This window comes from Lichenostomus cassidix, chromosome 3 (genome assembly GCF_008360975.1).
Source record: "Lichenostomus cassidix isolate B80296 chromosome 3, HeHo_3.0, whole genome shotgun sequence".
NCBI lineage: Eukaryota > Metazoa > Chordata > Aves > Passeriformes > Meliphagidae > Lichenostomus > Lichenostomus cassidix.
The window spans coordinates 2,597,272-2,717,111 of record NC_139483.1 but is presented as its reverse complement, the minus strand read 5'-3'; the positions used below and the strand labels follow the sequence as shown (position 1 = coordinate 2,717,111).

Below are 119,840 nucleotides of genomic sequence, written 5' to 3'. Positions count from 1 at the left end.
ATCTAAAGGAGATTAGAGAGCTGGATTAGTACACAGGAGGCTGTGGAGTAGCCCAAATGGCCAAAGGTATTAAGGAGCATAATATGCAAATACAGGTGGAGATGGATTTTACTAGAATGCTTGTGGAATACTTGCAGACTTGTAATATTTTAAATGTAATTACTCTTCATAAACTTTGGAACATCTTCAGATTCCCTTTGTGTTAATACTGGGTCCATAGACAGTCTCCCATAACTTTGTGTAGTAATTTGTATGGAAAACACATTTGTTGGGGAATGAAAGGCAGCAACAAACTGCACTGTTTCTTGAATTGTCTAACCCTGCCGAGTTCTACCAAACACTTGTGTGTTATCAGGGCTTTTCTTTTTGGCTTGGTGCCATTATAACTTCAGTAGAGATGAATGTGGAGGAATTGGTGGATCTCAGCTCCTCTGGAATGCCCAGATATGCTGGGTGACTCACTGGTACAAAACTCTCCAAGAGGACTTTTGTATTCCTGCAGTGCCTCTGTCCTTGCCACTAACTTTGCTGGAGAAATAATTTGCAAAATCTGGTTATAAAATTAAAAACTCACACATTTTGAGGACTTACTGAAATTAGATGGTATAAATTATGTTGTGTCATCACAGCAGGTGTGCTGGCTTCTTTCTCCAGTTAGGAAGCCTGGCCTCTACTTGGAAGTCATAACAACAAAATGCACAGAAAGATGAAGGCAGACTTCACAGTGATTTTAATTATTGGTTGAAGTAATTATTTTGCTGTATGGTAATATGTATTGGGTACAGGTTTAATGTATGATCATTTTATCTAATCAGGTGATTTTGTTGTTGGTTTTGTTCTCAAGTTACTGAGTGCAGAGGAGGCATCTTGGTTGGGAAGAGCTGGAGAACTTCAGGATCTGTTCTAGCAAGCATCTTAGATGGGAATTTTTTAGTTTGTTTATAAAATGATTAGCTCTAAATCCTCTTCTTTTTTCCCTTAAAAAGAAAGTTTTAATTGCTAATTAGTAATTATTCAAATCCCATTATCTAATCTCCATTATTCCAGATCAATGTGAGCAAAATCTGACGTGCTTTCTTTCTGTGTCTTTAGCAGAAGCATATCTTGAAAACTTGGTAAGAGTCTAGAATTCCCTGTAATCCATATCTCCTGGGGTAAACAAAACAAATGATGGTTTTGACCATCTCATTCTTGTAAATGTGTGTCTTGGATTGATGATATGATAATCCTTTATCCCCTATCGTTGGCTTATATGCCCAAGAAAGAAAAAAAAATGTGTGGTCCTGTCTCTTTAACTGCACCCAGCCGCAGAGAGAAACGCGGGTTTTTTTGAAAACATTTTCCCCAAGCCTCGCTCTGGGGGAGGATTTCGTCGCTCGGCAGAGACTGCGTGCTGGACGGGGGTCGGAGTGAGCTCTGTTCCCGTTTTTTCCATTCTTCTTCTTTTTTCCTCGTTTGGACCCCTTCTCTTCGATCTGCTTTGCCACCCGGAGACCCAGGAGGGCCAGAGGACAGCAGAGCTCTCCAGGGAGCTCCACCCGGCCCCGGGTGGGGGCGAGGAGGAGAGGGACTGCGTCTGAGAAAAGGACTTTTTATTCAGGTTGAATAACTGCCTTTCACCTTGTTTTTCCCCTTCCCCTGTGCCTTGTAGGGCACTCTGCGTGGTTTTGTTAAATAAATAGTTTTTCTTCACTTTCATCTGAGAGGTTCTGTTGTGGGTGGGGGAGGGGGTGTCGGGGCCCTTCGCTCTCGGAGGAGAGAGAGTCTTATCATTAACCCGGGACATATTTGGCGCCCAACTTAGGGGGCCTTGATTACTTGTTCTACACCTTTTGTGGGGTTAGAGAAAGTGAAGAAAAAACCCTAATAATTGCATTCTGGTTTTAAACGCTTGGTATTGAATTACAGCCATCAGTAGTCACTATGCTGTTTGATGGGAGGTTGTTTGATGTAATACTGTCTGTTTGGCACATAGGTTTGTTTCCCTACCAACAGGTAGGGTCAATCCTGTCCCTAATGTATAATTTCCACCAATCAGGGACACGACTCCGGCTTGTTATAGTAATGTGTGTGATACTGACGATCTGTAAGAAGGTATGGGAAACAGTTAAAGATGTACATGCTCTGTTAGTTTCCTCCTCTAGTTTTAGTAACCTGTTTTGGAGTTTTGTTAGTAATATTACCCAACCTGTTAGAGAAGTAGAGGGTGAAGCTTCCTGGCTCCTCACCCATCTCTTTCCCTTTAAATCTGGTATATCAGCTTTTGAGAATATTCAGTTTCCCCTGGATGTTAAAGAGACCATTAACTTGGTAGTACAGGTGCTTTACCTAGGAGTTTCCGTGTATATGATGTTCAGTGTTACCAGAATGAGGGCTGAGAAGTCCAGAGGGGCTGAGCAGGAGCAGGCACCTAATCCAGATGTGAGGAAATTTGAATGGTGTGGAGTATGGGAGGACATAGGTAAAACTTTAAAGAAATTCTCTGATCCAATAGACTGGGAATTTCCCCCTGGACAAATCCCGAGACCAGCTGAGGTGGGGAAGTATCTGAAAGAGAAGTGCAGAGACAACTGCAGTGCAATATGTTGGGCCCTGGCATATGCTTATCGTACACTGTCAGATATTATAGAACAGGAAGTAAGGGAGCCTAAGCCAATGGCAGTTGCTCCTATTACAAGGAGCAGGAAAGCCCAAGTTAAGACTGATCGCCCAGATGACAGTGGGGAGGGACCCTCAAGGCCAGCAACTGAGTCAGAGGTCATTGTTGAATCCATGAATGTGAGAGACCTTCACAGCCTAAGAAAAGATTATGTCCAACGAGATGATGAATCTGTGATTAGTTGGTTAGTCCGTCTTTGGGATGCTGCAGGCGATGTTACACTTCTAGATGCTACTGAGGCAAGGCATTTAGGGACTGTGTCACGTGACCCAGATATCAACCAAACTATACGAGATGGGCCTGACTGCAGCAGCCTCTGGAGACGAGCTATCAGAGCTGCAGAGACAGATACCTACATCCCGACGATCTCTATTCGCAACAAACCCAGTGGAGAACCATAGAACAAGGGATTCAACGCTTGAGAGAAATGGCAGTGGTAGAAATTGTCTTCCCAGAGGACATAGCAAACCCAGATCCGATTATAGACCCAGATAGGATAGAATGTACACCTGTGATGTGGCGGAAACTCCTAAAGCTTGGGCCATCAGGGTATGCTTCTGCTTTAGCCATTATGAAGCAAGATGACGGGCATGAGACTGTGCGTGATATGACAAGGAAATTCCGAGCGTATGCAGATGTCGTGCATAGCCCAATGAATGCAAGAATCTCAGCTGTGGAAACAAATCTGCAGAAACTAGAAAATAAGATAGAGAAGAATCATGAGAAACTCAGTAAAGAGATTAAAGACAGCCTTCTCCAAATCTCAGCAGTACAGACCAGAGGTTCTGCTACCCCACGCAGATGCTCCTCAGCTATGAGAACTGGATATATCCCTCGACATGAGTTGTGGTATTTCCTGTGTGACAGTGGAGAAAACATGAACAGGTGGGATGGACAACCCACTGCTGTCCTGGCACGACGAGTGCGTGAATTGAAGGAGGGCAAGACTCAGAGAAGGAACTCCACCAGAAGGGAAGTAGCTCTACTCAATATGTCTGATTCCGTTGAAGGAACCTCTAACACAAATACCCACCATGGTTAGGGGGGCCCTGCCTCTAGCCAGGTAGAGGCCAGGGAAAACCGAATTTTTTGGACAGTGTGGATTCGGTGGCCTGGCACATCAGAGCCACAAGAATACGAGGCTTTAGTTGACACTGGTGCACAATGCACGATAATCCCATCGAGACATGTGGGGACAGAACCTATTTCTATTTCCGGCGTTACAGGAGGATCACAAGATTTGACCCTCGTGAAAGCTGAGGTGAGCCTGACTGGAAGAGAGTGGAAAGAACATTCCATTGTGACTGGCCCAGAGGCTCCATGTATTTTGGGTATAGTCTTCCTCCGAAATGGATATTTCAAAGACCCAAAGGGACTCAAGTGGGCATTTGGGATAGCTGCTGTGGAGACAGAGGGCATAAAACAATTGAACACCTTGCCTGGACTGTCAGAGAACCCATCTGCAGTAGGACTCCTGAAAGGGGAAGAGCAACAAGTACCAATTGCAACCTCGATTGTGCACCGCCGACAGTACCGGACAACTCGTGATGCCGTGATTCCCATTCACAAACTAATCCGTGAGCTGGAGAGCCACGGGGTGGTCAGCAGGACCCATTCATCCTTTAACAGCCCCATCTGGCCTGTGCGAAAATCTGAAGGAGAATGGAGATTGACTGTGGACTATCGTGCCTTGAATGAGGTGACTCCACCTCTGAGTGCTGCTGTGCCAGACATGCTGGAGCTCCAGTATGAGCTAGAGTCCAAGGCAGCAAAGTGGTATGCTACTATTGACATTGCAAAAGCATTTTTCTCCATTCCTCTGGCAGCAGAGTGCAGACCTCAGTTTGCTTTCACCTGGAGGGGCGTGCAGTACACCTGGAACCGATTGCCCCAGGGGTGGAAACACAGTCCCACCATCTGCCATGGACTGATCCAGGCTGCACTAGAAAAGGGTGGGGCTCCAGAACATTTGCAATACATTGATGACATCATTGTGTGGGGGGACACAGCAGAAGAAGTATTTGAGAAAGGAAAGGAAGAAATCCAGATTCTCCTGGAAGCCGGTTTCGCTATAAAAAAGAGCAAAGTCAAAGGGCCTGCCAAAGAGATCCAGTTCCTAGGAGTGAAGTGGCAAGATGGACGGCGTCAGATTCCTACTGAGGTTATCAATAAAATCATCACAATGTCCCCCCCAACCAACAAGAAGGAGACGCAAGCTTTCCTAGGCGCCATAGGCTTTTGGAGAATGCACATCCCTGAGTACAGCCAGATCGTGAGTCCCCTCTACCTCATAACCCGCAAGAAGAACGATTTCCATTGGGGCCCTGAACAGCAGCAAGCCTTCACCCAGATCAAGCAGGAGATTGCTCATGCAGTAGCCCTTGGCCCAGTCAGGACAGGGCCAGAAGTAAAGAATGTGCTTTACTCTGCAGCTGGGAGCCATGGCCTGTCCTGGAGCCTTTGGCAGAAGGTGCCTGGTGAGACCCGAGGTCGACCACTGGGATTTTGGAGCCGAAGTTACAGAGGGTCTGAAGCCAACTACACCCCAACAGAGAAAGAAATCCTAGCAGCATATGAAGGAGTCCAAGCTGCCTCAGAGGTAATTGGCACAGAAGCACAACTCCTGGCACCTCGACTACCGGTGCTGGGGTGGATGTTTAAAGCAGAGGTTCCCTCTACTCATCATGCCACCAATGGCACATGGAGCAAATGGATTGCCCTTATCACACAGCGTGCCCGTATGGGAAATCTGAATCGCCCTGGGATTTTGGAAATAATTACAAATTGGCCTGAAGGTGAAAATTTTAGTCTGACTGAGGAAGAGGAGCTGGAACAGGTGACCCGTGCAGAGGAAGCCCCACCATACAACCAACTGCCAGCAGATGAAACACGCTACGCTCTTTTCACTGATGGTTCCTGTCGTCTTGTAGGGACAAAAAGAAAATGGAAAGCAGCTGTGTGGAGCCCCACACGACGGGTTGCAGAAGCTAGGGAAGAAGAGGGAGGATCGAGCCAATTCGCTGAGCTCAAAGCCGTTCAGTTAGCCCTGGACATTGCTGAAAGAGAGAAATGGCCAAAGCTCTACCTTTATACTGATTCATGGATGGTAGCCAATGCTCTGTGGGGTTGGCTGGAAAAGTGGAAGAAGGCTGGTTGGCAGCGTAGGGGAAAACCAATTTGGGCAGCTGAAGAGTGGAAAGACATCGCTAGTCGGGCAGAGAGACTACCTGTGAAGGTCCGCCATGTAGACGCCCATGTCCCCCAGAGTCGAGCTAATGAGGAACACCGAAACAACGAACAGGTAGATCAGGCTGCAAAGATAAAGGTGTCCCAGGTAGACTTGGATTGGCAGCATAAAGGAGATTTCTTCCTAGCTCGATGGGCCCATGATGCCTCAGGCCATCAGGGCAGAGATGCCACCTATAAGTGGGCACGAGACCGAGGGGTGGATCTAACCATGGACTGCATCTCTCAAGTTATCCATGACTGTGAAACATGTGCTGCCATCAAGCAAGCCAAGCGGGTGAAACCCCTGTGGTATGGTGGAAGGTGGTCAAAATATAAGTTTGGAGAGGCCTGGCAGATTGATTACATCACACTGCCTCAACCCCGCCATGGCAAGCGCTATGTGCTCACAATGGTAGAAGCCACCACTGGGTGGCTGGAAACCTACCCTGTGCCTCATGCCACTGCTCGTAACACCATCCTGGGCCTTGAGAACCAAGTCCTGTGGAGGCATGGTACCCCTGAGAGAATTGAGTCAGATAAAGGAACTCATTTTAAAAATAGCCTCATAAACAACTGGGCTAGAGACCATGGCATTGAGTGGGTGTACCACATTCCCTATCATGCACCAGCCGCTGGCAAAGTGGACCGGTATAATGGATTGTTAAAAACCACCCTAAAGGCATTGGGTGGGGGAACTTATAAGAATTGGGAGCGACATTTAGCAGAGGCCACCTGGTTAGTCAATACCCGCGGCTCCATCAGCCGAGCAGGTCCTGCCCAATCTGAGCTTCTACATACAGTGGATGGAGATAAGGTCCCAGCAGTACATGCCAGAGGCTTGTTAGGGAAAACTGTCTGGATTGATTCTGCCTCACATAAAGACAAACCCATCCGTGGGGTTGTCTTTGCCCAGGGACCAGGGTGTACTTGGTGGATAATGCAGGAAGATGGAATAACACAATGTGTCCCTCAGGGAAATTTAATTTTGGGTGAAGGCCACATGTAAGGTTGGGATCGCAACATACCACCGTTCACCGTTCGTGACATTATTTGTACATAGTTATGTGTATATATGTATATATGTATATATGTATATATGTGTATATATATATGTGTGTGTTTGAAGTTGGAAGATGTTAAGGTGGGCCTTAAGCCAACGCTATGGAGTGAAAATAGGATCTAGAAGTTCCAACCTCTGAACTTTAAAATACGATTTTACTTTTCAGTTTCACTAGATGTCATGTAACCAGCAAAAGTGATGGCAGTGAAGTAAAATAACACATTAAAACCCAGGACTGTTAAAAGTGAGACAGAACTAATTTTTCTAGCAACTTATGGAGGTCTGTTATAAAGTAATTTGTCTCCAAGTTGGCAGCCAGCAGAGCTCATGTTGAATGTAAGCCAGGCCTTTAAAGCTCTAATATTACAAGTGGAAATCACAAGAGGGTTTGCTTTATTTAAAAACTGAGAAAGATCAGACAACAAGAGATGAAGAGCCATGTATGTTTTCAATCATTCCTTCTGTCTAAAAATTGAATGTATTATTTCCAATTAATAGCAAGTTGACTTTCTGTTCTTTTCATATTTTGATAGTATCCAAAAATAACAGTAAGTTGTGCCATCACATACTTTTTTAGCAAACAAAGCAAACAACCAAAATACTGAGGGTTTTCTAAAGGTCTTAGAAACTTAAATGTGACCTATATTTAAAAGTACTAGAGTAATTAGTTTGCTCTGCATTTGTCTTAAATCATGTTAAATGCCTCAGTCAGGTTTTGTAGCTGTGATAAGAAAAACAATGCTGGTATTTCTGATGGCACAGTAATTTTCATTAATTCCTAGAATACTTTAAAGAACTGTAACATTCTTTATGTAGAAATGGACCCTTTCATGTAGAGGACTATGTTACTGCATTCCTGTAAGAAGCAAGACAAAGTGGCAGAAAGGTCTATTCTGAAGCTTCCTGTCCTTAACACACAACATTATAAATGGGAGTATTTTTGTCTGGGCTCCAGATCCAGCCTGGATGAATGTCACCTAAGGTCATCATTATTTTCTATCCCTCTCATCACTAACAAATGAGTAATCCCCACTCGGGACTGTTCCAGCTCTGTATTTCAGCTGTGCAACACTGCTGAGTTTTAAACAGCATTGCTTGTAGCCTCCAGTGAGCCCACTGGCAAACCTTGCTCCTCTGAGGCAGATGGGGTTTGTAGTGACTTTAGATGTTGGGATCAAAGATGGGCATTGTAAATATGAACAGAAACACTGTCCAGTGCACTCAGCAACATGTGTGGCTGAACTGCTGCTCTGAGGGCAGGTTGTCCATGGAAAATGCAAGGGAACAGAAGTGCTTACCAAAAGGGCTGTGAATAGCAAAGGGACTGGTTTAGAGTGGCTGTGATTGCTACAGGTGCTGAAGAGTTAAAATCTGTTCTGTGCAATTCAAATCCCTCAAGCAGAGGCTGCTTCCCTTCCTCATTGCCCTGTCTGCTTTCCCCTTAGGTTAATGCCTGGGCACTCAAAGAGGCAGTAGGTACTTGAGCTGGCCCAAGAATGGATGCCTAGGACTTTGCAGGACTTAGGAACAGCTTGCTCCTTTTCCTTAGCAGAAGTAACAACTGAGCAGCACCAGCAGGGAGAGAGCCTAAGGTGTGCAGTGAGGAGCAATGCCTCGTGTTGGCCAAGAGCTGAAGGGTGTCCTTGCAGTTGGAGGGTGGAAAGAAGGTCCATAATTCCTGAACCAACCAGAAGTTAGACTTTTTTTTTCCACATAATTCTCATTCGGTGAATTTTAGAGTTCCCTATGAGGAAACTAAATACAAATACCTAGGAACCAAAACCACGTCAGAGAGAAAATCAAGCATGGTACATGTGAAATCAGCTCTGGCATTTGTTGCAGTTACCTAAACAGATGTTTTTCATCTGTTTAGGTCTAATCTGACATGAAAATCCCATGCTCAGGGAAGCAGTCTTTCTTATTCTATATTTAGGTGTCCAAGTGGTCAACTTTGCAAAATAACTGTTTTGTTAGCAGGGTATTAATTTTCATTTATTTTAATGAAATAAAAGCCACAACCTTTACATTTCACAGAAACTCATCTGTCTCATGGATGGATCACCACCTCAATCCAGAAGAGGAGACTGGGCAGTTCAATGAACATGCCAAGTGTTAGCAGGGAACAATTCTGTACTCTGTATGCCCTCTGTGGAGTAGTATAAATGCTGCCTTGTTTTTCTGAGTTACATTTTTTGAATGACAGAAGGTACAAAATACTGAAAAAGGGTAACAGTAATGAATTTCGTTGTATATTAAGATATTTAGTTTAAAAATGCAAATTCTGTCCTAAGATAAACCTGCATTGATTTTTGGACTGATCTCAACTTCAAAATGTGAATTTGCTGATAGAGCTCATGAGCTTTTCTGAGGGATGAGAATGAATTTTGTTCCTTCATTTTGTATTTTGAAGATCAGAACTTCCCCAGTAAGAGAAGGATTCTGCTAATTATTCTTAAATTATAGTGAACTTAAGAATCCTGAAGTCTTTGTGTTGCAATGGGATCAGTATTACAGAATTTGAAGAGCAGGATATTGTGAAGGCTGCCCTACTGAAATTGTATCATACCCTGAGTGCAATAAACTGACTAAATCATTAGTTTGGACTAAATCATTAGCCACTGAAAGCTGTGGAAAACAACCACGCAGGTCAAAATGCATAGCAATAATGAGATGATCAAACCTGTGCGGAAAGCCTCGTTCAGAAGTAACTTAGTCACCAACTTGACCTGTTTTGCCAAAATCCATATTTTTTAATTGTCATAGGTAAACCCTTCCCATGCTTTGTGGGCATGAAGAAAAATGTTCTCTGACTCTGAAAACTACTTTTCTGTGAGTCTTGGCTTCCTGATTTCCTGTAGCTGTCACTGGGAGATGACTGTTCTGCCTACTGCAGTGGCCAATATGTACCCAGTATGCATTTAACTCACTTTTCAAGGAATAAAGACAAAACCTTGCAGGGATTTACTACTTGTGGTTATTTTGGCAACAAGTGATGAAAGCATATTTGAAGTTGCATTTCTCAAAAGTCCCGTGTCTTATGATTTGGCCCCCCTGAAAAGCTGGCTGACAGATTGCAATCACACCGAGTTAGAGCTTTCTGAGCCGCAATGGAATGAGCGTTGGAAATAATCGTGTGTGGGTGTTGAGCAGCCGGGACAATGTGGAATGCTAAATAGACAGGTCCAGGATGCTAGAGTATTTTCCTCATCTGAAGTAGCTCATTATCTGGAAAAAACATTATTTTACTGGCTGGAAGTCAAAGAAGGGGCCTCTTCATATGGAGAGGAAACAACAAGCATGCCTGGAGAAGATTGCAGGCTTATTTATGCTACCTGCAAAAATCAGCCAGTATTTCAGGGGGATTGATGATGTGGTATTTGAGTGGATTGATTCCAGCCTTGTTATTCTGCTTTTGCATGCCATCATTCAGATATCCGTTCCTGTTTGTATTTATTGGTGTGTTCAGCTTCTTTTTCTGTTGACTGTAGAAGTGAGTTGCAAACTTCCTAAATGAAGCTGGAATGGTTGAAATAGGACTGCATTTCTATATGCTTGCCTTTTTCACTTCTTCTCTTTTCCTTGTGGCTACTTCCCAGACAAATGCTTCATTAAAGCATTAAAATTGTCTTGAATTGATTCTTTAAGGGTGTCCTCTCACGTGGGTTAAAAGGGATAGAAAATGGATGTGAGTCTTCTCCTCTTCTACTCCCTTTCCTCAGCATCTCTATGCTTAACAGGTGTCTGAAAGCACTGAAATCTCCCAAACCAAAGGTTCAGGTATTTCTTTCCTGGAACATCTTTTGTAAAACCTCACTTAAGTCCAAGGACTTCGACAGCCACTTTTATCCAGAATAAATTAAAGAAGCAGATATGCTCTTTATCGTATTAGGAAGTAAAGCCAGTAGAGTGTGCTTCAAAAGACAAAGCACAAGAAGAAATCTAAGATAATCAACAAGAAATAGAACAAAAAAAAAAAAACCCACAGGCTTTAAAACACAGCTGGAATCTTTGTAAAATTAATAAAGAAAACCTTTCACTTCAAACCTGGATGCTGAGGAATCACCTTTTTATTGCAGTATGTGTACAACTCCCTCCTTTTCCCCCAAATCAGTCTGTCCTAGCTCAAATGTACCTACTGCCATCTGAGGAACAAAAAACATACTTTGAGGAATCTCCACCCCGGGCTTTAAAAAAAAAAAAAAAAGAAAATATGGCAACAAAGCAACTTGCAACTGGGATTTGGACCTCAGGTTAAAATCTGTGAAAGGAGGCCAAAGATTTTCTGAGGGTTTGTGGACTGCATGTTATTTCCTTATAGTTCTGTCCAACAGAATAGGAAGCACCTGGTAATGTGGAAGACAAAAGCTGCTCTCCAAAAGCCACATAGCTCTGTGTGCCAAATACTTGTGTTGAAAAAGACTCGCATTTGTTCCTGACATATTTTGCGTTGTTAAAAAAATTTAAGGCTGGTCTTTGAAAAACGAAGTCAATAATACAAAAGTGGAAGCACATTTTTATTGGGGAAAAAAGCCATAGAAAAGGTTTCTGTGACTATTAGGCAGACCAGGAAAGAGCCTTCTAAATTCCTGGGGGAGATCCTATGTAGGAAGATTAGGATGTGGTGGAGATGGGATAAAATCTGGGGGTGAAAAAGTTAGTTTCCAGATGTCCCTATCCACAGCAGGGGTTTTGGATAGATGTTAAGGCCCATCCAACCCAAAGCATCCTATGGTTCCATTATTTTGTTTGGTTCTCGCCAGTTCGGTGCAAGTTTCTGTTACTGTTTAATATGCAATATAACCTGTGTTCGCCACAAACATGAAAGCAAACGGTGCTTCCCTTGATGACAGCGACAAGTGTAAGCAACCAGTTATTATTTGCTACGAAATTTATTCTGGCTAGCGAATGAGATTGGTGTTACAGGAGGAGCCGCAGTAAGTGCTGCAGAACCCTAAACTGTGGCAATTCCCTTCAAACCCTCAGTTTGGCGGGCGAGCTGCTGCCGGGCGGTGAGGCCGTGAGGGCAGCGCCGTGAGGGCAGCGCGGGCTCTCCGCCTCACGTCATGCGGCGGGAGGCGCTGTGAGTGTGCTCGGGTCAGCCTGTCTGTAAAACCTGAACCCGCCTGGAACGAGCTGTCCCGAGCTGCTGCTGCTGAGGCACAGGCACGGCGGTGTGGGGCTCTGCCCACCTCTGTTCGCCCCACGGCCGCTACCGGCTGGGCTCTGCGGCGGCACGCCGAGCGGGAGGTGCTGCGAGCGGCTGAGCGGCCTCGGCGTGACCCTCGCGGGGTTGTGTTTCTCGGTGCGCCTGGTCAGCATTCAAAGTTACTTTTGCAGTGTAGTCAGGGCTTTGGGCACTTTTAACGAGACCAAATTGCTCAGAGCTCCATCCAACCTGGCCTTGGACACTTCCAGGAATGGGGCAGCCACAGCCACTCTGGGCAAACTGTGCCAGTTGCCTCACTACCCTCAAAGTAAGGAACTTCATCCTAACACCTATTCTGAACCTACACTCTTTTCAGTTTGAAGCCATTCCCCTTTGCCGTATTACTCCAAGTCTTTTTAAATAGTTCTTTCCATCTTCAGGCACTGGAAGGTGACAATTAGGTCACCTCTAAGGCTTTTCTTTTCCAAGCTGAACCAGCCCAATTCTCTCAGCCTTTTCTCAAGGAGAGCTGCTCCATCCCTCTGATCACCTTGGTGATCTCCTCTGGACTTGCTCCAACAGCTCCATGTCCTTCCTGTGCTGGGCACCCCAGATATGGACACAGCACTGCTGGTGACATCCCAGCGAGGCAGAGGAGCAGAGTCTCCTCCTTCACCTGCTGCCCACGGGGCTTTGGATGCAGCCCAGAACAGGGTTGGTTTCTGGGCTGCCAGCGCACACGGTCACATCATGTCCAGCCTTTCATCCACCACCACCCCCAAGTAATTCCTTTTATCATTTTGGTTTCATATCCTTCAGGAGTCACACTACTTCAGGAGGCACTGGCACTGGCACTGGCACTGGCACAGGCACAGACACTGGCACGGACACGGACACTGGCACGGGCACAGACACTGGCAAAGACACTGGCACGGACATGGACACTGGCACTGCCAACCTGTGGTCCGTGCAGCTGCACTGCTGCACCTTCCTAGCCCTGTCCCTGCTGCTCGCCGTGCTCTGCCTTGGCTGCAGCCTCCGCAGAAAAGCCCAGAGACGGTGCAGAGAGGTGAGGGATAAAGGCCAGGCAGGTGCCACGGTGCCAGGGGGCTGAGAGCTACAGTGCCTAGGGTGAGCACAGACAGCCCCTGAGCACAGGAAAGCCTGGCCAGGCACCAAGGGCCCTCTGCCCCTTCCCCAGCCCCGTGCCCGAGCCCAGGGGCAGAGGTGGGGCTCAGACCCCTTCCTCCCAGGAGGAAATGAGGCCAGGCTGAGCCACGAGAACCAGACAGAACCTGCCTGAGGTCTCCCCACAGCCTGCAGCCCGGGGCAGCCCAGCCAGACCCCAGCTCGCCCAGGAGAGCCCGAGGGGCTCAGCCCCCTGCAGTCCCTCTGCCCTCTCATCTGCTCCCTGCCCCGTGTCTCCCAGGAGAAGGCTGCACACGCTCAGCCTGGCCCAGGAGCTGCTGCCTGGCTCACTGCTCCCCCTCGGTGCCGAACAAAGCTCTGCCTCCATCGAGAGCTACGTGAGGCACCTGTGCCAGCGCTGCCTGCAGGGGAACCAACCCCAGAGAGCAAGGACAGGACAGCGGGGAAGGACTTAGATGAGGAGACAGCAAATTTCTCTGACTGAAAAAACAATACCTGCTGGGCAAATGGAAAAATATACTCAAAGATTACTCATACAGCTTTTTTGCTATTATCAAAATCTTACAAAGAAAGACAGCTGTATTAGTAGTGAATGAATTCATTGTCAGAGAAGTACCATAAAAATTTAATTTGCAAAAATTTGCATTTGGCCAAAGCCTTTTTTTTCTGACAGCTTGTTTGCAGAGAATGAATGATACTGTCCACTGTTGCAGGAACCAGTGTAAGAGGTAACAAGTTGGGCTTACTTTCAGGAAAACAAAACCGGGGACTTAAAATCTGCTTCATCTAGAGGGGTTAAGATAATATTTTATATAAAATACATCCTTTCTCCTCATGCTGGAGCTTGAGCAAGAGATCAAGCAAACCTCTTTAGTGAATTCTGCAAGCAGAACAACCTTGTCTTGATCTAATAAAAGCTTTAGAGTTTCAATTTTAAAAGGCTGAGATTTGCAAATGAATATTTGAGGTGTCTGCTAAAATAAATTTACTCTACAATATAAGTAAATCCCTAAGAACATCTGGACTCATTTCATGGTCCTGCAAAGAACAGAAGCAAGGGCTAGAAGTGTGGAGGCACTTTGAGAAAAGTGGACAATGTGGGCTGGGATAATGAAGTGTCTCACACATATGCAGCTGGTTCCCAGGACTGATGACCATCTGAGAAGGTATCAGGGAAATGGGATTCATATACAACTGCCCTTCATCCTGGGAAGGCACCTTCAGAAAACTGTGTGTCACCTATACAGCAAAGGGACAGAAATTAATAAATATTAATATCCCTAGCAGTACACAACAGTCAAATGCTCACTGCAGCAGGAAGATTTAAAATATGATTGTTTTGGGAATTTCCTAGCAGGTCTGTTATGAAATATATGTGTTTGTAATCAGTAAGTTTACTTTTGGGCAGCTGTCTGAAGTCCCATGTGTAGATATGATGTATATTGATGTGATATATAGGTATGTAGCATATTTATATAATGCATTGCATATCGTATGATATAAATTGACATGATGTATATGTATTGATGCCCCAAAAGATAGGCTGGGAATAAAACCCCACAGACTGGTGTCTGTAGAGCAGTATTTGTTTAATGCAGCACCAGAGGTGAGTGGGATGTCTCCACCTAGCTCACCCACCTTTGTCAAATGCTGTGGTTTATTTATTCAGTAAATTTCACTCAGTGTTACTATGTCACTATAACACCATGTACACCCCGGAACTAATTTGCATAATATGATCTCATGGTTATAAATAGTTCTTTTGCACTGTACTTGAGCCTCCCCAGCTCGGTGGCCGTGGGGGTCTCTTGATGAAGGCTGCCAGGGTCTTCTTCACATCTGAGCTTTCCACCTTTGTCTTCGGAGCATGGGCAGCTATGGTGTTCCTTGGTCTCTCTGGTTCTAACTGGTCTAAATTCTGTATTCTGTGGCTAACTGGCTTCACATTTGCCAGTTTCTCACTAGTGCTACACTTGTCCACCTTTGAAGCTATCCACCTGGTGAGACTTTTTGTCTATTCAGCATTAAGCAACTAGTTAACCATGTAACAGCCATTACATTGTACAGAAAGTTATAACTGAAGTTATATTAGTATAAAAAGTTGTAATTCAGGTTATGTAGGTATAGGAAACTCTAATTCAGGTTATCTTGATATAGAAAGCTATGATTCAGGTTATATCGATACAGAAAAGTTATAGTTCAGGTTATGTTCATGTCTTATAACTAAAGCTATATAAGCACCTCGTAACTCTGACTCAAGTTATCCAGGCATCAGTACACTGCCCTGGGGCGCACGCCAGCAACACCGGAGGCCGCTATCCGCCTCGGCGGGGCTGTGCTGCCCGGCGCCGGCCGTGAGGGGAGCAGCGCTGCCCCGCCATTGCTGCCCCGCCATTCCCGCCCCGCGCCATTGGCCCCGCGCAGCGCCCATCGGCGGCGGCGTCAGTTCCGGGCGCGGGGCGGCCCGGCCAATGGGCGCGGGGCGGGGGCGGGCCGCCTCACGCTCACCGAGGCAACGGGCGGGCGGGCGGTGCCGGATGGCGGCCGTGCAGGGTGAGTGCGGCGCCGCGGGGCTGCCCTGCCCGCCGCTCCCGGGGCAGCGCGGGCCGGCAGCGGGCCGGGAACGGGCCGGGAACGGGCCGCGCAGCGAGGTGGCCTTGCGCGGGCTCGGGCGGTCCGCGCGTCCGCCGGCGGGGGCTGCCCCGGTGACGTCACGGGCCCCGGCCCCGCGTGACGTCACGGGCGGGCGGCGGGAGCAGCGCGCGGCCGGGATGGGATGGGATGGGCTGGGATGGGATGGAGCCGCGGGACTGCCGGGCCTTGTCCCGCTCCTTGTCCTTGTCCCGCTCCTTGTCCTTGTCCCGCTCCTTGTCCCGCTCCGCTCGCTCCGCGGCCGGGGAGCTCCTGCGGGGCTCCGCGCTCGGCGGGCTCCCCCGGGCGGGAGGGCTGCCGAGCCGTGACACAGCCGCGTGGTTGTGTTGCTCCCAGCGCCTGAGAGGATCCAAAGTTACTTTCGTACAGCAGTCAGGACTTTGCATGCTTTGGTAAAATCGTTTTGCTTCCAGTCGTCCGGCGGTCCCGCTGGGGTGTATTCTTGCAGCCTGTCTGTAGCTGTACAGGTGTGGAGCGGGGAGTGTGTAGCCAGGAGGAATGAAACCACGAGGGTATGACAGCCAGGAGGAATGAAATCACGGGTGTGTGACAGCAAGAAGGGGGAACTGATCAGTCCTGGAAGAGGCCTGAAAGGCAAAAGTTGAGTCCAGTGGGAGCTTAACAAGTGGAAGCAGCAGGTTTGTGAATGAAGTGTCAAAGCACTTGATGAGCAGTGTGAGGTGGGAGGGGTTTGGGGAAGTTGAGTTGATGAGGAGGAAGTGTTACAAACAAGCAAACGAGAGAGATAGGTTGCGTATGTGTTCTCTGGTAGAAACAAACACATCCTGACACCCAGCTGTATGCAAAGGCCTAATGAGGATTTTCAGCCTGCAGTCACACTGTTAGCAAGTCTTTCAGTGACATCTCAATCTGCATTTTAAAAAGCCATTTAATCATCATTATTACTTTCCCTAACACCACACTATTTCTTCATTCTCGTGAGAGTTTTAAGTTCCTCGCTTGCTTCTCTGTCACTTTACTGAAGTCTGTGCTGTCCCCTTGTTGCAGGAGTGACTTTCTGTGGGATGTAACAAGATGCAGCAAAGAGGACCAATGGCTGCTGGAGCCTTCTTTACTGTTATTAGTAAAAAGGAAGTAAATGCAGTGATTAGTACTTTAATTTTTGCACTGAAGTTTGTACAAGTGACCATTACAACTGGATGTAGTCTCTGTAGAGACTGTGTATTGTAGTTGCCTTTCATTTTGTATCAATACATATATAATTAGAAGGTAATATTTCATTTTGAAGAGTAAATTTATAAATGTATGAAGATTACTCTGTATGCTTAGCACTTAAGAAAAGATGTGGGTGAATAAATAACATCCTCCAGAGCTGTGCTAATTCTTGTTATCAAAGGGATAGTTATGGCAAACCAGTTGGTTCTGTGACAGTGCTGAATCTTGCTAAACATCATTTGCATAGTTTAGGTGGTTTAAATGGAGTGGTATTTAATTACTGGAGTAAGCCATATAGCATTTGCAAAGTTAGTGGTTTAAGTCTTATGCATTAAACATCTAATTTTTCCACTCCTGTTCACTTTCCAGTGTTCTTGGGTTACAAAGTCCTTGTCAAGGTGGTAAGGCATTATACTGGAATATAGAGATGTAGAGTCTGAGAATGGTTTGGGTTGGAAGGGACCTTAAAGTTTATCTAGTTCTTAGTGTATAACCTGTCTTAATATATTGCAGAGGTTTTTCTCCATTCCTGCATTAACATTGCTTGCTTTTCACTTCCTGAAGTAATTCAACATTCAGAATGTCTCTGTTTTTATTTTACCTGCTGAGCTAGACAAATGCTTTTGTGTCAGGATTAATTTGTAGCAAGCTGTGGGTAAGAGGAGCAGTAAATACAGGGAGTTTGTTTGGTGACTCCTGATAAATACATCATTCTGTATTGTAACTTTTTTGTTTCATGTGCTAGGCAATACTATTTCCATTAGCTTTCTATAAACATGAAATTACTTGAATGTCTTAAGGGTAACTATCAAAACCAATAGAGTTACTAAATTATTTGAGCTTGACTTAAGGATGTTGTGGTTCACTAGTAATCATGGTAGCTCTGCTTACTGGGGCAAACATAATTTCATTGTTTTGGGCTTATTTGTTTTTGTTTTAGTAATACTTTACCATTTAAAAAAAGTTAATTCATTTTTTTGTTTTCCTGCTGCGAATTAGTGGGGAATTGTAAGGAGATGGGATGAAACAGTATAGAAGAATAGGAGTTCATTATAGGATCTTAAAACAGCTATTCCCTGCAAAGGAAAGGAAAAGGTATGGTGTTTAAAGGATTACTCATGGTCTAGTTAGATGTGATGGGTGGAGAAATAAGTTGTATTGTTGAAAAACAAATCACCATGGAAAGCAGAATTTCTATTGACAGTTCCTTCCAGGGTCTGCAAGATTATTAGGTTCAAGTTATGTTGTAGTGAAAAGGCTGCTTTGAGCTTGCAACATGAACTTTGATTATTTCAAATCTCATTAATGCTGTTACCTAGGGAAGAGGCAGGACTTGGAAGCCCTCATTTGGAGAGGCATGTGATCCTTCAAATCTTTCTTCCAGAAGTTCTTTCTGAGCTTATTTGTGTGAAATTCATTTCTTGAAATCAATGTCTAACATATACATGTGATCTGGTTTTAGGATGATTTCTCTCCAGAGTTTATTTTTGAATGGAAGTGTGCTCCTTTCCAGTAGAAGATGGTGATCCTAACGTGTGATCATGGAGAAGGGGATAAGTTCAGTAGAAGTGTTACCTTCCAAATCATCTCAGGTTACAGCTGTAAAAGTGGTGGTCAAAGAGCCCGAAACAAAGCAAACCCAAAGAGGGAAACGAGGGGGATTTGTGCTTGTCCATGCAGGTAAGATGTGGAAGCAGAACAATGCAATGGAAATAATCATATTTTGATATCAAACTAGATATCAACAGAAATTTGTTGGACTATTAGTGTGTTAATAAAGTGACATTAACTGTGTTGGCAAGTCTGGTAGTGGGGAGTTCGATTGGAAGTTGCACTGGAAACTCTTAATAAAATGTAGCTATTTGGGTGTTCTGGATGGTATTTTTTTCTCCTTAACAAAGAAAACCCCTACACTGAAATGGTTATAAAATATTATCTTCTGCAGTTGTCTGCCAAGCTTGGGAAACCTGCAAAATGGGGAAGATTTCAGTCTGTTTCTTTATCTATGGAAGGATCAAATACAGTTGTTTCATTAGTGATGGTTTCTTGTCTAACTTGTCTGTGAGAATAGTCCGGCTCAGACCTTCTGAAATCTCCTTGGGCTGTTTGTTGCAGAACTCTTTTAACCCTTTTGAGATTTTTCTTCCAAGTCAGTTTTTTTGATCTTGTTCATATTCAAGTGAGTTACTGTTTATTGTTTCCACATGTAATGAAGAGGTTCTCTACCTAGATCTTAAACAAAAATTACATGTTATGTGTGTCTTGCTCATAAGTTCTTTATTAAATACTATGAATTGTGAAGTTAATAATGCTTTTATCTGGGTGTATATTTGTTTTGAGCATCTCTGTGATGACAAGAGGTGAAATTGAGGAAAGTGGCCTGGTGATGCCTAAAATATCTGAAAAGCCAACATGTTACTTGCTTTATAATATCATTAATGTTAAAAAAAACGAACCCAAAACCTTAAATAATTTACTCTGGGTTGATACTTGATGACCCTGCTATTCTATTTTAAGGGCTAATGGAATTGCTCAATATAGTGTCCTTTACTGGGTCACTTTACTAGAAGCTTATTTTATTAAGAGTTTCTCAAAACTAATATTTCCAAAGGTGAGTGAAGGGAAGTTGAGATAAATAGGAGCATGTTTTTAAGTGCAAAACCTGGTAAAACAAGTGGATTTTAAATAAGTATGTGCCAGTCTTGTTTTTCTGATGCTGCATTTAGTTAGATAGTGACAGTGCTAAATTTTTCAGCTATGGAAGTAGGGGTAGTGGCTTCAAAATAGGGCAGATGGTTCAATACAGTGAGACAGATGTAAAGACTGAAAATGAGAAAAAGGTGAAAAATATGTCTGATCTTCAAGGAACTCCTGGTTCTAAATCAGGAGTAACAAGCTCTAAAAATGTAGCAAAAACATGAGAAAATGAACAGAATGGTAATTGTGGACTTGTACATCAGTGGTAAAAAAAAAGTCAGAGTTTGACTTAAAGCTGAGCATTGTGCCCAGTAATGCACAGCAAAGGAAAAAGCTGTGCTGGAAATCCTCCAAGAATGAGTGAAACTGAAATCTCTTGGAAAGTATTTATAGGAAGAAATTGATGCTGAGATTTATACCTCTATGCTGCTGGATATATGCTCTGCATCCTGTATTTTACTGAGTGTGCTTGATTCTATGTTGGAATGCATAAAGTTGTCAATCGTGGATACAAAAAGGAAACGCTGATGTAATCCAGAATAAGGAAGGCTGTATGTGCCTGATTCTTAAATCTCTGTGTGAGCTATAGCCTGCAGTTTGGCAGGTAGTGTAATGTGCTTTCCTTTTGCTTCGATTGCAGGTGCAGGTTATCACTCGGAATCCAAAGCTAAGGAGTACAAGCATGTGTGCAAAAGAGCCTGCCAGAAGGTGTGTCTTACCAACTCCCTGCTCTTGTACTGCATACACAAGAAATACCTTTGCTAGCACTGTCCTTTCAGTAGGAATGGACATATTCCATGTGGGCTTAGCTGCTCAGATTGTGTGTGTTTATGGAGGGAAATAAAGGAAAGCAGAGCAGGAGCAGTAAATGTGATACTGAGATGGGATAGTATGTGGCCATGAGATGCAGCAACATTCTCATCAGTGGTGGCAAACAGAAGACACCAAAGGAGCAGTGGGAGAGCAAGAGAAGGTCACAGAGGTACCTACAAGGAGTACTCCTGCAGCTTCCTACAGTGCTCCAGGATTTCTGGAGCTAAATATGGTGTCTGTATTTTGATTTCATCCGTGTCCACTTTTTGGAGTTTAGTTAATCTCTAGCATCCAGGTTGCTCCGTGAATGTAGGGGTTTCTAGAATTATTTCCTTCTTGGTAGCTCTTACCATCTTATTAGGAAGGGAGGTAGAAACAGGAAGAACAAAACAAAAAAATCAAAACATCAGAAAATCAAAGCTGGAAAGGGAGAAATAGCAAGACTTTAATTTCCATTGAACCTAATATGTTTTCATCTCTTCCAAGAACTTTGCTTTGGAACTGGCAGGTCCTGTCTGTTAGGTGTTGAATGACTGGCTGGAAGACCTCTATCTGAATTTTTTTTACATCTTTTGCTTTCTCCAGGGAGAAGGAGCTTGGGAGCTTGGCAGGATTTGTAGAAGAGTCTCAGAGCTGGTCTCTGATAATTATCACTTTGTGTTAGAGTTTGTTGCTCAATCCTAATACCAATCTAATTTTGTAATGAGAGGCCTCACAAATCATCCAAACTTAACACTGGCTTTAATAAGCCCTGGTGAAAGTAATTTTCCAGCTAATTATGTGAGACTTGCTGTTGAATTCAAGTCCAATTTGTGATTCTGTGTGGCTACTCTTGAGCTGAGTAGCCAACATAAATAACTTCTGTGAAGAGCAAACAGTTTCAGGTTTGTCTTGCAACTGGAGATGCAGCCATAGTTGTTTTCTGGGGTTCCCTGAGAGACCTTGACTGTAAGGTCTTGTTCAGTGTGTATCTAATAAATACTATTAGGCTCTAGAAGTTTATTTTTGTGTGTATATGTAATTTGAAGGTAACATTATCTTACTTGATTTGTGTGTGTTGGCTTTTAGATGAGATTGTAAAATTCTCTTCAATTTTATGATAATGGCTATATATGGTACTAGAAATTAATGTTGAATCTTGGAAGGAAAATCTGAAACTCATTGACTGAAAAATTTAGTGTTCGAGGACATCAAGTACAAGAAGTTATTTTGATGTAAATTTGACCATGCAGAAATCTTTTACTAAATGCAGTGTCACAATGTCACAGTAAAATCATACCTTGACATTTGCCTTCACATGGTTCATACTGACTTTTTCCAGTGCCTCTTGTTCTTACATCCTCTTATGTTTTAAACTAATTTGGTGAAGATTTTATTTTATAAAGGACTAGGAAAACATAGGGCTTAGTCACAGAATAATAGAATTTCCTAATCATCAACTGAAAATTCTGTTTTGCAGGCAATTGAAAAGCTACAGGCTGGTGCTCTTGCAACAGATGCAGTGACTGCAGCACTTATAGAATTAGAGGTAGGAATTTCTGTCTTTTGGGTAAATCTTGTCAGAGTTCTCTGTAGGACGGTATTAAATAGGAAATCTCTGTAGATTATTGTTTTTGGGCTACACTAATTGTATCTTTTGCTTTTCCATTATATTTTGATGGAAATGTGTTTAAGTACTTTATAAAAATGCAAACTGAATAAAAGTTTTCTGGTTGGTGCAATTTGGTTGTCATCTTAGGTATCCCTTGCCAGATAGTCTTTACCCTTCAAGAATAAATGCGCTGATTAAAGACTTGATGGGCACTTTGTAAGGAACTTTATTTCTGACTTACTAAGCTACAGACAGATTGTTCTGGCTCTGCTTCTAAGAGAGGGGGGGAAAAATATGCTACTGGTTCTGATTTTTATCACAAAATACATGCAGAGGAATAGGGCGAGTAATGCTTTTATTTCAAAACAGTACTTGTTAACTAAGATAGAACATCTTGACAAGCAGCTGTTTGTGAGGTCTTTGGAAAAGTGATTTTTTTGAGTGGTGAGATTTTTACAGCAGCTGCCTTCAGTGAAGGTCCCTATGAAGTAATGTAGAAGTGAGTAAAGCTAAACATTTCTGCCATATAAATGAGGGAGTTTAGTTATTGTCCCAGATCCACTAATCCCTCCTGACAGTAATGATGGAAACAGGTATTCCTCTTCTCCTGTAAGCGGGAATTGCTTCTTCCTCTCCAACTTTATTAGTGAAAGAGGAAGGCAGGGTAAGTGTTGCGCTGTAAAAATAATTTCCTGGGTTTGGAATTTATGGTAGCATTCCAGGAGGATTAGCAGTGGATTTGCTTACCCATATGCTGGGAAAGTGTTCATTACTGTGCTTGCTGGGGTTAGTGTAAGGCAGGCAGTAAGTGTGTGTTAGACATGCTGACTGGGAGCCAAGGCTGCAGTCCCACTGTGAACTTGGCAAGTGCCCTGGCTTTTAGCACTCCTGTGGGTCTCACTGAACTGTTCAAATATGCTTTCATGTGTTATCTTACACATTAGAGTGTAGCTCTCACAAAGCACTGGGTATCTCTCTAACAGAATTGTTTACAATGCACTTCCCCAAGCTCACCGAGGCTGCTCTCACCCCACGAGACTGGTTGGTGTGTCAGCTCCTCCTCAGTGGAAAACAAAAATAAAAACCTACTTTGGGTTGTGATTTTTATCATGTTTTCCTCTGTATCTCAGAAACATATTTTGGGAAGCTTAACTGAACAGTTATGCTTCTCTTTGCAGCTGTGCCTGGGGTAAATATTTTATATGTTCTTGTTATCCCCAAGAGACTTTTACTTCAGTAGATTTAAATACTCTGAAGTAGCTTCTGTAGAACGAGTTATGGCTTCAAGATGAAATTAAAAACTTTTCTGCAATTAGTCCAATCAGAAACTTTTTTCTCCCTACCTGTCTTGCTACTATTGTGCTGATGCCTGCTATCATTCTACTTTCTGGTGCTGCAGTTGTCTTAGGTAGTATTTTTATTTGTTCTGTTGCATAAAACCTTTTTTCCCTTTTTTCTGTTTTTAAGATAAAATGTTACTTTGTTCAGGTTGTACTGCAGCTATTAATGTAATTATTTGCTTTCATTTATTCATGAAGTGATTTATATAATCTCTTAATTGGGGTTTCTCTCTGTTACTGGAATAGAGATTATTGGGTTTGGGATTTGGGTTTCTTTTAGATGAAAGTACTTAATTATGCAGTTACATTGAGGAAAAATCAAATTTATACTCAAAGCGGAAAATGGTGTGGTTTGCAGTGCCAGTTTTTTGGATCTGGTATGAGAAACTCCTGATTGTTAGACTGTCAGCTTCCAAAATATGGAAAGGTTTGTATGTACTCATTCCTTATTCTGAACACCACCTCTGGACATCTCTGTCATTTCTGGAGTTGCATCTTCTGGTTTAGTACTGGTGGTTTTCCTGATGTTCTATGGAAAACGAACTGCATGTGGCAAGTCAACAAAACAATCAGAATAGTTTCTCTCATTCATTGGAAGATTTTATGAGTAAAAGTAAAAGTTTATGTTGACAGTCTCTGTTGAGCTGTCACTCCCTTTTGTTTATGCTTTAGCATAAACATGAAGTGTTTTAGCATTTGAAGCTGGCAAACACATAACAAAAATCTGTGTGAAACTGTGTTTGTTTTCTTGTCTCACTGTAACACAGATGAAGACACAGAACAACAGAGGAGTGTATAAAATTTTAACATATTTCATTGTAAAGTATACTGATTGTAACTTCTTGTTATTTTGGTTTCCGTAGGACTCACTGCTACAAGTTTATCTGAAATATGTAATCACTTTTACAGTTCTCTCAGACTTTTAGTGCTGTGTTCCAAAAATTTGTGGTCTTTGCAAGGCACAAATAAATTTTCGTGGAAATCTCACAAAAGATGAATTTTTTCCTCAGTTCTGCTCAATTACACAACTCCTGTTACACGGAATTTTAGCTCATCCAAAAGGCATCACTTCAAAGACTTGTTAAGGCACAAGAGTTGATCTTGATCTTTTATGAGCAAGCTGACAGTTTGCCTGTGGTATGCTCTCTGTGTTTTATTTTTTCAGGCTCTAAGTGGAGAAAGGACAGCCTTTTTTTGTTGGCCTGTGTGACTTTGAGTGAAATGGTGTTCTGTCAATATGATAATAATGCTAATAGTTAATTAGAGGAAAAGGTGGATTTCTTTTGCAAAGGAACAAGACTGACACAGAATATTTTTAAGATAACTGTGCTGGTCTTTGTAAGCATCATCTGTATTTGATGAGGTCATTAAGGCTGGTATGTTTTCCAGTCTGAGAACTCTGTCCCTGCACAGAAACAAATGTGAGTGTTACCTGTCAGCTTTTGGTAATAAAATGTTCTGGACAAGGTACTTCATAAGACTCTTATTTGCTCTGTTTGCTTCTACAAAGACGTTGTTGCAGTACCATTAATTTTTGCACTCTTGCTGTCAACCACCATATGATGCCTGCATTTCTCTTGAAACACAAAGGAATTACTGAGCAGGTTTATTTTCTGGGGGGAAGGAGACCCCATACAACCCAGTTAAAATGTGCTGTTTTCAGCAAACACACATGCTGATTTGCATTGATGTGTGGCTGTGAGAAAATTATGCAATGCCAAGCTTTTCTTTGACTATAGAGCTCTAAAGAAAGTCTGCTTAATCAGGTACTAGAGACAAGAACATTAGTGGGTTGTAAAGAACGATGATTTCAAATTGTTTCCAAGTTTAGTGAAATCCTTTATTACTATGTGTGTAGATCACTTGTTTCTTTATCTGACTTCAGTAGAATGTTCTTTATTAACATAATTTAAATTGGAAGTTAATATTATTGATGGGGAAGCAGATGTCCCATTTTGGGTTCCAATCTCCTTGCTACTGAAATTGCTCAGTTTATTTTGCATGTTGTTGTGGTTCAATACAAATGATGTCTTGTACCTGTTATACTCAAGCAGTGTGTTTCTATAGTTGTCAGTGAAATTTTGCAGTGAAAGAACCTTTTTCGTGATGAATTGTGTTTTTTCTCTGTTTTCTGGGCTTTTTTTATTATTTTCTGAGTAGTTAAGGCTTTTGGGTATACAGTCATAGTCCCAAGGACTTCTCTTTCAAGCAGAAGCAGCCTTGTTGTATTAAGGCATTCACCATTGATGAATTTTTAATGGCTAATTTAAAGTTGTTAATTAGTTGCTAATTTAAAGTTGTTGAGCTGGAAGTTGTTAATTCTAGTTAAAAGCAGTACTAGGATGTTTTGCTGCAGAGTGACTGACAGTAAATTGTGACAAGTGTTCTCTAAAAACATTTTTGCTGGTGAAATTGAAAGGGGTGTGACTCATCCTTGTAGACCATTGATTGTTGTTACAAAATTCCCACGGAAAAAGTAACTTTTAAAATTGCAGTATGTGAAAAGAAATGCCTGTAGACTTTGAATTTGTTTTAAAAGTTACAAATAAGCCATGGCCAAAACTGTATCAAAGAGGGATGGAATGTTCTTTCATGTCCATTGAAAACAGAGCATTTTAACTATTTGTCTAAATATAAGCATTACAGAGTTGAGTAACTTCTTCAAGCATTCCAGCTTTGACCACAGCTAGAAACTTAAGGATGCCTGTATTTGCTGCCAGAATATTTATAAATACATTTTGAAGTAAAAAAGATTCTGAAAATAAAAATGATACCCTCAGAAGCTTGAGAGTTTTTGCAAGATGGGTAACTTGGGAAAACGAAACTCTTATTTCACGTCTTAAAGCTTTGTCTTACCTCCTTTGCTACAGGTTCACATGGTAAGTTAGGGATACTTTGTGGAGTAATTGCCAGGAAGCCTAATATTTGTCACATAATTGAAGATTTATATTTTGTTAAAATGCTTTGAATAGCCATGTCTTTTCTCTCTTCCCACTTTTCTAGCATAGTGGGGCTTACTGTTAACGTGCAAAGCTCAGGCTTGGTCTACTTGTCTTTTTCAGTTTCTTTAAAAACACCAAGGCTGATTTCTGCTTGTGGTTTTAAATAAAAGTATATTCCTGAAAATGCCTTTTTCTCTTTTCCTGGACACATGCTTTGGTTGTGTTCTTCCCCATTTTATGGTAGTCAGGTCTTGCAGTGCTGCGTTTTTCTGTCTGAGGGTATGAAGAGAGTTTCACTTAGCTCAGTTTGTTTCTGCTCCCTTTGAAGGCTCTGTTTTAATGTTTTAATGTTTCTGCATTAAAACATTCATGGCTCTGTTTTAATGTTTCTGCATTCCTTGAAAGTTTTGACTTTTCATTTCAAAATACACCTTAATCTTCATAGGTTGTACTCCTCCATTTATCAGATTGTTGAAATCTTTTGGTCAGACTTTGCAGAGATTCATGTTTTCAAAAAGAGGTTGTATTTGTGTGGTGTATTTCATGTCTGTGCCTATTCATAGAAGGAGTTGTGAATGTCTGTTTCCATTTTTTTATGAAGGTTTTCCCCTACCTTGTTTCAAAGGCTATTATCTCACCTCAGAGACACTTGGGTAGATATCAAAAATTCCATGGGTTCACACCCAGTCTTTCTAAAGTTGTTTTCAGATCACTTTTCAGATGTGTGAAGTTAAACCATCTTCCTCTTGGGAATTTTGAGACTGTCTTCTTAATTGAATGCAATCTGATTCTAATGCTAAGTGAAACTCCACAGAAATTTTGAACAGATGCTTGGAATTTGGTCTTTATTTCTTTTTGCTGGAGAAGTTACTCATGTTGTGACTGATTGCACTGCTAAGATTCCTTCTGAATCCTAACATGAGGGTTACCCCACCAAAGAGACATCTGAATTTGGTATGGAGTTATTATTTACCAAAAATTCTGTAGTATTCTGATAAATATTCTGTAGGGAGGAGTAGATGATGTTCCCTTTGTCTTTAGATGCTCTGAGTAAATGATCTCTTGGTGCATCCTTGAGGTTGTGCCAGTGAAGGTGCAATGCCAAAGCAGGTAGCACATCTAGATCTTTAGAAATAAAGTGAAGTAGTAGTTCCACTCTGTGTCCTGTATTTTTCCCCTACCCTCTTTTGATTATTACCTTTACCAGATGGTAGAGATCTTTGTCTCTTGACTGCAGAAGGATTCTGGACAGTGTAACCAGGACTTCTTCTCTGGTGGGTCCTTCTAATTCCCTTTATTTGGCCATGACATCTGCTCTGAAGGTAACAGCTGCCTCTGCTTTGTGGCAGTGGCAAATCTGTGGAGCACGAAATTATTCCTCTTTGCTAATTCTTTTAAGTATAATGCAGTGAGTGAATGTTTTTGGAACAGAACATTAGAGATTTGTCTCGGAACGCACAGGTCTTTGCACTCTGATTAGCCAGGGCCAAAGAACTTGGGCAGCACTGGGAGCAGGCATTCTTCATCCTAAGCATTCCTGCTTTTACTGTGTCTTCCAAGTACTTTTCACAGTTTGCTTTCAAATCCTTCAACCGCTTCTCTGCTCCCTTTTTTTATGAACTTCACTGACTTAATTTTCTTCATACTTGTAGGGCCTGGGGAGCAATGAAGCCAGTTAAGGCAGCAGCTATGCTGAGTCTTCTGCCTTTTCTAGGACATCATCTGTTTTTAAACATGTTTTCTCCACCCTATCCCCCTTCTATAGAAAGTTCCTTGTGTGCACTAAACTGCAAATGTTTCATTATCCTAAAATATTTTCAAATTTACTCATTTGCTGTGTGGTGTAGCTGTCAAAATGAACAACAGTACGCATATACGCAGTGAAATGGAAGAAGTGTTGTGGTGTGGAATAAATAAGATAAAATGTTGTGCTGCTTCTGAATGAAAAAGCAGAAAATGAAGGGCAGTTTCATGATTATGTATTTATCAGGGATCTTTTATTCATGATTCTTCAGGAAGATAGTGTTCTGGTGACGCAAACAGTCAGAATTCTTTACATATCTCTGTAAATTAAAATCACCATCTTGCAGAACAGATTTTGAATTTACTCACTACTTGCTCATTTGAAAGTTAATAAAAGCTGACATCAGGTTTATTTTTCATTTCCTGTGCTCTTCTTTCTTTTGTTTCTTTAAATTCATTGCAAATTAGTACCTACAAAACCCAACCCAGTTCACTTAACATGTAAGACAAAACTTTGAGTTGTTTCCAGTGATTTGTTTCCTGATTCAGCTTTTGTTACTCATCAGTAAAATGAGATGTTATACTTCAATACATGTTTACAGGTGGTCTAGACAAACATTGTTCTTTGTCACATCACGTTGTTACACTGTTGTAATTTAAACACAGGAGACTCTGAAAGTGTGCAGCATCTCTCTGAAATTGAATTTGGCTATTTATCTCTCTTTGGCCTGTTCTTTTGTGCTTGTATCTAGAAAGAGGGGATTGTATTGAACTGGCTGTGAGACTTCTGAGCCATGCTACTTTGAAATTTTGTGAATGCTCTGAAATTTTGGGAATGCTCTGAAATGGAAGGGTAAAAATGGGGTTTAGTTCTAGCATGCAGAACTTACTCTTTGACAGCCTTGGGTTTGTTAAAAGCCACAGAAGGTGCTAACAAAAAAGGAGAGGTTTATGATGTTGCTAAAATACTGTTCCATATTTTCTGTGAAGTAAGTATTGGATATTAGTCAAGAAGCTTCCAGTCCACAGTCTTTATGCTAATGCTAAAATAGAAATTTTACCAAATGAATTGTTAGTGATGTCAGTTTTTTATTTCTGCATGTGGAGCTGCAGTCCTGAGGTTAGAATGTTCAGAAAAAGGACAGTTCTGTTTTCCTGCAGTGTCATACTTAGGAGTTTCAAAGGTAGACTATAGTCTGTGCAGTGATTTTAAGGTGTTACTTAAATGTTACTTGATGGGTTAAGGACTAGGTGAAGTGTGTACTTTGGGGAGGGAGAGAATTTCACTCATATTGCAAGACTTTTTCTTGCATAGAAAAGATCACCTTAAATTGTTGGGTGATTGGTTTTTATATTAGTGCACTATTACACTTGAGATATATCACACCCTGTAGAGGTGAAATCTCTCCACTATAGTAATTTTAGATGCTTTGTTCAAATTGCCCTTGCTTTTGTTGTGGAAGATTAAACTACTAAAATAAGAAAATGCACTGCACCAAGGTCAGTGTCATCAGATGGGTTATACAGAGCTTTTGATCTAGTCTGTTATGGATATGGCCTTATAGTGTTTTGTTCTCATTTTTAGGATTCTCCTTTTACGAATGCAGGATTGGGATCAAACCTAAACCTTTTGGGTGAGATAGAATGTGATGCCAGTATAATGGATGGAAAGTCACTGAATTTTGGAGCAGTTGGAGCACTGAGTGGTATGTTAATTGTGTATTATAAAGCTAACTACTGATTTAAGTGCCAAGATCAATTCTTGGGGCTTTTTTTGTTACTGTTTTAAAGGGGGACACACTGTAAATTCTGCCCTGTATAAATAAATTCTGCTGCTTTAAAAAAGGGAGAGGCATTGCTGCTCCCTGAAATGCTGGTTTGTGTCAATTTGCTTTGTGTAACATGTTGTCATGTGAGTTCACTGATTATCCTTTGACACAGCACAATTGTGTGATTCCACACAGTATTCACAGTGGGACTCAGCTTCCTCAGATGAATTTGTAGAATGATAATTTTGTAATAAAATTCAGTTGTTAAAAAATATTACAAGCATTTAAATTGGGCATTTTATTTGGTTTTGTGCTCAGGCATTTATTTGCATATGGGACTTATTTAATATGAGAACTAATGTGTTTCTCTCTTTTGTCTAGTTTTAGCTTTCAGTATAAAACAAATATAAAGTCCCAAATAGGGATTGTTGAGGTTTTATTCTAAGTACATGAAGAGCCTTAGCTGTTACTATTGAATAGCTTTTCTGACAAGATTTCAAGCTTTGTTCTTTATCCTAGAATAGTTCTAAACTGTGGTAATAGCTTCCTCATGTCGATATAAATCTAAAATAAATAGTAAAATTAAGTGTTTCAAGCCTTGTTTGTTACAAAATGTATCCTTCCAACCATAGGGAAGGAGGAAATGAGAGAGTGAGAGACAGCTAAGCCTGAGTCTTGTAATTTCTGTTCCGGCCAGACAGATCCAAATGAAAATTCCAGCTAGAAAAATTAATGCTTATAAATCATCTTTGGCCCTTAAAATACAATAGATTTGACATGAGTTTTCTGTGATAGGAGATCACTCCTCCTATTTCAGTATGGTTTGTTCTTTCTTTAAAAAAAAGAAAGTGGAGGAGGCGTTGACTAGAAGTCTTTGTCACTACTGACAGGATGTGAAGCGAAAACTGAAAAAGTTGTTACTGCATTGGATCATAAGGTGTCTCTTAATGGTTTGACAAACCCTTGGAAATGAAAGGAAGCTGAGTTCCGCTGCCAAAATGAACACTACAGTGCTATGAGGAAAAATATTTTAATGTTTTGTTCCCATTTTGTGCTAATATTTTTTTCAGGAATCAAGAATCCAGTTTCGGTTGCAAATAGATTGTTGTGTGAAGGACAGAAGGGAAAACTCTCTGCTGGCAGAATTCCACCTTGGTAATTGCTTTGTTCTGCTTGACTTTTCTTTGGTCTTTAGTCTCTTCTGCATGGATGCAATATTTGAAGGTTTTATCTTACCCAGGAAGGCTGGTGCTGTTTTGCATACCAGTGATAGTGTGCCTTAAAAACAAGATAAGCTTTATTCTCTGATCTTGAAATGTTTTGTGCACTCAGTGGAAGGAAATATTAGGTATAGATGGCAACATCATTTTGTGATAGTTTCTGTCTGTCTGATTATTTCCAGTTGTAATACTGAATTCTTACGTTTGTTACTGGAGCCTTGTGAAAAATCCCAAAAAACATCATGATTAAAGGGAAATTCTACTGCCTTTGCCTCTGTCTACCTTTAACAAAAAGCAACAGTTTTTAATAAGTATAAAAAATAATCCTGTTTTACTGCATTGGGGAAATGTGCAGCGTTTAGTAACTTCCTCTTATGTTAAAGATAAATATAATAATATTTAAAACAAAAATGAAAACGAGCATTCCCTCATTGAGATGGATATAAAACTTAGATGGAAGAGGTAAGTATTAAACACAAAATAACTTCAAATGTTATTGCATCACTTTGGAAAGAATCCAAGAAATGTGTCAACAATTGATTGCTCTTAAAACCATCTTATTTTCCTTAGCAGTTTAAATTGACAGGTAGAGAACTCAAATAATTCATTAATATTAATTGACTGCTATTAGCAGTTACCATACCTGTGGCAGGATTTGCTGCCCTTTGCCAGCTAATAGTCAGTATTTGTAGAAGTATTAAACCAGCATTTATGTTGTTTAAAAAAATGTATATTTAGATTCACAAATTTTACTTTCTTTACTGTAGTGTTCTGTAAAATGAGCCAAGTAGTCTGTAGCTGGATAGTACAGTATTCCAGTTTAAACAGTGAGGATTTCAGTGTTCTGTCATGTGCAAAGGAAGTTCACAGGTCAAAAAAAAGCGACCTTGAAATTAAACCACCAACAGACATATTTTGCATTTTGAATTCTTTAATGGATAAAGAACACAGTAATTGCGGAGAGGTTTGCTAAAGAATAGGAACTTTAATTTCAATAGCTGTTAGTAGCTCATTTCTTTAGCAGTCAGAAGAAAATGAGGCTTTGCTGGGGTACATTAGAGTGTGAAATGAGGTGTTTTTGTGATGTTCCAGAAGTAGTACTGAAGTCAGCTACAGGAGCAAGCACTTGGGATTGTTTTACTTGTATCATCAATGTTCTAGAATTATTGTAAGGAAGAGCATTTGGGCATTTTGCTGTGACTTTATGACTTAGTCTATGCTGCTATTATTTTAAAAATACTGAGTGGAATAGAAACAATATCCTCTTGCTCTCCAAGGGCGAGAGGAAATCTTCTGAGGACTATGCAAGGCTATCAGATGCTTATAAAGACAGGGTAGCTCAAATCTTGAGGTGTCTTTGGAGCCAACACATGCAATTCATTGTGCAAATGTTGTGCACGTGTGTTACCTGATAAATATTTTCACTTCCTTTCTTCCCCTTCTGGATTCTGAATGCACATTTTATTAAAGCAAATTTGTTCCCCTGGAAACAGTCCATCCCAGAGGGATATGATGGGTTATGCCTTGGACTTGCTTTTGGCCAAAGTCAGAATGATAAAGCTCATGTGCATTGAAGGTGATGGTGTGGAGGATTTCATGCCTTGCTTTTCTGACTGGGGTTGGCATGACACATTGTTTTGGGATTGAAGTGTATTCCTGCCCAAGCTGGGAATACTTATAATCAAATGGCAAGAGAGCAGCCATGTTTTGGCATTTCTAGGAAGTGTCAGGATTCTAGTAAATGATTTTTAATTGTAAAGATATGCGATTTTCAACTTGTTTCTCGTTGGCACACAGTGTATTGGGGAATCTTCCAGATACTGCTTAGTCTGAGAGCCTTCTTGTTAAAGAAATGCATGGTAGAGATTGTTTCTATAGCATGATCTAAGCTAGCCTAATGTTTTCTGCCAAAAAATGTTTGGCACGTGACCAAACAGGAAAAATTCAGGAGCTGTGAGGTTAGTAAAAGTGGCATTAGGGACTTTATTCACTATGAAAGAACACATGGAGGCAGTTTGCTTGTCCTGTTTACCCCTGCTCAGCATACATTTTTATAGTGGCAGTTCAAAACCAATTCAAAGTGGTATATTTCTGCTTTTCGGTAGAAGAAATTGTAATGAGTGTGAATTAAGTTATTCAGAGATGGTAAGCTTATTGGGAAGGAGGGATCAAGTGTCTGAACTGATGTTTCAGATGTGCTCTAAATTGCTCTCTAGAGTGTGTCCTTCTGGATCAATCTCTTGTTGTATTATTTAAAACACAGGATTCCACTATCCAAATCAGAATTGAAAAAGTTTTAGAGAATCCCTGAATGCATCAATGCATTTCTTGAAACCTCTAAAGTCCTTACATCTTTCTGTCATCCTATTCAGCTTGGTGTTGTCAGGATTTACTCTGATGCAGGAGCACAAAACACTTGTAAATACTACATAATCTCATGTAAGCTGTTCCTTGTGTAACATTTACAAAAGAAAGCACTGTTTTGATTGCATGGTTACAAACTGGATGAAACTTTGGAAGCAGTCTTTGATCACAGAATAGTGAATTAGATGTTTTGTAGTAATAAGCTTGAAGATTTTCTGTTTCCTACACTGAAACCTTGACCTTTCTAAGGACCAAGGCTTATTCACATCTGTTTGCTCTTAAATGTATGTTGGTAAGATTTTCAGGATAGCACAAACACACAGACACTAAGTCCACATCCCTTTTTCATATCCCTTTCATTAGAAATAACCTATATGGGAAAAAATTTCCTTCTTAGGTCCTCCCCCCACCCCATCCTTTGGATATACAGGGATTTGTAATTGTTTCATAGCTTTCCAATATTGTGTGCAGGATACAAACACCGTGTATGTAACTTGTAGGGCAGTGTGGAGTCAAGAAAGTTCCCAGACTGAGTGAAGACTTGCACCACCTTTTATCTCTGTTGTGTGTTTCTTCAGAACAATTGTTCTTTGTTAACACTGATTTCAGAGTGATTGCTACATTTTATCATAAAATGTTACAAAGTGAATTTATTACAAGTGAGGTTGCTGTGACTATGCACCAAACCTTCTGACACTTCAGTTTAACTTGGTGCAGCTTGTTTCCCTACAGCCCATATTAAATGGCCCTGTTTAGAGTATTCAACATCAGCATAGTCATGTGCTTGGAGAAAATTGCCTGAAAGACCATTTTAGAGGCCTTTACTTATATTTTCTATTAATATGGCCTAGTGTGACTGGAACTGGAAAGCACATCCAAGCACCAGCTCCTTGCTGGGAGGATGTTTTCATCTTCTGTTTTGAGCCTGTAAGAACTACAGAGTACTCTGTCTGATATATTTGCAAGAAAGATCTTTATGTCCTGTTTGTGCAGAACCAACTTTGTGAGTAGCAGAGAAGAAACTCATTCATCCTTTGTTTATGTTTTTGGTTTTCCCCTCCCTTTGGAAAATTGTATTTTGAATTAGCCTAAAGGCTTTTGAAACTTGGGGTGGTTTTGACTGCTTTCTGTAGTGCACTGGCTTTATTCCTTCCTCCTTCTCCCCCAGCACATCAAGCTTGGTGGTAGTTTTGTCTTTATGTACAGGCAACAAAGCACTGAGATCCTGATGTTATTTGCCTTGTAAACAGTTTATATTAACTTTTCTGTGATGATGCTGTCCTTCAAAGATCTGAACTGAATAGTTTAAAAAAGGTGGATCATCTCTGTGGTGATACGGAGCCTCAATCAGTTTACTGCTTCAAGTGATTTAACAATTCTTTGGGACTAAAACTGGAAATACTTTGCCAGTCTTATTGGAGGGAAAGACTGTAGGAATTAAGGACAGAAATATGAACAAACTAAAAGTCACATCAGTTAAGTTAGGAGACACTCTTGGCTGCTTTTTTGCACTCTTCATTAGTACTAGTGGTGTTTTCTAGTTTTAACTATTAAAAAAGCAGTTGTGAAGCTTGTGCAAAACACAGTGTTTCTGACTGACCTTTGCTTGAGCTACCATATATCAAACTCCCAGTGCAGAGTTTGGTGCTTTTCCCACCTAACCTTTCTTTCTGTGTAAATTGTTTTAGTGAAAAGGAAGTGCTTATTTACTTCCCAAAAAGTATTGTTTGATGAAGACCAAAATCACCTACTTTTAGACAATGAAGAATACTACTAAATTAGGTTTGACTGCAGTTTGCATATCTTTTTTTATGTTAAAATTGAAAGTCTTTTATGTTATGTGACAGTGCCAGGTTGTTTCTTGAGCACTAGCTTACCTAACAGTAGATGCTTGAGTTCTCCCAAAGTACCCAATAATTTATCCTGCAGTATCCTGCAACGTGAACAATTCTTACCTGGAGCTGCACTAACAATGGTAAGAAACACGCATTTAACAATTCAAATTCTCATTTAGATCAATCTTTTTTGACACTTTTATAAAAAAGGCTGGGCACACTTCTTGTATTGGTTAAATCATAGAAGATAGAAAGTGCCACCACAAAATACTACACACTGAAAGCTGCAGGTGTTGGATATGGTGCTGTCAAGGAAACTTCCAGCAGCATTAATGCCCACAAATTTGCTATGTCAATAGTGTTCTCCGAAACTGTAGAACTGTGTGGCCCCAGGGACTATTTTGTAGCTGGAATAGCCTTTAGACTCATGTTCATGACTCTAGTGTTTCTGTAAAACTTTTTTCAACTGGCTGAAAATTCTTAGTCTTTGCTTCTTGTGTCCATTAGGCAGTTGTGTTATTCTTAACTTCATAATCCGCGTTTGAAATAAGATTGGAAATACTTGTCCTTTATTGTGTTGTACTGCAGCTTTATGAAAATGTCTGATTTCCAGCTTCTACATACTCCTTTTCAGGCAGTAAGATTAATTTCTTTAAGGGGAAACAACATAGACAATTGAGGCTTGCTTTTATTTCTCTCCCTAAAAGTTCCATGTCTGTATATTTTTAGCTCGTGTTCATTGTCACAGCAGTGTGGACTGTCTCACTATGGTAAAGTGTTCAGTACTGACTAGAAACAGCTTCTCAGATGGCTGGAGTTTTTTTACAGGTATATTAAAAATTTAGTGGGCTAGTCTCATTTGCAAATGCGTGATAAAACTCCATGAAATAGACCTTAATCCTTTTTAATGAGGTTAGTTTTTAGCTCGTGTTGTACTTGTCAAAATATTTCTTGGTATCCCTTTGGCATTGGCTGACTTTACCTTACCATTTCTCACCTTACTCATCCCATATTTTTGATCTTCAGGATCTTGCTACGTTGTTATAGAGAGCAAGGCTTGAGACAGCTTTGTCTTGTTTTAGCTGCAGCTGAAAGCTGGTGCTATTTGGTAATGAATTTCAAATTCAATAGCACCTGTTTTTATCCAATAATAAACTTCATGTCAGAGCTGCATAATCTATTAACAAAACTACATAACGTTGCCAAATGTAATTATAGCTGACAGTCCTGTGAAATATAGACAGCTTATGATTTAAAAATGACCAAGCCAAATAGAAAAAATAATTGCAAGCAAAGGGGGATTTGTTATATGGTTTTGTTTAAACTCCCTCTTCTGTGTCTCCTAGCTTTTTAGTTGGTGAAGGAGCTTACAGATGGGCAGTTGATCACGGGATACCAGCATGTCCTCCAGGTATCATGGCTACAAGTGAGTAAACTGGTGGTGTCAGTAGGAAGAACAGGACAGAGTAACTTTAAATGAGGTGTACATCACTGTTCTTAACATTCAGCTAGCTTATGGTGTTATGGTCTGTAAGGGTAATGTACTAATTTTCTAATAAGTATCTAAATAGAAAAAAATGTAAACTATAACTTCAGCTGCATTTCAGCAACATCTAATGTAAGTGATTCTGTGATTCTAGGACTAAATCAAATGATGGACTTTTTAAAAACCAAAATGTAGGCTCTTTAAAAGCTCAGTCCTACAAGTCTGGAGTTGTGATCCATCTTGGATCCTAACAGCACCAACTAACCGTGTATTGAAATTCAGCAGCTGCCAGTTCATCTCTGAGATTCTGTAGTTACACTGAGCTCTGGGTCTTTGTCCAGAGCTGCTCTTGTCTAAACAGGCTGTCAAATTAATTTGCCTTTTTATTATTTTTTTTTTCTACCTGAGGCTTCACTTCACCTAATCTGATGGAATAACCCAATCCAGAAAACGGACTTGTATTATCTGTATATTAACACTAGTTTCTTAGAAAAGCTTCTTGTCTTAAAATCAAAGAAATGATTATGCCATATTGATACATCATCTATCAACTAGGCTAAAAATGAGTGTACTTACCCATGGAAAGGAGCACGTGGCTCCCTTCCTTCTATTCTTCAGCCCCCCTTCCTTTTGGAAATTGTCATTACTACCAGTCTGTAGTTTGTTGTAGGCAAGAATATGCCCTGTGCTGCCTGTTGAGGTTATGCAGGAAAGAAATCAGAGGCTATTACCCCAAGAAGGAGAACACAAGATAATGAATGCTTATTTTAAAGTAAACAGCATTACTGCTTAAAATATCTGACTTGTCCCTAGATCAGAGGTTGAAACCCAGGGCTCCCATTAAGCCTTTTGTTTGGTCTAATTTTAAACATAGATAAATACCTAGAAACTGCAGTTCAAAACTGTTGATACTCAGTGCTGAAGTGTAATGCCTGAAACAGTGGCACTATTTTATTTGATCGTGTCAATTTTCATACATATTTATGACACATTTCATTTTGAACAGAAAGTTTTGATTTCTAGCTCCATATGACTGAAACTTTTGCTCTGTCCATCATCTGCTGTCCAAAACAGCATTTGGAGAACAACTGTTGAGCTCAGTAAAGCAGAACACCTTTATTTCTGTGCCTGTAGAAAGAGTAAAACCACTTAAAGCTTTGAAGTTTGGTTGTTTTTTTTTTTTTTTGTGAGGGAGTTTTGTGGGGTTTTTTTCTTTTTAGGAAAGTAGTTGCTATTTACATACAGGAGGAAGGTGCCTTGACTAACTGTGTTTACATGCATGGGTTTGCACTGTTTCTATACCAATGTGTTTCTGTTGTAACAGAGATGATTAGCTTGTGACATTAAATGCCAGATGGTATGTTTGCTAGCTACAACATACCCAGTCAGAGGAAATCTGCACATCTTAAAAATAGGGATGACCACTGCTAGTTTGGTTTGCCTGATCCAAACTATGAATTTATATTGGAGAAACATCAGAAGAATAATCCCAGCCAATGTATTTTCACAATCCTCCAGAAAGACCACTGATTGCTTTCTGTTTTTGCAGTACATTCAGCTTAATTCTATTTAGCAAAACCATTTGCATTAAAACAGTTGAAACAACCAGAACTGACAAGTTAATTTTGCAGTATAATCATTAATTGTAGTATATCTGACTTTTTTCCTTTGAAATAAAACTGTGCAGGAGTAAACAAAAACCTGAAAAATCAGTACCAGAAAATGTTATGCTGATTTCCATCCCAGTCCTTAGCAAAGTCTTTTACTCCCTCTGGTCAGTGGGATTGGAAAATGACCATTAACAACTTGTGACAACATGAGATTGTTACAACTGAAAAGAAATTGGAAACTCTCACATGTAACATGTAAGAAGACAAAATGAATTTATCCAGTGTTACTATGGAAAGGAAAGTTAGATATGGTTAAGAAACAATGAAAGAGAATGTTGTTTCTAAGCAACCACAAAGAAATCTCACATGAAGCAAGCTGTTATGTTAAATAATGTAACAATCTTTGAAGAAAGGGAGAATATTTTGGTAGTGCTTACTACAATTGCTAAAGTAGAGTTTGTGTGGAGAATTGTGGGTAAATTAACTAGAAATGACATGACTGCTGAACAGCTCTGTAAAATGAAGAACTGAACTAATTGCCATCAGGAAAATATGTTTAGTAACTTATTTAGAAAAAACCAAAAAACCTCTAATCCAAAAGCGGCCATATACTTGCAGTAAGCATTGGCAAGGAGAACTAGGTACATGTTTTGGCTTCTCTGTGCTATGCATGGAAAATACATTCTTCAAGTTGTCTTATTCTGTCTCCCTTTTCTTGGCCCTGAGATGGGAAGAGTAATGTTGTAGCTGCTGTGAATCAGGCTGGGCGATTGGGTGGTTGGTTTGCTGGGATGGAGCTTCCCTGTGATCAGTATCAAAGCAAGGGTCAGGATCAGCTTTGTGGTCACCCTCCATCATTCTCTGAGCTATCCAAGCACCAACTGGAAGCATGTTTAAAACCATGTTACTTGCTGAACTACGTCAAGGTTTTGTCAAGGCTCACCTGCTTTGTCTTCTGTGGTTTGCCAAGTGTGTGAGGAAATGGGATTTCTACCATTTGTAGAAAGCTGGTGGCTTTCCAGTGTACGGAGTGGGTGGTTTTAAAAAACCCCAAACACCTGAAATGTGATCTGTCTGTATTGCCCTCAGTCTGCAGACAAGCTGTATTTATTAATTCCTGCCAATACAGAGCCCATGCTGGCTTATCCCAGCAATTTGTTACACTGTGCTAGAGAGACTGCTTTGGAAGTGTAATCCAAGTGTTAAGGCTGTAATTACAGTTTAGAAATGCTGAATTACTGTACAATGCAATCTTTTATAAATGTTAAAAGCACACTTTAAATGTGCAACATAAATTTGAGGTACATCCTCAACTGCCAATATCAGTGCCTGCATTAGTAATAACTGAAACACTTCTATCTGAAATTATCTGTTCAGCCTATAGTATACACACATTAGTTGATTTGACAAAGATAACATGATGTAAGTCAGCATCTTCCAGTTGCTTGCAATGTTAAGTCTTCAAAGGGAAAGAGAAGGAAGGCAGCTACTCATGCAGCAAACTTTTAGCCCTGACAATGTGGAAGTGACTGTGAGCACCTCAGTGAATGATGTTATATGAGAACAAAAATAGCTGCAGTGGATTCACATAACTTGTTAACTGCAGTTCAAGTGTAGCCACAAATAAGATGCTTAAGGAAGAATGTAACAGAGCAAATATTTCCTTCCCTTCCTCTATCCCTTATGTTATTCCAGACTCTCAATTCCCAACTTAGTGATTCCTCCATACATGGAAGGTAAACAGTGGTGTTGTCTGACATGCAATTTTTGTTACCTCATTGTCATTATTTTGAGACTTGTGAATAACAGCTGCTACTTTATGGTCAGCTTTCTACTCAGAATCTTTCTTCAGTCAAATCTTCTTCTTACCTTGAATGACTTAGTGTCATCAGTAAAATCACATCTTGTTCAACAGTCAGGGTTACTATGGGTTGTTTTGAAGTCCTACTTGTAATAGATAATTTCTTTATTTGTACTTTGTTATTAACTATGCATGCAAGGAAATTCCTGTTTATCTTACAGCTTTAATGAGGGAGAGTCTTTTCTGGATTAGTGCTGTGCAGATTGTGCTATTTCCAGTGACACTGTATGTCTCCTTGACCACTAGTATTGCCTGCCTCTTGTCCAAAACCCCAAATCTCACCTCACTCACAGTTCTCTCATCACTTCATTATTATTGCATTAAGAAAAACATTTGCCATATTGCTGGAACTCTGCTATGAGATTCGGGCAGTGGCTCAGGGCAGTGGTTCAGACCATGTTTTCCTTGTTTTTAAGGGGAGAATGAAAGATTTGGAAAGGAACTCAAGTGTTTTGGGGATTTGATTGGGAAGCTTGGTTAATCTGAAGCCATGCTGTAAATCCTCCCTGGATTTGGAGATGGTGTTGTAGGGTCACTTGCTGCTCTGAAATCAGAACAGCTGAGTGCAGCCAAGAGAATGGCTGTAAGTTACTTAGGAAAAAGATTGGGCTGAAGCACCCAGAAGATGCTTTGTATGAAAATCTTCCAGGGCTTAGGAAATGCTGCTTGATAGAAAAAAACATCTTTTGCAGGAGCTAGTAAGAAATGCTATGTCCAGCAGCAGTTTACCCTGCTGTTCATATTATAGAGAGCAGACCTATAGAGTGGTGCTCTGAGAGATGATAGTTTATTTTTTTAATATGCTTTTGCAAAGTGCCTTTTTACCCTGTTTGTGTTGCTGTCTCTGTCGAAGTATGGCAACGAGGGAAACTATCTCTAGTAGTCCTTTAGTCCCAACACAAGCCTAAATGGTGTTAATTTGTCATTTAAAATAGCCTTGTTAAAAAGAAATCTATTTTCATCTGTCTGTTTTCATTGGTGTCATTTATTTTAGCAACTGCTCAACAGAATTCTTCACAAGATCATTTGAATTCCTGTGGGTTAACTAATTTGCTAGTATATTGCTTTTTAATTCTCTTCTCCAATAGTTGCATTCTCTTTTAATATGGAATAGAAAGATAAAATGCAGAAAGCTTCTTTCAGCTGACTCTAAGAGCTGTCTGCCAGGGGGTGCTATATGATTGGTCAGAGCTCTATCTCTACTTCAAATATTTAAAAATATTCTTGGAGTTTTCTTAGTATTTTCCATTTACAGTTTGACTTTAAATAAGGATTGCTGAACACTTACAGGTTGCATAATATTTAGTTGCATAATAATTTGTAATGTGTGTGATAGAAAGTTTGTATTTGGTGTTTGTGTTCCCAGCTTTCTTTTCCACCACTGTAACCAGGAAGGTTTGAGTATTGTCCTGAACTTGATTTGCCATTTAGTGGTGCTAGAAATTTGTATTTCCCATCTCTATTTAAAAATACAGTTGTTCACATAGCCTTTTTCTAAATTTTCAACCTTGCTGAACATAAGTAAGGAGATAGATGTGGCTTATAAAAGCATGGGGATTTTAAGGAAACATGGACTTCTCAGTAAAAATGTTTTGCATTAGCTTTGGGCAGGAAATTATAATGTACTCTAATAAACAGCCTGTTAGCTGCAGGCCTCTTTAAAGTACACAGGGCTAGAATTAACAAGTAGATGTGTATCAAATGTACCATTATTTAAAAAATGAAAAGGTGTCTTAGTGTTGTATTTAGGTCTGTATGTACACTTCAGTAGTTTCAAGGACTCCATGAATAGGACAAGTCTGCTTTTCTTTTGCCTCTGCTCTCTGAATAATTTCTAATGGGCTGTGAAAGGTGACTAAGAAAAAGTTCTGAAGAGCTTTGTAGAATGGGGAATACAGCTGTCTTTTGTTTACCTAGTCATTGTATCATTGTCTAGTAGAACTGTCCAGATTTTTGATTAAATTTTTACTGTACATACTATAACGGTTAAAGGAGTTAACCATTCATGAGTTAAGGGAGTGATCAGAGTGCCAGCAGGATTGGTACAGGAGATGAGTAAATGATGTGGAAGTTTTATGGCAAACTAGTGGCGCACATCTGTCTCTGAACTGACTGAGAGACCAATGATCTCTTCCACTGACCTCCTTGCTGGAAATTACTTGCTCATCTCTTTGTTAGGTGATGATAATGATGAAAAAAGCCCATTAAAAAGGTGTATTTATTGTCTAACAGTGATAGTCTAGGAGATGAATCTTGTGCTAATTATGTAATGAAGGTCTTGTGGCCCTTTCTCATCAGCGTATCCAGGACCACCAGAACCTTCTGAACATCTACAGCAGTCTTAGCCTTGAACAAGATGAGCCTGTGCAATTTTTCTTGTGCTTACAGATAATAGATATTTGAAGATGATTTCTTCCAGAAGAGGCACCCCATGCTGCAAGGCAGGGATGTGTACTGTCAATGTGAGACTGAAGTTGGATCTGTTTATAATATTTTAGTTTTGATGTGCTGCTGTTGTCAGTGGTTCAGTCTTTAGTCTGGATGAGGCCTGAGCTTGGTGTTTAAATGTGAAGAGTAATTTTGGAAAGTGGGGCTTTTTTTGCTTTTTTTCCTTCCTGTCCCAGCAGCTCTGAGGCAGTTCTATTTATGCCAGTAGGTGCATAAGTGAGGGAGCAGAACAGATGGGCTGGTTGTACTCTGTGCCTCCCAAGACTCAATTCTCAATTCTTCTAAGCATAAGTTTGAATGTATATGCTATTACTGGGTAGGGTAGTAATTGCCAGGGATTTTACCTGAAAGCACTTGTTTGATGTACATCTGAACTTTTAAATTCTTGAACAAAATCAGAGGATGTTTTACTAAATACCTTTCCATAGATTTCAACAATACTTCTGGGCTGTGATCCAAAAATTTTTCAAGCTAAATTTCCATCAGCTCCCTTACCCCTCTTTATAGCTTCCTCCCCAGTCAGCAAGCTCTGCCTCTCTTATTTCCCTTTCTCTCTGACCATCAGCATCAGGCTGATGTAGCCATATTGCATTTGTTTTAGGAAAACATGCCTGTCTTCATCACTGTGTTGTGACCTTTTCCTTGTCTCAAGTTTGGAATACAGTCTTGTTGCCGAAGGTGAGAGTGATTGTTATACTGTCATTAAGGACAAATGACATTTCCTTGTGCCCTTGCACCCCAAAGTTGAGGTTTTGTTTTAGATTTACTGTGAACTATGAACTCAAATTGTGTGTAGGTGTTTTCTTTCTGTCTCTAGTGCTTGTTTTCAAAATAAATGTTCTGTGGGTTGTTTTTCCACGTTGTGTGTGTTGTTAACCAAGTACATTTGAATCCTGGATTGTATTTTAGTTCATGAAATGTTTAAATTAAATGTTTTAATGTCCTTTGTCAAGGACCAAGCTTAGAGGATGTTTTCAGAAAACTCTAATTTCATCTTTTGTATGTTTAGTTTGAAGCTCACTTGTGTTTTTCAGTTTCCTTTGTCGCTAGTAGACTCAAGACAAAGCAATGAGAGTACTGTTCATTTTAATGGCATTTATAGTGGTTTTACATCGATAGAACATCACAAAGGCAGAGGAACAAACTGAGGGCAGGCAGCCTTTCACTTGCTTTAGACTTTATTCCCTTATTCTGGGGAGAAAAAAATCAAATTTAAAATTCAAGACATCTTACTGCCAACTGAAGTTGGGCATAAAAATATCAGAGGAAAAAATTGGCAGGTTTTGTGTTGTAGCCTGGTCCTTTCTTTCATGGTTATTTGGTCACTTTGGAGGTATTAGCTGGCTTATCCTGCCAAAAGGAATTGATAATTACTGCTAGTAATTATTTTCCTTAAATAATGACAAGCTGTTATTCATCAGTCCTTGCTAGAACAAGATATTCACCTTTCAGATGAAAGTTAGTCCTAATAACTATTCTGAAGAATTTCCCTTCTAGGGGATGTGTGTCTAGACTGATGTTCCTTCACAGTATGGAAAAGGATGATGTTTCATGGTAAACGGAACAAAACCGAGGAATATGAATTAATGCCTTATTTATTTAAACCTGAGGTGGACCAAATATTGAAGCAGAGGCCCAGAAGAGTTGTGAAATCTCCATAATTGGAAATACTCAGAACTTGACATATTCTTTTAAATTGGATTTGGTTTTTTTTAGGAGGTTGAACTATACAACCTCCTAATATTCCCTCCAATCTACATCATTGTATGTCACCAGAAAACTTTCTTCATCTGTCTGTCTGACATGGCCCAAGATATGTGTACTTCTTTGTTAATAATGACATGTTTTCTGCCCTGTATTTTGCAATTTACCAATACCACTTTGAATTAACAATGCAGACAAGAAGTTACTTTTAACAGATCCTTCAAAATAAATCTTCAGGTTTTTTTCTGGTTTTGAAAAGACAATCTTAAAGCACAAGGTAGACTGAAAATTAATTGCCTAGCTAGGGACTGTTGTCTTAAGTGAATGAAACATCTCTGAAGCTCAGAGAGTTTTGTGTTGTGCAAAAATGGCAGGATAAATATGCTGCCAAAGTATAGGTGGAGATGCTGAGAGGCCATAGAGCAGCACTCTGTGCAGCTGGCAGGGCAGCTTGGAACTGTTCCATGTGTTCTCTATATTTGATGTGATCTTTGTGCATCTATTTGAGCTGCTGAACATGCAGGTACTGCAGGAGATTTCAGGGCATTGCTAACATTTGATTCTGAAGTGTGAGGAACCTGTTCAGGTTTGCACATATGGGCTCCTGCAGCCTCTTGGTTCTACAGATCCACTTTTTTCCATCTTGGCAGGAGGCAATGGCAGCAGCAGGTAACAGGCTTAGGCTTATTTATCCCTCTGTAAGGCTTGCTTTTGAGGAATACCAAGGCCACCCACCATTCTTACTCCCCCCTGTGGCTCTGCCCATAGGTATGTGCTGTGCTTGGTGAACTCATGTCAACTTACAAATTCTCCTGTTAAAAACAATGTGCTGGTTTGGTTTATTTTGGGGCACTTCTGTTTACCAAGTTCTTGATCTGGGTGAGGTTTTTAGTTTGTTTCTCCCCACCCTCAAATTAGTACTTGACTAAAATGATTCTTTGTCTGCTCCTCCTTATCAAGTGTTTGGGTTTTACCTGTTGGATCTCATTTCAAACACAGAAATGTGTTGTCCAAAGCAGCTGCATTAATCAGCTCTGTATAGTAGAATGAATTCCTTTCTTGGTGATGGCAGGTTAATATGTGTTTGCATTTTTAAAAAACTGGTATTCATTGGGTTTTTGGAGAGAAATGCCAGCTTTCTCATTACTTTTTGAGTTATATACTTGAATAACTGTGTGTAGTTTAAGGTCCAGTTTTACATACTTAAAAACATGATTAAAAGAGAGTTCACTAGGTGAATTTGGCACCTGCATGGAGAAGTTTCAAAGTGAAATGCTCACTGTCTGTGTACCTTGTGAGTATTGTAAATGAAAGCTCTGTGTTCCATTGGCTCATTGAGTTTATTACTAGACTTCCTGCAGCTGTTCCAGTCTTGTTAATAATAGTGATGTAGCTATATTCAGAATTTCATTTAAAATGTCATTTTTTGGAAGTTTATAGAAAAACCTGTGCTTTTTAGTTTCCATTGAATTTGTGACTTACGTAAGTAAAAAATTCAAATTGCTCTTTTCTCCCAATATCTTGATTTGGTCTGGTTAAACAAGTGACAAAAGCCATTTTCCCCTCACCTCTTTACATTTTACAGAGGATGTTAAATCAGCCTGGGGATGATATTGAGTCAAAACTAATTTAAACTAAATATGTCAATATCTGCAATTTGTTCATGAACTGAAATTCCTAAAATGGGAGCATGTCATTTTGGTCTCTTAAGCATAACAATTTTATTTTTCAGTCCGCTTTAGAGAGCACTTCCTCTCTGAATGTGGGGCTTAGATGTGGAAAGTAGATGTTTGTCTTCTTGAGACCTAGGTGGTCTTTAGACTGTGTTGGATTATGGAGCATAAACTACTGCTAGGCTTTAAATATATGGGTAAACAGATATGTGATTAAGGTAATAAAAGAGTAGCCTAATCTTATGGCTATCAGAATGAGCTCACATGGTATCTATTTACTTGTCAGCAGTCAAAAACAATTTTAACACAAGCCACTTAATCTGTTTTCTTCAGTGCAGTGCTGCTTCTTTGCCAAACAGAAAGAGGTTCAGACCAACTTCCATGTGTTCACGGCGTGTTCCTACCAGATATTGTACTCATCACCATTGCTGAGCAATAGTAGAACTTTTTAACTTAGGAAAAGACGTGAACATCTTGTACTGAAACTTGAATATTTATTTTTTGGCTTTTTACTGATGCGTTTTGCATCAGTAAAAAAGTGGGGGTTGTGTCCTTCAAAATGTCGACTTATCAATATTTGCTTCAATTAAGTAACTTTTACTTAGTTACATGCTTTTGAACTATTTTTATAGGGTTTAGTTTAGCAGCTTTTAAGAGGAACAAGAGGAAGCTGGAGTTGGCCGAAAAGGTGGAAACAGATCTCATTCAACTAAAGAAAAGAAGACAATCAAATGAAAAGGTTAGCTCTTGTTTCAAATTCTTGTGTCATCCTAAACTTACAGCTGATTGCTAATAAATTTCATGTGATTATTATTATCATTATCAATATGATAAGCCTCAGAAGCCTGTTCTCCGTGTCCATCTTAATGTTTAGATGATATAATGGTAACTTTAGTGCAATTAAAACTTTCTGCCTTGCTATTTGAAAACCAAATCATCACTTTATATCTTGTTTGTGCTAAGAAAAATATTTTGCTCGTTTTGTACTGGAAATGTGGAAATATAAACACAAACAGATAATTATTTACCAAAACATTTTCTTTAGCTTGGGATCTCTGTCACTGTTTCCCACTTTTTAATGTTTCCTGAGCACACTGCATTATGGAACTGGAACTGGTGAAATTTGAAATATCAGGTAGGTAAACATGTGCATCTGTGCATGCATTTGGCATTGACCTGGCCCATATTACTTGTGCTACAAAACTACCAGGATTCCCTCTGTTCCCCTCATTCTTAGCTTGAAAGTAGAGCTTTTGTTACCTATGAGAATTTAATTCACAGTATTTGTGTTTACAGTTGAATATCAGAGTAAAGCTCATTAAATTAAATTCCTGTGCTTTATTTGGGGTCTGTGGGCCTTTGGATTGCCCATTTCTCTTTGCTTTGCTAAGCTGTCTGACCACTGTGTAGTTAGATATGTTGATATAAAGAAGGTACAAATCCCAGGGAATTATTTATAAAAGTGTGTTCTCTGTAGTCTGCAAATGCAAATAAATCAGGCAATTTACTTCTGTGTTCTCAGATAAGAATTTTTCTTTAGTAGGGTGCTAACTTTTCCTTTTTCAAGGAGCTAAGAGCTGTGAAGAGAGAAAGGATGAGGGACTGGGGGAAGTTTACTGTTTATTTTGGAGCTTCTCCCATTCACAAGACTTAAGGTCCCTCCTTGTGAAACTGAGAGGTCTCTGTTCATGTAATAAGGGGCAAGTCAATGCTTGCAATATATGCCAATGCATGAGCTTACCCACCTGCAATTTGAAATTTCAAGGGCTCCAGAGTCCTGTGCAGTGCTTGTGGGAGAGTGGGAGATCCCCCAAGGCCAGTGGGGTAGGTACAGGAGGTGATGAGATAGAGCTCTTCTCCATGGTAAGTAATCCAGTGACAGCATGCTGCTTCTGTCACCTCTCTGGGCACATCCTGGCCGTGAAGCAGGGATGCAAACCAACCCAGTATGGAATTCTCTTGCTGTCCACAGTGTGGGATAATTGCAGCCTCACAGGAAATAAGGTTTTCAAAGTAGTTTTTCAAAATGAGAAACGAAATTTTAAAAGAAGAAAAGGTGGAATATTTCTCCCCAAGCTAGTAGAAAAGGGTCATTTAGCAAAGATGAGGCAATGTGATTTGTTGCCCCAAAACTCACACTGTCAAAGTTGTGCTCTTATAAAAGGTTTAAAAATAATTGGTTTAAAACCCTTCAAATACTTGGGTAATTAGAAATTAATCTTCTTATCAAAGTTATTTTAGTTGATAAATACTCATGTAATTTTTTATCAGCTGTGCTTCTCTGGAGCTGTAAATCATTCCTTTCAGCAGGACTTGGGAGCTGTTTTACTATCTGGTTTGACTCACCCGCTTGAACTCTATGCTGCAGCTGAGCTAATGTGCCTCTGTTGCCTGTACTGCGGGCTGTGGGGAGAGCAGGGTGGAAAGGATGTTAGCAAAGGTTAATTTGAATGGATCATGACTAAAAGGGCAGTGTGAAGAGATAGTGTTTCAGACCAAAACAGACTGAAATTACTTGGAAGTTTGAGCTGCTGATAAATGTCACCAGCTAAAAAGAAGAACACAGGCTTAAAAATTAGGTTTCAATAAAAATGTAGTTATACCAACCTCAAAAAGAATGAGAGGCTGTTTAAATTTGTCCAAGCTTGTATGGAAAAACTTGGTAGTGTAACTTACTAAAGGATTTTATTTCCTGAGTAAATGGAATTTTCTGTTTGCTGTGTTTTTCATTGTTCACCCAATGTAGGATTTAAAGAGTGTTATGGGTTTGCACCCAGGAAGATCTATGAATAACTTCACCAAATTTTGAAGGTGTAAAAATTTAGTCTAAGTTGTAGAGTCTTACTGATTTACATAGCTAAGAAATAATTCACACACAAACAGAAATGAACTGAAGGTACTGCTGGGGGCTGACTGTGATGATGTGTTCGTTCAGCCAGATGCCATTCTCAAGTTCTCCCCTCAAGCACCAGCAAATACCAGAAGTAAATGTTTGTCTGCTTACTGTTAGTCTGTCTTTTACCAGAGGAAATGGTCCTTGAAAATAGCTTAGTAGAGTTTGGCTAGAAGCCCTAATTTTAATTTGTCCTCTGCTATTACAAACTTTTTACAGATATGCTGAAATCACTTTAAGAGTTATCTTCTTCTTGATCTGAATAAATGATACTAAGAACTCCCAGTACACGTGATTTTATTTTCATAGATTCGTGTTTATTAGTTAGTATTTTAAAGGCTAGTTTTTTAACTCCATAAATAACATTATTTAGTTTAAGTTTTGTTAAAACTGGTTTGTTTTTTATCTAATTTAACATAGGTACCCAGGTATATGTACACTATCTGGAATTATATTCATGGAATCAACAGCTCCATGTTCTTCAGTTACTGTATTAAGACTGAAGGTACTTAAAAAATGCTTTTTTCTATTTGAAGGTAATTGTAAGCCTGACAGTCAACTGTAGGAATCCTAATAATGTCTTATTTAGTCTTGCAGTTTGGAAGTTTCCTTAAAAAAAGAAATAAATTTTCCATCCCACATTCGTGTAGAAGTGGTCCTTGATAATAATACCTGGAGACTTCCAAAGTATACTTCAAAGGCCATTTAATACAGGAAAAGAAACCTAAATAATTTTCATCCTTTCTAGTTAAAATAAAGCCAAAACAAAACAACAGAACTTACCTGTGGAAATACAGTATGGGATAATTCCCTCATCTTGCACATGGAGGTCAAACAAAATGTTGTTTTTACACACCAAACAACTGTTAAACTGGGAAGGCTGTGATTGATCATTGAGCTTTGTGTGATTAGATAGTTGGGTAATAGAATATAAAGGTTAATTGCTTCAATTGGATTAAATTTGTATTTTTCCAGTTGTACTCAGAGGTGAAATTTAGTGGTAATTACTTTCCATGGAATTTCAAAACCATCTCAGGTGGAGAAGGAAAAGGCTTTGTGTGTAGACTCTTTCAGTGGGCACTGGGTAGAGCTTTCCTAAATTGCTAATTGTTTCCTTAGGGGCATGTAGTGGTGACTGTTTACCACTTTTTTATGTGCAGGAGGGAAGGAGGGGATTTTTAAAATGCTTGATAGAACTCTGCACATGTGCAGATGAGCATGTTCCTTCTTTGTGTACATGTTCTTAGCAAAGTTTGAGTATTTGCACTCAAAAAAAAATTAATTTCCTTTCTAGTTGCAAGGTGCAAATTAAGTAATGTGAAGTCTTACTTACAACACTGACTTTCAGTTGTTTCCATGCAAAATATTAACTACATAATAGATTATTTTTAGATTGTAATAGTACATTGTTAAAACCCCCAAACTGCTTTTGCAGTGGAGAAGTATCAATTATTAGCTGAAATCAGATATGGAATTTGTTAACAGATATCACCAAGTAATAATTACATTTTTAAATCTAGGGTGCTAAATAAATCAATCAAGTATGTGGAAAGATAAGGACAAGCAAGCTGGATATTGCTTAGTCCCTGTTGGACCTGTATAAAGTTTGGGCTTATTTTAGACTTGGTGAATCTTAGTGTTTAATATACTTATTTTTATTGTCCTGACACTAGCTTGACAGAATCCTCTAATTTTCACCATTCACATGGTTTGGAGAGAAGAAATGTGTGACACTGAAAATCTTCTCAGCAGGTGCATTCTTGCTGTGACTCCTCAGGCACATGATGCTTTTTTGCAGGGAGATGCACAGGGAGTTCCTTTGTTAAATTGTGATGAGCTCTTCATTTACTGGTTCAGAAATCACAGGGTTGTCAGTACAGTTCACATACGTAGAAGATTTTTAATTCTGAGCTATAGAATCAATTAATCATGTCACTTGTAAATGTGTGAAGTCAGTAATGTTGAAATGGGAGCAAACAAAGTAAGTCTAGAATAGATCTGGCAATGTATTTTTCCCATTGGATATGGAGTAAAGTGGTCCTCACTGATTTTCAGTTTGCTGAGTAAGGATAAATACAGCATCACCTATATATCAGTGACTTTACCAAGAAGACAAATACAGAATTCCTTTGCTTCAGTGATATTGATTTCCTTCAGAAGGTTGTGTGGGCCAACTCAGCCTTCCCTTAACCATGCTTCCCTTAGAAATGATTTCCAGCCTCCTAAGTTGCCCCATTTAAAAATAAAGTATGTCAAAGCAAACCAACCACCACTGAATTAACAACAAATACTGATAGGAAATAGACCTTCTTTGAAATGAAACAATGATGAAGTTTTCCATATGACATCTGCTTGTAAATGCTTGGGGGTTTTGATTAAAGTATCCTTCTAAAAAAAGAAACCAGTAATTTAGATATTGAATGCAAATATTTTATGCTTGTGAACTAAGGTGGAAATGGATATTGAGCAGAGAGTTTTACAGATGCTGCAAAGAAGGCTGCAAACATTTTTTTAAGCTGTTAGATGATACAAAATACTTACTGGTCTATACTGAACCACATCCTTCTAAGATGTATTTCTGTTCATTTTAGGAGTCCTAAATGCTTTTCTTTAATATGAATTAAGAGTATACAAGTGGCCTTCATTCTGTTATTTCCTAACTTTGACAGGCTTGATTTTTTGTATCTGTAGTTGTCTATTAATCGAGTGTTTTTGTTGTGGGTATAATTTCCTTTGACAAAGGGGATGTACAGCAGCACCTGTATCATACTAGTAGTTCTTCCCTGTATAGAAATCATTAAAGAATTCATGTTGGGAAGAGCTTTGTCCACTCTGGCCTTGGAAACCTCCAAGGCTGGGAATCTGTACCTCCGGTGAGCACCCTGCTCTGCAGCTTAAAGTCTTTTCTATCCACTGAGTAGTATTGCTTGAACTGGGTTAGTAATAGCTCAGGGTGTGTCTGGGAGTCCTGAGAGTTGGAAAATACATTTGCATGAGATGTTAAAAAAGAGTTCCTTAATTTTCTTTCATCTTTACAACTTGGAAGGGAGCTGACTCTTATTCCCTTTGCTCCCGTCCTCAAAGTGCTTTTTGTTTCTACTTTTCCTACCCTCCCTATCTTTCCTTCCTCTCTTTTTCAACTTACTCTTCTTGCCAGTGCCAGTGGAAATCCTGGATCTCTTAACTTTTCACCCCTCTCTGTCTTTCAGCAGTTACTCTGCTTTATTGGTGAGACATCCATGTGTTTGTTTTAATACTGAGTATGGTTCAGAGTGTAGAGCTTGCTAAGGGGTACAGGTGTGGAGAAGAAATTTACTGTTTCTCTGGGTAAAAGCCAAAGATGATACTCCTGCTTAGGAGTTCCCCTTGCATGAAAAGTACTGTAGAACACTGAAGTACTGCATTGCATATTTTTCCTTTTAAGACTGACACAGTATGAACCCAAGAGTTCTCTCTTAAACTGAATGTGGTCAGAGTATAATCAGCATTGGAGTACTATAAATCCTGCTTGATACATAGGATGCCCAAGGAAATTTTAACTGGTGATGGGAACTTGATAATTTGAAGCTGAATAGTTATGGGTATTTTTTTTTCAATTCCTCCCTCTGGATTCTAGTCCAGAAAATGCACATTTATATGAAAAACTTAATAACCTTTGGCATTATTGCATTGGCTAAGTCTAAATAAGAGGCTTGAGGATTGTGCAGCAGCAGTGTGCATCTCAGGAGTACGTGGTGGATGATGGATCAGTTTTGTTCATTAATTTTATTTTGTGTGCACTGCATGCTGTGTGTGTGGTGGAGCATGAAGTCTGAGTGCCTTGCCCTGGGTTCTGCAGGGAGGGGAATCTAGGGCAAGTGCAGGCAGAGAGGGGAAAACTGCTCCTTCTCTGAGAGTGACTTAATGTGGTGTATCAAGGATGAGGGGAAAGACATAAAGAAAGACCCCTGCTCTTGGGGGAGTAAATCTACCTCAGGAAGTCATGGAAGTAAGGACACTTTTCTAGTTATCCAGAGGGAGCAAAGGGTAAATTGCTTCACCTGCTAAAGATTCCTGAACTGAGAACAAGTCTGGCAGAAAGAATCTGTCTTAAGGGAGATTTTTTTCTTGAGGCTTCTGTTTATTGTCTTGCTCAGAATATCACTATTTTCTCTTTACATGGTAAGCTGCTTCTTGGTTTTGTGGAGTGTGTGTTGGTTTTTTAATTTTTTTTTCTCTTTTATTTATTTTTGGTTTGGTTTGGTTTTGTTTTATTCACACCTCTTTGAAGATCAGAGTATGAAAATGCCATTGCGAGGCCTTTAGGAAGGGCTTTTTGATGTGGCATCTATGGAATAAGTTGCTGAATCATTTCTTAGTGGACAAGTGGCAACCACTAAGAAAATATGATTTTTGGCACTTCTGTGAGTAAAAGCAGATGATATAAGCATTGGATGAGTTCTGAGATATGTATTACCTTCTTGTTACTGGAGAAGTTTTATTAAGGTCCTGTCCGAGGCAAAAAAGCATTTTGGGAAGATTTATGGCAGCACAGTGGCTACAAGTGCATGGTAGCAAATCCTTTTTGTTGCTAGGCCTATCACTTGCACACTCCTAAGAAGTACAATCTGACTGTAATTATTATTTTGACGAGGTTTTGTTTCTGTTTGTGTGTCCTGCAGGAGAACGACTCAGGAACTTTGGATACGGTGGGTGCAGTTGTTGTTGACCAAGAAGGAAATGTTGCTGCTGCTGTCTCCAGTGGAGGTTTGGCACTGAAGCATCCTGGAAGAGTTGGTCAGGTGATTATTAGACTTTTTTTTTAGTTGGGAATGACTGTTCAGTGTCACAAGCAGGTGTGGTATCAAGCGAGAGCTGGGACAGCAAACTTCTGTTCTGCCTTCATTCCCTGTTAAACACCAAAGGCATTTTCACTGCATTGAAATTCAAGTTTTCTTCCTGGTGTCCTCCATCAGTGTAATAAAGCATTGATAGGTAAAAGGTTGTTCTGTAGTTAGTTACCTTTTGCCAGAGATATCAATAAATTAATTTCCTTGGCTTAAATACCTCCTTAATGTCACAAATGGTCTCTTAAATGCTTAGTGTCTTCGAATTGGATTTCTCTCAATATTTAGGGAAGCTGTCCTAATTAATTTTTAAATGATCTTGTGAGTTGGAGGAAGTGACAAAAGTAATAAAAGAACACATCAGATATTTATGATGTGTTATTTTATAATTATGATAATGTTTATAAATTATGGATGGTTGTATTTATTATTAATGTTAATAATAATAATATATTTATGATGTGTCACCTTATTGTTGTTAGGGAATTTTGAGGTGCATCAAAAATTTTATACTCCGTTGGTTTACAGCTGTGTTTTTGGTTGACATTTGCTACTGTTGAAAAAGGAGTTCTCTTTTGAAATGTATTTAAGATTTCTTTTTTTGGAATAGCAAAGTCAAAGAGACTTTGTATGAACAGGGTTATCTTTACCCTCATTGTCTATTAAGCTAAGCTAGAATACTATATCTATACAAACCCTCAGATCTCAAGAACAGTAAAAGGGGATGTAGCAATAGAGTGGAATTACAATATGGTTATGATGTTATTATTTATCTTTTGTATTAATACTTGGATTTTTCGTGAGTTTCCTTTTTTGTTATTGTTTGAGGTTGTTGTTGTGGTTTGTGGGGCTTTTTTTTAAGGAAAGGGAATAAGTCAAAAATCTCGTACACTTAAAATTTATGAACAATGCACTTATTTCCTTAGGCAGCTCTTTATGGTTGTGGCTGCTGGGCTGAAAATACAGGAGCTCATAACCCTTACTCCACTGCTGTGAGTACTTCAGGTATTTACTACTTTTATAAATATTTAATGAAGTTGCTATCTTTCTCTGTAATTAGCTTGCAAATTTAAAATACCAACATTATTTCCAGACTATAGTCTAAATTTATATCATTTATTTGCAATTTATGTGTGTGTGTGTGTGAGTGTTGGCTTTAAATCCATGAACTGATCCCTTGCTGGTTGCTTAGATTGCCCTTTTTCCTTCATTAACAACCATGGGAATTTTTGTCCTGTTTTGTATTGCACTGAAAGGATGTGCTGTACTTGTTAAATGTTAAGAAACCTGTCTTCCCGTGAAAAAGTGCTGTTATAAGGCCAGTAATATATTAAAAGCAGAATAACTCTGGGAATGAAAGCCTTGTGTTAAGGACTTAGATGATCACAGGATTCTTTGGATACAAAAATGCTACATGCAGCATGTTTCCCTCCAAAATATTTAATTACAATTTCAAATGAGTATCGAAGTAAATTTGTTCTTCACCTCTCTTTTCCTTCTGAAAGGAAGGGGAAAAGGCAAAGCCAAACCACTGGAATAAGTGCATCAGAAAATACTTACTCAGCAGTTGTGAAAGCAATGTAAGAATTCCATTCTCTTTGGAAGGCTCAGGGGTTCTGGACACACAAAAGCATTGTGTTCATTTGCTGCCTTGCAGAACACAAAAGCCTGAAGGTGAAGTTATGCAGGAGTTGCTTTTACTTTTTTTTTTCCTATCCCATGTTATATGAACAGCCTCAATCAGAAAAACTACTCAACACTTTTTCAGAAGTGCTTATGTCAGGATGTAAAACTATTGCCCACTGCTCAGTGGTCAGAGTTATCAGCATTCAGTGGGAGAGGTGAAGAAAATCTGCAGAGTTCAGATTTACGTAATGTCAGCTATATCCCATGGGCATTGCAGAGTTAGTCCTGATACAGAAATAGTGGGGGGAGCAAGGTAACAGGTTGCAGAATTAAAATTTGGTAGAGGCTGAAGAGCATCAGAAATATCCTTCCCAATGTGTTGCTTTTGTTTCTCCTGTGTTCACACCTGTCTGGCACTGTTGAAAGTTTGTGTAGGTGTTCACCTTGAAGTTTAATGTCAGTAATAGCAAATGTCCTTTTTAGTATTTATTCAAGGGACAGTTCTACTAAATGCAGGAATGTCAGAAGATGTTTTTACTCAAGGAACACTGTATTGATTTTAGTTTAATAAAAGCTTACCTATGTAACCAAATATATTTAAATATTGGGGACCATATTAATTAGTGAGTAGAAGTCCAATATTAGAGATTGTTTGTGGAAAAGCTGAGAAGGACAACTTTATTTAGTTTTTTAAAGCTGTTCTTTGCAAAATCAGCTGGATGTGAAGTCTGTGTGAGTACCAAGCATCCTGATGCACTCCCAGGAGATGACTCAATTTAATGATGGCCTGAAATAGAAGCCTCCTCTCTTTTTGCTGGTACCAGTTTTATGTAGTGGTAAATACTTCCATTTATACTTCAAGTTATACTATTTATAACTGTCACACACACACACATATATGTATGTTTGGTTGGTTCAAAACATCTAGATTCCATGCCATTGCCCTGATCCCAGTCCCAGTTAATTGGAGAGGCCTGCTGGCAGGCTGGGAAGTGTGGCCATCTGTTCATTCACTGATTTGAAATTCAGGCTAGTGGTGTTTAATTAAACTCTTGTTTCTGGTTTTCCTTTAAAGTAAATGTGTGTATGTCTGTGAGAGAGAGGGAGATAGAAATGTTTACAGGAAGTGAGAATTCTTCTGTAATCAATACCATTCTTTTTTCCATTTCAGAAGCTCATAATGTTTTATTTTATAATGTACTTTATGTTTAGTGCAGTTCTAAAATATATGGATGCCTGACTCTTGTTTAAAAGATGAACATCCAACAATGTGAACCATGAATTTAATTAAGGAGTAAAGGGATGGAAAAATTAAGTTGTAGGAAAAGTCGAAAGGATGAAACTTACAACTTGGCTGGATCCCAACAGGAGATGGGAATTGGGGGCATAAACATCTGCTCATGTTCAGGTGAAACTGCCATGGCAAGCAAGAGAATAATGCACTAACATACATCATTGTTAAATAAAATTCTTAGAAAAACAAGGTACTGTCTAAACTCTAGAAGATGCCTTGATTTGGAAAGCTCCAAAATGGACAGTGCTTTTTAATAGAATATCACCACTGTCACTTGATGTAACTAAAATCAGACTAGACTGTATTTGTAGTAGTGATGATACCCCCCTCTTGTAGGTTTCCAAATGGGTTTTGTTTGGACACATATTTTTTAATAAACAGCAACAAATGAAACTTGCATGTTATATATAAATAAAAATTGTGTAGGTGCACATGCATTTCATGTTTCATTTTACATTCAGACATTTACTTCTGTATATAAAGGTGTTTAAAAAATCTACATAAAAGAAGTTTACAGTCAGTTTAAATATCTATGGTTTTCACAATATAACGTTTTGTTGTTTTAATTTCACATGTCTATTCATTTTAATTTGGTTTTGAGTCATAAATTTGGCACAAATCTAATAGTTTCTGCAGGGATTTTTTTTCCGTTGTGTTGGGAGAAGAAAAGAAAGAATAAAATTAGATTTTGGTTGCTGTGGGTATTGAGTAATAGTTAATGTTTATTGTTAAATGACTCACAGAATAGCTGACTCATCAAATCACATTTGGAATTAAAAAAAAGTCTTGAATAAGAATTTCAACTATAATTCCCTTAAAGCTTATCAAAAGTATCCTCAAAATTATTTGCTATTAATATGTGGTAAACCAAATAATTTTAGCTGAACAATTCTTTGGGAAATAAAAGGTTTCCCATTTGTGTTGGTCTACAGTTTTAAACTTGTTCTGAAATCCTCCAATTGAATCTTCAATGTTTGGTTCAATACCTACCTCATTAAAAAAAAAGTCAGGGTGGGGGAAGATGTCTCCACACAAGTACTTAAAAGTACTTCCAAGTTCCTGTAGCTTTCTTTCAATGGTTGTGTGTTATTTGAAGATGTCTTGGATCTTCTGTTGGCCCTGTGGCTGCTGGGAGGCTTCCTGCTTTTCCCTGTTCAGGAAGGATTTGGTATTAGTTCTTTTAGCAAGTTGTTTCTTAAATATTTTTGGCTATTTTTATCATGTTTTTATATTGAATGTGCCAAAGGTGGTGGTTCTGAACTTGTTTGGGCATGACTTCAACTTTTTGCATGGTAATTTCATACCTCTAACAGTCACTTGGCCCTGTTGTTTAACCACAGTGTCTTTGGTTTTACTTTTTTTTTTTTCTTTGGCTTTTCAGAAATTACTTCAAGGTTTACAAAATACAGAGTACTGTAAAACTCCTATTTTATGGTTATGGTTTAACAGGGCCTGGGACAACTGAAATCAAAAGGTGGAGACTTTCTAAAGACACACTGGGGGAGATGGTAGAACTTAGGAATGAGTGTGAATTTAAAGGGCCTTAAATCCAAGGTTTATTCTGTAACACTCAGTCTAAAATTCAGTTTCTGTGTAAACAAGTAAAGCCTTTCTGATTTTTTGCCCATCAATTTTTGAGACATTTTGATATATAAATTCTGAATTATATGAAAATCAATATTTTGCTTGGGAAAAAATGCTTGTGGGACTTTACCGGTAACTGAAGGATAAACGTTACAGGAATTTAAGTATCTCAAAACCAGTATTAAAATTCAAGAAATTCAGAGAATGTTTCAGTTGCAGACATAGCCAAGATACCTGGGCAACCTTAACTGTGGCATCAACCAGCAGTGCAAGGGCCATTCTGTGCAGGAGTGATGGTAGTGACTGAGTGAAAACTTGTGAAATGAGATGAGCATGACCAGTGCTTGAGCATGACCAGTGGCCTTGATTTAGTATAAATGTAAGTAACAGCTAAAGTGGGTTTTGGATCCACATAGTAGAAGCCAAATGTGTGGTGTTGCAAAGCTTTTCTGTGCATGTGTGCACACAGACACAAACAAAACACTCTCCCCTTTAAGCCACCCCCAGCACCTCCCCCAAAAATGAGGCCATAACCACACTTGTGAGGCTGCTTGGAGCTCTTTAGTGGATGTTTTTTGTTGGTACATGAATGTAAACACAGGAAGATGGGTATTATTTGGAGGGAAAACACTTGTGAACAAAACCCAACCGCAGGGGAAACAATAGTTCATTTTTTGGCTGTACTTTAAGAAAACATTTCCTATTTTTCCTGAGCATAATAGGAATCAAAGACTTTGTGCATATTGTTCTTACTCAGAATAATATCAAGCATGACACTGAATCTCCTCCCCAGTTGGAATATCTGTGAGGATGGTGAATATTCAGCCACTAACTGTGCCAAAAGTAATACTGGTGGAGTAAGAGCCAGGCTGTATCTTTCCTGGGAGATTAAATTGAAAAGCAGTAATTCTCTTTGGCCATACAGAAGCTTAGCTATAAATATAAAGATAAATATAAAATTGCAGTAACAGCTAATACAGAATGCTTTGGAAATACAACTCTAAGTGGAATTTTTGAGTGGAAATGTAGAGACTGAGAATGATGTCTTGCATTTCTTTCATCTTTACAACAGCAGGAAATAGAAAGGGTACAAAGAATGAGTGTGCTTTGTGTCTAGGTATCACCACTGAAACCAGCAAACCATTTGCATTTCTGAAGATAGACAGAAGGTCTTGCATTATTTACAAAATGCAGAAATTCTGTGACTCAAAGCTGCGAAGTCTTTGGCTTTTACTAAAATCCAATTGAGGAGGCTGTTTGATACAAGAAAGGCACATAGGTTATCCTAGGGAGATTTTAAATATGACCTAATATATAATCCCAAAGAAGACAGAGTAGAATCTTGAAATACATTGAGCTCATTCAGAAAAATTAAGCATGTTAACAAATACAGTTTAGTTTCAGGGCTGAGCCAAAGTCGTGTTTTGTTGAGAAGGTAGCAGGGATATCAGATTTATGGAGATACCAGATTTATTTATGAAGTGTAGTTGAGGATTCTTGACTGGGAAAAGTCTTTCAGTGATGTCTTGCTCTTCTCCCCTGCAGAGAGTCTTTTCCTGATGGAGTGCAAATCAGATACAGAAAACAGCAGTGGTTTAGGAATATGTGTACAAGCTGTATTTATTCTGTGTAAACTTAACAATTTCTTGTGTTGGTGAACTCAGCAAGATCCTAAAATACTGTTAAGGTCTCTTGACAAAAGCAGTGGCCTCTGTTCTCTTAAAGGCATTTTAGAGATTACTTTAAAATACATAATACTTTAAAAGCTGTGTTGGATATAGATTTGTTTATATAATGCATCATTCCATGAAGGAAAAGTAGCACACTTTGCCTTGTGAAGAGTCACAGAATGGTTTAGTTTGAAAGGAACCTCTGGAGGACTAGTCTGGAGGACTCTTTAAGCCCCCTGCTTAAGGAGGTTTCTCTTGTTTTAAAAATCCACATCAATAAGGGAATAAATATATTCACTCTTCCTTGCCTCACCTTTTCCTGCTCAAACTTTTTTTCACATCTGTCCTTGTTTCCAGTCCATTGTGTGTCTTATGGATGCTTTTGGAGGCACTGTGGAATGCTTTTGGAGGTAATGTGGAATAGGATGGAATAGGGATGACACCTATGCAGAGATGGTCTGTGGTTGTTAAACTGGTTGTTGAGTTATGCCCTCAGCCAGCATTTTTGTCTCTTTTTGGAAGCCACTGATCTGTATATCCCTACTTAAAAGCTCCCTCTTGACAGAAACTGCAGTGTTGTCCAAATTTACAGAGTAAATATTTTTCAAGGAAGCTTTAATGCAAATGAATTGATTGTCATGCAGAACTTTGACTTTGTGATTGCTTTGTGCTGAGGGCAGTAGTGGCTGTGTTAGGATCCAGTGAGTGGATACCTGGCCAGTGCTGTTCCTTGGAATTATGGAATGGTTTGGAAGGAACCTTAAAGATCCTCTCCTTCCAAGCCCTCTACCCTGGGAAGGGATACCTTCTCCTAGAGCAGGTTGCTCAGAGCTCCATGCAGCCTGGCCTTGAACACTCCCAGGGATGGGGCATCCTCAGTTTCTCTGAGCAGCTTGCACCAGTGAATTAAATTTATAGTGTGGTTATAAATCTTGCTTCAACCTTGCATGTGCTTCTGGCCCTTATGTAACATGTGAGTGCAGCTTTGTCTGTCTGGCTTGTGTCCTTCTGAGTCCGTGCTCCCAAAGCCCAGAGGAATTTCACATGCAAATCTTGCATCCTGTACAGATTGTTTGAGCTACACTATGTGAGATAGATGTTATGATACAATTAATCTCTTTGTAGACATATGTTTTATCTCTCCAAATCAGTCTGGTCCTGTAAGATTTGGGGAATAAGAGGTGATTTAATGCATCACAGATGAAGCAGCTGCATATAGAGAAGAGTTATGTCATTGTTACCGTGAAGCAGAGGGTAGGGTGGAGGAAGAAGAGGTCTATCTCCAGACAGATCAGTATTTACCTATGAAGTGAATGTTTCTGTCAAGAGTTCATTCAGCCTTTGTGTCCAGATGCAGTTGAGAGGCTTCAGTGCTGTAGCATGTGGTGTGTGAAGTAACTCAGCACCACCAGGAGTGTGGGAGAAGAGAGAGGAAGCCCCAGGCAGAGATGGCAATGGTAGCATGGAGAAGCAGTCAATTCAGCACAGTACTGCAGTGTTCAGAGCTGAGGGGTTTGTCCTCAGAGTGATCAGAATGGTTATTTGAATTGCCTTTGGAAGGCTTGTTGGGAAGCAGAACTGGATGGATACCATAATCAGAGTACTTATTGCCTCTTGAAATTTTAATTGGACTGAGTCCTGTCCCTGTTGCTATACCTTGCCCAAGTGGCTTGGAATAGGTGCAAGGAGATCAAGTGAACTGGAGATGGTGGCACACTGAACTCCCTTTCTATGTCTTTAACACTTTTCTGTTATAGTATACCTTTATATATACCTTTAGTTAGCAAACATATGTACTGTCTTACAGTATATATATACCTTTACTTAGCAAATATATGTATACCTTTAGTTATACCTTTAGTTTGCAAACTTATGTACTGTCTTACTTCCTTCCCTGAAAGTTTGATATGACAAAAGTGCTGTAGTTTGGAGAGGTGTAGTGTTTTTACAGAGATCAGTGGCAGCACAGCTTCTGAGGAAGGCTTAGGCAAGAGTTTTCTTCTTTCTTTACAGTTTAACTGAAATCAACCTTTCAAAATGTATTAAATGTAACGAAGAATATAAAAAGTACATCCTCTTTAAGGGACCTACCTTTTTTCTTCATTCTAACCTCTCTTGGCGGTACATCTGAAATTCTTTTAGTTCATAATAACTCAAACAAAAAGCTTTTAAAATAAATAATCTGTCATTTACCACTATTTAGAACTTAAGGATTCATTCATTTGACATTTCATCTCTCTAACCTTTTTTTTTATTCTTATTTGTAAAATTGTAGGAGAGCTGAATGAGTTGTTTTTTAGAGTGATTTTAGGGTTTTTTCCCTGTATTAAAAACTTAGAGACATAAGTGTTTTCCTACCTTTCCTTGGAGAAGATAGTTTAGACACAGTGTGTCTGCATGTTGAACTTGACTTTTGTTATCTTTGAAACCTACCCAAATTTACTAAAGTTTCAACCTTTTGGAAAATTGCCATTGCATTTTCTTAGTGGGTAAATCATCTAAGAATATTCTGTCTGCAGCAAGAATGTGCTCCATAGATCCCTCTAGGATCGGTGCTTTAGGAATTGGAGAGGACTTTGTTTGCAGGTGTTTTTTCTGGCAGAAGGTCAGTAATTTAAAAATTTCCCCTGCTAGTATGAAGACAAGATACAGCAGCTGATAGGAGTAAAAAAAAAAAAAGCTAAAAGTTATGTAATTTTAATTTAATACTGTAGTTCATTCTTCTAGACTGCAGCATTTTATGTCTTTTCAGAATTATACATTAAAATTTTATTTCAATAAAATTGAAATATACTAACTGTATCAGTGTCTTGCCAGCTAAATATTTTTATTGTACAGTATTTTTTTTTTTAAAATCACTGACTTGCAAGTTTTTAGTTCTTTCTAGAGATGCTGGAAATGACAAGCAGAGCTTACTGAAATACAGGCTTCACTGTGTTTCCATTAGGCATAACTAGAAATTATCCAGGAAATAAAGCAGAAATAGTAGTTCTTTAACTTGTTAGCTGACACTTTAGGCACTACTACTGAACAGAAAATAACATCAAAGCTTAACAGGACAGGACCAACAGGGCCAGGTTCAGACTTTGTTGTGGAGAATAGGTGATAAAACATAGATAACCTGGCACTTCTGCCTTTAGCTTCTGAAAAGCTAAAGAGTCATACTTTGGCATTGGAGTAAACCAGATTAATTTTTCCATTCTCGACTGTATGTGAGTAATGTGAGTTTCCACTCAGTGCTCCTTTCAAAGGAGTTCCAGCACTCAGTGTGGAGGTACTGTGTGTTCCACAGCTAGACAGCCTGTCAGAGCTCCACAGCTCTCTGCTTGTGGCTCGCAGAAAGCAAGCTAGATTTTCATTTCTCCTTCCATTCAACAGGAGCCTCTTTCATGTCTGAAAATTGGAAACGCGTGTTTTTCAGTGTGGTGCATGGATGTGTGTGTGCCCTCTGGCACACCTGGTTCTAATTTCCTGACTTGAAAGCATCTCCCATCAAAAGGAGCAGAAAAACAATTTCTCTCTGACACGCTGCTCGGAGGCCCTCACTTTGCACAGGGCCTTCCTTTCCTTTGCCATCTTGGTTCCATCAGAGGAACATTATAAGATGCAGAGCACGCATTGTATGGGATGTTCAGCTTATATTGTGCTGGCTTCTTTCTGCTCTTGTTGTGGTTAATTCAAGCATTAGAAATCTTCTTGAGAAGTCACTTTGCTGAGGAAAAAAACCCCAGTGATTTAATCCTTAGTTTCTTGCGTGAAGCTCAAAGGAAAGATCCGAGTCTATAGCAAGTTAAGGTTTGTATAACCTATGAAGTGAGTATTAGTTACTGTTTGATACAGAAAAATTAACATTTAAAAATTATAGCTCAGTTTTCTTACCTTTTTTTCAGAATCATATGAAGTGTAAAACAGTGTCTAATATAATAGATGAAAATTGAAGATGGTAATAATCTTAAAAGATAAAAATCTCACCAAAAAACCTCTAACTTGGTAGTTGTGGAAGTTGTACACAGGATAACTAGCAAATTACTGTCACTGAAAGAGTAACTTGAAGGGACTACTGATTCATCCATAACAGCTACATTATAGTAGGGTAACAGAAAAAAGAGAGACTATGAAAAAAAGTTTGTAAATTCCCAGATTGTTTTTGTGGGAATCTTGCAGTAATCAATCAGGAGTATTTGAATAGGAGGTAAAGTTGTATTATTCTCAGAAATTATGCATTTCAGTACCCACAGAAGGGGGAAGTTCTGTTTCACCGTTGATCAGTCTGGCACTTTGAAAGAAACTCTGCATTAAAAGCTGTATTGTGCATGATCCAAGATATGTGACTGAGAGTCAGTGCTGATGGTTCTGTATGATCTTCAAGTGATTTTGTGTATGATTGTCAAGTAAGTTTCAGGCAGGAATAGAAGCTTTTTGTTGAAGAAAGGTTATCTGGGATCTTTTAGAGTTTTGTTGGGGTTTGTAGTTTGTTTACAAAATGAGGGTGTTGTGGCTGTCAAGGCTCATTGTTCTTTCCTTCCCTTGTCATAGGAATCTGTTGCCATATACCTCTGGGACCTTTAGCAATCTATTTAATTCTTTCCTCTTAACCTAAGAGGCTAGAAATGTGCATGAAAGTATCTATCTGTATGTATGTATTTATTTTGCGTCGAAGCATAGAATGGTTTGGCTTGGGTGGGACCTTAAAGATCATCCAGTTTCAATCCCCTGCCCTGGGCAGGAACACTTTCCACTAGACCAGGTGGCTCAAAGCCCCATCCAACTTGGCCTTGAGCACTTCCAGGGATGGCACATCCAAAACTTCCCTGGGCAGCCAGTTCCAGTGTCTCACCATCCTCATAGTAAAGAATTGCTTCCTAATATCTAATTTAAATCTACCCTCCTTCATCTTAAAGATATTCCCTCCTGTCCTTTTACTACATGCTCTTGTCAGAAAATCCTCTCTGTCTTCCTTGCAGCCCATTTAGATTGTGGAAGGTGCTAGAAGGTCTCCTCAGAGCCTTTCCTTCTCCAGGTTGAACAAACCCAACTCTTTTAGCCTGTTTCCATATTAAAGGTGTTGTGCAGGACAGCATCAAATACATTTGCACAAGTCCAGGTGGATGGCACCAGTTGCTCTTCCCTTACTCTCCAATGCTGTAACCCCATCGTGGAAGGTCACCAAATTTGTTAGGTGTGATGTATCCAAATAGTCTCTATAAACTATTTGTTTTCTGTGAAAACAGTTTTCCCTTTGCCAGTAGCAATCCTAGAAGAGGGCAGTTAATTACTTAGCCCTGCAAACATGGACAGCAGCAGTTCCAACAGCAGTGTTTTTGTCAGCAGAGGAGTTACAAGTAGGCAGCATGGTACTTGCAAAATACTACTGTGTTAGGAAAATAATTTGTTTACTATATGAAACAGTTATTTCAGTGTGAAGCACTAATTTAACCCAGTAAATTTTTCCAGCTAGTCATCTCCATTTGAGTCATTCATGTGCGAAGTCTTAGGGAAGCGTTTGTCTGTCATTGCAAAATATTCGCCTCTGAAATATAATGAGCTTCAGGTTACTGAAGAAGTCATCCTCATAACTGGGAAAGGATAATAAAATGATTTAGACTCTGTTTACAGGAAAGTTATTAAAATGAATGCGTTGGAGACGTTAATGTAGAAATGAAAAATTCTTAGTGGGAGTCCCTCTTGGTTTGGTTTTAGTATTATTCAGTGAAAGAAATGCCAAATGTATTAACACATGCAGTTAAATGTAATATAGTGTGAGATAGTTAGGCAAATGAACCAGATTTACATTTTCATCCACTTGTGTGTGCATGATTTGGAAATGTGTTTAAGCAGCTTTCACTGTAGTTGCTGTCTTGAGTCACATTAATACAACTTTTTCGGAAGTTGGATAATGCTGGCAGTTAGACTAAAGTCAGTGAAACTATATATTTGAACCCACAACTTTATATTGTAAGTTATAAATCAGTTTTGATTGCTGTAGTAATATATACATTCATTTTGTGTCTAGTCCTAGTATTATTTACAGTATTTTCCCAGTCTGAGGCTACGGAGATGTATAGATCAACATGCTAAACTGCAGCAAGACTTGAGATAGAAGAAAGTGTAATTCTTTCTCTCACCCTTTGTCTGGTCAAAGCACGTGAAACAGTGCTTAGTTTTTTTCTTTCTCTTCTTCAAAAATAGATGTTCCTACATCAAAAACTACAGTTACAAATCTTTCTTTTCCAAATGGAGTAATTGTTTTCCTTAGTTATCTGTCCCAGCAGATTGCCAGCAAGTGATGTGTTGAAAGATTTTTACATACACTGCCAGCAGCAGTCCGTAGGTTTGCTGCCTCATAGGTTGACATAAATATGACAAAAAGAAATGACTTTGTCTGTGGGGATGTAGAGATGTGTGATGTGTTAGTAGAACTGCAAAGCTGCTTTCCTTGTGGTTGATCCTGGATCACATCAGTGGGCTGCAGCTGTTCTTAACACATATTAAGTTTTCTCTCTCTGAATTTTTTTTGGAGCAGACTTGATGCTATGGGAACTCTTCAATAAAGTTATTCTCTTGGGGGGAAAATAACGTTATATGTCATGCTAAAAAATGGCTATTGTTTTTCTTGATGCCAATTTAGGAAATACTTTAAAATTGTGAAGTAGTAACATCTGGTTTTATTACTAGATTCATAGGAGTTGCATAGGCTCACTCTGATTTCTGTGTTTCATTTGATTGATTCCTATTCTAAGTCCCATGCTTCTTACTCATATAGTTGTACTTAAAGGTACTACATGTTATATGTAAAGGTACTAACAGGTTCTTGTCAAGAAAAAACCAGCTTGATCAGTTTTTGCTGGAGCATATGCCTATTCAGTTTTGTTCTTTACAGCAAAAGTTCATAGATATTAAAGTTCCTTAGTTTAAAAAAAGTTACATCCATGTTGTGATTTATGGGCAAAAGGCATTTTGTGGGTTTTTTTCCATGTTCTTCATAGTTCACTTTGGCTGGAATAAACAGTAGATAACTCGTAGTTCTGTTGTGGACAGAAGCTTTGGAGTGTGGGTGTAATGAGGCAAATAAATGGACAGACCCTCCTGTAAGCAGCTGCTGGGGATGTTCTATTGCATGAGCCTCTTGAAGATTATCTCCTAACCAGGACACTTCTCTCAATAACTCGAGAGCTTGACAGTCTCGATGAAAACACTTTTTTCTTTGTGTTCTCGAGAGCTACTTTCCTTGGCTGTGTAATTGTTTATAATATTTTGGCTCTTTCATTCCCCTCTCAATTTGTAACTGGTTTTTACTCAATCTGTTTGCTATACAAAGAATTTTTTGTCTTTCTGTTGTGCCAATTGTATGTGGATTCAATGCCAAAGTGTCCCACTTCAAACAACTCAGTTTAGCTGAATTGTATTAATCAGGAGACACTGCCCATTAGCAGGGACACACAACTGAAGACAAAGGTATTTTTAAGATGATTGAACATAGCAGGATTTTGGGACACGTGTACATAATTTTTCAGCAGTCTGGTCCCTGGGATTCTGTGACATCTAATGCATCCATAGTGCTCCAGAGGGGTTTTTGTTGTTTTGGATTTTTAAAAAAAATTTTAAAATGAGAGAAGTAATTTTTTTTCCCTTCTGTATTAGCAGAAGAACAGTGGAAACTCACTGTGCATTTAAGGGGAAGGGTATAATTGTGTAAGAAGTAGCCAGAGAGAGATTCTTTGAGTATGTTGCCATGTTAATTAGGGTTTAAAAATGGTGAGAAGAGCAAGAAAGCAGTCTGTGAGGAGCTCCAAGACACAGTGCCAGACCTGCCAGTTTGTGTTTGTGCCATGTTGTACCCAAAGCAGTCAGTGCTCTAAACTCAGCACATTGGGAAGCACAGTGATGAGAGACTCAGCAGGCTGCACTGGAGCCACTTTGTTGGGTTTAATTATTAATTTTTTTCTTTATGCCACATCTAGGCTGGCTTCAGCCTGTGTCTCTGTTCTGGGCTTGTTAGTGCTTCCAGTAAAGTGAGAGTTACTCATAGAGACTGAGCTGCCTTTGTCTGAAGCCAGCCTAGGTCTGATGTCTTACCATCTCCAGCTCCCTGCCACTTGGAAGCAACTAGATTGTTTCCAGCCATAAATTTATTTCTGAAAGCTGGGTAGGTGTATTTATGTAGTTCTGTACCTGAGCTAATAAGTCCAATTGGACTATAGCAGTTTTTTTAAATGGTTCCAGTGCTTACATCATCTTGTTATGTTTAATGAGAAATATGCTGGAAATATTTATATATAATTGTGAATTGACTGTATCTGACTTTTCTCTATATATTCTAGTGTCTAACACAGTTTTAGGCCCTGGTAGGTTACAAATTTGATCAAAATGCAGTCACTTCAATGTAGATAATTTGAGATCATTGTAATATTACAGTTGTACATCAGTTATGTTTTTCTTTCTTTCATAACTGGATAACACAGTTCACCTGGCTCTTGGTTAGACCTCTTCTAGCTGCTTTATATGCTTCCCTGCCATTGAGGAAAAATGGGAGGCATAAGTAGTGTAATGACATTGGTCTATATGGAAAAGGTATCAGCAGAGGGTTTCCCTGTCCAAAAAGTCCAGCTGATCAGTAAACATGTGTGGTGCCATTTGGCTGCAGCTGTATGTTCCAAATCACAGTACAGGAGTGGAAAAGAGTGTAGGAGGAAAAATAGCAGATATGAAAGTGTTCCTACAGAAGAAGAGTAGCAGTAATGACCTGCTTGTCTTCATCTAAAATGGGTTTCAGGGAATAGGTACAGAAAGCACTGAGAGAGTAAGTGGTGGTCTGCAGGAGTTTTTTCATTTCTTAAGGACAAACCTTTAAAAATGACAGGAATTTGTATTAGGAGTCCAGTGACCAGCCAGTCTGGCAAAAAAGCGTGGGTGAATTCATGTATTCCTTTGTTGAAAAAAGGCTGAATCAGATGGACTACGTAGAAGACTCTGTCATGCAGAAGGAGTTAATGTGTCACTAAAGTTGTTCTTGGTTTAAGGAGTTGCATGCAAGGATCATTCCTGAGAGAATGATTAGTAAGAGGATTCTGTCTGGATAGAGATGACAAGTCAGAGAAGTCTTGCTGTTTCTTCTTTCTGTACTTAACTTTTGTTTGGTTTATGACTTTGTGCAGTAGAAATTTCAGGAAAGTTGTGAGAAAACCACTGACTTGGTTGAGTTTTTGAATGAGTCAGTGTTTTTTTATTTAAAAAAATACATATATGGCAGAAACTTGTCGTATGCATCACTACGAAGAAACTGTCATTTTTTTTGCATCATCACAGCCGAATTAATGTGATTATGTAAATTAATGACAGGATTTCTTCATAGTGATATCTATATTTTGACTGTTCTCAATCTTAATATTTCTTTAGGTTGTGGAGAGCACCTTGTCCGGACCATACTGGCCAGAGAATGTTCATGTGCTTTACAAACAGAGGATGCCCACCAAGCTCTCCTAGAGACTATGCAAAACAAGTTTATTGGTGAGTTTGTGGTCCTAATTGCCTAAATGTCACCCAGCGTTGTTGAAACTGCAAGTAACTCTATTAAATAAAGTTAAGATACTTATTCTCGTGATCTCTGTTGAAACCTCGTGCTGCAGTTGGCTTCAGATTTAGTGTTGTGTTACATCTGAAAAACGTTAAACTACAGAAGAATATATTAGGAAATTTAAAGGAAAACCCTTGGAAATACCTCAATTGTTATGTGAGTCATAGAATACCCGGAGAGGTTTGAAGAAAGAATTTCCTGCCTGAATCATGGGCCGTGGTGTATAGTTGCATATTTTAGAATTGATGGGTTAGGAGCATTAGTAAAAATTATTCATCATGTTAACCCTTTTAAATATAGTAGACCTCAAAACCATTTCATGTTCTAGTGAAATGCTTTGGACAGACAGATTGTGGTTTGCTATTTACACCATAGAATTAATTTCTTGAAAAAGTGAAATAGACTTTATTCAAAAAACAAATTTTCTTGCATTTAAGAGAATTGCACACAATGTCTTCAATTTCTTGTGATTATAGACCTTGTTTTCTTTCCTCGAGTCATAAGCAAAATATAAATGTGGAATTTTAAAATAACCATAAAATCTTGATCTTTCGAAAATTCCAATAGAAGCTTCAGGCATATATGTTAACCAACAGTGTCTTCATCACCCTTAAAACCCTTCAAGCTTTAGAATCCACAGATGATTTTCATCTTCTGAATTTCTTATGGACAACATAATACTTGTACACTGTGTTGCCAAAGCTCATTTTATGATACTTCAATTAGAACTGAAAGAAGGACATATACACACTTTTTGGGATCCCAGCGACTGATGCCCTTGGTCTTGGCAAGCAATGCATTGCAAATCCTATATTTCTTTTTATATTGTTGAATCCAGGTGAAATTCTGCTTCTGACATTCGACTCTTTGAGGGGAGGTCACCTTCCCATTGGAAGACTGCACTTGATAATTTGCTGCTGTACTGCAGTAATTTCTCAGTGGTGTAAGAATACAGAGCACTCTGTGCATTCCCCAAAAAGATTGTAATCCAAGCAGGAAAAATGTAGCTTTTTCTATTTAATCATTCACGTCAGTGCCTAATGGATAGTGCGCAAAACAAGGAATTTGCACACCCCAAAAAAGCCTTTAGGAAGGGTGCTTGTGGTAGCTTTGCTAATTTGTAGCCCTGCTTTGCACATGTTGTATAGAAGTGGCCTAAATTCAGGAAAGTCAGATCTTTAGTCCACACTCTAAAAATTTACTGTGCTGTTTGTGGTAAGACTAGTAAAAGCAAGCACAAATTGTACATAGCTCAATGCAGTTTCATGTTAGTGCATGCACACACACAAGATGAAAGCTACTGATGAAGTAATTCATAGAGACTGGCTGATAAAAAACAAAAAAAAAAATCAAAATTTTGAATTAAAGGGGCCTTTAAATTGCTTTGAGTTTTCTGGGTTTTCTTTGTTCTGTTTGGTAATGGTTAGCAAAAAAAGTAATTCTTCTTTTGCTGTTTAATGCAAACATATTTTGCCACCACTTTGCATAGCAGATGTTTTCATTTAAAATGCTAACTGGCTCCTATGTGATATATACATCATGTTCTGCTGCAAATGTGAAAATGTTTCTGTTGGAGATAAGAGCATATTAAAAGTTGCTGAAGTTTTTGTTATACCTGAGCTAACAATTGCAGAGAAAGAGGAGCTGCACATGCAGAGGTACCGGGTTAACAGTGTGATGAGTTATTGCCTTGGGAAAACACACTGAACCAAACAAAACAGCAGAAAGTGAAAAGAGTGAGGCAGGATCAAATTAATGCTCTTCATGAAGCTAAAATTTGAAAAAGCGTTTATATAACATTTATATAAATGCTTTGTAATTACTTTTTAAAGTTTCACGTTTTAATTCGGGACAGGTCTGGCTTGTGTTTTCAGAAACTTACACACTGCAGGCTTTTGCTGCCTGACAGCAGGAATGTGTGCTGTCTGCTCAGTTATACTTTGGACAGTGCTGATGTGGGGAAAAAAGACACAGCCACTTTCGTTTTTTGTGTAGGTGAAGTGCTTGGATTAGAAAACATAAAATCTAGTTTGCACTCCACTGTCCTGTGAATGAAGAGTGATGGAGGAAAATACCAAAATCCTCGTCCAACAGCAGTCCTCAACCAACATCTTGCTGGTTACATATGACATCATATTGAGTTTGTAGCCAGTAGTGACATTTTGGGAGTCTTGGCAATTCTGTAGAAGAAATACAAAAGTTATGTGTGGCAAATACAGTGCAACAGTTAAAACCATGCATTATACTTTATAGGTTTTTACTATCAGGTTTTTTGCTGTGACTTTTCGTGAGTGATGTGCTAGTTGGTAGCACAGGATGTGTGCTATGGTGCAGGATTTTTTATCATGAAATAATAGTATTATTTCTTAGGATAAGACATATTATTTCTTAGGATAGAAATATTATTTCTATAGGATAAAATGGGCTAAGAGACTCCTTGTTGATGGCACGGATGCTTCCCTTGCCTTCCTCAACGCCCTGTTTTGTGGTCTTGTCAAACTGTCACCAGAATTGTAGGGGACCAAGGCCAAAAAACCCCAGCCTTTAAGAAAGCTGAGTTAGAATGTTTTATCAGAAGTCAAAATGTGTGTTACTTGTATCAGAGGGATGAACAGCTGATCTTGGCCGTTGCCATCAGATTGGTGCTTCCTGTTTACAGGATTATTCTCCGAGTCTCTGCAGAGCACTGCGAGTCTTTGCAGCTAGGGAATGCCTGGCTTAGACAGTGAGTGCTGGTTAAACAGCAGGTGATGAGCAAACTCATGTCAGATGTGCTTCTCTTGTCCTTTCTCAGAGCCAGCTTACTGTGGAGCATGCACAACTGGTGGTTGAATCAGAGGTGAGAGAAATTAAGTTTAGACTTTTTAAAAGCGGAATGGGCTCCATATCTTCAGTCAGAGAGCACAGAAGGCTTGGTTCATAGTTGAAGAATGGTGTTCTGTAAACACAAATACCTTTCAAACAGAAGAACAGAGGGTTTTGTTACTCATCATTCCTTTCAAATGCAGCCAAGTTTGTGGAATGTAGACTCAGAGTAAATGTTTGTGTCATCTCACTGGCGGGAAATCTAGGCTTTTAACTGGCAGCATTACCAGTGGTACTTTAAAACTTCTTATGAAGTATTAGAAAATAATGAGCTCAAAGACGTAGCTGGAATCTGATATTTGTTCTTTCCTTAGCGGAAATGTGTTTCTCTATTCTTGTATTTTTAAAATGTGCTTCAGTTGAGTGAAGTCTGCAGAAAGGTAATAGCAGAAGGATAATGCTGACACTTTCTCTTCTAGAAGTTTAGTGTCAAAATCCTGTCTTCTGAGCAGGAGTTCAAACAGTTAGGAATCATAGAATATGAATTTTCTTATTATTGGTTAGGCATAGAATATGAATTTCCTGATTATTGGGTGTGCTTGTAAGGGAGGAAAAAACCTCATACTTTAACAGTAACAAGACTGTGACTGTCATTGCTCAGTGTTACAGTTTATAGTAGATTATAGTTTACTTTGGTGCCCCATCACTTTAAGCTTTTTAGTATCTTTGGGGTTTTCTAGCAGAGGAAACAAACTATGGAAGGGTTGTTACGCTTCTCCATGACACAGAGAAAAAGATTTCAGAAGAGGATGATGTGATCCTGAAGTTTCATATGATCCATTTTATCTGCTGCAAGTTTATGATTTCATGAGTTTGTATTTGATGGTAGACAGCATTGAATAGGCCTCTGTTATCTGTACAACAAAACCAGCTGGAAAATTAACACAGCATGGTGATGTTCCACAAGGGTTTGTCTAGGTCCTGCCTGTGCCACTCCATGTCAAAAGCATTGGAATTTTATTGGTCTGTGCTGCCCTCAGTTATTTACTTCATTAAAATCTTCCCTGTAAAGTTTTAAAGAGCAGGTGTTTTCCCTTGCAGCTTCTTTATAAATTCAATATAGATGTTGAAACTTAATGTATCATGAAATAGAAAGGCCTCTGATTTCAGACGGCTTGTGCTTAAACATTTAGCAAATAATGGTGCATGAAATTAAAAGCAGGCTTCATTTAGTGCTTATTATATTCCTCTAATGTTTGTTTCAGTTTTTACCTGGGAGTTTAGTGGGATATACAGCAGAAGCAGGGTGGCAAATAGCTTCACTTTCACCCCATTCTGGACACAAGCTGACAGTCCAGTGGTTGTTGTCCTGAAACGCTCAGAATTTCACTCACACAGTGCATAAAAGGGTTTAGAACTGTTTGACTGCCCTCTGTTAAAACTGGGGATGCTGAAGCACTTAATTGGCTACTCCACAGTCAGTGTTTAGACCCAAGTTTTAAGCCTTTCAAAGCTGATGTAAATAATGAAGGTGGTCATGGTTTCTCTGCTGTGGAGGAGTGTGAATGTAAAACATTGGATGAACAGCTGGTTCATCCTTCAGCTGGGTAAGTGTAAATAAAACACTGCTTTTGCAGGTTACTGTCCAGTCTGTGCTAGAATGGTTCTGTGCAGTAGCTACAAATGGGGAAAAAGGCACAGGATCACAAGTGAGCAACTCCTATCGATCCCATGACCAGAGAGAAGCAATCTTCATCACAGGAGAGCTTTAGTTCACCAGAGATGCTGAAGAAAAAGTGTTCTGTGCTTGTAGCTGTAGCTCCTCCAGAGCAAGGCTGAATGTTGAGGCCATTATTTGCCTTAACTCTTGTGAAATCTCTGAATTCTGTCCCTGGTCAGTGGCTGAACCTGGGTCTGGGTGTTCTGTTCTGGTTGCTCTTACAGAACTTGATGGCATCAGGGAATGTGGAGTTGCTGTGAAGAACTGTTTGCTTGTTTTTCAGAGACCATTACTGCAGATTAATAACACACAAGATACATAGATAAAAACGGGATGATGCTTTCTTTATGTCAGATAACAATAACAGAATAGTGGAGTTTTGGAGGAAGGAAATGAGTTTTCTAAAATGTAGTTTAGTGACTGGGGGAGGTGAGGATTAGACCAAAACTAATGAAATATGGGGTTTGTTTGTTTCCTATCCCTTCTCTCTGGTGTGGCCAGTCAGTGCTAAAGTTATTAGTTAATGCTGCAGTTGAAGTTTTACTTTGGATTTTTCATGCCACCATGCTGGTGGTATGCCAGTGTACCTGGGAAAGGAACACTGAGCTTCATGAGACTTCAAATGATATTTAAAGCCCCAGCTTTTTGTAATTTTGTCATTAGCAAGCTATTAGATCAAAGACTTATCTAGCAATTCTATTTTATTGCAGTAGAAAGCAGTAAGTTTGGCTAGTGGGCATATTTTAGTTTTATTTTTACTAAATTCTGAATTTGTACAGGAAAATCTATCCTTCTGAAGAGTACAGAGACAGCAGAAATGGTGTAGGAGGTGGGACACAGATACCTTTTTCCTTCTAAAGAGAAACCATTCTGCCTTTAATATGCATGGCAGTATTTCAGTTCCACCTTTTCTCTTCCTCTTGAAATACTAATTAAATATAAGGCATATAATAAAAAGTTATCACCTATATTGTTATATTTTACAGAAGTCTGCGCTATTATTTCTTTTGCTCAATGGGTTTGCTGTAGCAAAATGAGTTTTAGACCTAAATTAATGAAATATGTTCCTAATGTTTGAATTCACAGTGTTTTGAGAACTCTCAATTTCTGTGTACAATGCATGGATTCTCTTTAGAAATTCGGTATAATACTGGTTTTGTACCATTATTTTTACAGATTTAATGATGGATGCATAGTGTTCAGCTGTCTGGAATTTTGCTTACCATAGACCTACTCATTTGCACTGTATTGCTGTGTTAAAATATACTCTTTAGCATAATTGTAATTGTCAGCAATGCTTGCAGATCTAGAAAGATCTGTGTTAAAAAAGGTAATATATTTGAATCCCTCTTCTAACATTTTTGAAAAATTGCTTTAATTGGAAAATAAGTAACTTCTACAGAATGTGCTGTTCAGCATGTATTTAATTTGGCTTCGAGTCTGATTTTTAAGAGCAGAGAAACAGTGTGAATTACTGTAACATACTGTAATATTACTACTGTAGGCAACTGATTTTTACTGACACTTTTTAGAGGTTGGTTCCCCACAACTTAGGCAGTGAATTGGAGACACACACTCTATTGTTGCTGATTTTGCACTGAGATGATTTAGCTGAAGTTGCTGGTGAAGGCATTTGGGATGGGTGAGGGTGTAGTCACACAGTTGGCTTCTGATGTCTCTGGGAATGGCAGCCTTCAGCAGAAATGGGCAAGCAGGGTGGCCCTTGGAAGTGCTGTGGGTGGAAACAAGGGGTATGTATGTTCCTTGAGACTTTTCCCACCATTCCAGGGTAATGTTCATTCTGCAGGTGATGATGAGATGGTGTAGAGGATCATAAAGGGCAAGCAAGGCTGTGGTTTTGTCTGTAGGAGAGACAATGTCTCCCCTCACCTTTGCTTTGTTTGCATAACGCAAATTTTTAAGCATTTTGTTCAATAATCCACTCAAATTACCTGCTGCAAATCACTTTAAGCCATTTTATTTGTCTTACCCTGATACTACTCTTAAGGTTAATTCTGACAAAGTCAGTGCAGTGTGACTTGGTTTCCTGTGACATAATCAATATTTGTTCTTACTCCAAAGGGCCCAACTTGTGTCATTGTTAAAGAACTCAGTGTGTTGCCCATCTGTTGTGTTCTATGAGTGCTGAAGTTGAGATTTTTATCACACTTTTATCAGGTGCAGTGCTATTAAGTTAATCCTCTTTTGGAGTTTTCTGGTTATACTAGGGTGGCAATGTGCTTCAGCAAAGGTTGAATTAATGCAGTCAGTTTTCCAGCTTTTTGAGTGTTTAGCATGGTCTCCAAAGCCTTTGAGTTTTGTGGACTGGTAATAAAGCTTCCATGGTGCATAACCACTGAAGGAAGTAATTTGTTCAGAAAACACTTGTGTACATATTTAGGGCAATATAATGGACACCCTGTTTAATGTCAGTAAGTAAATGCTATTTATGCTGACAGAATTTGGGGCTCTCAGTCGTGCACGTAGAGGTCGAGCATCTCTTTGGATGAAGTTGTAAGCTGAAGGCTTTGTCTCATGTGCTTGAAGCTCAAGTTTTAAATTACTTATTTAAACGCTCTTTCAAAATAAGTCTCACAAAACACTTGCTTTGAGTGCTTGCTTTTGTCATTCTGTGTTTCATTGAGGATGAATATTTTGTTCTTGCAAAGAAATCCCTGTAAAAATGGAAGAATTTTGATGAAAATGTAGTGTTACATGTTTTGCTTCAGACTCTCTACATGGAAAGGAATATACTGCTAAGCCTTTTTAAAAAGACCATTTGGAAGTTATTCAGATTACTGGAAATTTAATCAGTCATGATGGCATAGTTGACAAAAATATTGACAAAATGAAGAAATACGTAATTAGCTTATTTACAGACTTTTCTTTCATCTATTTTTTCCAGAGTGTGGAAGAAACAAAACCCCTAAAAATGATTAAACTAATGTAAGCATTTCTAGAACAAGACTTCAGCAGCACCAACTTTATGACCTATAATCAGTTGTTGCTGTCTGGTATTTTGTACATTCATAGAGTCCTAGTGTTTTACTGTGGCCTCAGATACACTCTCTGCTGTGAGTACTGTTTGCTTGGCTGTGTTCTGCTGAAGTAGAGCAGTTTTAACCATTCTAATTAAAGAGTTCATTAGTGTTTTTCACTAGAACCTTGCAGGACCCTTTCATAGCCCTTGAATGGGGAGGAGAAACTGCTCATTAAAAAACAAACCAAAACTTTTTCTATCTCTTTGCAATGACTTTTCCCCACAGCATGGCTTAGAACCTAAGTTGTTTGTGCAGTTCAGTGGAAGATTAGGTCTGCAGACCAAGTTCAGGTTGAGACATTGTCTTTGAAGTGCCTGATTTTGATTTGGGTGGTAAAACTCTTCACAGCTTTCCAGGCCTTGTGTTTCTATTTTAACCAAACATATTTTCCTGTTATCTGTTACCTTATCACGGGCTGGATTCTGGTCGCAGTCAGTGAGTAATACAGGAGGTGTAACTGTAACTAATAATAGTTCTTGTACAAAGCAAGTGGCACTTTAAAGATAATATGTTTGCATTAGATCCAATAAGATATTACAGTTTAATAAGCATACTGCATTTATTATTTTCCTGCAATGTGGGTTTCTGTTGCAGTGACCTCCTTGTATCACTTTCAAAAGTGGCTGCTCTAATGTTTAACGAAAACACAATAAAGCTTTTAGTTTTCCTTATGGTGAAGCTTGAAGTTGGATTTTATTGGACTGTTTTGTTGTTGTTATTTGCATTAAAGCAGCAATTTTAGTCATACCAATAGCTGTGGGCAAGTTAAAGGAGTCTGATGAATAGATCTGCTCTAAAGTTCTTGTGGCTGGCAGATTACACTGTCTGTACACTAATTTATTTAAAAGAAAGAATTGAAAAGAATTACATGAAATGCCTGTTGAAATTGTATGTTCAGTTTGAAATGGCATTGTAATGCAGATGTGTAGCTAGGATTTCCATGGACCTACGTGCAAGAACTTGATTAATTTTGTGGCTCAAGACATTTTAAATTGTATGTAAATTATACCATTGTTTCCACATTTAAAACTATAGGAATCTTATTTCAAGTTGCAGACCAGAGAAAGGTTGGTTCAGCTAACTTTAAAGCTTTTCCAGCTTCTGATATAAGACTTTTATATCATATGTCTTAAATTAACAACAGAAATGCCACTGTAAAAAGTAGGATGTGCTTAGGCTTTTCTGCTTATACTCATCACAGCAAGGCAGACAGTATAGCAGTTTGATGATGTCTCTGTATGAAGGACTTTAGTTTGGCAAAAATGAATAAACTGTAAAAATGACCTCAATTTGCTTGATTTTTAATGTGTTTATATTAATTACGGAACGGAAAGAACTAAATATTGAGTCACCTTTTTTTTTCAACTTGACACTCCATTTTTCATTATTATATTTTCCTTGATCCATGAACAAATAGGTTTGCACTCACAAATGTAATTTTCCATATGTTTGTTTTATTCCATGTAACCATTTTTTTTATTACTGTTGGATTAGCAGATTAACACTTTAGAAAATTATTCTTTCAAAACACTTGGAAAAATAGAACTGATGCTTTTGTAAAAGCACTGTTGGATCTGTCAGCCTTTTCAACCCTTAGTGGCAAGATTAAAGGGGGAAGGCAGAAAGTCAAATGAAAAAAGTGCCCAAGAAATTTGGATTGTTTGCAAATAATTCTCCCCAACGGTTTTGTCCAGGTTCACCTTTTCTAGCCAATGAAGATGGTGTACTTGGAGGTGTGATAGTTCTCCGCTCTTGCAGGTGTTCAGCAGAGCCTGAATCCTCACAGGAAAAGCCAACTTTACTAGGTAAGAAATTGTTACTCATTTTTACTTCAGCTGGGTGCTGACTCAAAATGAAGGGTAAAATAAAATCTCTGTGCGTGTTTGACAAGCCATAGAGAAAACAAAAAGGAATTGAAATTAAAATGATAAAAATCTAGAAAGTGAAATAGGGAACAAACAAGGCTAATTTTATTAAAACTCTGGAAAAGAGCATTCTTTGACTCATTATTTGCAAGCAGAATTGTCATTCAGAGGGCTGTGAGGGATCCTTCTAAATCTGTGGTATAGATGTAATAGTTGTTTGTGGCAAGGTGGGATATGTTCCTCATAGGAAAAAATTGCATTTTTAGCTGGGCGTAATGCATGTAGCTGTTTACTGCTTCTCAGTGTCATGCATTGGAAAAACGCTTTCTAAAAAGTTCTTTTTTCCTTGTGTTTGCACAAGAAAATGTGTAAATTTGAGGGATACGCTTAAAATGTGTAAGCTAAGTTGTTTAAAGTTAGAAATTCTTGGTAATTCCCAGGAAAATCTGCATAGATAAGTCACAGTTACTGTTGGCGTTTGCACCCAAGAGGAGTTTCTGCTGCTCATAGTAGGATCAGCAGGAACCTGGGCTTTGCCTCCACCAGCAGTGGCTTTATATCCCTTCAGTCCTGCTTCTGCCCTGGAAACACAATGCCTATCTTGCTGCTTTACAGCAGAACAAGTGTGTCATGGAAAACTGTCACGGGGTTTGTCTGGGAGAAACAGATGGAAAACTGAAGCAGAGCTGGGTGGGAATACAACCCTGAGACAGTGAAGCCTCGTCAAGGGAAGGAATTTGGGATTGGGAGCATATGAATGACTTCAGGATGATGCTTGTGCCATCTCCTTTCCTGTGGTGCTCCTCAGATGTGGAGCTATGTGCTTATTTATTGGGTCACATCGACCTGTCTAGTATAGATTGGGGTTACATTACAAGAATTAAAGTGTTTTTGCTTTGTATAATACTCTGCTCTATTATTGTTTACCCAGTTGTGACATTATCTAGTGCAACAGCATCCTACAGCATAAATTCTATCCTTAAAAAAAGAGTTAAGGAAATGAAAATGCAAGTCTAATTAAGTAAGAACAAACAAGATCAACTTAACCTTCAATTCCTGAGGTTTGGATGTGAGAGAATTTTTTCTGTTCATTTAATGTTTGTCATTCATGTAAGAGAACATATTGTATTAATGAAGGTTTGGCATTTTTCCCTCAAAAACTAATTTATAAAATCCCTATATATTGTACATCATAAGCAAAGGCTGTTTGTCCATTGATTTTTGGTTTTCTTTCCACTGAGATAAGATTGAGATCAACTGCAGCACAGTACTTCTCTTTACTGTTGAAATTTCCTGCCTTATAGTGTATGATGAGGTAACATATAATTAAACATATGTAGCATTTGTGGTGTTTGGACTGCAAATAAATTGGTTAATAATGAAAAGATTGTGTATAGAGTAAGGAAATGTCATGTCTTTGTTACTGGGATCATCTTTATTCTTTTTAATGCTCGAAGAAATGGCATGGAAGGGACATATTAAATGGTTGAAAATATACTTATCTGAAGATGTTTCACATGTAATTTAGAATTTTCATTGAACATTTCAAGTTCAGCTACTTGAAGGCTACTAATGGAGTTAACAAAGGCAGAGTATAATACTATGAGGGTATTTGGCTTGAACTGTTTCCCCACTTCTCAAAATTGAAAGATGTGGTTAAATTTGTCTGAAAAAAGAAAAAAAAAGCTTTCACTGACAAGCTGTTGACTCCTCTTTAATGGTATCAGGCATGAATCTGTTACGGGGGAGCAAAGCACACACCTTGATGAAGTTCATTTTTCTTTTATGATGATATCTGCATATCTGTCAGAATCTTCAAGTCTTGCTGGGATCATCTAACCTTTCATCTCATGCGCTGCTTTAATTGCTATGCAAGGAGAAGTGGTTCAAAGGATAAGTGTGCTCAGCATGCTGTGACCTTCATCAGCCATGTTAAAGGAATGTGAGGAATAGGAATGAGAGTTTTAAACCCATCTAACCATGTTTTTTACAATATGTGGAGGTCACTCTCAAAAAAAATATGTAGAAATATTTTTTCATGGCATCTTTTGTAATTCGTATAAAGCACCTCCTGTAATCCAGAGGAAGAATTTGTGCTTCAATGCATTTTTTGAAACCTTTACAGAAATCTGTGAAATGCCCTGTATTCTGATCAGCTGTTCATTCCTCCCCCCTTCCAAGTTATAGACTTAATAAACCCAACAAAAAATGACCATGACAGAGATCAGGAAGAAAACAGTGTGGCAATTTATAAAGCTCCACCCACTTGAGAGCTAAACACATGAACAATGTGCTCTTTGTCTGAGTTTTGTGTTGCAGCTGAGTAGGAGTGTGTTTGTGTACCTAAAGATACCTGCATATCTATCAGGCAATGAAAGATCACGGGAACAGGCTGTTAATCAGTTGATAAACTGGGACACTTTCAGACTTGAGGATAGCACCTTGCTGGATTAACAGGCATTAACAATACGTGTGAGCAGTGATTAGTTTTTTTAGTCATTATCACTGCTAGCACGACAGTTGGTCTTTAACACTGATATCCTGAATTAGCTGTGAGCTGATGTTGTATACCTTGGGCTGGATAATCAGCAAGGTAATCAGACCTGAGAGTGCTTTGATAGGGGTTTCTTTTCCATCTTCCTTTCCTCTCTTGCCTTTGGTGCTCCTCACACTCTCCACAAAGAAAGGGGGTGATTGCTTCTGTTGTAATTCAGCATATTTTGAATCCAGGACTTGCTCTAATTTTGCCAGAAATATTTCTTTCTTATTGTGCAGTGTCACTCTGATTCCATCAGACACCTCTCCTTGCTTTTTCTGCAGGATAATTTTGCTTTTACCAAATGTCTTTACTGCCTGCTCTGTATCTTCAATGCCCATATGGCAGACTTGACTATTTCTGCATGTTTTCCTGTATCATCCTCAGGCAGCTAAGCCACAAATCCCCATTTACCTATTGACAGTTACATCCTATTTGTATACTCCTGCTCAGTTCTGTGAAAAAACCCCTGCTTGTTGCTGGTTATTCTGTTGATAGTGTGGCAATTCTGCAGAATCTTTGCAGACTACCTGGCTTTATGCTGTTGTAGAGTGTGTTTGTCTGTGTTCAAGGCAGGCAAATGCAAGTTCCTTCAGCTTTTACTTCATGGGTGGAACAGGCCTCTGCTTTAGAAGTTGGTCAGGTCTTTTAACTGCAGTTGCAGTTGATGTATTTTTCATCTTGGAGGCTCCATATAATTGAGGTAACATTCTCATTCTGGGTATTAATTCTGCAGTGTGTGACTGCGAATAGTCAGGAAAATTTTGGTTGTTTGATAGCTGTTTCTTTTGAGATTTAATTACTCTGGTAAGTAGTTTTAATTCTTTAAGTTTGTTTTCTATCCTTGCTGTATTTGTTCCTCTAGATACCAGCCTTGTTAAATTACATCTTGTATTTTAAACCGAGGCATTTTTGTGACTTCCTGCATTTTCCTTTTTAGTGGAATTTCTGTGGAGCCATACAACAGAGAGCATGTGTGTAGGATACATGTCTGCACAGGATGGCAAAGCTAAGGTAAGCCATGAGGAATAGGCTGTAATACAGTAGAATGAGTGCAGAAGCTAAGGAGAACTTGAATAAATGATAATGAAATATGGAAGAAATTTCTGTCTTTAAGACAACAGAAAAAGTAATGGGTGCATAAGCAGTTAAACGTGTCAGTTGGTTAGGCATTCTAGTTTCTTATTTTAATTGCAGTAGTTAACAACCCTGCACTAACAGATGTTTCATGTCAGGGTAAGGTGCTACAAACACGTCCATTCCCTCTGCTGACAGTAGTTGTATTGGAATAACTTCATCCAGCTTGATTCAGTTATGCTGGCCATTTAGGGTGGTACCATGTTTTTCTGTGGGCATGTCTTCCTTCAGATAAAATTGCACCATCAAGGAAGATATAAAACAAACTTCAAACAGGTTCCCAAAATAGCTTCTGTGATAAATAATTCCAATATTATCATTCATATTTGCAGTTTTGTGGAGCCTTATAATTTATTTTTAATGAGAGAAATATTAAGTTAAAATTGAATTTAGCAACGAAAACTAGAAAATTCCTTCACATCATGGTCAGGGAGAAGGGATTAACCAAGCCATCTATCCTTAGGAGGAGAGCATGGAAGGGAGGAAAAGGAGGGTATTGCAGTGTAGCAGCTAGAGCATTTAGGAGAGGTCTTTGGAGAACAGGGATGAACATGGGAGAAGCTGCAAGCAGAGACAGAGTCATAATTTCTGTAGGCATTTGTGCAAAGGGGGATGGGACCAAGGTAATAAAGGAATACACAAAAGAAGAAAATCAACATCAGGTATTTTACATAGCAAAACTGGTGTAACACGCTGTTTCAAGGCCTGGGAATGGATGAGTTCATCCTCAAGGCATAAAATGTGCAGGAAAAAGAAGACAAGAATGCCCCAGGAAGATAACAAGCAGCTGATGCCTTCTTCATGTATGCTGGTAGAGGTGTAAGTGAAGTATTTGCTTTCATAACTTAGGTACAATTCTTTCCAGATAACTATTCATGGAAGACAGTTGTGGTTTTTCTTCTTTTCTTAGTATTTATTTCAGATTTAGTTGAAAAAAGTCCAAACTGAAGTTAAAAGCTCAGATTGAACTGAATGAAACTAAAGCAAGCTCAGCTGCAGATGTTCTAGTATTTGCTAATTAGCTTTAAAATCATTGTCTTGTGTTTGCAGTGAAAGAAATAACTATGACAATAAAGGATGTTAAATGTTTCCAGTGTGCACACCTGCCTCTGACTTACACTGCAAGGCTCAAAATCTTATTGTTTCTTCCTGGTAGTGTCTAATTAATAAATAAATGCTAAATATGAAATCTGTCTGGTAATGAGTATGAACATGACAGTGCCATGCCCAGAGTTGCTTTCCTACTCACAATTGCAACATTTGACATCTGGTGTGCATTGTTTTCATACTGCTGGTAAATTCTCCAGCTGGTAATCCTGATTGTGCTGACAGACACAGCTGCTCTTCTTGGTTCACTTTTAAATTATGTTTTTGACCTTCATTGAAGAGTTAATCCCCCTCCCTTTCTTCCTTCTTTGAGTCTGCAGCCACAAATGCTTTCCAGAGAAAAACCACAAACGCTTTTGCTGCTGACTTCTATTGATCAAAAACGTCTTCCGTCATAAAAGCTGGAATTTTGTTCTGCTACAACTAGGACTAAGTTATAGATGGAAAACTGGGCTTGAAATAGAACACAATGTATTGCAAGTGAAAAAAAAATCTCTGTTCTTTAATAGAGTGACTGTTTTGCTACAGTTAATTTTGAGTGCTTGCCATGAAAGAATAATGGGATAAGAGTTCATAAAAGTATAAAATATCACTTGTTTATGAGGACCATAGCAAAACAATTAGGCAGCAGCTTGTAAGGAAACATTTGCTTTCCTGTTTTTCTAGGGTGGTAAAGACCTTCAGGTTTTATTTCTTTCATCAGTCTGGGACTTGAATTTTGCTCTTAAACTGAGGAGTTGTCACAGTGGCTGATTTTGGACTGGTTCAATTTAATCAACAATTTAATGAACATGAAACAAAAGTAAGACTTAATGAGAAGGTTTAAGAGTCTACTGTTACGAACTAGACTAATATTAGAATCATATAAAGGGGTACATGCTAAGGAAAAGAGGAAAAGCAAAAAAGGAGCCTGCTTTACAGTCTTAGTGTGATACTTTGGGCGTGGGAGGTTAATGCAGTTCATAATAGGACCTAGCAAATGGTGGTTCTGAACCCCAGATGGAAACTGTGGGGGTACAGGATGCCTTTCTTGCAAGGCAAACACTTACAAGGTGGATTCAGCTCACCTGCAGACACTGATGTGCTCAAGTCATGGAGGCAACCACTTGACTCTCAGCAACTCCTTAAAGAGCAGTGGGACAGGAAAGTGGAATCAGAGATTTGCAGTGGTTTGTACACCCTGACCTGCTGGTGCTTCTGGCTTTTAGTAGAGGCTTTTAGCTCTTTTAGCTCAGGCTTTTAGCTCTTCAAGTACTGATTTGGAAGTACCCTTGCACCAGGGGTTTGCTTGCTCCTAGTTTAGGGAAGTTTGGATTCTGCAGCTGCCACTCACCTTCAGATCAGACTGCCTGGACGTTAGCTCACCAGCACCACGTGGCTGAGCCTGCAAGAGCTGTGCACCAGTTTTGCCCTGGGACTAAGAGTGGTTTGATTTGAAGCATACTTTCTGGAGAGGTGTTCAGTCTTTTTTTGTAAAACCAGTTGCCTGGAAAAGTCTGCATTTCCTATTGGATTGAAAAGTTTGGTTGGATGTTACTTTAAAAGTTCTGCATAGCCTTGCCAGATGAGCTACGTTGCCACCTTATTGCTGACACAGTCACCTCTGGTTGTGTGTCCTGTCAGCTCTTTCTCAATGCTGGAACTATTTCAGCTCCTCCACCAGTCACAGCTCTGGCAATGTTATCTCCAGCACCTGTGTCATGGATGTCCCAGTGTTTTCCCTCAGATTCTTGTGCTACAAACAGCTAACCAAAGCATATCTTAGCTGGTTAACTGCTTTTCTTTTTCTCTTGTCATCCTTCTCAACACAAGCAGCTTCATAATCACTCGGTGTGTGTGTTTGTCACAAACTGGATGTGGAAGGACACAAGCTTTTCATCTGAACATTGTAGCTCTTAATGCTGCTTGAACTAACCTACACCACCTGTTGCTGCACCTAGCTGAGGCTGATGCTTGGGAGCCTCTGTTATCATGAGCTTAAGGGGCAGATATACTCTGGTTTAGGAGTTGCTGGAGCCAAGCTTCCTTTCTGAAGTGGTACTGTGACAGATGGTTTCAATATCAGACCTGTTCTTTGGGAAGATGAATGGGCTTCCCAAGATCTCCTGATGCAACATCTTGTGTTGCCACCTCTGTGATGGTAGAATTGGCACTGATTGTAGCTGATGCTCAACTCTTTCTATCTGTTTGTGAGTCTTTTGGAATATTCTGGGCTGCAGTGGAAGTTTCTGGGAGAATACATGGAAACAGATAGAATGTATTAGTTTATGGATTCCCTCTGCATTCACACAGCTCCTTTTGTAGCAGTGACTGCTGCATCAGCAAAGGTTATGACTTCTAGACTGAAGGACTGGGAGATTAAATAACTGCATGAACTGAGGAGATTTTTGTTGTTGTTGTTACTATGTTGTTGACACATGAATTACTTGACATAAATTTAAGATTTTTGATAAGCAATTATTTCTTGTTCCAGTCCAAACTTTCTTCTCCTTCTGAGATACAAGTTAATCTTCAGAATAAGCTTCCAAATGTTTGGGGTTTTTTATGGATCTGTAATGGAGCTAACAACTGATCATAGCATCAGCTAAAAAGGTCACTCTGTTACAGGGGCTCTGACTTCTTTAAAGTTACTCTGGCAGGGTTCAATTATCATTTCCTATTTTCCTGAACTGATCTGGTTATGTTCACAGAGAGCTTAAGCATTATTCTTGTCACCACTGGGGCAGTAGCTCTGTCCATACTGCTGTGGATGAAGTGCCATACTTCAGGTCTTAACAGTTCATGTAGCATTTGGTGGAGCAATTTCAGTGTCAATTTGCATAAAGGGCTTCTCCAATGTAATTTGGGATGGGAAGAAATAATTCCTTGAATTTACCCATAAGGTGATTTTAGATTTAAATGAGGAATGGGAAGGAAGGGGTGTTAGTGGGTGGGTGGGTTGCACAAGTTAATTGACTCTTCTTAGTTACATAGACTTCATATCTTCTTGTCCCTTGTCTGCTTGCCCAGTGGAGGATGCTTCAAAGGAAAATAAATTCTTCAATCTCAAATGACAGTGCAGTGTGTGCCTGCATTGTGAGTTCACATACCAGTGGCATCTCTTGAAGGTTCTGGCTATGGGGTGGCAGCCTTTCTTTGATTTAATGTTGTGTATCTGTGCATAATCAGGGAGGAGCCTTTTTATCTCAGGCAGGGTCTGCAGAGTATTTGTTTACTCAAGTCCTGCAGTATTCTGCATGCAGAAAGTGTAAGTAGCCAAAATACTTACTTTTTCCTGGATCTGACAAGTGTCTTGTCATGGTGATTGAGAGTAGTTGGTGGTGGCTGAAGTTTCTACTTGAAGATAGGTATTTGAAATAATTTGTTAGCTTACTATGTTTTATAGTATTTATAAATCTGCTATATGATTTCTATAAACGTTGCAAGCTTTGGCAATTATTGTAAACATTGCAATACTTTTGAGATATCCTTGTATACCAGCCTCACAAGTTTTCGTTTTTCTAACAGCTGGATGACTTAGACAGCAAATTTAAAAAGCCTAGTTGCAACCCTGAATGTAATCCAATTCAGTTGCCAGTTTAAATCTCTCTTTTGGCAGCTTTTCAGTTCTTACAACACAAACTGCTAAGCTTTATGTTATGGCAGATTTTAATAATGCAAAGCTATATGAGCCATTCCTTCCACTCTCTAATGAACCAAATTCACATTGCTTTGCAAGACATGGTGTAGCAGTAGTGGAGAGTGTTGCATATTGCTGTGTTTGAAAACATCCATCAGCAGCAACTGCTGTCCACACCAAATGTTGTGGTTGCAATGTGCAAACAGAAACTTTTATCTTTGATAGTTAATTTCAATTTCCAGTATTAGCAAACATGGTGGACAGGGGGACCATCTCCAGTTCACTTTTCCTGTGGAGATGTAAGCTGTCATCATCAGATTTATTTGCCTTTACTGATGCTGTAAAATTCAGCAAAAGTCCTTCCCTCTGTGTTTGAAGTGATACATGTGACAAACACTGGTTGTAGTGATTGTTTTTGGTTTTCTGAGGATGAGCTGCTGTATTTGACTTTGTGAGTGGAAGGTCTGTGAAAGCCCTTTGTCAGGAGAAGGGCAGTTTTCCAGTGCTCTCTGGGTGAAGAAACACATCTTGGAAGAATCCTAATTCTAATTTGAAAATTAGTGGAAAAATTTACTGAGCCTGTTTAGTGAGCAGAAATACGAAGTCAAATAATTCAGTCATTCATTTCAGACTACAGAGACAGTCTTTTAATTTCATGAGACAGGAAAAGTATATGTCACTGTTCTACTTATTTTCTTTAATCTTCACTCTTGTCTGGAGACTGGGGAATCAGTCAGAAATTTTCATTTGAAAAGGACTCTGTGGGTACAGTGGAGCATCCAGTTCTCTCATAAAAATAAGCTTTTTCTATTTTTTGGAAATAACCTTCAGTGCTAAGATACCAGTTAAAACGTTTGGCTCATAGACCTTCATGGAAATTAATGGGCTCTGAGATGAGAAGATAAGTTCACTTTTTGGGTTGGGTTCTTGCATAAAGCCAGGAGTTCTGGAACTCTCCTCGTATTTGGCTGACACATTTTGGAACAGATCAGGCAAGATGGGGTTATGTATCCAGGTATGCAAATATAAATACAATAACCTGACTTAGCACTTGCAGTTCACAATGATACAAATCCCATTTGGAGATATATGACAGGGTTTTAGATACCTCTACAAAACCCTGGGATACTGAGCTGAATAGATGATGTGGCTTCAGGCTGTCCTAAAACATGTATGAGTGATGTAGTTCAATAGAGAAATAGTTTATAGTAATATACTTAACCTACAGAATTAATTTGAGCTTGGAGAACTCTTAACTTCCTAAGTAACTTGTATGTAGAATCAGTATTTTCAGTGCAGTGGGAGCCAGAAGGACCCCATCAGCATGTCTGTCTGTCTTTCTGTTGTTTCCCAACAAGGACAATATTCTGGAGCCTCTCTTTTTTTTTTTTTTAACTTTTTCCCCTTTTTTTTTTCTTTATTGAGGTTTCACCAAACAAGTTGCACATGGCATTTTCTGATAGCAGCAGTTGCCAGTATTTTGTGGGGCACCTTCTCCTGCTGTACCACATATAAACATACAAACCATGTTGGCAAGGAGATTACCAGGAGACAGACCAGCAGTTGATGCCAAAATGGGCTATTACTGCTTAGAAAATAAATTCAGAATGTGTGGTCAGATGGTTCTGGTGGTGGAACTGTTGTATCCAGCTAGAAAGCTTCACATTTCTAAAGAATATATGGGTTTGGTGGTATTCTCTCTTTTAAGGAGCAGGGTTGTAGAAAGCAGTTTCCTTAAGGATATGGTGTCCTTGGTCTTTCGTTATATTTCATCTCTATGGTGTAATAAATGGAAAAAGTTTGTTTTATAAATTATTCTGTCTAAAGCACATCCTGAGTGTGTAATAAGAGTGCTAAACACATGAAGTACTCCATAGATTTGCTTAAGAATGCCATCTGGTAGTTGTACTCTGTCCTCTTGGCAGCGTTTGATTGACTTCAGCTTTCTCATGCAGCACTGTCAGTCTTTTGGCTTAAATTTTATCTATTCATTTTACATTGTATTTATGCTTTTAATGAAAGCAAAACACCCAGATTGTTGTTTGTTGTGACAAGCTGATACTTTTATGTGAAAAAAGAGGAGACTAGCTCTTTAAAAGAAAACCTTTTTCGTATTCCTTGGTCTCAAGCTTATTTCAGAATCCTTGTCTGTGAGATATGCAATCATGTAAGTCAAAAAGATGAAACCATATCTTGTTCCTGCAGCAGTTAACACATGTTCCAGAGCAGAAAGACCCATTAGTTTTGTGAGTAATGGGAAAGTTTGCAGTGTGCAGCAAAAAGCACTGGGAGAGAGTAACTTTGCAGTGTCTGTATATGAAGCTGAAGGTATGGATAACTCCATCATTCTCAATCTACCATTCTTTGACTTGTGCTTTCCTCAAAGAGAGGCTTCCATGAAGCTGAGTGGAGGATTAATTCAGGAAAATTATTTATTTTCCTTTTTTTTTTGTGGTCCTAGGCACAATTTCTTCCAGGTGTGGGCTCATTCAAATTGTAAAGCTGAAAGACTAATCGCGTTCAGTTAAAACCTTTCCACTGTCATTCTTTTTTCGTTTGCTTTCTCATTTTTATGTTTTTAAAATCTAAACCTAATTGACTATACAATCTGGACTTAATGTAAAATATGATGTTGGGATATAAAAATGTAACAAACTGTACAAATAAGTTCTGTGGTTAATTTAAAAATATTAAGTGTTCTTTGATGTTTCTTTTTATTTACTGAGGTTTGTTCTAATGTTTAAGAACAAGGGAGATATAATTTTATGAACTCACTTGGGGGTTTTCTGAAGTTGTCTTGACATGGCAATATTATCCTTTCAAATTATTTATTAAGTAACATTTCAAACACTATCACCTTAGATCTCTCTAGTTTTTCTTCTCCATAAGGCAGCCATTGGTGAAAGTAATAAAAAGTAGTCAGTGTAAACCAGATCTTTGTTTACTCCATCATGTAAAGTATGCAAACAAACAGGATGCAAGTAAAGTCTTTAAGAAATGTTTTGTTATATGTGGTTTGGGTATTTTTGTAAATGGAAGTCTTCAGATGCTGGTGTATAGTGGTTTGGGGTGTTGTGTATGGAAAATGTGTTTTTCCTTTTATAGGAAATGTGTTTTGGGCAGCTAAAGATAGCTACTTGCTAATGTATGAATAGATAGTGGCTACCTGCTTATCCCCTCTTGGACATTCTCCTTTCCTTGCTCAAAAACTTTCTAGGATTCACTTACTGGTTTGCTCTGATTGCAGTATCTCGCTAAACAACTGGTGACATTCTTCCTCTGAGGAAACTTGCTTCCCATCAAACAGTGCTGCTTGTATACTGTCATCCTACCCCAGTTTTCATTTAGAAAATTTCACAGAACTGGAAAAATACCATGGATCTGGCAGTCATAGAATTAAAAATACCCTTCTTCCACTTGAGTTTCTTGCTTTTTTCTTTTAATTAATGAAATGACATTTACAGAAAAATTGCCCGTTACATTTTGGAGGAAACTGTAACAGATTTGAAAAGAGTATTTTCTTTTTTGAGTGGTAAACCACAGTTGTAAATTAAATTGTTCTGAAAGTAGGAAGATGTTCATATATCAAGGAAGAAAGCCAGATATCAAATTTGAGCAGTAAAATTAAAACATTGAAATGTTTTTAATTAGATCTTATTCTGTAATTTAATTGAAAACAAAACCACCTAAGTATACCCTTATCAAGAAAGGAATGAAGAGAAGCTGCCTGACACACAAAATGTCTCCTCATTGCAAGGAACTGAATTTAGAGTCTCAAATAATTTTCTGCTCAACTGATGAAGTTATTCTTACTGAACTTTCACATCTGTTCTTTTTTGCACAACCCATTGCCTCATTGCAAGTTACACATTTTGCAACAATTAAACATTTTAAGAGGGGTAATGTATGTACAAACATACATTATGTGGTGGGCTGCACTTGGAGGAAGCTGTAGCTTCTAAATGCCAACAACTTTATGTTGTGAGCTTTCTACCATAGTAGGAATCATTTCTGGTTCCTAATTTAATATAACATGAGCAGTTTTCACAGTGTGAAAACATATGCAAAGGGGATAAAAGTCATTACTTTCAACAAGAAGTCAAGCTACCTTTTCCTAAGTGGATACTTTTGCCCATCAGTAATAAAACTCAGTATATAAGGGATCATTGACAGATTTTTAGGGTCACTAAGTTACAATGCAGTTATAAACTGAAGTTTTGTGTACACAGACACATGTGCCCACTTTCTGGCTGAAATATTCCAGTGCCTTCTCAAAGGCTTTTAAAACTTTCTGTGGGAAAGATGCCTATTGGCAGAAATACAATTGTTGTTTGGGTTGATTTGTTTGATAGCTGGCAACGGGAAGCCTTTGGAGTTTTTTAGGTGGATGAGTAGGTATTTTATGCAGAGAAATTACTTCTTTACATCCTGATCATTGCAGTTGTCTTATGCTCTGAAGTGTTAGTTTATCTCTGTCAAATAGTTCATTGTGTCCAAAGTTCCTCTAAGGTATATTTCTGTTTGCAGTACTAAATGCTTCTGAATCTCCCTAAGAAACAGGCCTATAAACCATGAAATGCCAGAATTATTTTCTTTTGTCTTCACTCTGCATATTCCCTTCTGCTTTAGGTGCAGAGTCATCCAGTTTACCTTTTCTATGCATTTGCCATGGCCTTTCTTTTCATGTGTTAAACATAAATGCAAACAAAATAGAAAAAGAATCTCCCTTTGGAGTTTGTTCTTAGACTTCAGTGAGGGAATAGCTTAATTGTATTTACAGGCTTACTTTGTCCTGCATAATTTTGCCTCTTCTCAGTCCATTGCCTTTTTTCCACAGACTCACATTTCAAGGCTTCCTCCTGGAGCTGTGGCAGGACAGTCCGTGGCGATAGAAGGAGGAGTTTGCAGGCTGGAGAGTCCAGAAAGCAGCTGATTCTTCACTTCATTGCAAAGAATGTGAATGACTTTTTGTACAATAAGTTGGTTTTTTTTTTGTGTTTTAACAGATGTTGGAAATTCTGCTTTTGTTTTATACTCCGTATTGCAACCATGTGCACCATAACTTGAGACAAGTGCTGCTGTAGTTTTTGTTCTCACTCTGTGAATGGGGGTTGTGTGCATGTTCATTCTGTCCCCAAATAAAATAGGAAGTCTCCCCAGTTGTGCAGAGATCATGGATGATTAATGATTGCGTTTTCATTTTTTTGTGTTGAAAAATAGCCGACGGTAAAAAAAAAAAAATTTAAAGATATGGTCACAATTGTCATTCATATTCTAAATTTAAAAGTAACAGGCCTTTGAAGTGGCTTTATAATTATGCAAAAAATGATTATGGTTTTTAAGTTTCTCAGTGGTTTAAGGAAAACCAGAGGTGATTTAAACAGGAGTTGTTTTTTTCTCTCCAATATGGAGGATTTTTTTTTTGTTCAAAGAATGGTTTCAGTGAAACAAACTAGAGCAAAATTAAGGCTCAAATTGTTTTTAAATAGTCTAATAGGTCATATCTCTCTTCCTAATCTAAGATGTTAATAGCTCCAAGCCGTATGTATTGCAAAAAGCTATATGAAGATAATGTATCGTAATGCAGTCTTTATGTATAATGGAATATTACAGTGTAAATAAGAAAACAAAGTTTATGGAAAGATTCGATATTATTCTTCACTTCTGCTTTAAATCTATTTTTAAGAGAGGTACAGAAATGAACATATTACTGGATGAGAAGTGCAATGTGTATTAAGTGGCTGGTGAGGGTTTGATACTGAGCTTTAGTTGGTAAAGCTGCTTCCTCAAGTCCAGCCACAGCATGGGTATTTATATAACTGTGTGTAATATGTATGTACTGTGCATAAATTTACTGTAACTCTTTTGATACCTTCAACACAACTGCAGTGTAAAACAATGTAATCCTTGTCTGCCTCGTGAAGCATTGGCAGCTGAACTGTCCTTTGTCACCAGTTTGGATATGTGAGTCAGGTTGCCCAAGTCTTAAAAGTGAGTTCTGACCTACAGCCTTCCACTCAGTCCTTTTTCCTTCACAGCACTGGCAGCAATAGAAGACTTGTAATTAATTCATTGTCCTGATAAGTATGCCAAAGAGAAACTAAAATAGTTGATCTTTTTCCCTGGTGGATATTTGATAATTCTGTTTTCAGAAATAGTGGATGAATAGATACTCAGACTGTATTCGCTTAATCGGGCATTGTACTTGCCTGTTTTGTAATGTTGTGCCTGCCTATAACAGACATACTTGACTGATGAAATGGTTATATTGATTGTAGTATCAATCTTTCATGGAAAAGAATAAAATTTTTTTAATAGCCTGAGTTCATTTGGACTATTATACTACAGCATACATCAAGATACTGTCATCTGTGTGTGGGTTTTTTTTAATTGTGACACCAATGTATCCCTATAGGTGAAGATATTTTAATACAGTTCTGTAAATAATATAGAACAGTGCCTTTCCAGGTTGCCAGGTGAGGAAATGAAGGACTGTCCTGCAGCACTCCAGAAATGATAAGCAGCAGCTATGCTGTCACAGCCCTTAGAACTGCTCTGACATGGTTAATGGTTAGGTGATTGTGGATGCTTCACTGTGTAGCGATTGAAAAATTGAAGATGATGTGTATGGGTTTGTACATATATTTGAAAGTGGTCTTGTTATTAGAAAAGCTAAAGGAACAGTGTTAGCCTGCTTTTATTCTAAAAGTGCTTTCTCGCATGGACATCATGGAAATCTTGGTGTCAATTCACTCCTTGCAGAATTCCTCATAAAATGTAAATTGACGGATTGTTTCTTCCCCTTACTTGCTTAATATCTCTTTTTGGAGGTTTGGATTCCAGCATAGGATTTTTGTGGTTTGTTTTTACTTTACTTTTGTGTCCATACAGTCAGTTTTCTTTTTCTTGGTTTTTTTGGTGCAGAGCTGACTTTCTACCTAAGGTATGTATGAGAAGAAATCTGCCTTAGCACGTATGAATTTTGTTATCAGTAATTTTGAAGACTGACAGGAGCAGAATTTCCTATCAAACTCCCACTTAAACCAGTGAAAGATCTTACACTAATTATGGGTCTAATTGTGCTGCTAGTTCTGTTTTGAGCTTAAAAGAGGCTTATGAAGTATAAATGGTGAGGACTGACACTGCAATGACGTGGTCTGTAAACCCTTGTGTGTGATGAGTAACCATTGCCACTGGCCTAAGCAGGTACAGCCCAAGGGGAAATGACACATTTGACAGCAATAGCTGCTGAAATTATAAAGGAAGGGTGAGCAGGTGGAATACACAGACATACAATTTGAATGCTGTCGATTTTATACTCAAACACACAATTATGTGTCCTAGAGGATTTTGTAGCAGACAGGTTGGTGCCACAGTAGTCCTAGTCAGTCTTCAGCCATAATAAATTTTGTTGCTTAAAGCTTGTAATAGCCTAAAACAAACCTGACATGACCCATTTTTTGTCCTCCTTTGCTCCTGTGCCTTAACAAACATGGCCCTGCAATGAGTGATTTCAAAGGGCTCCAGTTGAGCAAGTCATGGAGGAGAGGATTGTTACACTAAAATAATTTTAGAGGTGATTTGAATTCCAGTTGTGGTTTTATTTTTTGTTTGGTGGGGTTTTTTTTGTTTGTTGGTTTTGGGTTTTGGGTGTTTGGGGTTTTTTTGGTTGGTTTAGGATTTCTTTAATAAAAAGAAATATTTGCAGTTTTTATATTCTGTAAATATGAAGACTAAGCTTCTCTGCTTGTGGAGATGCTGTGATATGGGAAATTGGACTGAGGTGGAGGAGGAGGGGACCTGATTTAGGGGAACTGCAGCCATTCACCTGTCAAGGACAGTATGAAGATGCTGGGAAAAGGAGAAGAAAACCTGAAAGAAAACAAAGCTGGTAATAAATCTAGGGTTACTAGCAAGGTTGGGTAACTGCTATTGTTACTTAAAATGCAAATTAAAAGTGGAGTATAGAAAAAAAAGCCAAAAGAATTGGTGGTTATGCCATTGCAAGTAGAGTGTCACCTTTTCATATCAAAATATGGCTTAGAAAAAGAACCTGGTTTTCAGGAGAGAATTTAAGCATTGAAGGAAAAGTTTGTTCTGTGGCTGGGTAGGGAAATAAAGGCTCTTGTTAGTAGAGTATACAAAATACATTTGCCAACAGGAGAGAACAGAAATCAGTGGAAAGTGGGTAGAGGGAAAACAGAATTATTTTGAAGGAAAAATAAGAGAAGGAAACCTGGCTAAGAATTGATACATCCTTTACATGTTGTTAGGAACTCATCTTCCAAGGGATCTTTGGAGAGACACAATATGAACTGCTCCCTCTCCCTTACACTTGGTTTTCACATGAAAGACTTGGTTTGGTTGACAGCAAAGTAAAGACAAACACAGAATTTCAGTGGCTTTTAGCCTCCGTGGAGTGTCAGCAGAGGTTTTGTAAATGCCTTGCAGGAGGGCTGGGCAAGGGCCACTGCCTCGTGTCAGAGGCCAGATGTGCCAAGAAATGCTGAGAACCTGGAACTTGCAGGGACAGCAGTACTGATTAATAAAACTTCCTTCTTTTTTTTTTCCCTGCCCTCAGTTCTTACAGGAAAGCTTGTGGGCAGTTTTGCCACTCTAGTAGCCCAGTGCTTGATTATTCCCTCCGTTGGGACATAACACAGAGAGAAGGAGGAGTTGTGCACTGACCTTTATTGCTTGTGATTCTACAGTGACACAGCATTTATCATCCCCATCACCTGGGGGATAAATCCCCATGAAGACCATTAGCATCACTTGGTGGTGATTTGAGCACAGCAATTGTGTGTTGTTACCCACTCCTATCTGCCTCATGGGCCAAATGAAGTGTGTTAGGAAGCACATGAGCAGCTGGGACAGCGAGACCTGCTTTCCTGTGGCCTTGTGCCTTATCCATGGTGCCTCCCTTACCTCAGAGCTCTCAGGGCTATGTTGTATTGCTCTAAATCCACTGAGGCATACAGATAGAGACCAACTGAGCTCATCTTTCTGAGACAAAAAGCCTTTCAAAGGCTTTTTTCAAAGTGCAATGCCATTTTCAGCAAGCATTGCATGAGGGCAAGTGTCTGAGGTGAGATGCTGTCCCCAGTGAGGTCACTTGGGACTCAGCCATCAGCTTCAGTGGAGCCAGGATGTCACCCTTGGAGGTATTTATTTCAGAGGGCTCAAGCTTTATCAGTCCCTTAATGCCAATCCTGGAGCCTTCAGAAATGAGGTGGTGTGAGCTGTTTTGATGAATCATCCTTATTTTTTGGATTATCTGGGAATATCTGCTGGGTGTGTAGGGCTCAAAGAAGCCAAGTTGAAGAACTGAACCACAGACTCCTCTGGGCAAATAATCTGCTGTAGCCAAGCTAAAAGGAGCTAAAGGGCTCTCAGCACTGTTCTATAATTTACAAGTTTTCCTAAAGGTGATAATTTCTGCAGCTTTGGTTTCACTTCAGGTACGTGTGTGTGGATGGTATCAACAGCGTACTTAGCTGGGGCAAAATCACTGTGTCCCTGATAAGTGCCAATAAGCCACAAAACCAGCCTGGATTGTACCATCTCTGTGTACTGGATCTCAGATGGGAATCCTATTGAACATAGCTTTTAGAATTTTTCCCTGAATATGTGAGAGGAGAAAAAAAAAAATGTCCTTAAAAACTGGTAACAGCCATAGAATGCAATTCTGTGCTGGAGATCTCCCAGTCCTGCTCCCTGTTAGCTTGAGGAGATTTGGTTTAAAGTTGAGATCAAATTGTCCATACTTGAAAATGTTGCTGCTTGTTGCAGCTAAGAGCTAAACTCTGTTGTCTCTGGTATTGTACTGTGGATCAGTGTCAAGGTACAGGGTGTGAGGAGCAGGATGGGCAGCAAGAAGTGACAAAATAATGTGAGAAACAGCCCCATGAGCCCTTCTTGCAGGAGAGAGTGCAGGATTTATGGATGAGAGGTTAGTGTTGAGCCTGGGAAGCAGGATATGGGGGAAGGTGGTGTTTTAATTTGCCTTTGTCTATCACTGTCCAAACCTATTTTAATTGGCCACACATTAAATTATTTTTCCCCAAGTTTTGCCCATGATGGCCCCAGTATCAATTACAACTGCAGCCATGATTCCCTTCAGGACTAAATCCAAAGAGTAAAACTTTGCAGGAGATATTCTTTTGGTAGGTTAATTTTCTCTTGGGCCAGGGGACTGGTTTTTTTGTACCCTGGAGCTATGTTATTATATAAAGGAAACACAGGTGTGCATGGCTGGAAGAGGGATGGGGAAGACATAATAACTCACTTCTAGCTGATGTTCAATTGATGTTCAATAAAATAAAACTGCCCCATCATCCCACTCACTGTGATTGTTCATCCTGTTGGATGTTGTTTTCACTGCTTCCCATCCATCCCTGGAAGTAACTGCTAGAGTGCACCATGGATCTTATTGGGAAAATATCACTGTGTTTATAAAGTTGCATTTGGAGTGATTTTATGGCAATCAATCCTAGTGAAGTGCAATGCTTGATCCCATGAAGAAACAGTTTCTAAAGTCTGGAGGCAGTGAACTCCTCTGGGGAGGTAAGAACAGGCTGAGGCTTGAGGTAATTGTTGGTCAGTGTTGTGCCATGATGGCCTTGGAGACTAATTAGACTAATTGTGTGTCTGTGGAGGGGAGGGTGATGGTTTCAAACCCCATTTTATTGTATCAATGTGTCATGTAATGTCCATGAAAGAAAATTTATCCAACCAAAAGGTGATGCCATGGCACAGCAGAGAATGCTGTATGAGAGATGATTTGCAAACTGTTGCAGTTAGAGGATTGCAATTCCATTCATTCCTCAGGGAAAAGGATTAATGGATAGGAAAAACCATGATTTTGAGTATCTTCTTTGCACTTCAAAACTCCCAGATAAGTTTCAGGAACCTTGGCCAGCATGAAGGAGGCACCTGAATTAGAAGAGAGCTCAAAAATAAGGAAACATCCAACTAAAAATGATGAACAGAAACCCAGCATAAAGGTCACTGTTAAAAACAATACACAGGGGGCAGAAGGCAACTGAATTATTCTGTTGTCCAAAATGTGATTTGGACAGAGTTTTAAGTCCAGGTATGAGCTAATGCTGTTTTCTTCTTTTGGTGCTTTTCTATTTTACTTGTTTTTAATTTTGAAACTGAGATGCCTTTGTGTTTGCCTTGCTAATGTATTTTCACTTTAGTTATCTCTAAAGTCACACAAATTAATATAAAACAAAGATGCTTTTACTTCTGGGGCAGTGCCAGGCCCAGGTCAGGTGGTTAATAGGACCTAACCCTGCAGAGAATGGCACTCAAATGCATTCAGGTGTCTGAAGAAATGGGGAGGATTTCAACACTGCCCTGTTCTTTGTCCTCAGACTAGTTTAAATTCCAATCCTTTATCTATTTCACTGCAATGGAGTGAGCCAATGTTAGGTAGTCTCACAAATGGCACACATGAAATGGTAAAAGTCTTCCTTTTGCCCCTCCTGGAGAGGTAGTGAAGGAAACAGGACCTGTTGGTTTTGTTTTCCTCCCAAACTGAACTGTCCATCTTTATGTCCTGTTTCTCCACTCTTCTCATGTCACCTTTATTTTCTCTTCCTCCAGCACCATCACTCAGTTTAATACTATTAACAGAGGGTAAATAATTAAATTCCCCCTGTGAAATGAATGTGTGTGGCTAGAAAGAACAAGGAAATATGTTCCTGAATTGAAAGGAGGCTGATGAGTCCCTTGAGGATCCATGCCCAAAGAAGCCTTTGCACAGGATTTTTTTCCCAGTTAGGGCTCAAAAGTAGGTTGCTGTGAGCTCTGGTGGCACAAATGTGGAAGAAACCAGACATTGTTTGATCCAGTGATTACAGAACAGCTTCATTCACAAATGAGAACCTTTGAGGTTGGTGCAAAAGTTTTGAAATTTATTTCTGTTTATTTTCATTTTTCTATTAATTTCTATTTATTTTAAAGTTTATCTGCCTTTTTTCATTTCTCAGATTTTTCACTTCTCAGATTTTTCACAACTGGTAAAAATCACCTGCACAATAATGTAGTGCCAGTCTTACACTGAATATCACCTGAAGAAATCAGTGCATCCCTGCTGGCAACAGGGGAGCTGGTGAAGGGGGCAAAGGAGCCATCTCTGAGTTTTGTACTTTCTGGTGAGATTATTTTTCTGTCCTTCAAATTCTTCATCAAAAATGTTTCTCCAGGCAGTCCTTTTGCAAAGATCATTACCACACATGTAATTTTGCCATAAGAACTCCTGTATCCATGATATCAAACTAGATGCAGTGACTTTTCTTTGAACAGGGCTTGTAACAGAAAGACCACATGAGCTTTTGCTTTGTTTTTGCTGAGACATTTCATGTGGCTGGAAACAAGATATAAGCCCTTTTCCCTTCCTGGGAAATAATTTTACTCACCTGAAAATGACAAGAAGGCAAATTTTTTTCAAATGACAGCTGACATCTCCTCCTCATCTTAAATATTCTCATTATTTCTATCTCACATGCAGTTAAGCTGCAAGACCTTGTTCTCGTCAATCACGTGCCAGTGAGGATACCAAGCACATTTGGTTTCAGTCCATCTCACCAGGAAAAAAAATGCACAACTTTTGATAGTGAACTTTTCCTCCCAGTTTCACCCCACTGGTGAAACAGTGCAGCTCTCAAATTCCCTGTCCATGCACACCCATCCAAAAAGGGTCACCTGTTGCTGACTCTTTCCTCTTTCTGTTCTCCTGATAGCCTGCTGCTCCTGCATCCCTTGTTCCCTGGTTGCTGGTGAGCTATGGAGTCTTCACAGTGTGCTTGTGGCCTCGGGTTATGGAAGAGGGTTGAGGATTTTGGTCCAAATCCAAGGAGATGATGGCTGGACGCTCTGTGACATGCCGTTGTGTCCAGGCTTTGAAGTCTGGGCTTAGGCTGGGGGAAGGAAGAAGTCCTGCACGATGTATCCTTTTGATGTGAAGCTCTGGTGAGTGATGATGTGAGCGAGTGCAGCTCAGGACTGTGAGTTTCCAGCCCGTGCTGAAGGGCTGTGATGAGCCCTTCCTCTCTCTGGGGCAGAACATCCTCACACGCAGGGATGGAGAAACCCTGGGATTCGCCCATTCTGGGCTATAGCTTTGTTGACAGACTTATTTTTCACTTGAGCATAGTAAGTAGAGTTTGTCTCCTGCTTGGAGATGATTCATCTCTCATTATACTCAATAATTAGGATTCCGTGCTCGGCTGCCACTTCCTCCGAGCTCTGCCAAAGGAGAGATCTCTGCTCTGCGCAGCTCCATCTGTTGGCACCGCTTTGCCACGTCGGGAAAAGGCAAAACAAGTAATCCTTCCCCTCCTTCCCCCCGTCCAGCAACAAGAATAGCCTTTTTGCTCGGAATGTGAAGATGATGGGCAAGGGGCACCATTTGCTGGGCTCTGAAGCCACTGGGGATGCCTGGGCTGCCCTGCATCTTCAGCATCCTCCGAAGCCAGGAGTGCCCCGTGCCTGCCGAGCGTGCCGCAGATGTGGGCAGTGATACAGACCCGCTGTCCCCACACCATCTCCTAGGGTTCCAGCCCGCACTCGCCACGCCAGGCGCAGCAGCAGCAGCAGCTGCCGAGGGCTGAGCCGAGCTGCGCTTGCTGGAGCTGCTGGAGCTGCAGAGAAGGTGGCAATGGCTGTGGGAGCTCCGAGTCCATCCATGCACACAGACAGCTGGAAGGGAGCTGCAGCAGCAGCTGGGTCAGAAGAGAAGAGAGGCAGGAGCCATTCCCAGCCATGGAAAGGGTGGTTCCCCTTCTCCGGGCAGCCTGCAGCGAGCAGCAGCGGCAGCAGCTGCTGAGCTCCGTGCCGGGGCAGCTGCAGAGCCTGGGGAGCTCCCTGTCACACGGGCTGTGCTCCAAAACCTGGGCCAGGGCTGCTCTGGGCATGGCCGGGGAGGTAGCAGCGCTGGGGTGCCTTGGAGGTGCTGTGGATGAGCAGGAGGGATGGAGATCAGTAGGGTGGAGCACTGCGGGGCAGGACAGCGGTGCGGGTGAAGGTTTGCGGTGGAACACTGGCACAGGTTGCCCAGACAGCTGGTGGATTCCCTGGAAACACCCGAGGCGAGGCAGGCTGGGCTCTGAGCAGCCTGCTCCGGGGGGAGATGTCCCTGTTTGCTAAAAGCAGGGGGTTGGAGCAGATGGCGTGTTGGCTCCTTCCAGCCCGAGCCGCTCCACCATTCCCAGCCCCAGGCGCACGGAGGGTGCTGGAGGGGCTGCGATGTGCGCCCTGGCCACAGGAGGGTACCACAGGCGGGGACACGGCGACAGCAGCGCAGCTCTCGCACCGAGAGATGAGCATCACACCGTGCTGTGCCTCCCCCCTGCTGCCCGCGGAGCCAAGGGGGGAGCAACCGAAAACATGACATTTCACAGGCAAATAGCTTCCCCTTGTATGGTTTATGTGAGTCTCTGCTTAAAAAAAACAAACAAAAAACCCTTCCAAAAATTATTGTTGTTTTCTTGTCTTCTTCCAGCTGCTTGTGGTGTAGGTATGAAAAGGCTTACAGAGCATGCAGTGCTTGACATCAAGTACTGGATTTTTTCCATATTGGTACCTCATTTGTGGCTGGTCCTAAAGAAAGAATGGGCTATATTAATTTTATTCTTTATATTTTATATGTATATTATGTATGTTTTCTATATATATTCTCTATATATTTTATCTAAATATTCATTTATCATTAAATCATGCTTATTACTTGGTTTTTTAAGGCTGTTCTTCTTTAAGGTGCATCAGATGTTCAGAATATCAGAAATCAGTATTCTTTATGAAGAGAGTAAATATTCTGATTTTTTGATAAAAGCTTTTTCCCCCTCTATAAAAGGTGAAAGCAATCTACCAGCTAAATAAATGCAAACATTTTGTTTCTCATGCTCTGAAATGCAGCATGCAATGTGATCCAGCCTCATTTGTGAAGGAACAGTTCTAGTTACACAGATGAAAAATTATACTTAAAAGACAAAATCAAACAGAGCTGTGTAGCTTGTTTGTTTATCTTCAGCTGTGATTGTCCTTTGGAGACTGAAGCTTGGCCTGGAGCTGACATAACACAAGATAGATTGCTTCTATGGACTTCAGTGGGAGTTTGGATTGGATGATGTGAGGCTGCAAAACTATAAATGTCTCTCAGAAGGACATGAGCATAACTTAGGCATGATGGAAAAAACAGGATATGAACACTGAAACCAAATTTCTTTGGTTTCCCAGATTTCTCTGCCTTGAAAAGGTGTTTCTGCAGATTCGTGTTGAAGATGGCCACTCCCAGAGGAGGGTGGGCAAGCAGAATTTGGGATTTTCCCACCCAGGAGAACAGCTCTGGGTGCTCTATTACCACAGAATCACAGATTGTTTTGGGTTGGAAGGGACCTTTAAAGGCATTTAAAGGCCAGCTGGTCCCCTCTGCAGTGAGTAGGCACATCATCCTCTAGATCAGGTTGCTCAAAGCCCCATCCAACCTGACCTTAAATGTTTCCAGGAGCATCCATAGCTTCCCTGGGCAACCCATGCCTGTGTTTCACCATCCTCATAGCAACAAATTTCTTCCTAATACCTAATCTAAATCAACTCTCCTTCAGTTTTAAACCATTATGCTTTCTCCTATTGCAACAGGCCCTGCTCCAAAGTGTGCCCCCATCTTTCTTAAAAGCCCCCTTTAGGTACTGGGAGGTGCTTAAAGGCCTCCTGGAGCTTTCTCTTCTCCAGGCTGAAGAATCCCAGTTCTCTCAGCCTGTTTTCACAGCACAGGTTCTCCAGCTCTGTGATCATCTTCACAGCCCTCATCTGGACCTGGTGCAACAAGTTCATGTCCTTCCTGTGCTGAGGAACCCAGACCTGGATGCAGCCCTGGAGGTGGGAATTCTCCAGAGAAGACCAGAGGGGCACAATCACCTGCCTTGACCTGCTGCCCTGTGGCATGGTCTGAGTTTCCCTGGGATGTAGCAGACACAGGGACTGTGTGCAGGCAGGAGTCACCTGCAGGTTCAACATCATGCTGGCCATGGAGCTGAGAGCTCAGAGAAGAGCAGCAGCTGCTTTTTGGCACATGGGAAGTCCATCCATTGAGATCCAGCAATGTCAGACAGGGAAAGTCAAACAGAGGTTACCTGGGTGCCCTGAGAGCAACCTCCTGGGTTTCTCATAGCCCTTACCACAGATCTGGGACAGAGAAAGCCACAAACAGCCCCAAATTCTGCTGCTTTGCTGAGCTGTCCCAACCAATTTGCAGCAGCCTTCAGATGCCTTCACAGTTTGAAGCAAAGCTGCTACCAGGGCTTGGGAAATGTGAGTGAGCCTGACTTTGGTTATGGAAAACCTGCTCAGCAAAAGTATGAAAAGCTTGCTGGTAAATAATTTACAAGAAAATATCTTGCTCAGCATGGGGTTTGCAGTGAGGAGGTCATATTTAATGACCTGCTTCAAATGTTAATATAAATCACAACTTCCTCACCAGCTAAATCATGGCTGCCCCATGCTCTGTGTGCTCTCCCCTAGAAATGTCACTGGCTTGGGAACATGCTGGAGGTTGGAGCCACATGGTGCTGAGGGATGGAGAGAAACACAGGAAACATGAGGGGCTGTGGGGTGATTCCCATCCCTGGCTTGGCTGTGCAGATCCCAGGTTTACACAGCACTGTCCCCCTCCCCAAAATGCAGGCTCTTTGGGAGCTTTTGGACAGGTGACTAAACCTGAGTAACCTAAATGAAAGCAGGAACAGTGTTCAGGAGGACAAAGAAGGCAAGTGTTGGGCTTTGGCTGAATGATGCCTGTGAGTTATGCTGGGAAACTTCTTTCAAACTTGTGATAACCTCCTGGCCACCTGGGCCAGTCAGCAGAGCTTCCCAATGGAGCCACCTCAGGCAGAACTGCTCAGGTCAGGCACAATCTGCATCACTCAGAGGTGCAGGAGAGGAATGTGTGTGCCTGGGGGGAAAACTCCCTCACCATGGAAAAATGACATTGTGCCTCTAAAAGGCAACAGCCACTGCAGACACAAGGGAATGTGAGTCCCACATCTCTTTCTTGGCAGTGGGTACACTTGGTGCTGGAAGGAGGCTACAGGCTGCTTTCACCTGTTCATTTTACACAGAGCAGTGAGGGAGAGAAACCTCAGGATGGCAACAGACAATTGGTAGCTTGCTGCTTTTTTCCTACATTTACATCATGACCTAAAAAAAGAAAAATACTTGGCATACTCTTTGTCCTTTTTGCCTGTGTGAAAATGTCAGTTCTGTAAGTCATTGAGAGAGATTTAATGGTAACAATATAAAAGTGAAAGCAGTTATTGCTATTGATGGATATGTTTAATGCAGTGGTCCTTTCACGCTTCAAAAAATGAGAAGAAAACTTTAATCTCTTCTGTCCATAGTAAGTATAAAAAGCAAAGTCAAAGCATGTTTAAAGAATTGCTCTTTCTTAACAGAACTATCTTATCCAAGAGGAGGAAGCTTCAAAGGAAATGGACAATTTTGGATTCCCGGTGAAGATGGAGCAAGAAGGTGTGGAATATTGTGTGAATGGGAAAACAAAATCTGCAGCAGCATCACAACTACCATAAATATAGCTGCAAGATTGCCCAGAGAGGGACTTACCCTGGCTGGGCTGTCCTAATCCCCACGCAGAAACCAAGACTGGTGTTTTCCAAGTCTATGTATATTGTATTTTCCTCATTCTCCTTTTTCCACCCTCCTTTATGCATGAGTAAGATTTTAATTTTAGCAGAAATTCTGGTAGGCTTCTGTGGCTAGGTTAGAGAAAGGAACTGAAGGATGATATTTTTATTTCTTCATACGAATGCAGAGAGGTTTGTCTGAGCTCAGCTGGCAAGACCACTGTCAGAGAGGTGTCACAAGTCTGGTTAGCCTTTAGCTTCCCAGGGAAGTTACTCAGAAGAGAATAATTGAGAATATTCAAAGTTACCATTCATGGGCAGGCACAGAACTCAAACCATTCATACAGAGTGCTCTGCATGTGAATTTTACAGTGGCACAGTTCACCCAGGTTGGTCTGACCATGCAGTGGTTGCTCAGGAGAGCTCCCAGGCCCAGCTCCTGCTGTGATGTGACACTGCAAGCAATACCTGTTCAGAAGTACAAAACTCTGCTCATACATTTTGCAGCTCTCATAGGCTGGCATCAGCCTGGATTGTGAAGATATATCACTGACCAGATTAATTTATCCACTGGCTGAATTTCCTTCATGTTGTGCTTCTTCACTTCTGCTGCAAGGGATGACTGGAATGATGTTTTGAGGGTTTAACCACAGGGCAACAGGAAACTGAGCTGATCTTGCCAGTCCAGGTAGGGACCCCAGGCAGCTGTACCAATGTCTGGTGTGAAAGCAGAGAGAAAACAGCTCAGGGTTTCCCTTCACTCCTACACCACTGACCTGTGCTGGAGTCCAAAAGCCACCCCTGCCTGCTCCTGCTCTGTTTATTTGTTTGTTCAGCCCTGGACACCCCTATTTACTCACCAGCACAAGGGACACTGGCTCATTTGGCAGCCTCTAATGACAGCTTCAGGCTCACCACACAGCACTAATTCTGTGTTGTTAAAAATACACGTTTTTCCAAATGAGAAATGGCAGCAAGCAATTGCAGGGAATGGCTCTTCTCTAGTTCACAGCATGTTTGCTTTGTCCCACACCTTTGTTTTGGGAGACACTGTTTTTGTAGAAAATGAGTTCAGAGCTGGGGAAGTCTAACTCAGCTCTTTCTAAGTATGTTTTCTGGGGATCATCATGCTGGCTGAAAAACAAGCTACTTCTGAAAATCTGAAAACGAGCTCAAGAGCCATTGATTGAGAGATAAGCAGAAGCCTTTCAACTGAGATTGGCCACAGTGTCATAGGATGACTATTACTGGTCAGTATTCCTGAAATACAGTGGTGTCAGAAGCTAAAATTACCAACATTTCTGTGAGGTTTCAAAAGTAATTCTTGTTCTTTTCCATCAGCCACTGTATCAAGGGTGACCAGTATTTTTCCCTACATTGGCACAAAGGGAAATAACCAGAAGAATAGTCAATGAGCTATTTATAAAGATGTAATGCAATGCACACTCACCTGCTTATGATGAGTGGGTCTGGCCATCAGCAAAACCATGAGGGATTGGAGGAGAAAATGGCTTTGTGTTTCCTCTTACACTTTTTTGTGGTTAATCTACAGCATTTGATCTGAGGCTGTTCCAATAGCTGATCCTTGGAGTGTCTGTGTGGGTGAGACTCTCCTTGGTTGCTCTCACCTGGCTGCTGAGGTGGGATGAATGGATGGAGATGTCCTGTGTGACACACTGAATAATCACATTCACCTTGTCCACTCACAAGCAAAATACCTTTTGTTTAACGAAGGATTTTGTGTGCAATTCCCTTTAGCACCCCTGGACAGTATGCATTATGCATTTCCTGTGTGCTGCAGAAGGTGTGATCATTGGTCACTAACCTCAGATTTCCAGCTGATGTCTGCTCTGTTGGTATGGTGGTCTTGTAACGCTTTGAAAAAAACTTGGGAGTATTTAGTAAGCTGATTTTTAAAAATGGAAATAGGTACTGTCTTCAGTGGGACATGGGGCTTTCCACGCTGCAGTGTGAGCAGAAACTGCTGTTCTGTGAGGCCACTGAGCATCTATGCACAGATGTCAATTCCATGGTGATCCAGATGCCCTCCTCCAGACATCTTTCTGAAAAAAAATGACTTCATATAGGAAAGATGTGTTTTTCACGTCTGGCTCTTGAACATTGTTTTTCGGTTACATGGTATTTTCTGTAATTAGCAACAAAAATTCAGGCACAGGAATATAGTGTGTGTTTGTTCCATGAAGAGCTGGGACCATTTTGATATTTTGCAAGAAAAAAAAAATGAAAAGCTCATTTAATACCAGTCCAGCTATTTATACCTCTTCCACAAACTTAAACATAACAAAAAGTGCAACATAACTCATGAAGCAAAGGAGTGTCTCTGCCAAGTGTAATATTTGTATTTGGAAACATGGTCTATATTGTATGAAGCAGTAGCCTTCTAACAGCCTCCAAGGTTTCTTTTGGCTGATGTTTATCCAAACAGTCTTGCTCTTCATTCATTTTAATGGCTGAAAGGGAGCTGAGTGTTTCTGCTCGGTGAGGCTGGCATGGCTCAGCCTCTGCTCCTTCAGCTGGTGCCAGGGCTCTCCTGTGAGCCCAGGGATGGCACAGCCCCTGTGCTGCCAGGGCTCTCCTGTGAGCCCAGGGATGGCACAGCCCCTGTGCTGCCAGGGCTTTCCTGTGAGCCCAGGGATGGCACAGCCCCTGTGCTGCCAGGGCTCCTTTGCATCCCAGGGTTTCACACATTGGCAAAGGCTCTTCTCTGCCTTTGGTTCTGCCCTGTCTCCTGCAGATCTGGCACGATGGGAAAGAGCAACATTACTGCTGTTTAAAGCAGACACTGCTGTTTGCTGTCATGGCCATGGGTCACCTGGGCAAGCCCACCAGATGGGGAAGAAGCCCTTGCTGGGGCCAGCAGGGAGTCTGGAATTGAGACACATCCATGGGCTCCTGCTCTGGAGATGGCAGGTAGAAGGTGGGAAATGTCCATGCTTCATTCCTTTCCCGTTTAGAAGAGGTTCACAGATTCACAAAATATCCTGAGTTGGAAGAGGCCCACAGGATCATTGAGTCCAACTGTTCAGGGGGACTGAACCCACAGCCCTGGTGTTATGAGCACCATGATCCAACCAACTGAGCTAATCTTGGGTTAAGAAATATTCCCTCGCTCTTTATTCCCCTTCTGGAGTTTTCTTAAAAAAACCAAAAAAACAAACCAAAACCAAAAAAGCCATCATCATCATCAAATACAATAGAGTTGTCTGGACTACCAGGCTGCACTTAAGCCACACCCCTTGGGTAAACCAAATTAATTTAGGGACATACACGTTAAGTTGAGTTTACACCTAAATGACTGAAGGACAAGCTTTCCAAATCCATGTCCTGAAGAGCCCAAGTTATCAGGATCTATCTCAAGATGACTCCTAAACACAAAATAATAAAACTTTTGAGAACGGTGTAGTTAGGAATTAGGTACAGTTGTCACACAAAGCAGCAGGAGCAGGGAAGATGCAAGTCAAGTCATTCAAATACGAGTCAAAAGGAGCATATTAATAATGGAATCTTAGGAATAAACAAAGACCAAGCCTTGTTCTTCCCTCTGCTTTTCCCACCTGTCAATTACATAGCATGTTACCATTGCCTCGCTCTTCAGGACACTCTCACAGCAGCCATGTTTTCATGTGGATGAGCTGTTCCTGAAAAATGCAGTTGGCACAGACCACTCTTATTTTTCACACAAGGAATGCAGGTCTTCCTGCTCCACATATTTTTCTTCAATGAGCGTAGTTATTGTTGTCACTGGGAGGAAAATCCTCCGTCTGTCTGCTAAAATACTTGAGAGGGGGAGATAAAGCATGAAATCTTTTTGTTGTGGCTGAGGATTTCCTCTGCAAGGCTCCACTTCAGTGATTCACGGCTCTTCTCCAAAAGAAATGCAAAGCTGGGATGGGTATGAATTACAATTTGCAGTCCTGGGCTAAACCCTTGGCTGGTGTAACACAAATATCCACCTTCACCTACGGAGGAGATTTAGGCTGGATTGATGATCAGAGCTCACATCAGTGCTACCTCCTCATTCTGCTCCAGGCTCAGGGATTTGCCCTCATGCTGCCTCGAGAGTGCTGCTGGATGCTGTTGGTGCTGAGGGGCACAGACAGCTATGGGGCATTGTTTTCAGGTTTTCCTTCCCCTTTAGGGTTTCCACAGCAAAGCTCAAGCCATTCCCTGGAAAACTCTTTTTGAAAGTCACCTGCCAATCCATGTCACAGCATGGAGGCTGCTTCTGTGTTCTTTTTCTTTTAGTCCAATAAGTGATGCACTGATGGAATAATAATAATAATAATAAATTTTGGCCGTGTTGAAGCAAAAAAATAGAGGCAAGCATTCTGATTTTTCTCTAAAGTTTGCGCTATTGTTCATCTGGGCAATTTTTGCGTATGAAAGTAATGCAGAGATCTGTGTTTTGGGGGAGAGCCACACTGTGGGTAAGTGCAAAGGAATTCTGCCACAGCTTTGCCATGAATTATATGTTGTCTGAGGGATTTAACAATATCACAAAGTTCATCGAGAACAGGAACACTCATTTTCCTATCTTTTCCTGCCAGCAAAATGAACAAGCGATTTAGCTTCCTTAAAGAAATTCCACCCAGTAGCTGTGCCAGCTCTGTCTTCCTCATGTTTGTGTGCGTTTGCTTTGTTCCTGAGCCCCAGATGGATTTCTGAAAATGGCATGGGGTTGCCAAAATGCATCTGAAGACACATATCATCAGTATGCACAAATTGTAAAGAATGCAGCCCCTGGAGCGATGGGTGATTTCATCAAAAGCGACTTTCCAGCTACGCTGAAACCTTTCATGTCTCTTGTGCAATCTGCAGTGCTAAAGCAAACAATTCCAGTGCCAGATTGTCATGAGGATATGAATACTTCAGCTTATTAAAGGGCCACAATCTTATCAAATCAGAGAAGATATGAAATCTCAAAGAAGATTAAGCTGCTATAAATACACCCAGGTAGATAGAATTGATTTCTCTCCCTACAAATAAAATCTCCAAACACCCAAACACTTTAAAACCTCTTTAGGAGAAGAACTTTGAGATCTACTGGCCAAACCTTTTGGTTTTCTGGAGCCCTTGAACCACATTTTTGGTGCAGCGCTGCGCTTCTGGTGGCGTCAGGGGAATTTTTCATTGTCTCACCTGGGAAAGAGTGAGGAGATTTGGGATTTTTGAGGGAGCTGTAGAGGGCTTTAATAATGTTTTTATGGTTTGGATACGGCAGTCTAGATAGTCTTAAGTTATGAAAAGAATAAAAAATAACAGAGGAAAATGGATTCTGAGTGAGTTGTGGGTAGTTTTCCAAAGGGTGTGCACTGAACCTGAAACAGGTGCAGGAGTGTGCTGGAGCTATGGTGCACTGGGACCAAAACATGCCCACAAGAGTGTATCCTGGCAGAGAAAGCCCCATGGGCTTGGGCTCCACATTTTGTGGAAAGCGAGGAGAAATGAGGAAGTGAGAAGCAAGCAAGAGGGAAAGTGCAAGGAGCTCCAGGATGAAGGTCTTGGAATAGTGACAACCTCCAGCTCCGTCAGGGATGGCTGCAAGGAGAAGGGGAAGGTGCAGCTCACTGTGTGTGTCATCTGTAGAAAAGGGTCCCTTGGAAGCAGAAAAGGAGGAGACTTCTGCAAAAACTTAGTGGTGAGGAAGATGGCTTGCTCAGGTGTGGAGTAAAACTGAAACTTCTCAAAACACATGGAACAAATGTCTGCTTGATAGAGTATCTGATCTGCTTTAAGGCAGGATGATGGACTGGAGCTCCTTTTGAGGGCCACTGGGGCCCAGTTTGCCTCTCACCAGCAGCACTGCTGCAGCCACTGACTCTCGGAGTGTCTGAAAGAAGGCAGCATCTCAACACAGGGATTTGGATAGGGTGCCTGTATTTTTCCCCCTTCTCTCATTTTCTAGGCTTTGTGAGCAAATCTTAAATGCTCATTAAGTTTCAAGACAACAAATTAAGTAGGTCACATCACAACTTTGCCGGCTCATTTATTTTAAAAGAGTAAACCAGTGATGAATTCCATACAGCCTCTTTTGGTAAAAGCACCAGCGCCTCTACAACTCAATTTGCGCTGTTAGAAGGTCGGTATTTTTATGGCTCTTCAACTTAAAAAGAAATTTTCATGAAGACACTTCAATCACTTTCTTTCCTCTATGTTTTTTTTCAAACAAATTAGGAAGGGTTTTTTGTATGTGTGTTCAAAGACAGTGCTTATATTCTGGTTGGAAACTTCTTTTTTTTCTTGCTGAGGATTTCAGCTGGATCAGCTTCCTGAATTGAATTGCTGAATGAACACCAGGGTGAAAGCAAAGGCTGGCAGGAGAGAGGCAGTGAGCACATCTGGCTGGAGGCAGGGGGTAAGGAAAAGAGACAGTCTGAGTGAGGAGAACAAAGGGGATCCGACCCCTGGTTGCTTTTCCGAGGGTCTACCTACACCACCAAAGCGGTCAGAGCCGTGGGATGGGAACTTGTGAGCCCTGGTGATGTAAAGGCACAGCTGGCCCTGGAGCTGATTTTGAGTTGTAGCTTTTGTTTTCCTTCCAGCCCCTGTGGGGATACAGCAGGTTCCTCTCTGAGGTCAAGACGTCTCTGCCACAGCAGCAGCAGCAGCAGCACCCGCAGGTGTTTTCTCCCCCTTCCCTGTCCCCTGGTGCTGCTCCATGGGCATCCCTGCTTTTCCCAAGCCTGAGCCAGTCGGCCAGCCCAGCGCAGAGGAGGCAGGAATGCATCCTGGCCAGCAGCCCCCTGTCCCGCTGTGGCTCCTGGGCCCTGGCAGGTGTTCCATCCCAGGGAATGAGGGGTCAGGAGAGCAGTGCCCAGCTGGAGGCAGGACATGCTGCAGCCCTTGCTTCCGTGGGCTCTGCACCCCACTGTGGGTTAGCACTGTTTGCAGGCTGTGCTGTGCTGCAGAGCTGTCCTGCGCCGGCAGCTTCTGGTGGGGGAGCTTTGGGAGCTCTCATCCCTCTCCCCTTTCCTATTTCCTAATTTATCTTCTGCAAGGGGCTGGGGGACAGACTGTCTGCCTGAGCCCTGTGAGGTGGGAGGTGATGGATGTTGCTGTGCCACAACCTGTGCCCATCCGAGGAGCTTTGCTGGAGGCAAGCAGCCCTCCGTGAGGGGAATGCATGTCCTGTGTGCTTCCATCGGATGTGTGCTTACACAACTGGCTTTGTGACTCACCCTTCTGGCTTCTGCAATTGCATTTAATAAACTAAAGGCTGAGGTTTCACCCCACAGAGAACAAAGCCCTCCTGGATGCAGGACAAGGTATCTGTGAGTGCCACATTCCAGAGAATAAATCCTGCACCGTGTGCTCTGTCTGCATCCCTGTTCTTTGAGAGATTTGTCTGTGTGCTGTTCTGAGGTGTGGGCAGTGTTTAACGTGGGCACAGACTTGTTTTTGCCTCACACAACCTGGTGGCTGCTCAGTTTCTGTCTAAACCACCCGTGGATATGAGACACAATTACAGGAATCTTTAGAAATATCAGCATTAAACCCATTTGTGTTTCAGTGGTTTTTCACAGTGCTGATTATGCCTTTAGAAGTAAGGTGGTGCCCTCTGGGAAACGGGAATGGCAATCAGGTCCCAGTTTTGCCACAACCCTTCCTCTCTGACTTTAGCCAGGTTCACTCTCTTGACACCAGGAATTTCCCTAATATTACTATGATGTTTTAAAGCTACAGGGAAATTAGGTAATGAATACTTGTTGAGCTGAGATCTCCGAGAGGGACTTAGAGATGTTTTGTGAGTTCTGAGTAAGGAGAACCACACCAGGGTATGGCTGTGATCCTGCTGCCTAAGCCTGTCCTGTCCCACTGTGCAGGGGCTGACTTTGGCTCATAAGAAGCTTTGGTTGATCACTGATTTTGGTTTTAATGTTATGGGAAAGGCTGTGTTAGTAGAAAGTCCTCAGCTCCTTTCCTATATACTGGAAATCCTGCCCATGGTGGAGGATATGGTTTGACTTGATGATCTTGGAAGTCTTTTCCAACCTTAATGATTCTAGGATTCTATGGATGTTCTCAGGAGGGGCTACAGTTAAACTAAAAGCCAGCTGGTTATGTGCCAATAACCCAAGGAATATGAGTTACCATTGCCTGTGGTTATTGGCAAGTTCCTCTGCATGGCTGTACTAAAATCCTCACCCATCCGGGTTTGTGTGGGATCCCCAAAACCAGCTCAGCCTCCTGGCTGCTCGGGCTCTGAGCCCTTTGTCTGCAAGCTGGCTACAACTGGCTTTGGCAGTGGGGCTGCTTGTCCATGAGAATTGAACTGGGACCCTCAAATGGTCCCAGTTAGCTATGGTCTGCTTAGCAGTGGTGCCAAGACAGCTGCCATTGTTTCCTTCCCAGGGAGAATCTGGAATACTGCAAAATGTGCAGTGTTTTGCTGGCCACTGCCCATGTTTTCCTCCCTCAATGAGCCCATCTCATAGATCTTCCTGCATTGCTCTCACTGCTGGGGCACAGAGCAGCCAGGGCATGCAGGGCAGGAGCTCCAGCCCCAGGTGAAGAGGATCAGTGGATGGTCAGCAGACCCCTGCCCAAGGAGAGCATGGGATCAGGAAAGCCAGATATTGGGATGCTGTTTCAGTTTTGTTACAGGCTCCTCTGTGACCACCAACAGCTCTGGAAACTGCCCTCTATTTCCAGTTCATTGCTTCCTAAACCATTTGCTTTGCAACACTATTGCAGAGCTTGATTCACAAAAGTGCTCTGAGGCCTTGGGTGTGAAATATTGTGACAAAAGAAGGAATTCCAGTTCTTTATTGCATCGCACATTTTAAATCATGGAAAATTGGACTAAAGTACAGTAAATTTAGCATAAAAAGGACTGCTTTCCAATTGTCTGTCAGGATCCCTTCAGCCTCATAACTGTTTTCGTGTGAAGCAATGAGTGTAATGCCTGTTGATAGTTGTTTGTTCCCTTGTTGTCTCGAAGTTGCTGGAAGCAATTTACAAGTTACTCTTGCTTAATGTCTAGGAAGAGAAGAGGATGGAAAATGTTTACTTGTTTCTTCTTGGTAAGAGCTGGTTCCTGAAACAACGGATTGAGCTACAGATGATTTGAGCCTCGCTGTTGGCTTTGGGGGATGAAGGCTCTGGCCCTTTGCATCCCCACTACCTGCCAGGAGCAGAAATGTGGGTGTCAGGCCCAAGTTCCCATTGCTGTGCCTGCACCATTTGCACCATTCCCATTCAAGAAAAGGTTACTGTGGAAAGAAAAATTTATCTGAAGGACAGGAGATCATTTACCCTTTGGTACAGTGTGTTGCTCCAGAGCATTTTCCTCGCAGTGTTTGGTGCAGTCCCACTCACTGGATCTGCTCTCCCACTGGCTGTGCCATTGTCACTTTGCTGCCAGAGCCAGCACTTTGCTCACCCTGTGCAAATGTGAAGACAATGTTCAAACACTCTGTGACCGGTCAGGGTTTGTTGTCACACCTTATCTTCCTGTGTGCATGTGTCTTCACTGACTGGCCAGAACTGTCATGACTGAGCAGCCTGGTCTGGGGGTGACATCCCTGCCCAGGGCAGGAGTGCAACCAGATCATCTCTGAAGTCCTTTCCCATCCAAACCATTCTGTGATTCTATGACTGAGGAATGGCATTAGGAAAAGCAACCCAATGGCAGAGTTTCTGAGGGCTTTCTAAACCACAGTCTGCCTGCACAACCTGTTTGGGGATGACAGCTAATGCTGTGGGGAAGATGTGATCATCTCCTGGAGACTGCACAGCTCCCAGAGCATTGAAAGCATCACAATTTTTTCTGTTTGACTTCCTGCTGACTGGCTAATTATACAAGAGAGCATTGCTCTCCATTTGGTCAGAAGATGTATTCTGAGCTAAGTTTACCTAATGCTTTCCTGATTTGTGTGGTTTTTTGCTCTTTTTTCTCCCTCCCTTGAGCTGGACAACAATGTGGTCTTAGTCCAGCAATCAAACATGAAAGAGAGCCCATATGTAGAAAGTACCCTCCTCATGCTGGAACTTATCCAGAAGAGACAAATTGTCTTCATACAGGAGGTCTGCATTTGTGTCTCATCCATTAAGAAAAGAAAAATCTGGCATGAGAAGTGTCTTGGGATAGGTCAGGGCAATGCAGTGGCCACTGAGTGGTGCTGAGCTGTGCTGCCAGACCCGAGAGCTCAGGGATGCTGTGAGGCCTTTGCAAAGCCAACTCAGGGCAAGATCTGGTAGGAGATGGGGTGTCACTTGTCCCCTGCACCCCGGGGTGAGCAGCAAACATGTTGGATTAGTGTCTCTCAGAGAAGGCTTTCAAGCCTTTTCACTGAAGTCCACACCTGGCTTGACCTGGAAATCTCAGCCGGTGGGTAGGAAAGCTGGGAGTGCAGGTCCAAAGAAGGGCCTGGAAGCTCATGGCATTTTTGGGGGTGCAGTGACATGGTGGTGACTGAGCTGTGGGGGAGACATTGCTGCTGTTTCCCTTCTAGGTTTGGCTGCCAGTGAACCCCTCAAGGCCAGGTTGGATGGAGCTCTGAGCAGGCTGTTCCAGTGGAAGGTGTCCCTGCCCATGGAAGGGGGTGGAATTAGATGAGCTTTAAGCTCCCTTCCAACCCAAACCATGATTCTCTCTGGTGGATTTGATGATGTTGGAGAGCAACTCTACAGCTGCTGAAAACAGTGGGAGGTTTTGCAGAAGGCAATCTGTGGAAGAAATAGGTGGATACTCTTGGGAAGAAAAAACCTCTCTGTTTCTATTAAATTTGCTCTACCCTTTTAAAGAGACTTCTGCAGCTCATGGTGGGATTGCCAGCCTGGAGGTGTCAGATGGAGCAGATAGTCCTGTGGGACTCCCAGCCTTGCAGATCTCCTCTTCTAAAGCTGGAATTATCGGTCTCACCTCTTAGACATCCAAGCTGGGCTGTCCTTCCATGTGTTCCTCTGGTGTGGGAGAGCCCCAGTTCCCTGTGTGGCTGCCTGGGAGATGCTTCCACCCCAGACTGAGATTCAGGTTGGCAGTGGATCTAAAAGCCCCACCTTGCTCCTCCCCATCGGTGCTGAGCAGTCAGACATGGAGCACCACTGCCTTCCCTGTGGCTCCCAGACTGAATCCATGGGGCAATCCCGCCGGCTGCACACACATCCCTGCCTTTCCAACGAGGCCAGCTGATCCAGCAATGATGGATGCAGTTGTGTTTGAGGCTGAGTCAGCTTCCTCCCCCACCTCCAGCCTGTGCCACTCTGCTCTGGTGGCTCTGTGCCTCCTGTGTGCTGGGAAGAAGAGGCTAGGTCTCCCTTTCCTGGTGGGAAAAGAGACCCAAGGAAAGGGAGGTGCTGGGAGAGGGGCAATCCCACTGTCCTGGGTGGTTGATATGGGGCTGAGAGGAAGGGGTTGAGCAGGAGCCACATCAAATTACAGGAGTGCAGAGGGCTGTGCTGCTATGGGCAAGGGCACACACAGTTATTTGTCAAGGTTAACCACCACCACCACCACTGCCACTGCCTCTCTGAACACGAGGCCATGGGTGTTGGTATTCAGGAAAATGGCTCAGGAATGCTTCCTGCCCTTATACCTACCAGCTGCACCTTTTAATTTGGCTTTCCTGGGACTGTGTACCTAGTGGTGATTTAACATGTGGTGTAATGTTTGGGGAATGGCTCTGGGAGTGGATGGACAGGCAAGGGAAGTCCTTAGCCTGCTTTGGATGTAGGCACTGTATTTTCTTTGCTCAGCTCCTTTTCAAGATTTGCTTTGTTTCTTCTGACTTGCCCCTCTCTGAGACTATGCCCTTTCAGGATATATTAATCCACACACTGATTTAAATTGGGATGACCCTTAATGAGGCCACTTTTTAATTCAATGCACTGTTCTTTCCTCCCCACACTGGCCAGAAGTTCTTTCCATTCCTGTTACTGCATCCTCTCATCCCAAAGAGACTCCTCCTGATTCCACACTCTTTTTATGTGTTTCCTAGGCAGGCTGTAAGATGAGGGATGTGTAGGAGAGCTGATGCACAGAATTCAGGGTGCTCAGATGTGGTAATTGCTGCAGAGGTAGTGGCAGACCTTGCTGTTTCTCTAAGCTGTCACTTGCTGCAGGTGCTGGAAGACCTGGGACATTTGCACATGAGATGGAGCTGTACTTTTGCCTCCTGGTGGGAGCTGGCTACTGCATGGAGATATCATGCCAGGCTGGATGCTCTGTCCTTTTTGGGGAAACAGGGACTGCAGCAGTGCTGGAGTGCTGCTTAAGATTTGCCGTCATGATTTTTTGGCAGGGAGGAGGTGTATGGCCCAGAACATTTGCACCTTTTCCATTTCCTTACCTGGCTCAGGGAGCCCAGCTCAGGCAGATAGGGATTTCCCAAGGCTAGCTGTGTCCTTGCCCTGTGTTTCATGGCTGAGCAACAACCCCTCAAGAGCTGCCCTTGGAATCGAGGAGAGGGGAATGGCTGCAGCTTGGGTTTGGGGACAAAGGAATGGGCTAAGCACAGCAAATGGGTTAAGCACAGCTGTGCAGACGCAGGAACCAGCCTGGAACATGGTGCCTGGAGAGGAAGCTGGTTCCCAAGCCTTCTCTGCTCCCTGAACCTTCTGACTCACATCCTGTGTGTACCACCATGGTGTGCAGATGCTGTCCCTTGCTTCAGGCATAGCTTAGAGTCATACCAGAGTCCTCCTGAAATCCATAAGTGAAGCACTGTTCCACTTTAAGTGAAGCATTGGTCAGGCCTGTAATAAACAGCAAGCTCTGACATTTAACACATGTAATACTGTTTACCCAGTTTTAAAAAGGAAATATTATCTAAGCACCCCTCTGAAGACTAGAGCCTCCCACACTTAGCTGTGTTAGGTTTGGCCAGTTTGACCTGTGCAATATTGCTATCACTTCCAGAATATAACATTCTCAACCCCTTATAAATTGTGCAATGTACTGAATGAAAAGTTTCTCTGTATGTTTAGAAATCCACCCCCCCATTCCCAAATCCTTCTTGTGATAGAGAATAAACAAGGAAAAAATTTATAACTCCCTAAACTGATAGAAAATTAGCACAGTCATAAAAGGCATCTGTGGCTCTAGCAGTGTGGCTGAAAAGGAAAAATTAATAAACCTGCCACTCAGAAAATAAGAGGCAGAGCTGAAGAATGACTGCTGCCATTTTAGCCTCCTGGCCCTTCTCCCCCCTGTGCAAGTACAAAAATAGCCTCATGCCCTGTGCAGGAGACAAGGAAGGGCTCTGCAGTGGGACCTTTCCTGCAGACACCACTGCACAGCGCCTGACTGGAGGATTTCCTAAATTAATTTACATAGACATATAAATATATGCATGTGTGTGTTTTCTGTATGAAATATGAAACCAGTGATTTCTTAGCCAACCCCTTAATTTGTCTGAAACAGCACAGGCATAATGGAAACTGCCCACACATTTTTCCATTAAAAGTTACAAAGGGAAAGAAGCGGAGAATTGGTGATAGAAAAACACATGCTCTCTCTGCTGGCACAGAAATGCCATGGAGCCAGGCAGCAACACTCACTCACTCCAGCGTACTAGGAAAAGTGTCATCTTTATTCTGGTGGTCTTCCTGCTGATGGCCTCCCCCCTCAGCACGCTGGGTTCTGTGTGTTTCGAGGGGAGGGATGTGGTCTGTGCAGGTGGATGTGGCGAATGTAAATCTGAGTTTCCCAAATCTGTTTTGCAGGTTTCCTCTTTTGGGTGAGAAGGAGCCTTGCCATGTGCTGCTGGTGCTGCAGAGTAGCTGTGCCTGGGTGGGTTCTGAACAGACTCCCTGCCCTGACAGCCTCCTGGCCCTGCTAGGAATGGCATGTGCCAGGTTTTCCTGCAGTCTGTCCAGTCTCAAGATGACTTTCTTCAGGGATGGATGAATGTGTGACTCTGCTGGAGAGCGTAAGCCAAAGCCAAACTGCTGCAAGCCACGCTGGCTGCTGGGCAGTTCCAGGGATGTCCTGATGGAGAATGAGGGAAAGGGAGCAAGGGAAGGGCTGGGGGAGCGCTGGTGGCTCCTCAGAGGAGGCAGAGCTCCCTGGGCCTTCCCTCAGCACTCCCTCACTGCTTTCCTGCTGCTAGCCAGGGACACACCACCAGTTAGACACTGTGGCATTAAGGCCCTGCCATTCTGGCAGAGCAGCAAAGGTAACTTTCCCCCTTCCTGCCTTCAGCTGGCCTGGCCCCACTGAGCTGTCAGTGTCAGGTGCATCAGCAGCTCATTGCAAGCAGCCCCACAACCTCACGGCGAGCACTGTATGTGGAACAGCCCCACAGGCTCACCAGCATTTTTCCAAAGAATGCCTTGTGTTGACAGTGCTAACCAGTGTGCACAGCGGGAGGGGGGAAGAGCAGCTGGTAACTAATGCAGGGCTGTGGGGACTCGTGGGTGTGTGTATGGTTCTGGTTTTCGCTATATTGTCCTATAACCCATATGCATCACTGTGGGTTGTGCTAGTGGAATTTTGCTGCTCAGCAGCTGTCTGGGCAATGTGAAGCCAGGCCCACTCATCCTTTTAACCATCAAAGGTACAATTCAATCCATTTATGGCTGCCTCAGGGCACTGCTCCACACATCTTTCACAGCAGCTGCGCCAGCTTAATGCATTCCCACCAACTTCACTCGAAAGCCGTGCTGCCATCTGTATCTGCTGATTGATTGGGGGTTAAAAATAAGCTGGGGAACTTGACTGGCTCCTTGTTTCAGTTTTGCTGTTCAGTTATTCTTGTTTCAACCCC

General features: G+C 40.5%; 1 protein-coding gene across 5 annotated transcripts; it reads left to right on the top strand.

The window, feature by feature from the left end:
- The first annotated feature begins 15,704 nt into the window (after positions 1–15,704).
- TASP1 (taspase 1) lies at positions 15,705–93,786 on the top strand. 5 transcript variants are annotated; one of them, XM_085054036.1, is made up of 14 exons: positions 15,705–15,795; positions 18,533–18,750; positions 20,408–20,475; positions 22,040–22,108; positions 29,782–29,902; positions 31,036–31,120; positions 36,731–36,795; positions 46,799–46,905; positions 53,721–53,840; positions 54,812–54,890; positions 69,456–69,566; positions 78,894–79,004; positions 82,541–82,614; positions 92,301–93,786. In XM_085054036.1, exons 2-14 carry the CDS (start codon positions 18,612–18,614, stop codon positions 92,394–92,396), a joined length of 1,245 nt encoding a protein of 414 aa, XP_084910162.1. In that variant the 5' UTR covers positions 15,705–15,795; positions 18,533–18,611; the 3' UTR covers positions 92,397–93,786. The 5 variants fall into 5 exon arrangements, with proteins under 5 accessions (XP_084910162.1, XP_084910159.1, XP_084910163.1 ...); XM_085054033.1 differs by having other exon boundaries at positions 36,731–36,810; XM_085054035.1 differs by lacking the exon at positions 15,705–15,795 and adding an exon at positions 16,127–16,286 and having other exon boundaries at positions 36,731–36,810.
- Positions 93,787–119,840: the final 26,054 nt, after the last annotated feature.

Coding starts and splice junctions, on each gene's coding strand:
- TASP1 (XM_085054033.1), top strand. CDS start 18,612: ATGGAGAAGGGGATAAGTTCAGTAGAAGTGTTACCTTCCAAATCATCT. Junction 31,121..36,730: donor GCTGGCAGAATTCCACCTTG/GTAATTGCTTTG, acceptor TGTGTCTCCTAG/CTTTTTAGTTGGTGAAGGAG. Junction 46,906..53,720: donor GAAGACAATCAAATGAAAAG/GTTAGCTCTTGT, acceptor TGTGTCCTGCAG/GAGAACGACTCAGGAACTTT.